This window comes from Pelodiscus sinensis, chromosome 9 (assembly GCF_049634645.1).
Source record: "Pelodiscus sinensis isolate JC-2024 chromosome 9, ASM4963464v1, whole genome shotgun sequence".
Classification (NCBI taxonomy): domain Eukaryota; kingdom Metazoa; phylum Chordata; order Testudines; family Trionychidae; genus Pelodiscus; species Pelodiscus sinensis.
The window spans coordinates 46961653-47062878 of record NC_134719.1 but is presented as its reverse complement, the minus strand read 5'-3'; the positions used below and the strand labels follow the sequence as shown (position 1 = coordinate 47062878).

The following is a 101226-nucleotide window of genomic DNA, read 5'->3' as shown; positions in this document are numbered from 1 at the left end:
ACTCATTACATATTCATATTCATAGGCTAAAATGAAGGAAAGACATATATGATCCCCTAGAATCCCCCCTAGTAATGTAAAGTTATTCCCTATATTACACTTTCTAGTATTCTCTCCAGTCTAATTGCAGAAGAAAGAAAGAAAGAAAGAAAGAAAGAAAGAAAGAAAGAAAGAAAGAAAGAAAGAAAGAAAGAAAGAAAGAAAGAAAGAAAGAAAGAAAGAAAGAAAGAAAGAAAGAAAGAAAGAAAGAAAGAAAGAAAGAAAGAAAGAAAGAAAGCTAACTCTGTGTGGGAATCCATGACATATCTAATAATACTTCAAAACATCACAATTCCTACATGCTCAGAAGAGACTTGTTAAGAACATAAAAACAGCTATACTGGGTCAGACCAAAGGTTCATTTAGCCCAGTATCCTGTCTGCCGACAGTGGCCAATACCAGATGCCCCAGAGGCACCCATTTCTAGACAGAGGCTAGGGACTCCCTATCACTTTTTAAATGATTCCTAACATTCTATTTCCTTTTTTGACTGCTGCTGCACACACTGTGGATGTTTTCAGAGAACTATCCACAGTAACTCTAAGATCTCTCCCTTGAGTTGTTGTAGCCAGTGCTTTTCTTGTGACAGTACTGCCCAGAATGGTGTGCCATCACCTATTTTCCCAGCCCAACAAGCCCAACTTGTTTTTTTGCTCAACAAGCTTTCCCCACAGTACCGGCACTTTTTTTTCTTACAAAAAAAAAGCACTGGTTGTAGCCAAATTAGTCTCCATCATATTGTGTATGTATAGTTGGGATTATTTATTCCACGGTGTATTACTTTACAGTTAGCAACATGAAAATTTCATTTGCCATTCTCTTGCCCAATCACTCAGTTTGGTGAGATCTTTTTGAAGATCTTCACAATCTGCTTTGGTCTTAACTATCTTGAGCAGTTTGGTATCATCTGCTAATTGTTGACCCCTTTCTCTAGATCATTTATAAATCAGTTGAATAGGATTGGTCCCAGGACAGACCCTCGGGGGACCCCATTAGTTACTTCTCTACACTTAGAAAACTTACTATTTATTCTTACCCTTTGTTTCCTATCTTTTAACCAGTTATCAGTTCATGAAAGTACCTTCCCTCTTATCCCATGATAACTTATTTTACTGAAGAGACTTTGGTGAGGGACCTTGTCAAAGGCTTTCTGGAAATTTAAGTATACTATATCCACTGGCTCCACCTTGTCCACATGTTTGTTGACCCCCTCAAAGAACTCTAGCAGATGGGTATGGCATAATTTCCCTTGACAGAAACTATGTTGACTTTTTCCTCAACAAATTATGTTTATGTGTCTGACAATTTTATTCTTTACTATAGTTTCAATTAATTTACCCAGTACTGACGTTAGACTTACCAGTCTGTAATTTCCAGGATCACCTCTTTCCAGGATCACCCTTTTTAAATATTGGTGTCATGTTAGCGATCTTCAAGTTATTAGATATGGAAGTTGATTTAAAGGATAGGTTATCAACTATAGTTCTGCAATATCCCATTTCAGTAGTTTCAGACTCTTGGGTGAATGCCATCTGGTCCCTTTGACTTATGGTTAAGTTTATCAATTTATTCCAAAACTTCCTTTAATGACACCTCAATCTGGGACAATTCCTCAGATTTGTCACCTAAAAAGAATGGCTCAGGTTTAGGAATCTCTCCAATATCCTCAGCCTTGAAGACTGAAGCAAATAATTCATTTAAGTTTCTCCGCAATGACTTTATCATCTTTGAGTGCTCCTTTAGTATTTCGATCGTTCAAGGGCCCCACTGGGTGCTAAGCCAAGTTCCGGCTTCTGATGTACTTAAAAAACATTTTGATACTGCTTTTGGAGTTTTTAGCTAGCTGTTCTTCAAACTCCTTTTTGCCTTTTCTTATTATTTTTTTATACTTAATTTGACAAAAATTATGCTCTTTTCTATTTTCCTCACTAGGATTTGACTTCCATTCTTTAAAAGATGTCTTTTTCTCTGTCACTGCTTCTTTGATTTGGTTTTTAAACCACAGTAGCACTTTCTTTGGTTCTCTTACTGTGTTTTTTAATTTGGGGTATACATTTATATTGGGCCTCTATAATAGTGTCTTTGAAAGGTTTCCATGTAGCTTGCAGAGATTTTACTTTTGTTACTGTACCTTTTAATTTCTGTTTAACTTCCTCATTTTTGTGTAGTTCCCCCTTTCTGAAATTAAATGCTACCGTGTTGGGCTGCTGAGGTGTTTTTCTCGCCATAGGGATGTTAAATTTTATTACATTATTGTCACTCTTTCCAAGCTGTCCAGTTATATTTTCCTCTTGAACCAGATCCTGTGTTACACTTAGGCTATTCTTGATTTCGTCCTATCTCCTTTTGGATTCCAGAACCAGCTGCTCCAAAAAGCAGTCATTTAAGGTATCAAGAAATTGGTACATGTACCTATGTCAATATGGGGATAGTTAAAATCCCCCACTATTACTGAGTTTTTTATTTTAATAGCCTCTAATTTCCCTTAGCATTCCATAGTCACTATCACTGTCCTTATCAGGTTGTCGATAATATATCCCTAATACTATATTCTTATTATTGGAGCATAGAATTACTATTCACAGAGATTCTATGGAACATTTTGGATCATTTCAGATTTTTACTTCATTTGATTCTACATTTTCTTTCACGTACAATGCCAGTCCCTCACCAGGACAACTTGTTCTGTCCTTCTGTTATATTTTGTACCCTGGTATGACTGTGTCCCATTGATTGTCCTCATTCCACCAAGTTTCCATGATGCCTATTATAGCAATATCCTCCTTTAAAATTAGGCACTCTAGTTCACCCATTTTACTATTTAGACTTCTAGCATTTGTGTATAAGCATTAAATAATTTGTCACTGCCATCTGTCTGCCATCTCCTGATGTGCTATTTGATTGTGTCTCGTCTGATCTGATCCGACCCATACTTCCTACCTCTCCTCCTGACTAGAACATAGAGCATTTCTATTAATAGATCCTCCCCTAAGAAATCTCTATCCTATCTATGTGCTCCTCCGCACCTTTCAGCTTTTCCCCTGCCCTTTAGTTGTTCAAGTTAGACAACTAAATTCACCAAAGATTCTGTCTGCACTGGGCTATCTCCACTATGAAGTCATGCACCATTGGTTACAAAAAACTGAGACAGTACCTGTCTCGTGTACTGTCAGGTAAACTTAAGGATAAGTGAGAATGAGCCTGATTTGAATAAAATGGAATGAGAAATGGTGTTTCAAGAGCAAGAGCAGATGAAGAATAGAAGCAAGGAAGTTTTGGCAACCAGAAAGTGTAAGAGGAGGAATTTTATTGGGGGAATTTCAGGTTTAAAAATATACAGGAGCATCTTTATGATGGGTGCTATAGAAACAGGTTGAATTCTTTATTCAGGCAGCTGATGTCCATGCAGTGTACCTTCATTTCCTTTCCTTCTGAAGCTGATTTTGTAGCTCCTTCAGTCCTTCTTGTAACTGTTAAGAAGATCCATACTGGGGATCCTTATTGGGGAAAGTTTTCATGATCTCCCTGAATTCCTGGGAAACCTATCCATGAGGAGCAGACTTCTAGTCACTTACTTTATCCGTCCATTCCACACTGGGAGTGTGGATTTTTCAATCTTCTCAATCACCTAGAGACATTGTAGTTGCTGCCCCCAACAAATATTTTATCTCAGATGACAAACCATGTCTCATACCGTTATAGGAAACCCCCCCAATGTTAATTTCCTTTGTGAAATCTCAAATCCTGTTTCAGGTCTTGTTTATATTTCTTTTGACCATCTTTGATGTACCTTATTTTGGGCAGAGTGGTTAGCCATTATACATGGGCTTCCACTGTGCTGGCTGTGTTAAGAACAGAAATTAGGGATAGAGTCAGGTTTTCTATAAGCAAAGGATGTAAATAGTCCTGATTCTCTGAAAGTAAAACAAACAAACATCAGGAGGCAATTTCTCTGCTCAGTTCCAAGTCTGCCTTCACATTCAGCAATTTGTCCAAAAATTGAAAAATGAATTTCACTGACTGTACTCAAGCTTGAGAGACATTACTCTGCCACCCTCAGAAATACTTCGTTACACTACTCAAGTACATTTTTCGGTATTTGTACTTTACTCAAGTAATTTATTTTTGTGATACTTCGACTTTTACTCAAGTAGGTATTTTTAGAAAATATTGTACATTTTACTCCACTACCATTTCCGTAAGCACTTAGTTACTCTCCTCTTTTGTCACCCCATGGATGGTTGTGCAAGCCAGCATTCTGATTTGCTAAAGCACAGCTGCATGCGCAAGCATCCAATCATGGCAAATTAAAACAAAAACAATCAACAAGCACAATGATCCTCAATTTTTTGGGGGAGGAGGGAAGCTGCTGCTGGCTGCTTCCTCAATGTGAGTGAGATGGGTGGGTGCAGAGAAGATAAGTGTTACTGAAATCAGCTCTCCCCTGTGGGAAATGAATCACAGTGGGTGATGTCCAGCTGGAGGCTGAAACACATTTATCTTCCATTCCATTCTTGATGATCAGTCCACACCCTTAGGCCTTGTTTATGTTTCCACTACAAGTTGTACTTATCACTACGCTGAAATTTCTCAGGTCAGGGGGCTTTGTTAAATCTGTTTTTGAGCAGTGTTGTTCTTGCACCAAGATTAAGAATAAGGAAAGTTTATTTGTTCCCATCTTAACCTGCAAACCTTCTTCATACTCTGGAAGTCAGTGGGTTCCTAGTGTGAGAATCCGAAGCAATTTGTGATTCTTGTAACTTGCAGTTAGGAATATAGGCTCTGCCCCATCCACTCATCCCCTCTTCAATACTTTACTCTTGTTGCTCTGGCTTATAAAAAGGCTTATGTTTTATAACTACGTGTAATATGTTTTAAGCTTTTGTCTTTTTATAATTTTCACAGTTATTGGGAAATTATGGCTGGAGGTCTGATAATTTTTTAATGACCGACAAAGTTGAGATTCAAAGAGTTCAAGCTTTAAAGCTGTTAAAACGTGAACCGAGCGACAAGGTGGGAAAGGTAACATCTTGAATTTTTAAAATTTTGGAATAGCTTTTGTGGTGAGACATTAGCCCTTTTCAATTTCATAAATCTGGAGAATAGTTCTGACGAGTTTCAAAAGTTGTCTCAGTCCAACCTTATTTGATCCAATTAAATATATCACTTCACTCACCTTGTAGCTCTCCACCAGGCACCAATAAGACTACAACAAAACAACAAAACCCACTGTAACCCCATTGTTCCTCCCCGGGTTACTCGGGAGCAGGTCACACTTACAGGTGTGCCTGGGTGCCTGATGGTCTTGCCATAAAAGGAGATCCTGAGTATCCCAGTGGTGATGTTGTTTGGTTGGGGAAAACCTATCCACCCCTTGCTGCAGTCCCTTGCTCTTAAAGAATATACAATGGTGGTGCATCCACCTGTCTGGCCCTGTACACACTTACTGGTGTGCTTTGGGAACCTCCAGGAATAAACTTATTCCAGCAATAAACTGGATCTAACTCCAGAACAACTATTACAAATCATAAATAAAATACATCTAATAGATTGCATTAGAATGAACAACCTTTACTTAACTTAAAGAAACAGAATTTAACAATTTAACAGTGAATAACATCAATTAACAAAGTACACAGAAATAAAAGGAACTTATCTAGCTGACATTTGCATTGCCAATATTTATCCATTCCCAGAGTGTGCACACCCCTGGACTCAGAGTCCCAGACTCTTGCTTGCCTGGGCGTGCTTGAAGAACTGCAGCTGTAATGGAGATTCTCTGTGGGTAGTATGTATGTGGTCCAAGCTAGGCAGTATCTCTGGTTCACTGGGTTGGCTTCTCTGCCTCTCTTTGAACCCAGAGTTTGTCTGTATCTCTGAGGTGTGTCCCAGGCAGCATTTTCCCAAAGATGCCCAGTTACTCACAGTCCCCTTCTGTGTGCTTGATGTAGAGTAGCTTCTAGCTGCAAGTACAGCCAAAGGGTCTCCCCTCTAGGGCAATCAGAAGCAGCCTGCTAAATACCAGTTCCAAAGGCTTATTGTCCCAGTCTGTACCTGCAACATAACAGCTCCTGAACTGGATCAAACTCCTCCACAGCAGCCTGGCTCCCTTTCTGCTCCAAAAACAGAAGAAAGAGTCCACGGACAGCTGAGTCTTCCTCCACATACATGGAGAGACTCCGATCTCCCAAACAAAAGTCACTTCCTTCCTAGTTTCCTCCAGGGCTCATGGGAGTTGTAGTCTCTGGGGCTAGACTGCAGCACACAGGATCTTCCCAGAGACTAAGCAGAGGCACCTTTAGTAAGGGGACTACACCACTATATCACATGTTAAGATAAATATCCTAATACCTGACAAGATTTGTTGATTCATTCACTCGTCCATTTGCAACAAGCCCAATTCAGAAGTTTATATAATTGAATTTTAACTCTAACAAGTTCTCAAGCAGCATTTTTCTTGCTTTCCCCATCTGAAAATAATTTAATTATTACTGATGGAAATATTTCTGGCTTTCTGTGTACTGTGAAATCAGCTAATTTCGAAGTTATCTGGAAAAAAAACCTGAAGATTTCACGTGCCCGCGTATCCTCTGGAATCACTGTTAAAGTTGCCTTCCCCAGCCCCGCCTCAATCTGAACTGCACCCCTGGTGAGTCAGGAGTGGCCAGAGGGTTGCAGGAGGTCCATGGGCAAGATATAGTTCCCATCTGACAGCAGGGAGTTCGTCATGAGCAGCAGGCCAAAAACCAGACGTCAAGAGCAGCTCAAACAGTACAAGAGGAATCCCCTGAAGGGCGAGTAGATTTTTTTACCCCCTGTTTCATTTCACAGTCTGATGCCTTTCAAAAACAGCAGCTGCCTTTTCTGTGTCATATCTTGGGGAAAATATTTAATCCAGAAGTGGGAATCTTTTTGGGGTCAGGGACCACTGACCCACAGATAACTCAGTTGAGGGCCACACACAAGTGAGAAGCAAAAAAACAAACTGAACTTTCACTGACGTGGTCCCCAACAGAGAAGAAGAAAGACATTCCCCCTCGCTCACTGGAGCCTTGGGGGGCCCAGGCTAGTAGATTCTGTGAGCTCCAGCCCCATGGGTGCATGGAGGGAGGTTGGAGCACTAGTAGGGGCTCCCCAATGCTGGAGGAAGGCCCTGAACCATGGGGGCGAGATCCAGGCATCCCCGTAGGTTCCCTACCCCTAATTTAAGCTGAAATAATCCATTCTGCATTTAGCTCTTAAGGGCTTGGCCATGAACGACTGTGACAACTCCCTTTGCAAGGAGGAGAGAGAATAGACCTGTTCTCAGAGGAGTAAGGGACTGAGCAGCTTCCAAGGGAAATGGGGGAGGCACCATGCCCAGTGTCTGTAGGAAAAGAAGCACGGTGCCATGTGCGTTGCTGGAAACTGTTTGTGGGAGTTTTCCTGCTGCTCCCATTGGTCAGATTTCAGGGCCACATCAGTGAGGAGTTTTTGTTTGTTCGTTTGTTTTGGCAGGGTTGCCTCTCATGCAGCCCCCGACTGATTTTTCTGTAGGTCGGTGGCTCCCGAACCAGAAAAGGCTCCCTCCCCACTCCTGAGCTACAGTTTTCCAGAAGAAGCGTCACACTTCATGAAGTGGTTTTTACCCACAAAAGCTTATGCCCAAATAAATCTGTTAGGCTTTGTCTACACTGCAGGGGTTTTGCACAAGAAGCTTATTACAGAAGAGATCTTCTGCAAAAGCTTCTTGCACAAAAGCATGTCCACAACTCAAAAGCACATCATATAAGTGATGTGCTTTTGTGCAAGAGCGCATTCACACTGCATGGATGCTCTTGCACAAGAAACTTCTGATTGCCATTCACAGAGCACCAGTGCACCAGAGCACCAGTGCTTTTGGCCATCAGAGCACCAGTGCTTTTGGCCATCAGAGCACCAGTGCTTTTGGTGAAGGCTCTTTTTGCATAAGAAACCCCTGTTGAGCATCCACATACACCTTTTTGTGCAAGAACTCTCGCGTAAAAAGGAGTAATTCCTTCTGGGGAGATGAATGACTCTATCAGCAAAAGCCTTCTGTCCTGTCAATTTACTGTAATTTTTTGTGTGTACAAAAATGTGTTTGAAGTGTGGACTCTCTATGGGTTTTTGTGCAAAAACAGCTGTTTTTTGCTCAAAAACCCTCTAGTGTAGACACAACCTTAGTTTTTAGAATGCCACAGGACTACTCATTTTTTTAGAGTTTAAGATTAATCTTTAAAAGTTTATCAAGGGGAAAAGTAGAACTAGGGATGAAGTATGTCCATAAGGAGAGAGGATGACAATAATGATGGCTCAAAACTAGGTGGGACATCAAAAATTTAAAAAGCTCCTTAAAGTCACTATGTGACGTGTGATTAAATGATGGATGTGAGCAGCATGGAGCGATAATAAATTTTGGGGTACACACAATTTGGTTTTGATTTATGGGCACTGAAGACTTCATCACTGAAAGTCTCTGGTAGTACTGAAATTTGTGAGAATCTGCCACCCACAGAAATGTTAAAGAGTAAGTAAATAGGAGCTAAGATTACATGTCAGTTAGAAGAAATGATAGACAATTTATCTAATATATAAAGGAGAATGTTCGTATGTTTGTACTCTAATAACTTGGACACTATAAGAGCTACCGCAACCAAACTTTGCATAGGATAACCTTTCCTCCAGGAGAAGGTTTAAGGTAATGTGGAAGGGTGTGACGGGGGCCCCACTCCCCCTCCCACTAGCTCCACCAGGGGCAATGCACTCCCAGGCCGCCGCTATTCTGGGCCTGTAGTGCTTGCGCAGAGGCTGTACGCAGAGGACCACCCTCATGGCGCAGGCGTGCCTCTGCTGGTGTGCAAACCGGTGGGCAGGTGGACCCGGGCAGAGCAGGAGTGCCGGCAGGGACTCCGGCGTGGAAAAGGGCGCTGACAGTTAAAACTGGCACCGGGCCAGACACAAGTGGGGAGAGAGAGAAGGAAGAAGGGGGACAGGGTTGGCTGTTTTGCACGCTGCCACCCCCCTGCTCCCCGCCACCTCCTGTGCCCCATACAGACAGTGCCCCGCTCCTTCCCACCTCTCCTCCGCACCTCCCAAACTGCCACCCTGTGCCCCACACAGACAGTGCTCCACTCCTTCCTACCACTCCCCCACCACCTCCTTAAATGTCACCCTGTGCCCCACATAGACAGCGCCCCTCTCTTTCCCACCCTTCCCTCACCACCTCCCTAACTGCCAGCCTGTGCCCCACACAGACAGAGAATCTGATTTTCTTCCACCACATCTGTCCAAGTACCACCCTATCTAATATATAAAGGAGAATGTTTGTGAGCTAATAACTTGTGGTATGTCTACATATCAAAATTAATTCGAAATAAATTTGAAATAGCAGGGCACTTAATTCAAAATATGCCCAAATAAATCTGTTAGGCTTTGTCTACAAATAGTTAAACCTCATTCTATGAGGAATAAAGCCAAAATTGAAATAGCTAATTTGAAATAAGCGCTGTGTAGATGCTTATTTCAAAATAGGGGGCCTCCAGCCCTTCCCAGGGAGCCCTGGTGGCCACTCTGGGCCAAACCAGGAAAACTGCTCTCCGCTTTCCCAGCCCCGGAGCCCTTAAAGGGGTAGACTCTGGTGATAGTGCCTGTGCCAGCTACAGGCCTGCAAGCACAGAGCCAGCAGTCACTGACCCTGACCCAGTGGCACCAATATGAGCCAAGCAGCCAGATCCAGCCAGCCCTCCACCGCCCAGTCCCCCAATTCCCAAGAGCCAGCCAGGGGCCGGAGAAGGCGAGCACCATCCTGGACTACTGCGGAGATCATGGACCTCATTGAGGTTTGGGGGTAGGCCTCCACTGTCCATGATGTCCGCACTAGATGGAGAAATGCGGACATCTACAGCCGCATAGCTATGACCACAAAAGGCCACATGTGCACCCAAGAACATATGCACATGAAAATTAAAGGATTGTGGCAGGGATATGCCAGGGCCACATGGGGCAGCTCACCTGCCCCTATTTTGAGGCCCTAGATCACATTCTGGGGGGGCAGGACAGTCCGTGCCAGCGGGACAGTGAACCGGGAGCAGAGGGCCCTGACCAGGGCATGAAGGAGGAGCCTTCACAGAGCATGCCATGTTGGCAGACCCCCGAGCAGTCTCAGCAACTGACTCACCAGGGTCATCTGGGGAGGCAACAACATGTAAGTGCCATCACTGTCCCCTTACGGGGGGCGGGGAGAGAGACCAGGGACCACGCGCGTGGGCCTTGTTTACCACAGATCACGTAGTAACCTGTGCATATGCGAGCACATGCTGTGCCACCCCTGGACAGGTAGCTCCAATTGGCTGCCACACAGGGGCCCTGGACTGTTAGCCACACGCATGTGTGAAGAGACATGACATGCTCCTGACCCCGGAGTGGGACACAGCAGGACGTCATCCCTTCAAAAGCCACCTCTACACAAAGGCAGGGGACATCTCCCCCCCACCTCAGCCACACTGTACACAACACAGGGGCATTGGTGCGGTCTTGGGGCAGCTCCGACTCCCGCAGATAGCCAGACAATCTGATTATGGCTCTGATGGTCAGGGCTCAACAAATGCCCATGGCGAGTAGATTTTATCAACTGGTAAGTGCAGGGGCAGACTGGCCAGGTGGGCGGTTGTGACGGGCTGGCCAAAGCCCGCACTACGGGTGGCGCGGCCCCATCTGATCCACTGGCCGGGAGGAGGAGTGGAGCACCACCGGGAAGGGGGAAGTGCAGTGATTCTCAGCACCAGGCTGCCTGTGTGCAGCTCTGGTGCGAGGAGGCGGGGCCAGAGGCGGGATGGTGACAGATGCCAGGACGCTGGTGTGACATGGCCCCACTGATTTTAAAGGGCCGTGGCAGCTTGGCTCTGGCTGTGTGGCCCCGGGAGCTGGCTGCGGCGCAACCAGGCCCCACCCTGCCAGCTCCAGTCCTGCCATGTCCCCAACTCCCTTGCTGGTGAGAGACCGCTCCCAGCCGACCACCCAGCTCACTGCACCCACCCCACACTGCTTTGTCTCCATGCCACCCGTTCCCTGCACTGCCCCTAGACCCCAATCCCTGTGCCCCTCTCATTCCCCATGTCCCATTACCCATGCCTCCACCGCACACCGCACCCTGCGTCCCTCTGGCTCTGTGCCTCCCATTCCCCACACCACCCCAGTACCCCCCCCCACACACACACACTGTTCCTGCACCTCTCTGGCTCTGTGCTGTCCCTACACCCTGCTTCCCCTGTGGGTCAGGAGTGAGGGGTGCTTGTCCATAGGGAGGGGCTGGACAGGCCAGGGAACAGGCTGCTATGACCCAGCAGTGAGTGAAAGGGGGAGTTCACTTGAAGCGCCTTTGCCTTTATGGAAAAAACAAATGAAAATGCTACTTGCTATTTATAGGGCTAAAATGCCAGGACAAAAATGAAAACAAACACAAAAAAAAGCTATTTCAAAATGCAAACATGTGTAAAAGACAACAAAAGAGGGGTGGGGGCAGCCAAAAACATTTTGCTTGGGGCAGCAAAAAACCTAGAGCTGGCCCTGGGGGAGGGAAAGGGGCCGGGCTGGGCTGTGGGGAGGGGAGGGGAAAAATATGGGGAAAGGGCTTGTGCTGAGGGGAGGGAAGAAGAAGAAGAAGAAGAAGAAGAAGAAAGGGGAAGGCACCAAGGAGGGACAGGGGTGCAGGAATGACAAATGGCAGGGGGCCAAGTGCAGACAATGAGGTAAAGGGCAGGAGGGGAGGTGTCAGTGGGAGGGGGGACAGGGTGATACTGGGAGAGGACAGAGTAAGGGCACTGGGGACTAGCGGGGGAAGGAGGAGGTGCTGGGAGAAGGCTAGAAAGAAGGGGTGGGCATGAGGACGGCGGGGATGGAGCAAGTCATGTGTGAGGGCACAAGGGGATGGGGGCAGAGGGTGGTGAGGGGGTGGGCATCAGGAAAAAGAGAGCAAAGGGGACAGGGGCAGTGAGGGAAGGGGGAGGCACCAGGAGGGTGCAGGTGCCAGGGGATTTTGGGGGTGAAGCAGAAAGGCAGACACCTGCAGGGGAGGGACCAGCACCAGAGGAGAAAGTCAGGCAGGTGTGTAGAGGGAGGTGTTAGGAGAGGGGATGAGGATCAGATCAGAGTGGGGCTACTGGAGGAGTAGGCACAGGGGGGAGAGAAGGGCTGGTGGAGTGGGGCAGATCTTAGGAAGGCTGAGGGCAGTGAGAAGGGCAGGAGTCAGGACAGCAGGGGAGGGTGAAGGATTGGGGGGCAGCAGGCACCAGGGGAGCTGATGGAGCAAGGGGAGGAGACATGGCAGCAGAGGGAAAAGGTAGAGGTTTATAAGATATTTATTAATAACTTAGGTGATATTTATTAATAACTTATTAGTAATTACTGTTCTTATTCTTCTTAAGAATTTATGCTATTAAAAAAACACTTTTTTGGGGGGAGGGTGGTGAGTCCCTTTTTTGTCTGATGAGTAGGGTTTTCCAGAATTTGTCGAGCCCTGCTGATGGTGCAGGGAACGGTCATCCACGCATTGTAGAGAGGGGCTGGGCTTTACCCACTGTGTCCCCAGGGAGAACTGACCACTTTTCTTCTTTCTCCACAGCTGCTTCAACCTGGGACATGCTCCTGCACACAAGGGCTCCACAGGCGGACCAGCCGAACACTGCAGGCTTACTGATAGCAGCACCTCGGGGCACTGCGAGCCTTGCACCATACCCTCGACTGCTGGATGGAACTAGATTTGGAGCTCCGGTGGGAGCAGCTTGGCCAGGGTCATGCCATCTGTGCCCATTGCAGACCCTGGTACAGACCGCGCTGCCTCCTGTTGCTCCAGCGCCTGCTACCTTCCAAGCTCCTGCTCCTCCTCTCACTTCTTCTCCCCCTCCCGCCTCTCCCTCCTCAACTTCTACTCCCTCCTCCTCAATCGCCACACCCCCCACCTCAGCTTCCACACCCTCTTCCCTATCCCCCCGGGGACACCGAGGCCCCTGCACCTGCCATGCTGGGAGACAGTTGGCCTGGTGAGAACCCCACCCCGATCCTTGAGCTTCTCCTTCCCCTTCTTCCCCTTGCTTCCCCCTTCCAGCTCCCTCCTCCCAGTTTTTCCCCTCCTCTCTCCCACACTCTCTCCTCCTCTCTCCCAACTCCTTTCCCCAGTCTTCCCAGAGTTTCATACCCCCCCCCCCAGTTTTGTTAAATAAACAGAGTTAATATTTTTGAAAATACATGTATTTTATTTTACATCAGGAAGGGGGCTAAGGAGGGGTGGAAGGACGTGAGGGTGGAATAAAGCACAAGTCTTGTTCCATGTTGAAGCTCTCCCACAGGGCCTCCCGGATATAGAGAGCCCCCCGATGGGCCTCTCAGCTGGCAGCCATGTGGGGCTGCTCATACAGGCCAGCCAAGTGGTTGGCCTCTGCCATCCAGGCTGGCAGGAAAGCCTCCCCCTTCCACTCACACAAATTGTGCAGCACACAGCACGCCGTCACCACATGCGGAATATTCCTCTCAGAGAGGTCGAGGTAGGTGAGGAACCATCGAAATCGGGCCTTCAGCCCGCCAAAGGCCCCCACCACCACAATGCGGGCCCTGCTGAGCCTGGCTTTAAAGGCCTTCCGGGAGGGGTTCAGGTGTCCTGCGTAGGGTTTCATGAGCCAGGGTTGTAGCTGGTAGGCTGCATCCTTCACCAGGCATACGGGCATGTCTACGCCCCTGATCCTGATGTGGCGGTCAGGGAAGAAGGTCCCGGCGTGCATCCTCTGGGATATGGAAGATTTGCAGTACACCAGCATACCGTGTGCTTTCCCAGACCAGCCCATGTTGCTGTCCATAAACTGGCCCCGGTGGTCAGACACAGCCTGCAGGATCACCAAGAAGTACCCCTTCCTGTTAATGTGGAGGGAGGCCTTGTGTTCCGGGGCACGGATGGGGATGTGCATCCCGTTGATTGCCCCCCTGCAGTTGGGGAAGCCCAGGGTGCCAAACCCCTTGATGACCACGTCCAAATCCATGAGGCAGACAACTCTGCAGAGCAGCACTCTATTGATGGCCTTGACCACCTGCAGAGAGACACAAAACTGAGAGTCACTGGGGTGCCAGGGTGGCCAAGAGTGTTCCTTCCCCACCACTGCCCTGCACTCCCACTTCCCAGGAGCAACCCTCCTCCTCCCCTCGCAATCCTGGCCACTGTGGGCAGTCCCAAGTGTGGCTGGGACAGAACAAACCCTCCCATGGAGGGGACTTGAACCCCCTCCCCTCCTTTTCTCTGGTGCAGCCCATCCACTCCTTGCCCCCCTCCGGTACAATGGCCGGAGATTGCCATACCAGCATGAGCACTGCTCTGATGGTGGATTTCTCCACGCCGAACTGGTTGTCGACAGATTGGTAGCTATCTGGTGTGGAGAGCTTCCATAGAGAGATGGCCACACGCTTGTGGAGAGGAATGGCGGGCCTCATGTGCATATCCCATCACCGCAGAGCAGGGGCGAGCCATTCACAGAGCTCGAGGAAGGTGTCCTTCTTCATCCTGAAGTTCTGGGTCCACTGTTGGTTTCCCCAGCATTCCAGGACAATGTGGTCCCATCGGTCACTGCTGGTGTCCAGATGCCAGATGAGGCAGGGCATGCTGACATCCAGCCGCTGCTCCTCCATGGCCCCCAGGGGGGTCCAGAAGAGGACCTGGGGCTTGGGCTGCCACAGATGGTGCCAGGCAGTCTCCAGCACTTGCTGCCAGGTTTGCAGCAAAAGATCCAAAAGAAGCACCAGAGTTATCCATGGTGCCGAGTGCTGTGGTATCCCGAGTGAGGGCAACCAAGCAGGCAGAGAGAAAAATGCTTTGCTGTCCCTCAGCGAGGTAGGTAAGAAAGCAGGGAAAGCTGAGAACCTGCTGTCCGGGGCGGGAGGGGGTAGGGGCGGTGTCCATTGAAGCACAAGCCTCAGGCAGCAGCCACATAAAGCAACTACTGACCTGATGCCCTGCCGGAACCAGTTTCAACTGTTCTTAAATGTGATTCAGAGTCCAATCAGTGTAGACTTGCTATTTTGAAATTGCAAAACACTATTTTGAAATGCATTTTATGTGTAGAGGCGTTATTTCAAAATAACTTATTTCGAATTAACTATTTCAAAATAAGATATTTTGAAATAATGCAGTAGTGTAGACAAACCCTTGGACTCTATGGATATGCCTACACTTGCCCCCTACTTCGAAGTAGGGAGGCAAATGAAGCATACCGAAGTTGCAAATCAAGCCTGGGATTTAAATATCCTGCGCTTGATTTGCATGTTCCCAGTCAGTCGCCATTTTAGAAATTCACTAACACAGAGTAACTGCCCACGTCTACACGTGGCAGTGAAACGGGGTTCCAATTTAAAGCCCTAACTCGCATTAGCTGGTATTCCTCCTGCAATGAGGTTTACCAGCTCATTCAAAATAGGGGCTTTAAATCCTGCACCCTGTTCTGCATGTTCCTTGCCTTTCTCCCTTGCACCTTCTTGAAATGTGGTGCCCAGAACTGGACACAATATGCTAACTGAAGCCTAATCAGTGCAGAGTACAGCGGAAGAATGACTTCTTGTGTCTTGCTCGCAACACTCCTGTTAATGCATCCCAGAATTATGTTTGCTCTTGCTGGCCTGGGCTGGCCAGCCTCCTACCAGAACTTCTGCCTTCAGAGCAGCAGGGTGGAAGTTTGCTTGCTTTGGGTGAGACTGATGTTCAGAAGGGGAAATCATACACTCATATTGCTCTCTGGGCCTTCACCCCAGGGCCAAACTCAGACTCTGGTGTCTCTGCAGCAGCCCCCCGGTGCCTCCAGTGTCCTCCACTGGTGCATACAATGTTGTATCTTCCCAGGAATGCCTGCAAAAGGAAATCGGAGCAGCCTTGCCTGTTCTTTCTACCCAATTATAGTGCTGTTGACCAGATTTCCAGCCTCCAGCTCTGAAGTAATGCTCCTCTCTTCCCATGAGCATCAGCTGGTCTTTACACCCCTCCCACATCTCCGCTTCTCCCACACTCAAGACTCATGCTTCAGAGTCACATTTCACCCTGCCAGTGATAGAAGACTCAGCAGCAGTAAGCCAGATTTCCTTCCACATCCCTACATCACTGGGGAGCTAACTGGCTTCTTCCTGATCAATCAGAACTTGTCAAAGATTAACCTTTCCTCAGTCTCTTGAGTGACTGCTGCACACTGCACTAACTACCACAAAAGACCACAGAACCATTTTTGGATGACAGTAGATTTGGCTCATAACACAAAAAGGTAGCTGATGGTTTCACAAGGTTGCACTTAGGGAAGCTAGTCTAAGCCGGTGCTTATGTGGTGCTTGCACACAGCTAGAGCACACACCTAGAAAAGCTGAGAATCATGTCTCACAGCTTAAACAGAGTTGTAACCTAAATTGCCTGACGTTCCCCGGTCACTGAGTAGGGAGCTGGGATGATGAAATGAGGACCATGGATTCCACTAGGAAAATCAGTGACATAACTGCTACAGGAAATCTTAATGAGTCAAATGTCAGCCGTAACACAGCTCTGGGGAAATGAGCGTACAGTGTTTTTGTTTGCCACAACACCAGACTTTAGTCCAGGCACTAGTCTCATGGAATGCTATAGATTTATTTCATTAATTTGTGTGTGTGTATTCTGATAAGCTCTTCCCTGTCACAGCATTTGTCTAATTTGCAGTATATTGAATACACTGGCAGATAATAATAGATAATTTATTCACAAACTGGCAAACACACACACCATGGTGCCGTTTGAGCCAGCTGCAGGCTATCATCTTGGTCTCCATTTCTCTCCACATCCTAAGAGTCCTTGCATTTTAACGTCGGAATGATGGTGTTGAACAAAAGAATACAGACTAAGAAGAGTGACAAAGGAAATATACAAATATTTAATTTTTAAAGGGAAAAATTATTAAAGATAGTATGAATTTAAACTTTAACTAGAGCAATCAATATTTTCTGCATATTTCAGTTGGAGGACAATAATTTGTCCTTGTAGTTTCATATGAGTTTGAACCTATTTTCCCATCTGTTATTACTATGTTAAAATTGTCTTAAAATATACATTGTGAGCAAAGGAAAAAAGTGATTACATATGTCAGTTCAGTCAATCAAATACTGGTAAAGGACATAAGGTGTGAACATTACAAGTAACGGTCAATAGATTTTGATGCTTAGATCTGGGTTAAAGTGAAGCTTCTTTTTGGTCTTCTTTAACTACCTGTCAAAGAGAGGACAATTATTAGAATATAATTTTAGTACACATTGATATTTTGAAACAACATTACATTGAAGTCCTATATGGATCTCTCAAAAGAACAGAATATTGATTTCAACAAGATGGTGTAAAATTCATACTGGATGATTTTAGCCTTCTTTGGAAAATAAATGGGAACAAACTCCACAAAAGATGATTGCAGTTAAACTTGAACTGCCCTGGTTTAAATACTTTTCATATGAAAACCAAATACTTCTTATGAAGCGGAGCTTAGAAGATGCATAGACAATTATACACCGATTTCATACGTATTAGTATGTTTTGAAGTATTAAATTATTTATAATGTTGCTACTAGCATTTGAAGGGGATAGAATGTTTGCAGCAATGATCTTTATTCTGTTTCATCCCATAACATCTTAACAACTGATTCTAGCCGGCACTCTTCATAAGGATGAATGAATGGTTTGCTTCTCTTTCCATAATGCTGTAAAGGAGGTGTCATTTCTAACAGCACTTTAGAGCCTATTCCACACAACAGAGGAAGGTTGAACTAAGATACCAACTCCTGCTACGTAAATTATGTAGCTGGAGTTGACATTTCTTAAATCCCCATCCAGACAGTGGGAGGTCATCAGGAGCAAATGCTCCCATTGGCTTCCCTTATTTCTCCCAGAGAGTACGAGAACTAACAAGTATGGGGGGGGGGGGAGTCCTTTGAGTTCAATCTTGAGCGAAGATGATGGACATGAGAGTTGTCTTTCATTCAGCTAACTGAGGAAGCATTTGTCTAGTGACAGCTAAAGCACTGCCCATGGACCAGGTCACAAAAACCTGGGCAAAGGCTGGAACAATTCTGGCCATGTAAGGAGCGTGTGTGTGTGTGTGTGTGTGTGTGTGTGTGTGTGTGCGCGCGCACATGTAAGAAGCAGGCAAAAGGGCAATTAAGAGGAACAGAGGCATTGGTAGCATGGCCCTAACAGAGATTCTTTCTGATCAGAGTTGTGAATGGAAAGGCAGGCTTGGACATGTGAGCAAGGAAATAGCCTGCTCTTGTCTGATTCAAAGAAACAAGGGTTTGGATACCTTCTTTGTAAATAACAAGGACTGTGTCATGAATTGTTTCTCCCTCCATTTTCTCTCCGCCCAAAATGTGGCAGAAGGCCCTGAATACTGGCTAAATATTCAGCTCAAAAGGGCAAAGTGAACGATGGGACAGGAATTAAAACAAGACCTAAAAGAGGATCATGAGACTTTACAAGAGGCACTGGAGGAGCAGTGGTCGGTATCCCAGAAAGGACTGAGAGGTGCCTGAAATGTAACAAAGTCTTTCTTGAGGTAGCAGCTCCCAAGTGTCCAGCCAGACTGAGAAGCCCAGCTGCAACATTCCCAGGTTGCAATGACATGGCAGATAACTGAGGGGACCAGCAAAATGACTCACCAGGATCAGAGGATTTCCCAGGAACTAGAGGAGACTGGGAGAGCTTTGCCTGTCACTGAACTTGTTAACAGTACTAGCTGCAGCAGGGATTTAGAGCTAAACATCAGCATCAGAGGAAAATCAAAGGTGTGCAGCCCACAGTGGAAATTATCTGTAAGCCACAAAGGCCAGTGTCAGAGGGTGATTGGCCCAGCTCATGTAATATGCTGTTCACTTTGCTTATCAGCTGCACCTCTTTATCCACCATCTGTCTTATATATTCCAATTACAAACAGTCTGGGCCAGGAACCATGATTTTCCTTGTATTTATATAGTACCCATCATAAGAGTGCCACTCTGCCATTCTCTAAAGCTTAGAATGCCTCAGTAAAAACTTTTAGTCAGGTAATTAAGCAACATAGTATGCTAATTGCAGATTACTTACCTTGTGTGATACACCTAGGATATGTCAATTTCCCCCTCACACAGTGGGCTCTAAAATCAGAAGATTCTGGGTCCCTCTCATATCCCCGTATACAGGCAAATTCAATGAAGTCTCCACTTGGTGTATACAATTTCTTATCATATGTCCATCTCAGCTGAATGTTGTTTTGTTCCATCTCTTCTGGGAATGCTGTACATGGTTCTGTAAACAGAAAAATGTCATATACTTCTGTACATGGGGTCTCTTATGGAAAATCTAAATACCTGTAACTGTATTAACAATGAAGTGTTTTGTGCCACCTTAAAAACTAACACATTGATTAGGTTGGCAGGTGTATATACAACTGCAATGATGGAATTGTTATGTTACAGTGCAGAGAAACAGTGCTGACAAGGTCAGTCTATCAGGGTGGATGTGGCCTGATAACAGACATTATTCTGAAATAACTATGTGAGCATTTACACAGCAATCGCGTTATTTCAAACTTATTTTGAAATAATGAGCTGCTTATTTCGGCGTTGGTAAACCTCATTCTATGAGGAACAATGCCTTTTCAAAATACCTATTTCGAAATAGGGGCTGTGTAGACAGTGCAGCTGCTGTTATTTTGAAACAAGGGGTCTCCATCCAAAATTGGTGCCCCCTCACTGCCAAATCATGGAGCCCCCAAACTGATGCACAGCTGAGCCCAACCTTTATCCCTCTGGCCCCAGGGACAACCTGACCCAGGAATAGAACCCGTGACTCCCTCCTTCCTAGGAAAGCAGCCTCTCCCTTAGGCCACACAGGAACTCTGAGGAGAAGGAGATGGGGGAGCTTGTACCACATCTTACCCGATCCCCTCCAGTTTGGGGCTGGATCCTGCATGCACTAACCCTCTGGCAGAGGTGGAGGGGATTGGACTGGGGACAGAAAGTTGGGGAGGAGGCAGCTCCAGCCCATAGCAGCGGGCAGAGGAAGAGTATGTGTGATCAGAGAGGGTGTGCAGCCCTTAATAGATAAAGGAGGTAACCTAGTGACAGATGATGTAGGGAAAGCTGAAGTACTCAATGATTTCTTTGCCTCTGTATTCACGGACAAGGTCGGCTCCTGGACTTCTGAGCTAAGTGACACAAGATGAGGTGAAGATGGACAGCCCGTGGTGGGTAAAGAACAGGTTAGGAACTATTTAGAAAAGCTAAACGTACTCAAATCCATGTGTCCGGACTTAATGCATCCGAGGGTGCTGAGGGAGTTGGCAACTGTCATTGAGGAGCCTTTGGCTATTATTTTTGAAAAGTGGAGATCAGGAGAAATCCTGGATGATTGGAAAAAGGCAAATGTAGTGCCCATCTTCAAAAAAGGGAAGAAGGACGATCCAGGGAACTATAGGCTGGTCAGTCTTACCTCGGTTCCTGGAAAAATCATGGAAGGGATCCTTAAGGAATCCATTTTGAGACACTTGGATGAGAGGAAAGTGATTAGGAATAGTCAGCATGGATTCACAAAGGGCAAGTCGTGCCTGACTAATCTGATGAGCTTCTATGATGAGGTAACTGGCTTGGTGGACATGGGAAAGTCAGTGGATGTTATATACCTTGGCTACGTCTATACTGGTCCCTTTTCCGGAAGGGGCATGTTAATTTCAGAAGCCGTAATAGGGAAATCCGCGGGGGATTTAAATATCCCCCGCAGCATTTAAATAAAAATGTCCGCTGCTTTTTTCCGGCTTTTAAAAAAGCCGGAAAAGAGCGTCTACACTGGCCCCGATCCTCCGGAAAAAGTGCCCTTTTTTAAAATCCGGAAAAAAGCAGCGGACATTTTTATTTAAATGCCGCGGGGGATATTTATCTCCCCCGCGGATTTCCCTACTACCGCTTCTGAAATTAACATGCCCCTTCCGGAAAAGGGGCCAGTGTAGACGTAGCCCTTGACTTTAGCAAGGCTTTTGATACGGTCTCCCACAATATCCTCACCAGCAAGTTAAGGGAATGTGGATTGGATAAATGGACGGTAAGATGGATAGAAAGCTGGCTAGAAGGCCGGGCCCAGCGGGTAGTGATCAACGGCTCTAAGTCAGGATGGCGGTCAGTTTCTAGCGGAGTACCCCAAGGTTCGGTTCTAGGACCGGTTTTGTTCAATATCTTTATTAATGACCTGGATGAGGGGATGGAGTGCACCCTCAGCAAGTTTGCAGATGACACTAAGCTAGGGGGAGAGTTAGATATGCTGGAGGGCAGAGATAGGGTCCAGAGTGACTTAGACAAACTGGAGGATTGGGCCTCAAGAAATCTGATGAGGTTCAACAAGGACAAGTGCAGAGTCCTGCACTTGGGACTGAAGAATCCCAAGCATAGTTACAAGCTGGGGACCAACCAGTTAAGTAGTAGTTCTGCAGAAAAGGACCTGGGGGTTACAGTGGATGAGAAGCTGGATATGAGTCAACAGTGTGCCCTTGTAGCCAAGAAGGCTAATGGCATATTAGGTTGCATTAAGAGGAGCATTGCCAACAGATCAAGAGATGTCATTATTCCTCTTTATTCGGCATTGGTAAGGCCACATCTGGAGTATTGTGTCCAGTTCTGGGCCCCCCACTACAAAAAAGATGCGGACGCATTGGAGAGGGTCCAGCGGAGGGCAACCAGAATGATTAGGGGGCTGGAGCTTATGACTTATGAGGAGAGGCTGAGGGAGTTGGGTCTGTTTAGTCTGCAGAAGCGAAGAGTGAGGGGGGATTTGATAGCAGCCTTCAACTTCCTGAAGGGAGGTTCCAAAGAGGATGGAGAAAGGCTGTTCTCAGTAGAGACAGATGGCAGAACAAGGAGCAATGGTCTCAAGTTGTAGTGGGAGAGGTCCAGGTTGGATATTAGGAAAAACTATTTCACTAGGAGGGTGGTGAAGCACTGGAATGGGTTACCTAGGGAAGTAGTGGAGTCTCCATCCCTAGAGGTGTTTAAGTCTCGGCTTGACAAAGCCCTGGCCGGGTTGATTTAGATGGGATTGGTCCTGCCTAGAGCAGGGGGCTGGACTTGATGACCTTCTGAGATCTCTTCCAGTTCTATGAAGGGGATGGGTTGATTAGAGAATATGATCTTGGTAACTAATTACCATTCATTTTCAGTGGGAAATATGTCAATGGAGAGATGATAGGAGTTACTATAGAGAACTTTCTGGGTGTCTGGCTGGTGAGTCTTGCCCACATGCTCAGGGTTTAGCTGATCGCCATATTTGGGGTCGGGAAGGAATTTTCCTCCAGGGTAGATTGGCAGAGACCCTGGAGGTTTTTCGCCTTCCTCTGTAGCATGGGGCGCAGATCACAGTTGGAGGACTCTGCATCTTGGGACCTTCAAAGTATTTGAAGGCTTCAATATCAGGGATATAGGTGAGAGGATTATTCTAAGAGGGGTGGGTGAGATTCTGTGGCCTGCACTGTGCAGGGGGTCAGACTAGATGATCATAATGGTCCCTTCTGACCTTAAAGTCTATGAATACTATGAATAGGAGTAGGCAAGCAGGGGGGTGATGGGGGAGTGTAGGGGGACTATACTGGCACCTCACTAGTGTGGTACCCAGGGGCCACTTCTCCATCCTCCTGCCCCCACACTCTCCTCACTACTGTAAGTAATCCACCTCTTAGGATATTTATTGAAAAACTACATGAGAGTTATGAATGTAAGAGATTAATTTACTTGTAAAAATAACACTCCGAAATTTTTTTAAATAAAACTAACACCCAACACAAGAATCACCATCACTTTCTTGAAGGCACTTGAAGCAATAAGTAGCCTAAGGCTGAGAATACCCTGCAATCGTGGCTTCCTGTCTGACATGAGGTCTTTTTCCTTCAGGCTACCATGAGATTCTATCCTTAAGTAAAGGAGAGCGGTCTCTCTGAGCTTCTCTTCCAAATTTCACACAAGCCATTCTACTAAAGCCATAGATATCAAGATTCAAGGCCAGCTTTGCCTTGAGCAGACTGCCTCTCCAGGTGTTCATAATCTCAACATCCGAACATGTATACGACTTTTAGTTGAGAAAGCCACGTTAATCTCAAGTCTCTGCTATGACTGGGAGACGGAAAATCTGCAACAAAATGTGGGGTGATCTATAACTTCAGTAATGTCAACTCCTTTAGAATTGAAGCTCTGATTATCCAGCACCAGCTGAGGTAGAGCAGGCACTGCTGGCCCAACTCGCCAAAGGAGAAAGGAAACAGGGAGGCAAAAAGGAATGGCATTTTTATAAGCTTCAGAGGGGTAGTCGAGTTAGTTAACAAGAAAAACTTAAACAACAAAACAGTCTAGTAGTACTTTAAAGACTAATACAACATGTAGATCAGGGGTAGGCAAAAGGGCCTCTGTGGGTCAGATCTGGTCTGTGGAGGCCCTGCTGCTCCCCTGCCCCCAGGCTAATTAAGGCTTGGGAGTAGGGGGGAGCATGCAAAGCTTTCTCTGCTCTGCTTCCATCCTGCAAGCCGGGTAAGAGGAGGCTTCCCGTGCTCCCCTGCCCTCAAGCCCTGATTCGTCTGGAGTTGGGGGAGCATGCCTAGTCTCTTCCAGGGTATGGGTGCCTAGTGTAAAGGGGGGGGAAAGGGCTCCCCCACCCCAGACTAAGCATGGTCTAGGTAGCCCCACCCCTTCCTGTTTAGGCCCCGACCCTTCCAGAGTGACCCAGGGCTACTTCACAAATTTTTGAAGTGGCCCCCAGGCAAAAATTATTGTCCACCCCTTATGTAGATGGTATCATGAGCTTTTGTGGGTGGAAGTGGGTTGTGCCCACAAAAGCTCATGATACCATCTACATCAGGCATGTAAACAGACTTCTGGCTGGCTGCATGTGGCCCAGTCGAAATATTTTGTGGCCTTCCACTACATTTTTACAAAAGCATAAAGTGCGGCCTGTTGGTCGCTCAGCGCACGTGGCCGAGTGCAGACCAAGGCTGGCTGGGCTGCTCTGCGCAGGCATCAAGTGCCTGCTCACAGCTGGCTGCTGTGTTCACACCTCCCCAGCTTCCCAGGGCTTCCCCAAGTGAGGAAGAAATGTGTGGTGGCAGCAACACTGGCTCGGGGACCCAGGCATTAGGGATGTGAGGGGGTCTGGAAGTTCCTGCATCTGGGGGAGGGGTGCTCTGGGGGAGCAGAGGGGAATTGAGCTAGAATGAGGATATGGGAGTGCCTGGCTCTGGGGGAGTGGAGAGGGATATTTTGTTAATGTTTTGGTTTTTATTTATTTATTTCCAAATCAAATCACAAAATGTATATTAATTTTATATCAATAAATCTGTACATTTTTGCAGTTGCACGAATAATCATGTTTGTGCAAAATCTCAAACTTACAAAGTCTCTGAAATTTTCACAGAAGCCTGTTCTATTTGATTGGCAATAGCCTATACTTGTTTTTATTTCAACAAAACATTATGTATCATATAAAAAAATTAAAAGTACTTTATATTTATATTTAAATTAAAAATTATTTGATGAGTAAATAACAATTTTACACATCAAATTATTGTATTATATTAAAACGAGACCTGAAAAAATATTATCAAATATACCTAAAACATAATCTATAATAATAAATAATTACAACTTTCCAATAGAAGTATTTTTCATTTGTGTGGCCCTCAGTGAGCTTCAAGTTTGACATGCCTGATCTACATGTTTGCTGTCTTGAAAATGTTACCAGTCTATTATTTAAGTTTTTTCCTTTTCTAAAATTATAAGTAACCCCAATGCACCCCCCTCTCCCTCAGAGCCAGCTCCTACCCAGAGTCCCCCATCTCAATGCACTCATCCCTCCTCCAGAGCAAGCCCTCCCCCCCCCCCCCAGAGCCTCCCATTCCAATGCACTTACTCCTCCCCATGAACGAGGCCCTCCCAGTGCCGGGAGTGACCACCCATCAACCCCTCAACACACACACAGAGCCAGGCACTGGAGCAACGGCGATGGCTGGCTCTGGGGGAGCGGTTAGATTAACTAACCATTAAAGTGGCAGCTCCTGCCACCTGGCAACCTGGCCTTCTGCCTCCGCTTGCAGTATGTAGAGAGCCGGGAGCACATAGCAAGCTCCCATGTCTGTATTCAAAGCGTCACGTGGACCAGAGCAGCGTGCTCTTCACTCCCACCCCAGCCCAGTGCCCCCTAGCGTGGTGCCCGGGGACAACTGCCCTCCCCTTTTCTATGCCTCTGCCTCCAGCCCTTCCCAAGGTACCCTGCTGGCCACTCCGTCTACACTCAGCCACACTCTATAGTCCACCCCCTTCTCCGGGATTCCTTAAAGCTGCAGCATCAGGGGGAAGGGCTTGTGGCAAACAAGAGGCCCTGACAGCCCTGAGCCAACCAGCAACTGCCACTGCAACAGATTTAGCAAAATGAGCCAGTCTGCAGCTCCCACCCAGACCTCCACTGCTCCAGGGAGCTGTCAAGCAGCTCCCAGGAGCCTGTCTGGGCCAGAAAAAGGTGCTCCCCTCCCTGGTCTGGTGCAGAGATACAGGACTTCATTGCGGTCTGGGGTGAGGAGGCAAACCCCTAGGATCTTCTCACCAGGATAAGACACAGAAACTTGGAGAATCTGACCAATAAGAGGCACATCTGCACACAAGAGCAGCTGCAGATGAAAGTGGAGGAGCTCCGTTAGGCATATACCAGGGCCCAAGAGCTCAACTCTCACTCCAGGCCAAAACCCCAAACATGCCCTTAGTATGATGACCTGGACCACATCCTGGGAAGTAGGGCAGTCCCTTCCTCCCCCACACGCACCCACTGATAGTGGACTTGCAGCTCAGGATGCCTGTTGTCATCCCCCCCTGGGGTACAGAGACAAGCAGGAGGAAAAGGAGGAGCCAGATGAGATTAGCTCTCTCACACTTCTGACCCTGAAACTGGTTCCCCTGTGAAGACAATGCAAAAGAGTTCTGAGCAAGACCAAAAGTTTGCTTTAAAGTGAGCACTTCATGGCAAATGCCCAGATATCTCAGGGGAGCATTGGGACACACTTGGTCTGGAGGCAGGCAGGCATGATAAGGGGCCTAACCAAGCTAGCATCCTGCAGGCAGCAGGATGGTGGTGGCAGAGGACAGCTTCCTGCTGTGTCCAACACACACCAGGGCCAGCACACACAGCCTCCCAGGGACACTACTTCTTTTCCTGCCTATAGGAGGGTGTGTGTGTGTGTGTGTCATATGCAGCTTGCCAGAGAGTGCTTCCTCTCCTGCCTGTAGGAGGGTGAGACCTCCTGTGTGTGTAGAACACGCAGCCTCCTTGAGAGAATGCTAATAGGTGCTCCTTTCCCTCCTTCTACATTGCCATGCAAGATATTTCCTTCTTCTCTGAATCACAGTGAGTGACTGGGAGTGGATGCTGACTGAAAGTGGCCATAAACTAAGGCCTTATGCTGCACTGCTTTGTGATTCGATTATGCCAGAAAAAACCTTGTTAGAAGGATCAAAGAGTTCTAATGTGAGAGCTTCATGGAGCTGAGCAGACAAGACTCATGCTCCATCTACAGACATGTTAACAAGCTGTTCCAGATCCCCTGCACTGTGTAGGCAGAGAGAGCACTCTACACCTCACACTCCAATGCCTTAACCCACTTGTAGTTACACACATTTTGTGAACTCACCAGAAGTGTCCTCTCCACTGTTGGCACTGGACTGGAAGATGTCTTGGGGAAGACCAGTTCCAGTGTAGTGGCCAGCTCCTGGCTCTCAGGCATTGGCAGCTAGCTAGTCGCCTCTTGTTCCTTTTTCCTCCTCCTGCCCCTCCACTACCCTGCTCTCTTCCTGGCTGATACCAGACGTGTTTTGGCTGAACTCCACAATCATGCTGGGGGAGCTTCCTTGCTTCCCACAGAATGCCATCCTGCTGGTTATAGAAGCAACATGTGTGAGGTGCTGCTCCAGGCCATCTGCTCTCCTTTTTGGCCTTGCAATATGACTGTCTGAGCTCCTTGATTTTTACCCTGTACTCTTGGAATAGCATTTTGCCCTGAAATCCTGAGGCACCTTGAAATCCTTCTGTAGATCTCTAGGGGTATGTCTACACTACCCCGCTAGTTCGAATTAGCGGGGTAATGTATGCATACCGAATGTGCAAATGAAGCCCGGGATGTGAATTTCCCAGGCTTTATTTGCATAAGCCGGCCGGCGCCATTTTTAAATGCCGGCTTGTTCGAACCCCGTGCCGCGGCTACGGGCTAGATAGTTCGAACTAGCTAGCCATTCCGAACTATCTGTACGTGGAACGAGGCGTACAGATAGTTTGGAATGGCTAGCTAGTTCGAACTATCTAGCCCGTAGCCGCGGCACGGGGTTCGAACAAGCCGGCATTTAAAAATGGCGCCGGCTGGCTTATGCAAATAAAGCCCGGGAAATTCAAATCCCGGGCTTCATTTGCACGTTCGGTATGCATACATTACCCCGCTAGTTCAAACTAGCGGGGTAGTGTAGACATACCCTAGTAGAGTCTGAGAAATTGCTGAAAGAACTCATGTCCACATGTCCCTTGGTTTGCTGCTCGCTCGCAATGGGCTCACAAGTCTGGCCACATGGGGCAGGCCATTCTGCAGTTCCCAGGGCTTTTTGAGCTCAGTGGAAGAGCAGTAAAGGCAGAAGTCATGGGCAGAGCTATGAAGGTAGACAGTTGTCGGAGATCTCCTGAAGGCCAATAACATCAAATTTTTGGCAATGCTGCATCTAACCTAGAGTCACTTTGACCATGCACAGTCAGGAATAAGGTTACTCCTGGTGAAAAGCAGGAGTACAGAAATCAACTGAAAAAAGCCCCAAGTGTAGTATAACAGACTTGGTAGTGTGAACACATCACTTAGAAAATTGATGGTAGGTGGCTAAAATCAGTGTAAATCCCTAGTGCAGACAAGTCCTAAGTGATAGTCAGTGGCATTCTGTTACTTTCATTGTTGGGCCTGACTCTGTAGTAGGTGACTTTTGGATATCCACCTGGCTCTGTCAATCTGTTTCTTCACTTCCCCGGGTGGACTTGAAGAATGCTTGATAGAGATTTTATAAGCCTTTTTCTGAGAGATTGAAACAAATTTAGATGTATCTAAGGGATTGGCTGTAGATAATGGATCATGTGATGTGTCCTGGATGAAAGCTGGAGGTATGTAGGTAAGAATAATAGTCAGTAGCTTTTCAGTATAAGGTGGTGTTTTTGTGACCATGACTTGTTTCCATGGAAAAGTCCAGGTAGTGGATCTCTTGTGTGGACTGGCCAAGGCTGAGGTTGATGGTAGGATGGAAATTGTTAAAATCCCAACAGAAGTCTTCAAGTGCCTCCTTTCCATAGGTGCAGATAAAGATGTCACCAATGTAGTGCAAGTATAGGAGGGGCACTTGGGACAAGAGCGGAGGATGCATTCTTCTAAGTCAGCCATAAAAATGTTGTACTGTAGGGCCACACAGGTATGCAGAGCTGCTGCTGATTTGAATGTATGAATCATCCCCAAATCTCAACTGGTGGTGGACAAGGACAAAGTCACAAAGCTCAGCCACCAGGTGGAACAGAGGAAGTGGGATCCATCCAGAAAGCTTACGCACAAATAAATTTGTTAGTTTTAAAGGTAACACAGGACTCTTCATTGTTTTTGCTGGAACAGATTTGCCCCTCTGAAACTTGTTACTCCGCACCCTTTTGTGAAGGAGACACGGCAGAAGAGAATAGGGCCATGGCCCGCTAGAAAGTCCCTATAAAGTCACATCCAGAACACACGCCCCCACATGATCAATTCACCAAAATTTCAGATCCACATAGAGTTAGCGTCATAGCTAGACATCACTGCAGTGTACTCTATCCACCCCTCCTCAGTAACCCCAATGAGCTGAGCGTGAGAGGATGGCACAGAGCAGGCTTTATACATAAGCTTTATACCAGTTAGAGCTCCTCCTGGACAAAACTGGAATCCCTCGCTGCTTATATAGGCATCAAGTCTCCTCCAAAATCCTTAAAAGCAATAAACAATATTCCTCATCCTGTCCCATAAATTATTGGATTGTCTCTGACAGCATACCTCAAAGCTTTTTGAATAAAAATGTTGATTTCATTATAATAGGGTTTCATAGGTTGTAACTGAGATATGATTTGGAGGATCAATACATTCCACGGACTCATAATGGCATGTTTGCTGATCTTTTCTTTTTAATGCGTGCTGTGATGTCCCTAAAAAGAATGTGAGTCTCCCCCTCCCATACTCCAGTGTAAACGATGAGAGACTTCATTCAGACTTATGAATTTATCTGGTATTATACCACTACATGTGACTTCAGAACTGGGTCCATAATATTAAAAAACCATAAACACCATTGTATATTTAATCAGTTTTTTCATATCACAGCTATTAAACCTACCTAAGCAAACTGGTGGATCTGTCCAGTGGCCAGACTGACAGTGAACATATGCAGAACCCTCCATTACATGAAAACTTTGGCATTGATATTTCATTGTGGAACCTGATTCATACTCTTTCTGTGCAAAGTCAATGGTGTCTCCATTAGCAATAGCAGGTGGTGACCCACACTTTCCACCAGCCTCTAAAATTAAGTATAAAAATAGAGAATAGTTGCATCAGTGATTTCCAAAATGAGGGGAGCAAGGAAAGATCACAAATATTATACAACAGCACTATCAATGTACTTGATAGAACAGGAAAGATGCCAATGGAAATGTAGAAAATCCTCTTGATACTGGAGCTGAACATAAAAAGCTAAAAGTTGTTTGATATTTATTTATTACCAACAAGTAGGATGGAACTGATGGCAAAATAAGTAACTAGCTGCTCTAGCTTTGCAAAGATCTGATTTCAGGTCACTTCTCAAGGCCTTGTCTCCACTTCCTGGGAGATGGATGCTGCGCATATCGATGCTACGCAGATCGATCTTCTGAGGTTCAATTTAGCGGGTGTATTAAGGATGTGCTAAATCTACTGCTGATTCTATCCCCGTTGACTCCGATATTCCACTGAGTAGCAAGGAGTAAGGGAAGTCGATAGGAGAGTTTCTTCCTTAGTGGGGAAGCTGTAGATTTTGAACTAAGGTATTTCGACTTCAGCTATGGTATTCATGTAGCTGGAGTTGCATATCTTAGGCCTGGTCTACACTGGCAGAGAAAATCAATGCAATATACTCAACTCCAGCTATGTGAATTGCATAGCGGCAGTGAACATACCTTACACCGATTTTCTGGGGTGGCCATACAGCAGGAGGTTGATGTTCAGCCCTATTTGGACAGATCAAAAGTCCATCTAGTCCTATAGCCTGTCTTTTGTCAGTGACCAATGCCTGGTGCTCCAAAGGAAATGAATAGAACAGGTAACCAACAAGTGATCTGTTCCCTGTTGCTCATTCACAGCTTCTTAGAAACAGAGTCCAGGGACATCATTCGTATTCATCCTGGCTCATATCCATTGATGGAGCTATTCTGTATGAATTTATCTAGTACTTTTTTTAACCCTGTTGTGGTCCTTGTCTTAACAACATCCCCTGGCAAGAAATTCCACAGGTCATGTGAAGAAATATTTCCTTTTAAACCTTCTGCCTTTTAATTTTAGTTGATAACAATGTTAGTACCTGTTAGTATATATTTAGCTATTTAGTTCTTTCTGTGCATTTCATTAATTGATATATTAATTATTCTTCACAGTCATTATCTTTAACAAAATTTATGTCTCAATTCTAAGGCCCAAAATGTTGGTCCTTGACCTCTAAATATACCTATTCAGGAATTATTAAATACAGCATAATGAATAAACTCTTGGGCAATGTCATAAGAATCCAGATATTATTGGAAAACATCTTTTTAACATTTATATGCTTATTTCACTATTTTACGTATATAGACTTGGAAATCTAACAAGGCATTATTGTTACAGCAGTTGTTTTCTGATGGATATATTATCTTAAAAATTGTTAGTCTTTCTACCTGTAAAGTATCCTGCCTTCACGCATGGGAAAATATACTTGGCAATGAGGTTTCCTTTACCTGAAATCCTATATGATGATACTGCTATGGGAACTAAGGGTATGTCTAGACTACATGGCTCTGTCGTCAGAGCCATGTAGATTAGCTTACTAGACATACCCAAATGAAGCGGCGATTTAAATAATCGCCGCTTCATTTAAATTAAAATGGTTGCTGCGCTGAGCCGATCAGCTGTTTGTCAGCTCAGCGCAATAGTCTGGACGCCCCGCGGGCAACATCGAAGGCATTTGTCGACTGCCCCATTATGCCTTGTGGGATGAGGTTTACCGGGGCGGTTGACAAATGCCTTTGATGTCGACCGCGGAGCGTCCAGACTAGTGTGATTATTTAAATCACCACTTCATTTGGGTATGTCTAGTAAACCAATCTACATGGCTCTGCCGACAGAGCCATGTAGTCTAGACATACCCTTAGTGGAGGGAATGAAAACAGTGGGTCCCTTCAAGATGCTGGAGGGACACACGTCTAGCTCATAGTTTGACAACAAAGGGTACTAATGTATCGATCACTTTCTGTATTCTCTATAGTGCTGTACTAATTTCTGATTTATATTCTTACATGAAATAATTCCAATTGAGCCTGTTATTCTGAAAATTTGAAGTCTAACTCAGACACACAACAAGAAAATAAATGTTAAATGCAATTTAAGACATGTCTAGTATATAGAAATATACAAAGTTTTAATGACATAAGAGTAAAGAAAGACTACATGAATCCTTAGAGAAAAATGATGACTGTACTTTACTAGTTTACAAAAACCTTAGTAATGGCAGAAAAAGTGTTCCTTTATAACATGAACTTTTTCATTTTTAGATATAAAATATTTTATATACAATTAGTACAGTGCTTACTAAAGCCTAAAGGTTGGAGAAATTAAGCAGACAGGTTTATATATATATATATATATATATATATATATATATATATATATATATATATATATATATATATATATATATATATATAATCACAGCAATTTAGAAGAAAGTATTCTTATGCATTTACAGTGTTTTTAAATAAAGTCTTAAATAATTATATACAGTCTTAATGCTAGAGGCATAAAGGAGACGTGATAACACTGTATATAATACTGCACTTATATATGCCCTTTAGGCATTTAGTGCATTTCTAAATAGGCATTCAATAAGTTAATCACTCTACTCGCTAATATTTTGTAACCTTTATGGAATTCTTTCATCAACTTTATTTTGACATGTACTAACTGCATAAATTGGTTTTCTAAAAGTGCAAAATTCTCTATCTATACTCCTTTATTCCCCTGCCATTAATACGTTGTACAGTTATTTAGTGACTTTACCTAGAAATGTGATAAATGAATTTTAAAATATATTTCCTCTAAAATGAGACATGCCAGCCTATCTTCACATTTATTATCAAGGTTTTTTTTTTTTTTAAATCTACTGTGATGAAGCTCCTCGTTCCACTCAGTGGATCCTGCTATTCCAGTTAGCAGAGACAATACTCAGTCTTTCTCCCATCTGAGAAAAATGGCAGCTTCCAATCTAATTGCTCATCTCTGTTGCTCACCACAGTTCTCACTTCAACCCCTTTACTGCCGGGGCAAACTCTAGTCTGATTTGGCCACTCTCATCATCAACATAACAAGGGAAGGGAAGAGAAGGGGGAGAAAGCCCAGTCAATCGTTGGTGGACGTAGAGGCCTGTGACTGGATTTCTTGACTGAGTCTATCCCCTTCTAGCAGGTGTTTACTTCCTTTGTCTTCTGGGGCCTGAATGGACTGTTCCCTAGGCAAGATTCTCCTTGCCTCTCCCCTCTGTACCTGTAGGGGGTCTCTTCTGGCAGTGTCTGTACACCTGGCTTTCCACCATTGAATCCTTCTCCAACAGTTCTGGCACGCTACTGAACTGAAAGATGGGGAGGCTTTCTAATCAGTTGCAGTCAGTCCTTGATTGGCTCCAGATGTCCCAGACAACCTGACCGTATTAATTGACTCTTGCTAGTCCTTGAGTGCCTGCTGGTGTCTTAATGAAAATAACTGTCCCCACTGTTAAATGTAGGCTCTTGGTTGCCTTCACAGATCTTAATTAACCTGGGGTAGACCTTGTTCAGTTACCATGAAAACAGTATTAATTGCATTGAAAATCATTTTCTCTAAAACTACATCATTTTATGTAACGTTACTTTATATCCCTACCATTACTACTTTGTGCAATTGTTTACTGATCTATTAGAGATGTACTAAAGGCATGAAAATATTTCTCTCTCAAAATGCACAATTCTGTATGTGTACTAACACTTCTCTGTTTTGTGCTCACTTTAAGTCTTTCTTTAAAAATGCTATAACTGCATATTTTTCTAAAATGAAATAATTAATATTAATGTACATGTTTTAATACTTCGTTCTCTCCTTACTAAGATGTTTGTAATTCAGTACACATCTAAATAATTAGTAATAACTGCATTAAAACGATGTTTCTCTAAAAATAAGTGTTTACCCTTTGTATTTTTCTGCCATTAAGATTTCGTACACCTGTTTACTGGACTTCATTTAAAATTGCACTAAATTCACACACTTATTTTCTGCTTAAAATGAGAAGTCAGGAGCGAGAAGGTTACTCACCTGTAATTGGAGGTTCTTTGAGATGCATGATCTCTATTAATATCCCAGATATGGGGGTCCATATGCCTTGTGCACCATGGCCACGACTTTTCAGCAGCAGTGTCCATTGACCCACAGCGTTGTGCTATGTTGTCACACGCTCCAGGCAAGCTCAGAAGTTGATGTGAAGGAGGCTACACCCTCACTTTCCCCTTGTCACATGTTTAGAGTTGGAATTAGCTGAAGTATTTGAGGCTTTCTTTGCCTCTGTCTTCACAGAAAAGGTCAGCCCCTAGACCAGTGTTTCCCAACCCATGGGTCGGGACCCAAATATGGGACACCATTACATTTCAAAAGGATCACCAAGCATCTCCCTAGATGGCTCTGCCCATTCTCTTCCCCCCATTTTTGAATTGCTTTGGGTCACCAAGTCTTCCTGAATTGTCAAAATGGGTCCCTATCTGGAAAAGGTTGGGAGCCGCTGGCCTAGACCAATGCACTAGGCAACACAGTGTGGGAAGGAGGTGGATAGCCCTTGGTGAGGAAAGAACAGATTAGGGTCTATTTAGAAAAGCTAAACATACACAAATCCATGGGTCTGGATTTAATGCATCCAAGCTACGGAGGAAGTTGGCAAATGTCATTGCAGAGCCTTTGGCCATTATCTTTGAAAACTCATGGGCTGTGTCTACATTGGCAAGATTTTGCACAAAAGCAATTGCTTTTGCCCAAAATCTTGCCGCCTGTCTACGTTGGCCTCAAGTATTTGCGCAAGAACACTGACGTTCTAATGTATGAAATCAGTGCTTCTTGCGCAAATACTCTGATGCTCCTGCTCAGGGATAAGCCCTCTTGCACAAGTATTCTTGCGCAAGAGGCCAGTGTAGACAGGCAACGTTAATTTCTTGCGCAAGAAAGCCCGATGGCTAAAATGCCCATCGGAGCTTTCTTGCACAAGAGAGCTTCTACACTGGCATGGATGCTTTTGTGCAAAAGCACATGCTAGTGTAGACGCTCTCTTGCGCAAATACTATTAACGGAAAAACTTTTCCGTTAAAAGTATTTGTGCAAAATAATGCCAGGGTAGATGCAGCCATGAAGATTGGGAAAGATCCCAGATAATTTGAAAAAGGCAATTGTAATCCTCATCTTTAAAAAAGGGAAGAAGGACATCCCAAGGAACTATAGACCAGATTTTACCTCAGTCCCTGGAAAAATCATGGAGGGGATTCTCAAGGAATCCATTTTGAAGCAATGTTTTGGTCTAATTGCATTGTTTCCATGATATGACTGAACTATGTATTTAGAGATCCTAATTAGAACTACCTACTCCATGCCGCATGTAGTCACAGGCATGGAGTTCGGACTAAGGGGGATTTAAAAATGGTGGTGCCCGAGAAGATGCAATTGAAGCCCAGGATATTTAAATCCCGAGCTTCATTTGCAAACCCGGTTGCCGTCATTTGCCTATCTAGCTCGAACTAATGAGCTAGTGTAGACATACACTAAGGGTGTATAATTTAGGATTGACTTTTTTGTATAAATACCAATAAACAACCACAATTACTCTGATGTATTTATTTTGCTTCAAGGTTTCTACATGGGTACTTTTTTTCTTATTACTAGCTTTTTGAGCTCATTGCTCTACCTTGTGCTAGGAAATGCTCAGTAAGGCAGAAATATGCAGGAAATCTTGGAAGCTTTAGTCTGAAAGGTAGTGAGACTCTGTAAGGAGGTGCGGGGAGGGATTCCGAGAAACAAGAACATGTATAGAGCCCACAATGATCCATAAGCAAGGCTGATCTTGTTATTTCTGCAGTGTATTACCTGTACTATTGGTAGGCAATAATATTAGCCTAATATCGACCACCCTTTTTTATATTGAATTGTGCCCTTCTGTGAGCAATGTTACTGATTTCCTCAGCACTGTCCAATGTGAACAAAAATGGTGGGCTAGTATCTAGCTACTTCTTAGAATAATGCTTTAGGCTTCCAGAAGAAATTATTGTTGTTTGTTCCTATTCATTGTCACTGAGACAGCCAATGAAATTCTGGCATTTCAAACAATGATCAAAATAAACCAATAGAGTGACATCACTTTTTTTCTGGATGCTTAAACATAATGATAAAATCTTGGTCTTACTGTAGCCAAAAGAAATGTATTCTACTGACTTCAGTGGAGTAGGCCTATCACCAATTGTCTCTTATGTACCGTCAAGCTCATTGGGAAATGGAAGTGCAATTGTGGTCCTATAAACAACAACTAATAAATAAAACTAGAGCCCCATCATACCCTTTTTTTCAGAACATGTTGTAGGGAAAATCCTGAAGTCGGTAATGTCACAATAGGGGTTCGCCTAGACTACATGCTTCTGTTGACAGAGGCTTTGTTGACAGATACTGTCGACAAAGCTTCTGTCGACAAAGAGCATCTAGACTACAGCCAGTTCTGTCGATAAAGCAAGCCGCTTTTTCGAAAGAGACTCTAGACATTCTCTTTTGAAAAAGCACAGTGTGGATGCAATAGTGCCTTTTGTCCACAGAACCCTGTCACAGGTATAGTTTTGTCGACAAAAGGACACTTTTGTTGACAAAATCCTGCAGTCTAGACACACCTTTGATGAGTGAAATCAATGTGAATTACTCAACCGGAGTAGCAGTGGCAAAATTTGGTCTTGGCTTTTACCCAGAAGTTGTTCAGGCCAAATCCTCACTGAAATCTTGGGCGGATTTGCTTGAATAAGGAGATCATTGTTGGGTCAATATGACAATGTTCTCACTAACACTCAATGTTACCCTAACCACAGAACATCACAGACTAGAAGCAGGTCTGCTTTAGTGCCTGCAGGTGAGGTTAAATTTGTGCATGAAAAGAAGCGATATAGGGCAACAAACACTTGAGTGAGAGTAAAGTTTGATTCCAACAATATCCTTACTACTAGGCTATTTTAGAAAAAAATTAAAATACCTCTGCACGTTGGTGGTTCAGACCATTGCCTTTCCTTACATGTTACCATCGGAGACCCAATAAGGGACAGGCCTCTTCGACATCGATAACGCACCTTCTCTTCAGGAAAATACCTTTGCCGTTTACTGTCTGGAGTACCATTCTCAATCACTGGTGGAGGTCCACATCTCATATCTGAAAATAGATAAAGGGACACTTGCTGGCACATTCCCATGAAGGACCATAAATTCACTTCCAGTATTCCATTACTTGTGTACTAATTCTATTCAAATCCTCTAGTTTTTAATTAGTCCTATTGAAAAGAACAACTGAAATTGCAGGGGGGGTTGTGACAGTAGGGCTAGTGAATCATTCTGAGCTAAGATGCAGGGAATGTAAATAAAGGTTAAGCAATGATGATGATTTGTCTAAATCATCAAGTTTCTGTTAAATGCTTAATGTTTGACCGAACAACCTTTATTCTATTGGAAAATCTTGAGCCGCTGGATCCACATTATAGGTTATATCTACACAGCAGCATTATTTTGGAATAATTTACATTTTCTGAAATATCATAGTCCGCATCCACACTACAAGCAGTTATTCGACAATGTCGAGCTGGAGGACTTCTTACTTCAACTCCTGTAACTCTCATTTTATGAGAAGTAAGGGAAGTCAGAGGAAGAGTGCTCTACCTTGGACTTCCTACTGTGAAGGCAGTGCCAAAAGCCAATATAATCTATTTCGACTTAAGCTACGCATTTCCCGCTGTGTAGACATGCCCATACTGTGCTCTTCCTCCATTTCCTGTAGAAATTCTTCTTCCAGTTCGTGTATGAAGTTGATGCTTTGTGGCAGAGATAGATATGCTAGGTTCTTCCCCAGAAAAAAAAGCAGCACAAAGCCATGTGAGCTTTCATTATAATTTTTCCTCTTTCCCCTTAATGTAGAAACAGCAGGATCTTCAGGACCTGACATTTTTTGCTCTCAGATGATGGGCCAGAGCAAAGGGAGGTCTTTACAGGAATGATGTCTCTGCACAGTTGCCTTGCTAGCCCCTTTCTTGAGAAAGTCATAAAACTGATGTCACTGATGCCTGTCTAAATCTATACCAACCCTGAAGTTATATTCTTAGGAGATGTGAATGCATTGTGACTGTAAACTATTGAACTGCTGGTCACTTATTCAATGAAGGAGGTAACCTAGTGAGAGATGATGTGGGAAAAATAGAGGTAGTCAATGATTCACAGACAAGGTCAACTCCCAGACTCCTGCACTGGGCAGCACAGTATGGAAAGGGGGTGGGCAGCCCTCGGTAGAAAAAGAACAGGTTAAGAACTATTCAGAAATGCTGGACATACACAATTCAATGAGGCCAGATCTAATGCATTTGAGAATAATGAGGGAGTTGGCTAACGTGATTACAGGGCTATTGGCCATTATTTTTGGAAATTTGTGGTGATCAGAGGAGATCCTCGATGATTGGAAAAGGGCAATGAAATGCCCATCTTTAAAAAGGAAAGAAGGACAATCCAGGGAACTACAGACTGGTCAGCTTCACCCCAGTCCCTGGCAAAATCCCAAGCACTGCTACAGGCTGGGCATTGACTGGCTAAGCAGCAGTTCAGCAGAAATGACCTGGGGATTACAGTGGATGAGAAGCTGGATAGGAGTCAACAATGTGCCCTCATCGCGAAGAAGGCTAACCTCATAATAGGGTACATTAGGAGGAGTATTGACAGCAACTCTAGAGAAGTGATTATTCCCCGTTTTCCAGCACTGGAGAGGCCACATCTGGAGTACTGCATCCAGTTCTGGGTCCCTGATTACAGAAAGGATGTGCACGCATTGGAGAAAGTCCAGAGGAGGGCAACATAAATTATTAGGAGGCTAGAGCAATGACTTACAAGAATAGGCTGAGGGATTTGGGCTTATGACAAATTAAGTGTAAAAATATAAGAAGAAAAACCAAAAAGGAGTTTGAAGAACAGCTAGCCAAAAACACAAAAAGTAATAGTAAAATGTTTTTTAAGTAGATCAGAAGCCAGCTAAACAACCAGTGGTGCCCTTGGATGATCAATATGCTAAAGGAACACTCAAAGATGATAAAGTAATTGCAGAGAAGCTAAATGAATTATTTGCTTCGGTCTTCAAGGCTGAGGATATTGGGGAGATTCCCAAACCAGAGCCATTCTTTTTAGGTGGCAAGTCTGAGGAATTGTCCCAGATTGAGGTGTCATTAGAGGAGGTTTTCAAACAAATTGATAAACTTAACAGTAACAAGACACTGGGACCAGATGGCATTCACCCAACAATTCTCAAAGAACTCAAATGGGAAATTGCAGAACTACTAACTATGGTTCATAGCCTATCCCTTAAATCGGCTTCCGTACCTAATGACTGGAAGATAGCTAATGTGAAACCAATATTTTAAAAGAGCTATAGAGGTGAACCAGGCAATTACAGACCGGTACGTCGAACAACAGTACCGGGCAAATACATTGAAACTATAGTAAAGAATAACATTGTCAGACACGTAGAAGAACATAATTTGTTGGGGGAAAGTCAGCATGGTTTCTGTAAAGGGAAATCATGCCTTACTAATATTCTAGAGTTGTTTGAGTGGGTCAACAAACATGTGGACAAAGGGGATCCAGTGATATAATAAACTTAGATTTCTAGAAAGCCTTTGACAAGGTCCCTCAACAAAGGTTCTTAAGTAAATAAGTTTTCATGGGATGAGAGGGAGGTCCTTTTTTGGACTGATAACTAGTTAAAAGACAGGAAACAAAGGGGTAGGAATAAATAGTAAGTTTTCAGAGTGGAGAAAGTTAACTAGTGGGGTCCCCCAAGTGTCTGTCCTGGGACCAATCCTATTCAACTTAATCCTGTTTTAATGTAGGGGGATGGACTACATGATCTCTCACGTTCATTGCCAGCCCTACATTTCTATGATTCTGTGTTCCCAGCTCACCAATGTGCACATGACATGTTCTTATTTGTAATTAAAATGCAAACTCCTACCATTGCAAACTGGTGGTTGTGACCATTTTCCATCTGCTTCACAAGTCACATAACTCAGCTCCATACTTTTAAAACCTTCCACACATCTATACTGCACCCTAGAACCAGGCAGATATTGTTTCTCTTCTCTATTTATAATAGCAGCCATGTTAACTGGAGGTGGAGCTCCACATCTTACATCTGAAAGGAAAGAGAGAGAGAAATAAATGGACAAGTAGGGAAACATAGTTAATGCGGTATTGCATTGCATTGCAAAAGTGTACTTACAGATATAAGCAGGGGCTGAACTACTGCTTGCAATCAGTAGGGTTTTTTTTTAAGACTAATCTTTTCAAATATTCAGACTAGCATTGGTATGTTTTTAATAAAAGTTGAGATTCCTCAGTCCCTAGCATGATTGGGTAGGATCTGGCATGAAACTCCCACAAAGGAAAAAATGTACAATGCAAAGAGCAACATTTTTCTGAATTAGTTTACCACCGTTCTTAATGGCTTGTCTCAGCTAATGAAATGTCTGTCCATGTTCCACCCATAAGCATTCAGACACCAGACATTCAATGGTTCAATCTGTTCTTAGTTCTGGCCATATGATGGAAGACAAAAATCAATTTTTTTTAGTTAATATTGGAAAGTTAGACAGTAGTGAGGTGATGAATCAAATTTGGTTGGGACAACCAATATCAAACAACAACTGATTGTATTCAGCTGTTTCTAAGTGGAAGTCAAATTTTAGTGAGAAAAATAGAAAGCAGCATAAATTATGTCAAATTAAATGTACAAATATAAAAAGAAAAGCCAAAAAGGAGTTTGAAGAACAGCTTGCCAAAAACATTTAAAAAATAGCAAAATGGTTTTTAAGTACATCAGAAGCAGGAAGCCTGCTAAACAACCAGTGGTGACCTTGAATGATTGAGATGGTAAAGGAGCACTCAAAGATGATAAAGTTATTGCGGAGAAATTTTAATGAATTCTTTGCTTCGATCTTCATGGCAGAGGATATTGGGGAGATTCCCAAACCTGAGCTATTCTTTTTAGGTGGCAAGTCTGAGGAATTGTTCCAGATTGAGGTGTCATTAGAGGAGGTTTTCAAACAAATTGATAAACTTAACAGTAACAAGACACTGGAATCAGATGGCATTCACCCAAGAGTTCTGAAAGAACTCAGATGTAAAATTGCAGAACTGTTAACTGTGGTCAGTAACCGATCCTTTGAATCAGCTTCCATACCTAATGACTGGAAGATAGCTAATGTGATGCCAGTATATAAAAAAGCCTCTATAGGTGATCCTGACAATTACAGACCGGTAAGTCTAATGTCAGTACTGGGCAAATTAGTTGAAACTATAGTAAAGAATAAAATTGTCAGACACATAGATGAACATAATTTGTTGGAAAAAACTCAACATGGATTCTTTAAAGGAAAATCATGCCTTACTAATCTACTAGAGTTCTCTGAGGGGGTCAAAAAACATGTGGACGGGGGGATCCTGTGGATATAGTAAACTTAGATTTCCAGAAAGCCTTTGACAACCTCCCTCACCAAAGACTCTTAAGTAAAGTAACTTGTCATGGGATAAGAGGGAAGATCCTTTCATGGACTGCTAACTGGTTAAAAGACAGGACACAAAGGGTAGAAATAAATAGTAAGTTTTCTAAGTGGAGGGAAGTAATTAGTGGGGTCCCCCAAGGGTCTGTCCTGGGACCAATCCTATTAAATTCATGTATAAATGATCTAGAGGAAGGGGTAAAAAATGAGGTGGCAAAATTTGCAGATGATACCAAACTGCTCAAGATAGTTAAGACCAAAGCTAACTGTGAAGATCTTCAAAAAGACCTCACCAAACCAAGTCATTGGGCAACAAAATGGCAAATGAAATGTAATGTTTAATTTAATTTAATTTAATTTAATTTAATTGTAAAGTAATGCACATTGGAAAAAAATAATCTCAACTATACGTACAATCTGATGGGGACTACTTTGGCTACAACTACTCAAGAGAGAGATCTTGGAGTCATTGTGGATATTTCTCTGAAAACATCCACTCAATCTGTAGTGGCAGTCAAAAAAGCAAATAGAGTGTTAGGAATCATTAAAAAAGGGATAGAGAATAAGACAAAAAATGTCTTATTGACTCTTGTCACAGGGTCATGTGCCCCGCGCACATTTTGGGAGGGGAAAAATATGGCCTGGCAGCCGAGTCTGTGCTGCCCCCTGTCTGAGGGTCTGTATTTCCTAGCAGCTGAGTCTGTACTGCCCCCTTGTCTGGGAGGGTCAATATGGCCCAGTGGACTAGTCTATGCTGCCCCCTGGCTGGGAGTCGGTATGGCCCAGAAGCCCAGTCCATATCCTTTCAACATAGCTCCCCTCTATGGGGGGTCATCGTATGGGGGTAGGGAGGCCCGGGCCATCCCTCTTCACTGGGCTCCAGCCCAGGGCAGCGTTTCCCAAATTATGGGCCGCGGCCTGAAAAAAATGTCGGCCTCAGCGTGGCTGCCGGGAGGGGAATAGAGCGGGGCAGAGCAGGGCGGGCTAGGAGGAGGTGGGGGCAGGGAAAAACTGGATGCCAGGAAGCATGTTTGGGGGCACCAGGGCTGTCCCACGGAGATCCGAGTGGGCAGCCGGCGGAACCAGGGCTGTCCGGGGCGTGGGAAGGCTGGTCGGGGGAGATCAGGATGAGGAGGACAGGAGAACCAGCTGCCAGAAGCAGGGCTGGACGGGGGCAGTGAGGCTGGTCGGGGGACCGGGGCTGACTGAGGGAGATTGGTGGAGGGTGGGGGGAACCAGCCACCGGAACTAGGGCTGGAAGGGGGCAGCAGGGCTGGACTGGGGAGATTGGGAGGAGAAGCAGGGGGGACTGGGACTGATCTGGGCGCATGCACACACTACAGACCCTGGCAGACGAGTGAGTCTAGCCGGGGATTCCATTTTGCCCACACCCCCCCATACCTTCCCTCGAGTAGTTGTGAACTGCCTGGCAGGTAGACACACTCAGGCAGCGTGAGCACATCTACCAGCCAGGCAGTTCGCAGCTAAGGACTGATACACTTAATTATAATAAAACTTACCTAATTAGAAAATATCAGACATTTTATATGTCTGGTAATTTCTCAATTTGTTTCCCGGACAAAACCCTCAAATACCAGACTGACCGGTACAAAACCGGACACCTGGAAACCCTACTCCTCCTTATACCCTCTCTCCTAGCCAGATACCCTACCCCCAGTCTGCTCCTGCTCCCACCTCCTGGAGTGCCCATGCGGGGCTGGGTACCCCAAGCCCTGGCACAGGCTGGGTGGAGGATGCAGCCGGGTGAAACACTGAAAATATATTCATTTTTCATTCTTTTTTTTATATGCATTTATATTTTGGGGCTGCAAAAAACAGTACTGAAAAAAACGGGTTCCAACTAAAGTAAAAAGTTTGGGAAACCCTGATCTAGTCAGCTTTCTATCCACCTTACAGTCCACTTATCCAATCCATATTTCCTAACTTGCTGGCAAGAATATTGTGGGTGACCTTATCAAAAGCTTTCCTAATGCTGGCACTGGGGGCTTTGGGAGGACCAGAAACTACTCATTTGAATATTCATAATTTTCTTAATGAATATGCAAATATGCAAATGAATATTACCAGTCCTCCAAAAGCTCATGAATGGATTTACTGGTCCCCATGTCAAACAGTTTGGGAACCCCGGCCCAGCGCTCTATGTGTATGTCTACACTAGCCCCCCAGTTCGAACTAGAGTGGCTAATGTAGACATTCGAACTTGCAAATGAAGCCTGGGATTTAAATATCCCGGGCTTCATTTGCATGTTTCTGGGTGGGCGCCATTTTTAAATCCGCTTAGTTCGAAGTGACTGCCCGCGGCTACACGCGACAGTCAGAAGTTAATCCGAACTAAGTCCTTAGTTCAGATTAACTGTTACTCCACCTGCAATGAACAGTGGAGGCCGGGGGGGTAGCTGAGGTGTCTCCAGCTGGCACTGGGACTCTAGAGGCAGATGCAGCTCTGTCTGCAGCTGGTTTGGCTGCTCTGGCTCATCCTGCAGGAGTGGTTGCTCCTTCGCTCTGGCAGGAGCTCCTTCCCGTTTCATTGTCTGCCCTTACTGAGCTGCTTCAGTGGCCTTTATACTGCCTCTGGAGTTGGAGCATGCTGAGCAGGGCCACGGGGGAGGGGCCCTCTCAGCCCAGCAAGCCTGGTTAACTCCTTCACTGCCAGAGCAGGATTGGCTCACCCTGTCACATCTCTGTAAAAAACCATGGTATGCCCACATCTTGATTACTGTGTACAGATGTGATTGCCTCATCTCAAAAAAGATATATTGGCATTCAGAAAAGGGCAACAAAAATGATTAGGGGTTTGGAACTGTCCCAATATGAAGAGAGATTAAAAAAACTTGGAGTTTTCAGCTTAGAAAAAAGGAGGCTAAGGAGGGATATGATAAAGGTTTATAAAATTATGACTGGTGTGAAAAAAAGTGAATAAGGAAAAGTTATTTTCTTATTCCCACAATATAAGAACTAGGGGTCACCAAATAAAATTAATAGGCAGCAGGTTTAAAACAATCAAAAGGAAGTTTTTCTTCACTTAGTGCACAGTCAACCTGTGGAATGCCTTGCCAGAGAATGCGGCGAAGGCTAGGACTTTAACAGGGTTCAAAAAAGAGCTAGATAGATTCATGGAGGTTAATTCCATCAATGTCTATGAGCCAGGATGGGTAGGAATGGTGTGTCTAGCCTCTTTCTGGAAACTGGAGTTGTACATTCCAAACTAGTAGTGTGCATCATTGCTGTCTTAGCTCTAACATTGTTAGTGCTCTTCTTACATGAAGAAAAAAAGGGAGCTTCTTCTGGATGAGGAGGCTGAAGTGCTGGACAATTTGTACTCCTTTAACTGGATCAGAGATAAAGAATAATGTCTTCTCTATAGTTCCTTTCGACCTTTGGATGATACTGAGTCTGGTGCTGTTGGAATCACAGTATGGCCGGTGGCTGGGTTCTAAATGAGGACACAAAGCTGCTTCCATCAAACATCTCAAAGCCAAAGTTCTTTGAACTTCTTTGACCTGTTTTTAAACCCCATATAAATAGACTACTTATGCCTAATGTGTTCTTCTCCTTTCCAGCAGTGGGGCCAATGACTCTTGGATTTATTACCGACAAAGCAGCACTTAAATTCCAAGGGTGGGACATGCACTGATACTGAACATAAAGCTCAAAGAAAAACAAGCCAAAAAGAAAATAATTTAAAATGAACACCACTAGCTAAATTTCAGCTATACTTAATATTTTACAAAACCATAATGCTAGAAAGATTTCCAATGGGAAAGTGTGAGAGAAGTTCATCCTGTCCATCTATGGGTGGCAAGAAGGATTTGAGGGGGTCAGAGAAGGAAGAAATTGAGGGGGGTCTGCCTATTTATGCACTTACCTGTGAGCATGAGTATACAGCACATTCATGAACCACCTCAAAAGGTACCACTATGGGAATATGTTCTCTGGTTTCAAGGAACTAATGCATGCACACCCAAAATGGAATGGTGAGGTGCAAGCACTTGTAGATATAGAGTCTCTCATGGATCACAAATTCAGTGAGTGAAAAGTGTGATATTGTGATAGAAAGGGAAAAGGTCACGCTGGGAAGTATGATCAGGAATGTCATATGTAGTACAAAACGGGAAGGTACATTTTCCATCCTAACTAATTTCTAAGGGTATGTCTAAACTACAGCGTTAATTCAAACTAACTTAGTTTGAATTAGTTAATCTAGACCCAAAAACTAATTCAAATTAGCATTTTGCTAATTTGAACTAGCACGTCCACACTGATTGGACGCTGGGTCACATTTAAGGGAAGCTCAAATCGGTTCCTGCAGGGCATCAGGTCAGTAGTTGCTATGTGTGGCTACTGTCTGAGGCTATCTGAGGCTCATGCTTAAAGGGACCCCGCCCCTGGACAGCCAGTTCTCAGCTTTTCCACTTGCTTGCTTACCTCACCAAGGGACAGCAAAGTGTTTTCCTCCCTGCCTGCCTGTGTCGGTGGTTCCCATTGGGGACACCGCCGCAGTTGGCAACATGGAGCCAGAGCTCACCCTGGGCATTCTGGTGCAGTTCTTGGACTTGCTACTGCAAGCCTGCCAACAATGGCTGGAGGCTGCCTGGCACCATCTGGTGCACGTCAGCCCCCTGCCTCCCCACCTGGCCTCCTTGGGGCCGTGGAGGAGCAGCAGAACATGCCCCACCGCATCTGGTGTCTGGACACCAGCAGCGACTGGTGGGATCGCATCATCCTGGAGCGCTGGGGAGACAGACAGTGGACCCAGAACTTCAGGATGAAGAAGGAGACCTTCCTGGAGCTCTGCGAGTGGCTCACCCCTGTTCTGCAGTGACGGGACACTCGCATGAGGCCCACCATCCCCGTCCAGAAGCGTTTGGCTATCGACCACTAGGAGCTCTCCACGCTGGATAGCTACCGAACCATCAGGAACCAGTTCGGTGTGGGGAGATCCACCGTCAGAGCAGTGCTCATGCAGGTATGCTCATCCAAGGGTTCTAAAAGAACTCAAATGGGAAATTGCTTTGCTATTATCTGTGGTTTAAATCGGCTTCTGTACCTAATGACTGGAAGGTAGCCAACGTGACACCAATATATAAAAAGGGCTCTAGAGGCGATCCTGGCAATTACAGACCGATAAGTCTAACTTCAGTACCAGGCAAATTAGTCAAAACAATAGTAAAGAATAAAATTGTGAAGCATGTAGAAGAACATAATTTGTTGGACAAAAGTCAACATGGTTGCTGTAAATTGGTTGTAAAGATAATGGCTCAAATATCACCTCAGTCAGCTGCTTCAGTATTCTACAAGGCATTTCCTCAGACCCTGGTGATTTAAAGACATGTAACTTGTATAAGTCATTTTTAATTTGTTCTTTCCCTATCTGATCCTATCCCATTTTCACTGGCATTCACTGTGTTAGGCATTCAGTCACCAGCAACTTCGGTGAAAACCAAAACAAAGTCATTAGGCCCCTATCAGGGCTGTTTCCCACTCTAGCACTCCCAGTGGAGAGGATGGGGGCCTGCAAGAGACCTTAAATAAAAGAAAAAACCCTTTATTCTTGAATTCAGAAAGAAAGCAACAGGACTTTTCCCAGAGGAATACCCCTAAGCTCCTTTAGCACAAGGGAACTTGAAAACAAAGAAAAATAACTGCAGTCTCTGGTAGCTGACCTCTTAGGCTACGTCTAGACTGCATCCCTCAAAGAATAAAATTATGAGGTATGTAGACGAACATAATTTGCTGGACAAAAGTCACCATGGTTTCTGTAAAGGGAAATCCTGTTTTACTAATCTATTAGGGTATGTCTACATTACCCCCCTAGTTCGAACTAGGGGGGGTAATGTAGTCATACAGAGTTGCAAATGAAGCCCGGGATTTAAATTTCCCGGGCTTCATTTGCAGAAAGCCGGCCGACGCCATTTTTAAATGCCAGCTAGGTCGAACCCTGTGCCGTGCGGCTACACACGGCACAGACTAGCTAGTTTGGATTAAGCTTCCTATCCGAACTAGCTGTACGCCTCGTGGAACTAGCTAGTCCGAGCCACGTGTAGCCGCGCGGCACAGGGTCTGACCTAGCCAGCATTTAAAAATGGCGCCGGCCAGCTTTATGCAAATGAAGCCCGGGAAATTCAAATCCCGGGCTTCATTTGCAACTGCGGATGACTACATTACCCCCTCTAGTTCGAACTAGGGGGGTAGTGTAGACATGCCCTTAGAGTTCTTTGAAGGGGTTAACAAACATGCGGATAAGGGGGATCCAGTAGATGTAGTATATTTAGATTTTCAGAAAGCTTTTGACAAAGTCCCTCACCAAAGGCTCTTGTGTAAATTACATGGCCATGGGATAAGAGGGAAGGTCCTTTCTTGGATTGAGAACTGGTTAAAAGATAGGAAACAAAGGGTAGGAATAAATGGTAAATTTTCAAATTGGAGAGGGGTAACTAGTGGTGTCCCCCAAGGGTCACTCCTGGGACCAATCCTTTTCAACTTATTCATAAATGATCTGGAGAAAGGGGTAAGCAGTGAGGTAGTAAAGTTTGCAGATGATAAACTGTATAGGATAGTCAAGACAGAAGCAGACTGTGAGGGACTCCAAGAAGATCTCACCAAACTGAGTGATTGGGCAACAAAATGGCAAATGAAATTTAATGTGGATAAGTGTAAAGTAATGTACATTGGGAAAAATAACCCCAACTATATGTACAGTATGATGGGGGCTAATTTGGCTATGACAAATCAGGAAACTAATTACAAGTATTAACAGTGAAATACCAGGGTCACAAGGCTTTTGAACATACAGTGTGTCCTTGGGTACATTTCTTAACAATTTCCAGGGTTTTGGTACACAATCATGCACATTGAACATTGTTACAATTCTTAGTAACAGCAGTACAGTGGTCATGGAAGTTAACATAAGTAGCAGGAACAAATGCATCCTAGGTGTACATTGACAATTCTGACCTTTTAGATTTAAAAAATTGCAGCCTTCCTTGGTGAACGCAAGTCTTGCTCCTCCCCCTTGCCCTGTGGGGTTAAGTTCAAAACTCCCTCTTCCAAAGACAAAGGCTTGGCTGGGTGTGCCTCCCCCACTCACAATGGCCATGGGATTTTCTTTCTCTCCATGGCTAGTCATGAAGCAATTTGTCCAGACAGTACCCTGGCACCCTGCTTTCAATCTAGTTTTCCAAGTGGGCCACTGCTTCACAGCGACAGGACCTAGGTGAACTGGCCTGATAGACTTATGGATCTCTGGTCCCTTCACAGAATCCAACTGGAAACATTCATGTCTCAGCCACACACACTTTCCCACAAGCTGGTCCAACACAATCACTTGGTCACCAGAGGGCTGGTTCATCTCCCTGGCTATCCTCACTCCATCTGAAACAACCTCCAGTCCCCCTGCAACTTCCTTACCCTTGTCCCCACTGGACCTTTCTAACCTTAAGTCACTTTTACCCCCCTCAGGCACAGCAACCTGCTGGCCCACCTCACCATAAGGATCCTCTTCCTGATGACTTCCTGCAAGCGAAAGCTCATCTTCCCCTGGCTCTACAGCAGCCTCACCCTGCTGAGCCACCACCAACTCCTCCCATGATCCCTCTTTCCCCTGAACAGGCAGGTCTTCACACAGCCCCCCTTCAGGAAAACACACAGACTCCTCTGGGGGAAGATCTGAGACCTCCCCCTCCTCCTTCTGGGCTTCAGCTGTCCCCAGAGCTAAATCTGGGCCCACAAAACTCTCCTCAGCCAAACGACTGGGAAGAAACCCTTCCCTCACATGCATACTTCCCTCCTCAGCAGTCAAACTGCCAGGCTCCACACACAGAGGTTGCTCCCACTGAACACCCTCCAGAATATGATCTTTTTCCCCAACTAAACTTTCACTCTGGCCAGCCACTCCAGACTGCACCCGAGGGACACTTTCCCGAAACAGGGCCGGGAGGGCACAAAAATCTGCCCAAAAATCTGACTCCAGCCTCTCCTCTGAGGCTCCAGGCAGACATGTAGAGGCCTCACTCACAGACACACAACTATCTCTTTCAGGCAAACATTGAGGAAAACTTTTACCTGGCTCCCCATAGGCCTGACTAGCCACAGACAACTTCCCAGATTCACACTCACTCCCTTCACAAACCTCATACATGTCCTGAGGCTGGATTAAGGTATCAGCCTGATCACAAGAGCATGTACTGGGTTCCTTCCCTGCCCTAGTCTAGTCTAGCTATCCAGTTGTCCCGAAAGCTAACAAAAAAACAAACTGTTTGGGTAGGTCTGTGTCTGGCTAAAGGTCTGCCCCTCCCTGAGGCAGCCCAGAAACAAAAGAAAAAACAAAAGGAAAACTGCAAAGCTTGCAACTCAAAAGAAAACTTGTGCCCTTTTAAAAATCCTGGGTTCTCAAAATAATTCCACCGCTATGCCACCATGTCATGGCTCCTTCCCCACTCTGGCATGATAAATGCAGAAGTGGGGGCCAGCAAGTGTACCCCAAAGCCTTATCTACCAGGCTTTCGTATCAAACTCCCCCCAAAATCTTAAAAACCTAGATCTTGGGACTAAAACTTCCGCTACCACCACCCAAATGTTGATAAAGAAATCAGGGGAAAGATCATTTGGGAAATCTTACCCCTAAAATAAAAAACAAGGCACACAATTAACCACTGCCAGGTTAATAAAAAGAAAAGAAAGAACTTTTATTATTACAACAATATTCCTGTTGCAAACATAATGACTAGATAGGGAGGTAACAAAATATACTCATGGAGAAACTCCATGGGCCTAGAACTTAGTTACAAAGAAAAGCCAAAACATCTTTTAAACAGTGCCAGATCTCAGATCCCATACCCAATCCATAAAACAATAAAACCTAACGAAACTACCTAAGCTTTACCCTACTTACAGAAAATGAAGAATGGTGTCTTGGAGAGAGAGAGACATGCTTGTCCCTCTCTGTAGCTGCAGAGAACTTTCCCAGAGAGACAAAAGGGAGAAAGAAAAAAAACCCAAATTCCTTTGTCCCAGTTTGAAAAATCCCACCTACATTCCTATTGGTCACTCCACCTGGCTAGGTGTAGTTAACCCCTTAATCCCCAGGCTGCTGGCTAACCCTCATAATCATGACAAGGGGGCCTTCAGATGATTGAAAGCATGGATTAGATGCCTCCTCACCCGCCTCGACCTCGCCAAGCACAATATGCCTCCCGTGGTGGCAGCATGTTGTGTGCTGCACAATTTGTGTGAGCGAAATGGGGAGGCTTTCCTGCCAGCCTGGATGGCTGAGGCTGAGCGCATGGCTGACCACTATGCTCAGCCCCGCACCGCCACCATCTGGGAGGCCCAGCGGGGGGTTGTCCAGATCCGGGAAGCCCTGCGGGAGAGTTTCCAGGTGGAGGAGGAGGACTGAACTCTCCCTGCATGCTCCATTGGGGCCTTCTTCCACCCTCCCCTCCTTCCCCTTTCCCATCCCTAACCCGCCTTCCTAATGTTAAATAAAGACACCTGTTTTGAAAACAACAATCTCTTTTTATTTTACATAACTGGGGTGGGGGGAGGGAGGAATGTCGGTGGAAGAAGGAAGGGGGAAACCTGGGAGGAGGGACCTAGAAGGGGGAGGCAGGCGAGGAAGGGAAGGGAAAGCTCAGGGTTGGGGGTTCTCTTGGCTCTCCTTTCTTGCAGCACTGCAGGTGTGGGAGTGGTGGGGGGGAGTGGGTGTAGAGGGTGGGGCAGGAGGGGTGCAGAGGAAGCAGGAGGGGGAGCAGAGGTGTGAGGAGGAGCGAGAGCTGGGGCGGCCACAGGGGCCGGAGCAGGAGAAGGCAGGAACCTGTCCACCAGAGTCTGGAGGTGGCCTCTGAGGGCATGGCCCTGCACCTCCAGTGCCTTCAAGTTCCGCTGCCACAGCCACAGGTCCTCCTGGACCCAGAGGTTCTGAGTGCGGAGCTTGTGCTCCAGAAGCTGCAGATGTTGCCGCTGGTAGTCCTTGAGGTTGCGAGTGCGCCTGCTGGCCCGGGTGCGGGTGGCTGTTCCAGATGGGGTGGTGCACCCTGCACTCCCAGGTGCTGCAGCTGTGGTGAAACAAGAGCAGTGGTCAGTTCTCCCTGGGGACACAGTTGGTGAAACCCAGCCCCACTCTTCAAGGCGAGGTCAGCGTGTGGGGAATGGGCCAGGGCCCCCGCATGACATCCAGCTGCTGCTCCATGGTGGGCAAGGCACAGACGCATGGACCCTGGGCTCCCTCTCCTCCCACCCCCACCCCCCATACACATAAGGGGAGCATGATGGCACTCACATGTGGAGTCCTCCTCAGCCTCAGACGACACAGCCAATGTGCTCTGTGGGGTGCCTTGGGGATCCTGGTTCCTGGGCAGGCTCCCTGCAGGCTCCCGGCTCTCGGCATCTTCCTCCTCCTCCTTGGTGTCAGGGATGGGGCCCTCTGGCCCGGGGTCAATCACCACCCGGGGGGGAATGGACGGCATGAGCCTCCAGGATGTGGTCCAGGGCCTCAAAGTGGGGGCAGGCCTCCGGGTCGGCCCCTGGCTGGGAGGCTCTGGAGTAGGACTGCCACAGGTCCTTGACCTTGCTGCGGACCTGCTCCCGGGTCCACATGTGGCCTCTGGTGGCCAGGCTGGTAGCCATGTGGCTATAGATGGCCGCCTTCCTGTGGCTAGTGTGGAGATCGTGGACTTTGGAGGCTTCCCCCCAAACCTCAATGAGGTCCATGATCTCCACACCAGCCTGGTCCCGGGAAGAGGCGGAGGGCTGGGTGGCAGCGGGGGGCTGGCTCATCTTGTGCCAGGTGCAGAGTCTGCTGGCTGGTGTTGGCAGGCTTGCACCTGGCACGGGCACTGTAGCCAGACCGTGGCCCTTTAAGAGCTCCGGGGCCGGGAGGGGGGCAGAAGAGTTTTACTGGCTTGGCCCAGAATGGCCACCAGGGCTAGCTGGGGAGGGCTAGCCTCCACCTAGTTTGAATTAAGTCGCTACACAGCCCTTAATTTTGACTACTTAATTCGAACTAGGCGTTAGTCCTTGTAGAATGAGGTTTACCTAGTTCGAATTAAGCGCTCCGCTAGTTCAATTTAAATTCGAACTACCAGTTTGCATGTGTAGCACCTATGAAAGTTAATTCGAACTAACGACTGTTAGTTCGAATTAACTTTGCAGTGTAGACATAGATAGTTAAGTCCCCATACTTTGGAAGGTTATGGAATCCCCATCATTGGAGGTTTTCAGAAGAACTTAACTTTCAGGGATTTTCTAAGATACTTAATTCTGCTTTAATGTAGGGAGATGGACTACATGATCTCAAGTTCATCGCCAGCCCTACATTTCTAAGATTGTGTGTTCCCAGCTCACCAATGTGAACATGTTCTTACTTGGAAATAAAATGCAAACTCCTACCATTGCAAACTGGTCATTGTGACCATTTCCATCTGCTTCACACGTCACATATCTCAACACCATACTTCTAAATCCTTCCTGACATTTATGTTAGAGTGAGAGAGTGTTATATCTTTTTATATTTGTAATTTAGGTTTAATAATGTAGTAATGTAAGGTAACATATTTAACGTTTAACATTTTATTAATTAAGCTCTTTAGTTAAATGTACATGTCTTTGTTTTAAAGTTTAGTGAGTTTAGTAAGTCAAGAGACAGAGTTTTGGTATTGTGTCTATGTTAATGAGATTAGAGGAATGCTGAAAGCTGGAGTTTTAATTGTTTGATTTACAATGTCTTTTTCTTTGCTCAAAATGAGATGCTGTTGTTTATGCTTTTCTTTGAAGGTCCTTGTAAAGATTGTTTATGGGTGAAAGTGTTATGTATGTGTCAAGATAAAGGTGTGAAGGTCATCCTCAGAGCCAGATGGCCAAGGAAGGAGGGGTGATACGGGTGAAGACAGACTGACTGGCATCAGAAGAACCATCACTGTGTATCCAAGGTCAAGGATTGACAGATTGATAGCTCTACAGTGAAGGTAGAATCCCTAAAGGACAATTGTTTATAGAATGAGCTTTTCAGAGAACAAGGAAAGAGGATTATAAAAGCAAGGTGCCTTGCTATGGGTCTTTGGGTTCATCTTGCCACCAACTCCAGGAGAGCATCGGATTGTGACCGACAAAGGCCCTGCTCCCACTCTGTGATCGACCTAGCTGGCCACTAGATTGATCCAGGCTCTGGACTGGTAACTATAACATCGTCTGGCAGGACTGTGTGTGTATGGTGCCTGTGTGTGAGTGACTGAAAAGCATATGCTACTGCTGTATTCTCAATAAATGTGGTGTACTGCCTTCTCCCCTATAAAAGATCTTGTGTGCTTTGTTTAAGCATAACATTTATATTGCACCCTAAGTGCACAGTACTCTTGACTAGAAATATGGGATACCGCTTAATAAAAAGGCACTCCTCCAAAGGAAGGTTTATTTATTTATTGTGCCAATTTTGTAGACTATTCTGTTGTGAAATACCCCAGAGTGATAGATCCTTAAAACCAGAGGATAGTAACTAAGAAACCTAAAGCAAGAATAATCACCAGAAAAATCTGGAAGATTTTGTGCTCTGATGCTTTCCTCACTAATGCACTTGGGGAGAGGAGTCCATCCTTCTTTGAGGCACTGTATAGCCCCCTTTTCATTTTGTTCTGGAATCATGTGATCACCTGTATGTAAAGTAATAATAATCCCCAGAAAGTTCTTAAGATTTTGTGCTCTGGTGCTTTACTCACTAATGCACTTGGGGAGAGGAGTCCATCCTTCTTTGCGGCATTGTATATTCCCCTCCTCATTTCCTTCAGGTGTCGTGTAACCAGCCAGACACCTGTCTGTATCTTCTTCATTTAAATCAAATCTGTCCTTATTTTGGGTGTAATAACCATAGTCTATCTAAGCTTTTTCACGTTTCTAAAATAGAGAATGACATTACCTGAAGATAAATACTGTTAATTCTTCAGGTGGTTTTTTTTGTAAGAATCAGCTGACTATAGAAGAGGTACATCTGAAATGAAATGGAGCATCACTATTTTAAAAGTTTTTGAACAACCCATTCCTTCAGACTTTTGAAAGTGGGAGAGGAACACAAGAAATCATCAGCGTGCATGCCAGTGTTTCTTGTCTCTCAGATCATTCCTGATACTGACTTGCCAAAGCTAATCTCAAGAATGGTTGGGCTGAAAATGGTTATTTTGGTTCCAACACTGCTGGCTCTTATTTTGTGAGAAAAGTTCTGCCTTTTTATTCTGTGCTGATGATGGGAAGCAGCTTCATAGTTTATGCACCTGACAAATCATAAGGGGCTCATCAGTGAGAAAGACAGTGATGAAATATCATTATCACTTAATCTGCCTTCTTCAGGGACAGCCTTTTTCCCACTGCAGTACTTCCACAGTTGTGATCAATACAACATACATACTGGATCCCCTCAGTTTGAATGACAGGATGTAACCAACAGGATATTATCCATGAGAGGCATTCACATTTTGGAATTCCCTCCAGGATATTATTTTCTTAAACCCCAGAAACATGCTCATCTTGTCACAGAAGACAACGACATGCCTCATACATATTCCAAGGTCTTCACAATCTAACTTTTAGAAATAACACAGCAAATGGGGGGTGGCAGATAGCGGGAAACAGCTGGGTGAAGAAGTTTGAGAGTTACAGAAATACAGTCATGGCATTGGCATGTCAAGTCACCTGATAGAACTAGTATTTTTGAATGTATATTAGGCATGTCTACAGTTTTTTAACCAGCCCCTCAATAGAAGATAAATATTGCTTACTTTTATAGATACATCTTGGAGGAGGCATCCAGTTATTCTTTGTACATACAGCTTTGGCTTCTGGATTTTCAGGTCTATAATCACGCCAACATTCATATGAAATTTCATCATCTTCTTTATATCTCCAATAACGAAGTAGAAAATGGCCATTTGCTAAATAATTAGTATCACATATTTCTAAAAAAAGGGAAGAAAAGATGTGAGTTCAGGGAGCAAATGAAAGTCAAACATTTAACAAAGAAAAAAAGAAAACAAAAATAAACTAATCACAGTTGAGGAATCACCTGCTAAGGTGGAGGAGGAAAAGCCTGGTCCCCCCAAGACTGGGAGGTCTGCAGCCACAACTCCCAGGAGGAAACATAGGGGAGTGGTGATTGGGGACTTTTTTTGAGGGGGATGGGATCACTCATCTGACATCCTGATATGGCATTCCAAGTGCTATATGAGACATTAAAGAGGGATTGTCAAGGAATATCTGAACCTCTGATTACTACCCCCATGCTACTAACCATTGTGGGCACTAAAACTATTGTGAGGCATGACCCTCAGAAGATCAGAAGTGACAAGAGGGCTCTGGGAGAAAGAGTGAAGGGGTTGGGAGAATCGGTGGTGTTCTCTTCTATCTTTTCAGTCAATGGTTGGAGTGGAAGAAGAGACAGATGCATCCTGGTAATACTGGCTGCAAAGTTCATATCAAAAGGAGAGTTTTGGCTTCCTTGACCACAGGATCTTGATCCAGGAAGAATAAGCAGTAAACAGAGATGGGGGTCACCTATCAAGGAAGGGGAAGAGCATATTTGGATACAGACTGGCTAACTTAGGGTATGTCTACACTACAAAGTTAGTTCGAACTAATGGACGTTAGTTCGAACTAACTTTCATAGGCACTACACTAGCACTCCATTAGTTTGAATTTAATTCGAACTAACGGAGCGCTTAGTTCGAACTAGGTAAACATCATTCCACGAGGATTAAGCCTAGTTCGAACTTACTAGTTCGAATTAAGGGCTGTGTAGACCCTTAATTCGAACTAGTGGGAGGCTAGCCCTTCCCAGCTTGCCCTGGTGGCCACTCTGGCCAACACCAGGCAAACTCTACTGCCCCCCTCCCGGCCCCGGAGCCCTTAAAGGGCCACGGGCTGGCTACACAGTTTGTGCCAGTTGCAAGGCTGCCAGCACCCATGCCAGCACACCCAGCAGCTGACACCCATGAGCCAGCCACCCGATGCCCCCCAGCCCTCCCCCTCTTCCCGGGACCAGCCTGGCGGCTCCCAGGACCCTGCCCAGGGCCGCAAGAGGCGGGCACCCGCGTGGTTTAGTGCGGAGATCGTGGACCTCATCGAAGTTTGGGGGGAAGCCTCCAATGTCCACGATCTCCGCACTAGCCACAGGAACGCGGCAGTCTACGGCCGCATGGCTGCCAGCCTGGCCGCCAGGGGCCACCAGCGCAGCTGGGAGCAGGTGCGCTGAAAAATCAAGGACCTGCAGCAGTCCTACTCCTGGGCCTGCCTGCCAGGGGCCGACCCGGAGGCGTGCCCCCACTTCCAGGCTCTGGACCGCCTCCTGGGGGCTCATGCCGTCCCTGCCCCCTGGGACGTGATAGACCCCGGGGCAGAGGGACCGCTCCAGGAGACGGAGGAGGAGGAGGAGGGCTCCAAGAGCCAGGAGCCTGCCAGCAGTCTGCCCAGGACCTGGGACCCCCGAGGCACCCCACAGAGCCGCTCACCTGTGTCGTCTGAGGCCAGGGAGGCGTCAACCTGTGAGTACCATCGTGCTCCCCTATGTGTACGGGGGGCTGGGGCGAGAGGGAGCCCTGGGACTGTGCGTCTGGGCCTTGCCCACCATGGAGCAGCAGCTGGGGATCCTGCAGGGGCCCTGGCCTTGCAGAGGGGAGCTGGGTTTCACACACCTGGGCCCCTGGGGTAATTGACCGCTGTTCTGGTTTCACCACAGCCGCAGCACCTGGGCCTGCACGGCGCACCACCCTGCCTGCAGCAGCTGCCCGTGCCCGGGCAAGCAGGAGAGCCAGGAACCAAGAGGAGTACCAGAGGCGGCACCTCCAGTTCCTGGAGCAATAGCTCTGTCTCCAGGACCACTGGGTCCAGGAGGACCTGAGGCTGCGCTGGAGGAGCTTGGAGGCACTGGAGGAGCAGGGCCGTGCCCTCAGAGGCCACCTCCAGAGCCTGCTCAACCGCTTCCCAATTCCTCCTGCTCCCCCTGCTCCCCCTCCCCCTGTTCCCCCTGCTCCTCCTCCTGCTCCTGCTCCTGCTTCCTCCACACCCCCGTCCCTCCTGCCCCCCCCCACAACCATTCCCCACCAACGCCCCCGGACCTGCAGCGTTGTGAGACAGGAGAGGCAGCCGGACCCCCACCCCTTAGCTTTCCTTTCCCTTCCTCCCTTCCCTCCCCTTCCAGCACCCTCGTCCCAGGTTTCCCCCTCCCCTCTTCCACCGTCCTTCCTCCCTCCCTCCCCCCACCCCAGTTATGTAAAATAAACAGACGTTTTTGTTTGAAAAACAGGTGTCTTTATTTGACAGTAGGTAGGGAGGGGAAAGGGGAAGGGGGTAGGGTGGAAGAAGGCCCCAGTGGGGCATGCAGGAAGAGGTCAGTCCTCCTCCTCCACCAGGAAGCTCTCCCGCAGGGCTTCCCGGATCCGGACGGCCCCCCGCTGGGCTTCCCGGACGGCGTCGGTGCGGGGCTAACCGTAGTGTCCAGCCATGCGGTCAGCCTCAACCATCCAGGCTGGCAGGAAAGCCTCCCCATTTCGCTCACATAAATTGTGGAGCACACAACATGCTGCCACCACGGGAGGGATGTTGTGCTCGGCCAGGTCCAGACGGGTGAGGAGGCATCAAGAGCGGGCTTTCAGTTGCCCGAAGGCCCCTTCCACCATGATGCAGGCCCTGGTCAGCCTGGCATTGAAGGCCTGGCGGGAGGGATTGAGGTGCCCCGTGTAGGGCTTTATCAGCCACGGCTGCAGTGGGTAGGCGGCATCCCCCACCAGGCACAGGGGCATGTCCACGTCCCCGACCCTGATGTGGCGGTCGGGGAAGAAGGTCCCGGCCTGCAGCCGCTGGCACACAGAGGAGTTGCGGTGCACCCGGGCGTCGTGTGCTTTGCCGGACCAGCCCACATTAATGTCCGTGAACTGTCCCCGGTGGTCACACATGGCCTGCAGGAGGATGGAGAAGTACCCCTTGCGGTTCACATAACGGGACGCCCGGTGTTCCGGGGCACAGATGGGGATGTGCGTCCCGTCGATGGCCCCCCTGCAGTTGGGGAAGCCGAGGGCGCTGAATCCCTGTGGGTATGTCTACACTACCCCGCTAGTTCGAACTAGCGGGGTAATGTATGCATACCACACTTGCTAATGAAGCCCGGGATTTGAATTTCCCGGGCTTCATTAGCATAAGCGGGGAGCCGCCATTTTTAAATCCCCGCTGCTTCGAACCCCGTGTAGCGCGGCTACACGGGGCTCGAACTAGGTAGTTCGGACTAGGGTCCTATTCCGAACTACCGTTACTCCTCGTGAAACGAGGTGTACCGGTAGTTCGGAATAGGCACCCTAGTCCGAACTACCTAGTTCGAGCCCCGTGTAGCCGCGCTACACTGGGTTCGAAGCAGCGGGGATTTAAAAATGGCGGCTCCCCGCTTATGCTAATGAAGCCCGGGAAATTCAAATCCCGGGCTTCAGGAGCAAGTGCGGTATGCATACATTACCCTCCTAGTTCGAACTAGGAGGGTAGTGTAGACATACCCCGGATGACAGCGTCCGGGTCGGCGAGGTGGACCACCCTGCGGAGCAGCACCCGGTTGATGGCCTTGACCATCTGCAGAGAGAGACACAGCAAAGCGCCAATCAGTGGGGCGCCTGGGTGGCTGGGAGCGTTCGTGCCCTGGCAGTGCCCCGCGCCCCACTCCCAGAAGCAAACCCCCCTGGCGGCGTCTAGTACGGCCGGGACAGACCGACCCCTCCGGTGCGGGGCGCTTTCGCCTCCTCCCGCCCCCCCCTTTGTCCCTGTGGTGGCCCATCCCCTCCTTGCAGCCCTCCTCCCCCGGCGCAGTGGCCGACGAGTGCCATACCTGCATGAGCACCGCTCTGACGGTGGATCTCCCCACACCGAACTGGTTCCCGACGGATCGGTAGCTGTCCGGCGTGGAGAGCTTCCAGAGGGCGATGGCCACCCGATTCTGGAGGGGGATGGCAGGCCTCATGCGAGTGTCCCTTCTGCGCAGGGCAGGGGCGAGCCACTCGCAGATCTCCAGGAAGGTGTCCCTCCTCATCCTGAAGTTCTGGGTCCACTGTCGGTCTTCCCAGCGCTCCAGGACGATGCGGTCCCACCAGTCGCTGCTGGTGTCCAGACTCCAGATGCGGCGGGGCACGCATGTGCTGGGGCACCGCCGCGACTCCTCCACGGCCCCCAGGGTGGCCAGGTGGAGAGGCAGGGGGCTGACGTGCACCAGGTGGTGCAAGGCAGCCTCGAGCCATTGCTGGCAGGCTTGCAGCAGCCAGTCCAGAAAGTGCACCAGAAGGTGCAGGGCGAGCTCTGGCTCCATGTTGCCACCTGCGGCGGTGTCCCCGAAGGGAAGCATTGATACAGACGGGCACAGAGACCAACCCTTTGCTGCCCCTCGGCGAGGTTGGCAAGCAAGCAGGAAAAGCTGAGAACCGGCTCTCCGGGGGGGTTCCTTTAAGCACGAGCCTCAGATAGCCTCAGACAGCAGCCACACAAAGCAACTACTAACCTGATGCCCTGCCAGAACTGGTTTCAGCCGCCCTTAAATGCGCCCCTGCGTCCAATCAGTGTGGACGCGCTAGTTCGAATTAGCAAAATGCTAATTCGAACTAGTTTTTAGTTCTAGATGCGTTAGTTCGAATTAACTAATTCGAACTAAGTTAGTTCGAATTAGCGCTGTAGTGTAGACGTACCCCCAGTGAGAAGGCTACAAATAGCGAAAAAAGGGAGGACATGTTGGCTTGTTGGTTTAAAAATGTATACTCTTGCACTGATGTTGAGATGGAAGTAGGAGACAGACTTTATGAAAATTTCTAAGTAAGAATAAGAGGGTAAAAACAAGGGTGATGTTATAATAGGGGTCTACTACAGACCATTTACCCAGGCAGAAGTAGTGTTTTTTAAAAACCTAACCATATCATCCAAAGTAGAAGTTTGGGGGTGATGGAGGACTTCGATGACCCAGACACCTGTTGAGAAAAATAACACAGCAGGGCAAAGATTATCTAACTAGATTGGAGATATCTTTTATTAGAGAAGGTGGAGAAAATTATTAAGGCAGAGACTGTTCTAGATTTGATTGTAAAAAATGGGGAGGAATGGTTGAGAATTTGAAAGAGGAAGACAGCTTAGATGAAAGTGATCATGAAATGGTGGAGTTCACGATTCTAAGAAATAGTAAAAGCGAGAACAGGAAAATAAGGACAGTGGATTTAAAAAATGCAGACTTTAGCAAACTCAGTGAATTGATAAGTAAGATCCCATGGAAAGCAACTCTAAGAGGAAAAACATATGAAGATAAATGTAATTTTTCAAAGGGACATTATTAAGGGCACAAGAGCACATCACTCTGCTGCATAAAAAAGGGTATGTCTACACTACAGCGCTAGTTCGAACTAACTTAGTTCGAATTAGTTAATTCGAACTAAGCTAGTTCGAACTAACGCATCTAGAACTAAAAACTAGTTCGAACTAGCGTTTTGCTAGTTCGAACTAGTAAGTCCACATTGAGTGGACTCTGAACAGGGCTTAAGGCTGGCCGGAAGCAGTGCCGGCAGGGCATAAAAGGAGGACTTAGAGCATGGAGATGCTGTCTCAGGCTAGCCGAGGGCTACGCTTAAAGGGTCCCGACCCCCACCCCGGACACACAGTTCTAAGGGGTGCCCCGCTTGCAAAGACGTTCTGGCTTGGAGTGCCCTGAGTGCCCACACTGGGCACATCACACCACTCAGCCATCAGCCCGGCTGCACTTGCCGCAGGCTGCCATCTGGGGAGAGGGAGTAATTGGGGGGCTGCAGGAGAGCTTCCACCCCCAGAAGCCCGCAGAGCCAGCCCAGTCCTCCCCATCGGGGGCTCGTACCCCATTCCTCCCTCACCTCCTTCCACTTACCCTTCCTTAGCCCCCCTTCTTATTGATGTACAAAATAAAGATAACGTTTCTTCCAACATTGACTCTGTCTTTATTGAAAAAAAACTGGGGGAGACTGGGAAAAGGAGGTGGGAGAGGGGAAGAAAAAGGCTGGGAGAGGGGAGGGCAACTAACATGATCAGGGGTTGGGAACAGGTCCCAGATGAAGAAAGGCTACAGAGACTGGGACTGTTCAGCTTAGAAAAGAGGAGACGGAGGGGGGACAGGATAGAGGTCTCTAAAAGCAGGGGTTGGGTGGAGAGGGTGCATTCAGAAAAGTTCTTCCTGAGTTCCCATAAAGAAGGACTAGAGGACACCAAAGGAAAGGAATGGGTAGCAGGCTTCAAACTAGTAAGAGAAAGTTGTTCTTCTTGACAAAGCAAATAGTTAACCTGTGGAACTCCTTGCTGCAGGAGGCTGTGAAGGCTACAACTAGAACAGAGTTTAAAGGGAAGTGAGATCAAGTCATGGAGGTTGGGTCCATGGAGTCCTATTAGCCAGAGGGTAGGAGTGGTGTCCCTGCCCAAAGTTTGTGGAAGGCTGGAGAGGGATGGCACGAGACAAATGGCTTCGTCATTGTCTTCGGTCCATCCCCTCCAGGGTCCCTAGGGTTGGCCGCTGTTGGCAGACAGACTACTGGGCTAGATGGACCTTTGGTCTGACCCAGTACGGCCATTGTAAGCTCAGGGCTCAGGGTCGGGGGTCTCAGTGGACCCCCTTGATTTTCATGCACACCTGGTCCTGGGTGGCCAGGCTGGCAGCTCTCCTGTCCTAGACGGCCACTTTCCTGTGCCTAGTGCGGAGATCGTGGACGAGGTCCACGATGTCCGCACTAGCCCAGGAAGGTGCCCGCCTCTTGCGGTCCCGGGCAAGCTCCCGGGAGCCGCCAGCCTGGTCCCGGCAAGAGGGGGTGGGCTGGGGGGCATCGGGTGGGTGGCTCTGTGCCGTGCCAGGTGCAGGGTCTGCTAGCTGGGTGCTGGCAGGCTTGCACCTGGCACGGGCACCGTAGCCAGCCCGTGCCCCTTTAAGGGGTCCGGGGCTGGGAGGGGGGCATAGAGTTTCCCTTGTGTTGGCCAGAGTGGCCACCAGGGAAACCTGGGGAGGGCTAGCCTCCCACTAGTTCGAACTAAAGGGCTACACAGCCCTTAGTTCGAACTAGCTAGTTCGAACTAGGCGTTAGTCCTCGTAAAATGAGGTTTACCTAGTTCGAACTAAGCGCTCCGCTAGTTCGATTCAAATTCGAACTAGCGGAGCGCTAGTGTAGCACCTATTAAAGTTAGTTCGAACTAACGTCCGTTAGTTCGAACTAACTTTGTAGTGTAGACATACCCAAAGATAGGAAGTATGGCAAGAGACCAACCTGGCTTAACCAGAGATCTTGAATGATCTAGAAATCAAAAAGGATTCCTATAAAAAGTGGAAACTAGGTCACAATATGCAGGAAAAATATAAACAAACAACACACAAAAAGACAGAATTAGAAATGCAAAGGCACAAAAGAAGCTCAATCTAGCCACAGACCTGAAGGGTAACAAAAAAACATTCTACAAATACATTAGAAGCAATAGGAATAGCAAGACAGTGTAGAGCCAGTACTCAAAGAACAAGGAAAAACAACAGAAAATGTGAAACTGGCAGAGGTGCCTAATGACTTTCTTTCAGTTTCCAACAAAGTTGCTGGTGACTGAATACCTAATACAGTGAATGCCACTGAAAATGGGATAGGATCAGATAGGGAAAGAACAAGTTAAAAATGTCTTATACAAGTTTGTGATGGATGGGAGGAGTTCTGGCCAGCACCCAGTGACTAAAGGGTTAAACTCAAGTAGCTAGCAAGGCTTTTGGCAGAAGAACCCATGGGGATAAAGTGCTGAAATCTGAATTGTATTTAGATACCGTGGCTGCTCTCTTTGAAAAAGAATTCTAAGTTAAGGGTTGGAGGGAGCAGATGCAGTGATCAGAATTACTATGCCTATAAAAAATATTGGACATGGGAGTGAATTGGGCCTTGAAGTACAGATCAGCATGGATCGTGAGTAGAGGTTAAAGGTGTATTTAATCACAGTCAGGGTATTTTTCTCTGTTTGGTTGTTTGGTTAAACTTCTCTGTGTGAATCTATGTCTTCCCTCCCCTATTCACTAAGAACGTACACTGCGTTTTAATTTGTTTTACTCATTTGCTCTGTAACACCTAGCAACTAAGCATGCTTCATCAAGGCTATCTTGGTGTTTTGTTAATAAAATCACCTTTTTAAGGCAATGATTTGAGTCTTGTGTCCTGGAAAGAAACAGGAGGTCTGTCTCTGTGAGTGTCTGCACACTTCAGACTAAGGGTTTGTCTAGATTACACCTCTCTGTGGACAAAGAGATGTAGGGTAGGCACGTTGAAATTGCTAATGAAGCTGGGATTTAAATATCCTGTGCCTTATTAGCATAAACATGGCTGCTGCTTTTTTTGAAATGGAGTTTTTTCGAAAAACAGTCAGTCTAGATGCAGATCTGTCAAAAATAAAGCCTTTTTTGACAGATCTTGTAAACCTCATTTTTTGAGGAATACAGGATCTGTCGAAAAAGACTTTATTTTCGACAAATATGTGTCTAGACTGCTGGGTTTTTTTTCCAAAAAACTCCATTTAGAAAAAAAAGCAGTGGCCATGTTTATGTTAATGAGGCACAGGTTATTTAAATCCCAGCTTCATTAGCAATTTCGACATGCTTGATTTGCATTCCTCTGTCAGTGGAGGGAACATAAGGACATAAGAACATAAGAACGGCCGTACTGGGTCAGACCAAAGGTCCATCTAGCCCAGTAGCCTGTCTGCCGACAGTGGCCAACAACAGGTGCCCCAGAGAGGGTGGACCGAAGACAATGATCAAGCAATTTGTCTCCTGCCATTCCTCTCCAGCCTCTGACAAACAGAGGCCAGGGACACCATTTCTATCCCCTGGCTAATAGCCTTTTATGGACCTAACCTCCATGAAATTATCTAGCTTCTCTTTAAACTCTGTTATAGTCCTAGCCTTCACAGCCTCCTCTGGCAAGGAGTTCCACAGGTTGACTACATGCTGTGTGAAGAAGAACTTTCTTTTATTAGTTTTAAACTTGCTACCAATTAATTTAATTTGGTGTCCTCTAGTTTTTCTATTAGGGGAACTAATGAATAACTTTTCTTTATCTGCCCTCTCCACCCCACTCGTACTTTTATAGACCTCTATCATATCCCCCCTCAGTCTCCTCTTTTCTAAACTGAAAAGTCCCTGTCGCTTTAACCTCTCTTCATATGGGACCCGTTCCAAACCCCTAATCATTTTAGTTGCCCTTTTCTGAACCCTTTCCAAGGCCAAAATATCTTTTTTGAGGTGAGGAGAACACATCTGTACACAATATTCAAGATGTGGGTGTACCATAGTTTTTTACAGGGACAGTAAGATATTCTGGGTCTTATTTTCTATCCCTTTCTTAATAATTCCTAGCATCCCATTTGCCTTTTTGACCGCCGCTGCACACTGCGAACTAGGAGGGCAATGTAGGCATACCGCACTTGCAAATGAAGCCCGGGATTTGAATTTCCCGGGCTTCATTTGTATAAGCGGGGCACTGCCATTTTTAAAACCCCGCTCGTTCGAACCCCGTGCAGCGCGGCTACACGGGGCACGAACTAGGTAGTTCGGACTAGGCTTCCTAGTCTGAACTACCGTTACTCCTCATAACCAATAGCCTAGTTCAAACTACCTAGTTCGTGCCCCGTGTAGCCGCACTGCACGGGATTCGAACGAGCGGGGTTTTAAAAATGGCGGCGCCCCGCTTATACAAATGAAGCCCGGGAAATTCAAATCCCGGGCTTCATTTGCAAGTGCGGTATGCCTACATTACCCTCCTAGTTCAAACTAGGAGGGTAGTGTAGACATACCCTAATAGATTAGTAATACATGATTTCCCTTTACAGAAACCATGGTGACTTTTGTCCAGCAACTTATGTTCTTCTACATGCCTCACAATTTTATTCTTTGAGGGATGCAGTCTAGACGTAGCCTAAGAGGTCAGCTACCAGAGACTGCAGTTATTTTCTCTTTGTTTTCAAGCTCCCTTGTGCTAAAGGAGCTTAGGGGTCCTCCTCTGGGAAAAGTCCAGTTGCTTTCTTTCTGAGTTCAAGAATAAAGGGTTTTTTCTTTTATTTCACTTGGTGGTGTAAGTTCCCATCCCCTGCAAAAGTCAGTGAATCTGTGATACTGGGGAGTTTTTGTAAGCAGAGCCTATACAGGCAGGGTATTTAAGGTCTGTTGTAGGCCCCCATCCTCTCCACTGGGAGTGCCAGAGTGGGGAACAGCCCTGACAGGGGCCTAATGATTTTGTTTTGGTTTTCACCAAAGTTGCTGGTGACTGAATTCCTAACACAGTGAATGCCAGTGAAAATGGGATAGGATCAGATAGGGAAAGAACAAATTAAAAATGACTGATACAGGTTACATGTCTTTAAATCACCAGGGTCTGAGTAAATGTCTTGTGGAATACTGATGCAGCTGACTGAGGTAATATTTGAGCCATTATCTTTGAAAAGTCATGGAAAATGCGAGAGATTCCAGAAGACTGGAAAGGGCAAATATATTACCTGTCTATAAAAATGGAAAGAAAGACAACCTGGAGAATTAGAGGTTAGTCAGTATAATTCCTGTACCCAGAAAGTTAATAACATCTAGACGATAAACTTAAAAAACAAACAAATGGTCTGGTAGCACTTTATAGACTAACAAAACATGTAGGTGGTATCATGAGCTTTTGTGAGCACAGCCCACTTCTTCGGATGACTGGTGTTTTGTTTTCAGGATGTGCAGGCCCAAACTAAAGAGGGGAGAAGGGAAAGGGAGGAAAGGAAAAAAATGAATGGGGTGGGAAACAAGGATCAGAGGGTATGAAAATATCAAAGGGAAAAACAAATGGGCAGAACTGATAACCTATAAGCACCTAAAGTTTGCAGATAAGGATCATAGGATATCAATTAGATAGGAAGGGTACTAACTCAAGAATCTACACAAAGAGCTGCTGGCACCTTCATTGAATGGTAGGCGGATAATATTCCAGCCATCCGTTATCTCGATTGAGGAGGTCATCAATGTCAGAATTGAATTTGTAGAAGATAGTAAGTTGACAAGTAATAATCAGCATGAATTTGTTGGGTCAAACAAACCTGATAGCTTTCTTTGATGGGGGTAACAAGCCTTGTGATTAGAGGAAGCAGTAGATGTGGTACATTTGGACTTTAGTAAAGTTTTTGATAGTGTCTTGCACGTTCCTCTAATTCACAAACTAGGAAAATTAAACTAGATAGAGCTACTATTGATTGGCACAAAGCTTGTTGGAAAATCATTCCTAGGCAATAGTTATCAATGGACAAACTGAAGAAAGTCCAGAGAAGAGAAACAAAAACGATTAAAGGTCTAGAGTACATTACCTAAAAGAAAAGATTGGAAATATTGGGTTTCTTTAGTATGGAAAAGAGAAGACTGAGAGACGGCATGGTAACCATTTTCAAGTACATAAAAGGTTGTTATAAGGAGCAGGGAGACAAATTCTGCTTAACTTGTGAGGATAGGACAAAAAGCAATGGGCTGAAATGGCACCAAGAGAAGTTGAGGTTGGACATTAGGAAAAATTTCCCAACAGTCAGGGTAGTTCAGCACTGGAATGAATTAACCAGGGAAGTTGTGAAATTTCTGTCATTTGAGATTTGTAAGAGCAAGTTTGACAAACACTTGTCAAGAATGATCCAGATCAGTCCTGGGAAAAATATGTCCCAGGGGCTGGATCTGGCCTGCCCAGCCACTGGATCCGGCCCGCAGATGCAGCGGGGAGCCAAAGACAGATTTCCTTTCTTCCCTGCGGCCATTCCTCCATCCTGCTCAGAAAAGCATTATTCTTTCTCAGCTGTGAGCCTGGAAGAGGGAGGAGGGGTGCTTACTGTCACTCTGCTCTGAGACTAGGCTGTTGTCATCGAATGGGAGATCCTGTAATGGAGACTGGACTTCCAGGAGAAGTCCCAAGGCTTGAAGCCATGCAGACCGGTGCAAAGCCACCCCGTCGAGAGAGATTGTGCCATTGAGTCTGCGGAATCTAGGGCTGCCTGGATGGAAGTTCATTGTGCGGCCCTCCTCTCGCATGGCACTGAGCTCCTGCCTGTCATCATTGGGCAACCTCTCCTTAAACTTTGCAAGGGTATCCCATGATTTGAAGGTGTATCTGCTGAGGATCACTTGCTGATTGTGATTCTTAGCTGTAGACCCCCTGTCGGCTAGACTTTCCTGCCAAACAGGTCAGTCTTTTTTGCTCCATTTAATTTGGGGGTAGGGCCTTTTGGCCTTGTCTTTCCCTCTCCTTGACTGCTGAGACCACAATCAATGAGGGGCAAAGAACTTATAACCTTTGTGTGAAACAAAGTAGCTCCTCTCAACACTTTCAGCTGCCAGAGGGATAGAGGATGGGGTCTGCCATAGGGTCGTGTAATTCGACTGTATTGTCTTTATGACTTGCAGAGCCATCTTAGAGGGCCCTTCATGTGAAAGTATGTCCACCATTGACTCCACAGGTTCCTGTATCTCCTCCATTGGGAGATTCATGTTCTGCACCACCCTGCACAGCAGCTCTTGATATGACCTGTGGTCTACAGGCAGGGGCCCCAAGATGGAGGTGCCTGCCACTTCTTCGACTGGGGAGGATGACGAATAGGCTTGGGTCTGGGCAGTGTCCTTAGCTCTGTCCTTGGGCCCACCCAAAGGACTTTTCCCAGTGGCTGCTCCCTAGACTCAGGAGATGGACTGTCGCCTCTAGGTGGATGGGACTCCATTACAGACAGTGTCCTAAAGAGCACCTGTCCCGAGGAGAATGGGATCTCTGACTTGTGGACACCATCGACCTAGGAGCACCCTGGAACTGACTGGTGATAAGACCAGGGGTCCAGAAGGGCCACTGCACTCATGGAGGCCAATGCTTTTGCTACTGTTCAGGCAGGTCCCTTGTGCTGCATCAAGACCAACTACGCTGAGCTCTGGTTGATACCATGTCTGATTGATTCCAACTGCGACAACCATGATGGTGCCAATGATGACCATGTCGGGGCCTCATCTGGGACCTAGAACAGTGCCAAGGAGATCTGGAAGAGGAACAACACCTGGAACTTCTGGACCATGACCTCGACATGGAAGCCGATTTCTTGCCAATCCTTTGGTGCCAGCCTGGCGCTTGGTGCCGGGATCTCCCTCCGTGATGGCAGTGGAAGGCATTGCACTTGCGATGGGGGACCCTCCGAGGAGGAAGACCTGTTCTGGTACCATTCTGTGGATTGTGGCCTATGGAGCATGGCCTGCTTTCCCCTTGAGTAGTGCGGTCCCAGTGGTGCAGGTGTTTTGTTGCACATCATGAAAACCTTGACCTCTGAGATTTCTATCAGATCCCTGGGCACTTCAAAGATGTCCAGCATCAAAGGGGAGTTCAAGACCTGCACTGGGCTCATGTCTGTCAGTGGAAGGTCACATGCTGAACTAAACAGCACTGGTAAGGGGGCTGGTGTCAACAGCAATTCCTGGAGTTCCCGCACCAGGGATTTTCTCCAGGCATGATCCTGTCTTTATCAGGGCCTATGAGAGGATCTACCTGTGTCCTCTCTCTTGCCCCATGGTGCCAGTGAGGTAGATCTATGGCTCTGCACTGCAGTCTTTGGTGCCGGGGAACTCTGGAGCCAAGAGTCCTTTGTCCTGCTCGGCTTCTGCATTGCATCTCTTACCGAGGTTGGGGTGCTTCACACCGAAGCATGGCTTCCATCAGGAGCTGTTGGAGCCTATGCTCCTGTACTTCTTAGTATGGGGATTAAGGCTTTGGCAAATCTAGCACTTTTCATCACAGAGAAAAACAAAATGAAGACCAAGGAACAAGAGCTACCCCTAAGGACTAGGCACTTGCTAAGCAAGAGCTAGCTATAGTTCCAACGTTGCCATGAACGGTAAGAAGTAAGTGAGGGAAGGTAGGGTTGGCAGTTGTAGGGTCGGCAGTTGTGTGTATATATATATGTGTGTGTGTGTGTGTGTGTGTGTGTGTGTGTGTGTGTGTGTGTTTGTGTGTGTGCTGATATAGTGGTGCTGCTCTAGAGGTCTCCACAGCTGATCCTATGGGAGCTGCTAGGGGAAACGTCTCTGACATTCATACACATAGTGCACGTACACCTGAATTGGATTTGATGTGAACAATCATTCAAAGAAGAACCTTCCTTTCAAATGGTCGAAGGTGCCGTCCACAACCATGTGGACCTTGCTGAACCTAGCACTGAACGTTCCTTCCTTTGGTCCTGGTATCCTGTGCAGGGCTTCATCAGCCAGAAGAGCAGAGGGTAGGCAGCATCTCCCATCATGCATATCGGCATGTCCACTTCCCTGACCCTGATGATGAGGTCTGGGAAAAAAGTGCCTGTGTGCAGCTTCTGGAAGATGCTGGAGTTGCAGTACTTCCTTCCCTGACCACCCCACATAGATGTCGGTGGTCCAGCCTTGGTGGCCCACAAGGGACTTCAGGACCATGGAAAAGTACCCTTTCTGGTTGATGTATTCTGAAGTTTGGTGGTCGGAGGCCTGGATGGAGATATAGGTGCTGCCAATAACCATGTATATACATACACCCGCAGTTGGGGAAGCCCATTGCGGCAAAGCTGGGGACAATGGGGTCCGCATGCATGCACATGTGAGTGAGTGCGTATATGTACCTGGAAGCAAGGGCAATAGTACATAAGGGAATATAATCCTTCTAAGTCCATCACTCTCACAGAATGTTTCCTGGCAACAGAAAATCCTCAAAAAAAAAACAAACATTTTAGCTTCTCTTTCAGAACACAAAATACCCCTCTTGATAGGTCTCCCCCAACACAGATTTGTATTGATCTTTGCTTATACTTTCTAAACCTGCTAGACCCCAGCATCTTCTGTTCTCTCTCTCTCTCCCTCTCTCTCTCTGGGGGATACCAAGTCTTAAACTATTCCCTTGCAACAGAGATAGAAATGCTAGTGGAGGGATCAGGAACAAGGAGGGAAGAAAAGGAACAAAAGAGAAAAGCACCTCTCCAAATCCTACAGCCAGTTCACTGAAAGCCTGTTCCCACTTCTGGTGCCTTCTAATGCTGTTGCTACTATCTGGTGTGAAGAAGAATCCTTTCAAAGAGACACTTGTATCCTTTGACAACAAACTTGGCTAGGGGACTGCAGGAGCCAGAACGGAGTAATGAAGTATTAACACTCACCCAGTTCCCAGTCCTGGTCCATCCAATGATGCATTGCACTGTATAAATATTAGTATTTATACTACAGCAGATTTTTTAGAGAAAATACAAATGTATATGTACTTACTAAGACACTGTGGCTTGGGATCCCAGCCCTCTTTAGTGCATATGGAGTATCTTTCGTTGGTTTTAGGTGTGTAACCTTGATCACATTGGTAGTGAATTGTCCTACCTAACGTAGCTGGAAACATTTGTTCTCTGTAATATTCATAAGTCCTACTTAATGCTCCATTTTCTATGTGTGGGTAGTCACAGGGCCTCCCTTTAAAAATAGTTTAAAATATATGTTATTACAAAGTACATGCAAGAAAAATTCAGTTTGCTAAGTTCTGAATATTCATATTCTAGTTCTCTTCTCAGCTTTTGTACTTTATTATTTGAATGTTACATTAACTGGACTGAGGAGATCAAAATATGTACACTCCGATGATCAGGGTTATCTTCTCTCTCATATTGGTAAAATTTTCCTACTAATAGGATCTGAGGGTATGTCTACACTACAAAGTTAATTCGAACTAGCAGAGCGCTTAGTTCGAACTAGGTAAACCTCATTTTACAAGGATTAAGCCTACTTCGAATTTACTAGTTTGGATTAAGGGCTGTGTAGCCCCTTAATTCGAACTAGTGGGAGGCTAGCCCTCCCCAGCTTTCCCTGGTAGCCACTCTGGGCGCCACCAGGGAAACTCGTATGCCCCTCTCCCGGCCCCGGAGCCCTTAAAGGGGCACGGTCTGGCTACGGTGCCCATGCCAGGTGCAAGCCTGCCAGCACCCAGCCAGCAGACCCTGCACCTGGCACGCCATGAGCCAGCCACCTGATGCCCCCCAGCCCTCCGCCTCTTCCCGGGACCAGGCTGGTGGCTCTCGGGAGCCTGGCCAGGACTGCAAGAGGCAGGCACCCACCTGGTCTAGTGAAGACATTGTGGACCTCGTCCACGAACTCCGCACTAGGCACAGGAAAGTGGCCGTCTAGGGCAGGAGAGCTGCCAGCCTGGCCACCCAGGAGCAGGTTTGCATGAAAATCAAGGTGGTTCACTGAGACCCCCGACCCTGAGCCCTGAGATTAGAATGGCCGTACTGGGTCAGACCAAAGGTCCATCTAATCCAGTAGCCTGTCTGCTGACAGTGGCCAGCCCTAGGGACCCTGGAGGGGATGGACCAAAGACAGTGACCAAGCCATTTGTCTCGTACCATCCATCTCCAGCCTTCCACAAACTTTGGGCAGAGACACCATTTCTACCCCCTGGCTAATACCACTCCATGGACCCAACCTCCATGACTTGATCTAACTTCTCTTTAAACTCTGTTCTAGTTCTAGCCTTCACAGCCTCCTGCAGCAAGGAGTTCCACAGGTTGACTCTTTGCTTTGTGAAAAAGAACTTTCTGTTACTAGTTTGAAGCCTGCTACCCATTCATTTCATTTGGTGTCCTCTAGTCCTTCTATTATGGGAACTAATGGGGAACTTTTCTTTATGCACCCTCTCCACACCACTCTTGCTTTTATAGACCTCTATCATATCCCCCCTCCTTCTCCTCTTTTCTAAGCTGAAAAGTCCCAGTCTCTTTAGCCTCTCTTCATATGGGACCTGTTCCAAACCCCTGATCATTGTAGTTGCCCTCCCCTCTCCCACCCTCTCTCTTCCCCTCTCCCACCTCCTTTTTGTTCAATAAAGAGAGATTCAATTTTTGAACACACGTTTTCTTTATTTTGTACATCAGGAAGGGGGACTAGGGAAGGGTAAGTGGAAGGAGGTGAGGGAGGAATGGGGTACACGCCCCCGATGGGGAGGACTGGGCTGGCTCTGCGGGCTTCTCAGGGTGGAAGATCTCCTGCAGCCCCCCGATTGCCCCCTCTCCCCGGATGGCAGCCTGTGGCAAGTGCAGCCGGGCTGATGGCCGAGTGCTGTGATGTTCCGCGTGTGGGCACTCAGGGCACTCCAAGCCAGGACTGCTTTGCAAAGCGGGGAACCCTGAGAACTGTCTGTCCGGGGCGGGGATCGGGTCCCTTTAAGCACAGCCCTCTGCTAGCCTGAGACAGCAGCTCCACGCTCTAAGTCCTCATCTGATGCCTTGCCGGCACTGCTTCCGGCCATCCTTAACCTCTGTTCAGGGTCCACTCTGTGTGGACATGCTAGTTCGAATTAGCAAAACGCTAATTCGAACTAGTTTTTAAGTCTAGCTGTGCTAATTCGAATTAGCTTAGTTCGAATTAGCGCTGTAGTGTAGACATACCCTGACAGTTTTAGAAAATTGATAACGAGGGAAGAAAAAGATTATATAAACCTAGGGTTATTCTGTATGGCTTTGTCTACACATCAGCATTATTTTGGAATAACAGGCATTATTCTGAAATAACAAAAAGCATGTCTACACGATAAATATTGTCAAGGTGGAGGACTTCTTACTCTGACTCCTATAACCCTCATTTCATGAGGAGTAAGGGTATGTTTACACTACCGTATTTTTTCAAAATAGCTTATTTTGAAATAACACATCTAGACACAAAATGCATTTCAAAATAGCATTTTGCTATTTCAAAATAACGCGTCCACACTGATAGGAGTTACCTTGTGTGGCTGCTGCCTGAGGCTGAGACCTATGCTTAAAGGGATCCCCCGGACAGCTGGGTCTAAGGTTTCCCTGCTTGCTTGCCTACCTTGCTGAGGGACAGCAAAGCATTTTTTCCCCTGTATGCTCTGGTTGCCCTCACTCAGGACACCACAGCACTTTGCAGCATGGAGCCAAAGCCGTCCCTGGGCACTCTGGTGCTTCTCCTGGACATGTTGCTGCGAACCTGGCAGCACATTCTGCAGACAGTAACAGTCTCCCTGGTGTGCCCCACTAGGGACTTGTGCCTCATTCCTCCCTCATGTCCTTCCACTTACCCCTCCCTTTCTGCTGTACAATAAAAGACATGTGTTCATTACAACAAAGCCTCTTATTGAACAAAACTGGGGTGGGGGGAATGAAACTGAGGTGAGACAGTGGAAAGAAGGTGGGAGAGGGGAAGAGGGAGGGCGGGAGAGGGAAGGGGGAAACCTGGGAGGAGGGAACTGTCAGGGGGGGGCAAGGGGAGGAAGGGGGAGGAGAAGCTCAGGGCTCAAGGTTGAGGGTCTTGCCAGTCTAACTGTCTCCCAGCACCATGGGTGCGGGGGACCTCGGCATCCCTAGAAGTGTGGGGAGGGTGAGGAGGAAGAAGCGGGAAGGGGAGAAGGAGTAGAAGGAGGAGCAGTAGCTGGGGAGGCAGCAAGGACTGGAGCAGCAAGCTCTGCCCCAGGGTCGATGACCACCTGTGGGGCATGGACTATCCCGCCCTTCAGGATGTGGTCCAGGGCATCCAAATAGGGACAGCTCTCTGCGGGTATGTCTAGACTACATGTCTGTCAGCAGAGGCATGTAAATTAGGCTACCAGACCTAGTCAATGAAGCGGAGATTTAAATATCCCCCGTTTCATTAAAATAAAAATAGACGCCGCACTGTGCCAGCTCAGCTGATTGTAGGCACAGTGCAGCAGTCAAGACGCAGATCAGTCGATAAGGGAAGCCTTTGTCGACTGATCCTGTAAACCTCAAGGCATAAAGGATTGGTCGACAAAGGCATCCCTTGTCGACCGATCCACATCTTGACTGCCACGCTGTGCCAACAATCAGCTGAGCAGGCATAGCGTGGTGGCCATTTTTATTTTAATGAAGCAGGGGATATTTAAATCTCCGCCTCATTGACTATGTTGCGTAGCCTATTTTACCTGCCTCTGCCGACACAGGCATGTAGTCTAGACATAGTCTGCATCTGCCCCTGGTTGAGAGCTGCCTCTTTTGGCCCTGGCATATGCCTGCCACAGCTCCTTGATTTTCATCAGAACCTGCTCCTGGGTTTGGATGTGGCCTTTAGTGGCCAGGCTGCCAGCCATCTGCCTGTTGATGGTCGCATTCCTCCATCTAGTGTGGAAATCATGGACATTGGTGGCATTCCCCCAAACCGCAATCAGGTCCATGATCTCTGCACTGGACTAGGAAGGCGCCTGCCTTCTCCAGGCCCTGGCAGACTCCTGGGAGCTGGCAGACTGCTCTGGGAGAGTGGTGGAGGGCTGGCTGGCACTGGCTGCCTGGCTCATGCTGGGGCCACCGGTCAGGTGCAGCAACTGCTGGCTCTGGTCTGGCAGGCTTGGAGCTGGCACAGGCACTATGGCCAAAGTCTACCCCTTTAAGGGCTCCAGGGAAAGGGGGAGGGAGAGGCATTTTCTTGGTTGTGCCCAGAGTGGCCACCAGGGCACCCTGGGAAGGGCTGGAGGCCTCCTATTTCAAAATAAGCGTCTACACAGTGCTTATTTTGAAATAGCAATTTCGAAATTGGCATTATTCCTCGTGGAATGAGGTTTACCAATTCTAAAATAAACGCTCCGCTATTTCGATTTAATTTCGAAATAGCAGTTTGGCTGTGTAGGTGCTGTTATTTTGAAAGACCTTTGCTGTGTAGTCATAGCCAAAGGGAAATTGAAGGACGAGTGTTCTTCCTTCAACTTTCTGTTATGTAGACAGTGCCAAAAGCCGAATTAAGTTATTTCACCTTCAGCTATGCAATTGACATAGCTGAAATGCACAGCTTAATTCGACTTTAGCCCTGTTGTGTAGACATACCCTCAGTGACTGACTCAGAATCCAATTATGACCCATAGGATTTTGTTTTACCATTCATTCAGAACATCAGTCTTATTCTTGAATTCTACTCTTTGGATGGATAATGCACACAGTTACAAATCTTCCCTGTTGAAAGTTGAATCTAGCACATTTTGTCAAACAAATTATAGTGTATACGTATAGTAATTTACAACTCTACTAACTTATACCATATCATCTTATTTTCACAGGTGTTTATCTAAGTTCATTAAGGTAAAACCTGCAGTTATGTCTGTTTCATTTCTGTTTACATTATCAGTTGCAGAAATTATATAAATATTTGTATAACTGGGCAGTAACAGTTTTAAACATGATCAATTAAAACCAACTTACGGGTACATCTTGGAAAGGGTATCCACCCAGTCTTTGTGCATTCAGAAATATTGTTCCTATTATTTGTATCAAAGTGAAATCCTGCATTACAGGTCACACTGATTGTATCCTCTTCTCTGAAGACTCTCCTTAGAGGGTGGTAGGTTCCATTAGTCACTGTTGGAGAATCACATCTAATTTCTAAACAGAAACAGACAAACAAGTTTAAAAACTGGAAAAAGGACATTATGCTGTAAATCTCCCCTTCAGTTAAGATTATCAGGGCATGTCACCATTCTAGTGTTATTTCTAAATAACAAGGTAAGTATCTATACAACAAACACGTTATTTCAAAATAATTTCAAAATAGTGGGGTTCTCATTCCAGAATAATATTTCTAAATAGCTATTTGGGGAGTTATTTTTCTGAAATAGCTTATTTGGAAACTATGCTGCAGTGTAGACGTACCCTAACTTATTTACTAGATTTATTACAGGTTGAATTTCTCTTAACTGGGACTTTTTGGTCCAGCAACAGAGCTGCCCAGTGAGGCTGAATCCAAAGCAGGGCTGCCACCCACCAGTGCAGCTGGACCCCAGCAAGAGGACTGCCCTGAGGGGCTTGGAACCCTACGGTGGGGCTGTGCTTGCTGTAGTGGAGCTGTCATGGTGGGGCCGACAGCCCTGAACTAAGGGGCCAGCAGCAGGAGGAAACCAGCTGGGAGACTGGCAATGGGACTATGGCAAAGAAGCACGGTGATGGCGGGGGGCCCAGAAATGACCTTCCTTGGTCCAGCAAAATCCCTCATCTGAGACAGGTCGTATCCTGAGAGTGCCGGATCAGGGAGGTCCAATCTGTAGCTATGTCATTTATGAACTTCATCTTCATAAAACTGACCCAGAGAAATTCCTATGGACTAAAAGTCTACAGCTCTTCTGCCATCTTTAGTGATGTGAATATTTGCTTGAGATAGTTTATTTTATTGCGGGTTTCAGAATGGAGCAGCTGTTGTTTTAAGCATCGTTCTGATTACTGTGGAAAAACATTATCCAGAAAATGAAGTCTCCCTGGGTATGTCTACACTACCCTCCTAATTCGAAATACGAGGGTAATGTAGTCATACCGCAATTGCAAATGAAGCCCGGGATTTGAATTTCGTGGAATGAGGAGTACAGCTAGTTCGGATTAGGAAGCCTAATCCGAACTAGCTACTCCGTGCCGTGTGTAGCCGCGCGGCACGGGGTTCGAACTGCCGGCATTTAAATATGGTGCCGGCCGGCTTTATGCAAATGAAGCCCGTGAAATTCAAATCCCAGGCTTCATTTGCAATTGCAGTATGACTACATTACCCTCCTATTTCGAATTAGGAGGGTAGTGTAGACATACCCCCAGAGACCTAAAGCTGACTGTACTGGATCTGTTTAATCTCTTCTGCACTACATCCCCGGTGTGTTTGGCTGGATGGAATAAGAGAGCCCATGACAAACAAATCGTTTAAATCATGTTAATATTTAAAGACATAGAAAAAGAAGAAAATGCAGGTAAAGCATTTGAAATAAGGCTTTTTATTCTAAACAACATCCCTTATGTCCTACTTCTTTAGAAGTAGAGAGGTTTTATAAGAATACTCCATTTCCATTTTTAGACAGTATTAAAGATATTGGCAATTCTTCTTTATGGGGAAAAGAGAAGTTAGTTCAGATGGGTTGGAGCTGCTACTGTTAAATTTTGATCCTGCTTCAAGCCAAAATAAAACAAAAAGGGAGAGAAAGGAATAGCAAAACAAAACAATGCAGCTTTTGTCTTTGGTGCCAATTCATACTTGCAACTTCACTGCTGGAGAAACATAAATAAAGCATAGTGATAGAAATGTAGCCGTGTTAGTCTGGGGTAGTTGAAGCAAAATGCAGGACAATGTAGCACTTTAAAGACTAACAAGATGGTTTATTAGATGATGAACTTTCGTGGGCCAGACCCACTTCCTCAGATCAAATAGTGGAAGAAAGTAGTCACAACCATATATACCAAAGGATACAATTAAAAAAAATGAACAGATATGAAAAGGACAAATCACATTGCAGAACAGGAGGGGGGTGCGGGGTGGGGGGAGGAAGGAAGGTAAGTGTCTGTGAATTGATTATATTAGAGGTAGGGAGAGTGGGATGTTTGTGAGTTAATGGTATTAGAGGTGATAATTGGGGAAACTGTCTTGGTAATGGGTGAGATAGTTCAAATGTTTGTTAAGTCCTTGTTGGAAAGTGTCGAATTTTAACATGAATGACAGTTCAGAGGATTCCCTTTCAAGTGCAGATGTAAAAGGTCTTTGTAGCAGAATGCAGGTGATTAAGTCATTGAGAGAGTGTCCTTTCTGGTTAAAATGGCAAGAAACTGTTTTCTCTTTGTGATCTTGTAAATAAATAAATAAAGCAAATCCCCGTATCAGGCATTTATAAGCCTGTAATGATGCAGCGTGGCCTCCTGATGACCCAGAAGAGGAAGTTTCCCTAAATAGCCCTTGGTGAGCTCTGCCAGAGCACCCCAGCCCAGCCCACAGGAAGCAGAAAGGCGGGACTGGAAGTATAAGAAGGGGAGCTCCAAGCTCAGCTGAAGCCCAGCAGCCAAACAGCGAGGAGGCTTGGCCAAAGCTCCAGAGGTAAAGGAGAACCTTACCTTGCCACCCTCAGCAGGATGACTGGGTTGGGACTTTGTACACTTTTTATAAATAAACAGGATGGCATCAGAGCTATGAAACTCTATTAATCAAATCCTCCTCACAGCCATTTGGGTTAAAAGGATGAAGGAAACTTCAGCTTCTTACAGGTACTCTCCTATCATAACCCAAGTCCCTGCCAGCTATTTAAATAGGTCCCTGCTAGACAGAGAACAGGAAAACTTAAGTCCCCTGGGAACTTCTTAACCATGATCAGCTGCAACCAAGACAAAGGAACTAAAACTTTCAGATTCAGAGGAATATCACAGGGACAGTCAACAACCTGGATAAGAAATTGCACTAGTGAGAGGATTTGAGTAAGACCTGCTATCATGACACATTTTTGCCACATTTATATCCCACATGAATGAGAAACTGATTGTCCTAAGCTAAGTAACACTCTGCTCACTTTGTTTATGAACTGTGTCATTTTCTTCTTGTCTATTGAGATCTCAGGTTGGCTGGTACAGGAACCATGATTTCCCACATGTTTCTATGGAAGCCCTACCCACAGAGCCACTCTGCCAGGCATACTCTGGGTATTTTTTTAAATCCTAGACTTCCTCAGTAAAATCTAACAACTGTTTTAGTCAGATACCCCTACATTGTAGTATTCCTTCTAAACATTGTACTCTAAATACAGATGACTTTGAGATCCATTAATGAGTATTCTTTAACATGTTTATCTGTTCTCCAACATGTTTTTGTGTGGTTTTTGGATGCACATCCACTAATGTGATCTATGCCATCAAAGGCCAGCAATTCCCCTCTGCTATGTATATTGGCCAAACTGGACAGTCTCTAAGAGTGAAGGAATTAATGGACACAAATAAGATATCCAAAAAGGCAACACACAAAAACCTGTTGGAGACCACTTTAACCTACACTCATTAATGGAGATCAAGTCACTGTGTTGTTTCAGTCCAACTCCACAAGCCAAACACAAAGGGAAGCATTGGAACTTAACTTCATTTCCAGGTTTGGGACCCATCACAAAGGTATTAATAAAGACATTACCTGACTAGCACTGTACCTTCCACATCCTAATGACTTAACCAATTAAACAATGGGTACGTAAGAACAATTTGCACCTTCTCTATCATCTTCTTGTAAATTGAACACTCTAATTCACTATTTTGTCACCATCCTTCCTCCTCCACTCCCTATTTATTTTTGGAACTAGACTTTTAATACTCCAAAAACTGGACTATGTAGCACTTTAAAGACTAAAAATATGGTTTATTAGGTGATGAGTTTTTGTGGGCCAGACCTACTTCCTCAGATCAAATTGTGGAAGAAAATTGGCATGACCACATATACCAAAGGGATACAATCAAAAAAGTGAACACATATAAAAAGGACAAATTAAATTTCAGAATAGAGGGGTGATGGCTGGGGGAGGGAGGTTAATGTCTGTGAGCTAATGATATTTGAGGTGATAATTGGGGAAACTATTTTTGTAATGGGTAAGATAATTAGCATCTTTGTTGAGACCCAGGCGTAGTGTCAAATTTAAGCATGAATGACAGTTCAGAGGATTCTCTTTCAAGTCTGGTGTTCGATGTCTTTGAAGCAGGATGCAGGTAATCAAGTCATTGAGACATTGCCCTTTCTAGTTGAAATGGCAAGAAACTGTTTTTTCTTTGTGATACTGTCTGATATCTGTTTTGTGGGCATTGATCCTTTGGCGAAGTGTCTGAGACGCCTGTCTAATGTACATAGCAGGTGGACACTGTCGGCACATGATGGCATAAATTATATTTCTGGATGAGCAGGAATGTGTTCTTGATCTTATAACTGATTTGGTTAGGTCCAATACTGCTGTCAGCAGAGTAAATATGTGGACAATGCTGGCACCGGAATTTGTTGCAAGGGAAAGTTCCAGGGTTGGTGTTAGTGTGGTGTGTCCTGTGGTTGTTGGTAAGAATCATCTTGAGGTTAGGTGGTTGTCTATAGGAGAATATGGGTCTGTCTCCAAGAGCCTCTCGGAGTGTAGTATCCTGTTCCAGTATAGGGTTGTAGTTTATTGATAATGTGTTGGACGGGTTTAATTTGGGGGCTGTAGGTGATGACAAGTGGTGTTCTATTGTTGGTTTTCTTGGGTCTGTCTTGAAGTAGATGGTTTCTGGGTATTCGTCTGGCTCTTTCAATTTGTTTTTTTTTTTATTTTTCCTGGTGGGTAATTGAGGTTTATAAATGCTCAGTAGAGATCCTGAAGTTTCTGGTCTCTGTCAGTGGGATTAGAGCAGATGCGGTTGTATTGAAGGGCTTGGCTATAGACAATGGATCTTATGGTGTGTTCTGGATGGGAGCGGGAGGCATGTAGGTAATTGTATGAGTCAGTGGGTTTTCTGTAGAGAGTGGTGTCTAATTTACCATTGGTGATTTGTACTGTGGTATCCAGGAAATGGATCTCTCGTGTAGGATGGTCCAAGCTGAGACTGATGGTGGGGTGTGGGTTGTTAAAATCTCTGTGGAATGTCTCCAGTGTTCCTTGGCCATGGGTCCAGATCATAAAGATGTCATCGATGTAGCATAAGTAGAGAAGGAGTAAAAGGGGACGGGATCTGAGGAAACATTGTTCTAAGTCAGCCATAAAGATGTTAGCGTACTGTGGGTTCATGCAGGTACCCATGGCTGTGCTGCTGATCTGGAGGTATAAGTTGTCCTCAAATTGGAAATAATTGTGGGTGAGAAGAAAGTTACATAGGTCTGCTGCCAGATTGGCAGTGGTGTCCTCTGGGATAGTGTTTCTAATTGCTTGTAATCCGTCTTCATGTGGAATGTTGGTGTATAGAGCTTCTACATCCATGATAGCAAGGATGGTGTTATTGGGGAGGTTATCAATGTTTTGTGGTTTTCTCAGGAAGTCAGTAGTATCTCGGAGATAGCTGGGAGTGTTGGTTTTGTAGGGTTTGAGAAGAGAGTCTACATAGCTGGATAATCCAGTAGTGAGCGTGCCGATACCTGAGATGATGGGACGTCTGGGGTTTCCAGGTTTATGGATTTTGGGAAGCAGATAGAACAATCATGGTCGGGGTTCAGAAGGTGTTTCTGTGTGGATTTGGTCCCAAGTAGATGTAGGGAGTTCTTTAAGCTGACAAAGGAGGTGCTGTGGTCATTATGAATAAGCCCAACTATAAGCAGTAGGCAACCAGACAACTCTCCAACACCACATTTTACAAACCTCTCTTCTCTGATCCCACTTCAGAATACCAAAAGAAACTACACTGTCTCCTTAAAGAAGCAGATAGAACAATCCTGGTCTGGGTTCAGAAGGTGTTTCGGTGTGGATTTGGTCCCAAGTAGATGTAGGGAATTCTTTAAGGAGACAGCGTAGTTTCTTTTAGTTAACCAATTCAATTATAAGATCAAGAACACATATTCCTGCTCATCCAGAAATATAATTTATGCTATCATGTGCCGACAGTGTCCATCTGCTATGTACATTAGACAGGCGTCTCAGACACTTCGCCAAAGGATCAATGCCCACAAAACAGATATCAGACAGTATCACAAAGAAAAAACAGTTTCTTGCCATTTCAACTAGAAAGGGCATTGTCTCAACGACTTGATTACCTGCATCCTGCTTCAAAGACATCGAACACCAGACTTGAAAGAGAAACCTCTGAACTGTCATTCATGCTTAAATTTGACACTACGCCTGGGTCTCAATAAAGATGCTAATTACCTTATCCATTACAAAGATAGTTTCCCAAATTTTCACCTCTAATATCATTAGCTCACAGACATTAACCTCCCCCCCTCCTCTGTCATCACCCCTCTGTTCTGAAATTTAATTTGTCCTTTTTATATGTGTTCACTTTTTTTGATTGTATCCCTTTGGTATATATGGTCATGCCAATTTTCTTCCACAATTTGATCTGAGGAAGTGGGTCTGGCCCAGAAAAGCTCATCACCTAATAAACCATCTTGTTAGTCTTTAAAGTGCTACATAGTCCTGTTTTTTGTTTCAGCTAGAGTAGACTAACATGGCTACATCTCTATTATTTTAATACTCCTGTCATCTGAAGAAGTGGGTTGTACCCACGAAAGCTCATGACACATCTACATGTTTTATTAGTCTTTATGGTGTTGCTAGATTATTTATTGTTTTTTAAGTTTTTCCAGTGACAGACTAATTCAGCTACCCCTCTGAAGTTTCAGGCTATTATGGTTATTGAACTCACATATATCCTTTAATGATTAACTTCAAGAGGATTGAACTGATGGTTTTCTGAAACACCACACAGTAAAAATTGACTGTAACAATAGCGTAATAGAGAAGAATAGTGTAGTAGAGAAATACTCTGCACTGTTGCCTTCAGACACCAATCTATTCTGCACTTCACCATGTTCCAATTATTCTGTGATAGGGTTAGAAACAGTATTTGGCAATACCAAATTAAATAGCTATATGGCAAACCAGTTAGTTTATGCACAAATGCAGGTTTTTAAATGCCACTTTGGAAATCTTCTAACTTGCACATTCACTTAATTTACTGTGCTCCTTTTTCATGACATAAAAATAATTCCATATGTACCTGAACATATTGGTGGGGCTGTCCATTTGCCCAAGCGGCATGTGATTGTTTTGGATCCTGTCATTCCATGAAAACGTTGGCATTTGTACTCCACTGAAGAACCTGCTGCATATACTGGCAATTGTTCAGAAATGATGTCTCCATTTTGAATAGAAGGTGCAGGACCACATCTTCCTAATTCATCTGAAATAAACACAGAGCATTGAAATAGAGAGTAATTGTACTGTATTATATATATTAGATACTTAAAGTGAAAATGCTGATAGCACTCTTCCCTTGCCTAATTTTACCTGTAAAGTCTGAACCTTCAAGAAAGTAGATGCTCAATCCTGCTGTATTAATTCTGCCTTCTGATCCCACTTATCCATTTTCTTACCAACTCTACACCAACGATAAATGAATTGAGAAGCATCTCTGCTAAGTTTATACACCCTGACCTGGGAACTCTGTATTTGCAAGGAAGCTAATTTACCTGTAACTACATCTAGTTTGACTTTTTCACTAAAGGCTAATTTTTCCCAATGTGTGCTGATCTTTTCCGAGTTTATCAAATAATACATTAAAGCAATAAATGCTTCTATCTACCCTAATCTATTAAACTGTTATGTTCAACAACTAAGCCAGTGAAGTCCTCCTAAATAAATACAAGGTAATTCATTTCACAAGTGTTATCTGTACATTGTACACTTTTTATAGTGATAGTTTTCTGTACTTATCCAATAAAAGCTGATGAAGCACTGGTCTTCTGTTCCCAGATTACTCATTTTCCTCCCATCTCTGAATATCCCCAAAATAGTCATGTTATTAAGAATGAATACCTTTATTGCAGTGTGGATATGCAATGTTGCCTGAATTACACTGCACAGTAAAGTTGGAAATAGATAACAATGCCTGGGGTATGTGTCCTGATTTGCAATTAAACACAACAAAATCATGGTATTGTACGTATTGTGTTCCATTGTATGCCTCAGTCAGCTCTATGCCATGATTTTGCATTTCTTCCTGAGAGATAATACATGGGTCTAGAATGAAAAAAAAAACGGGAATATAATTACGTACATATTTTTATTGTGGTAAGATAGCATGTTAAATTACTATGTTTTCCTTCTGTCAAGGAATCAAAATGTCAGAAGTTAGGACTGGCTCAAAGAAAAATTTTAAATATGGGGAAGACAATGCATGGTCAAACAGTCCAATCAAATACAATGGTCATAATCTAAAACAGTCGTCTCCAACCTTTTTGCACCCAAGAGTACTTTTTGAATTTAAGGGCAACCCAGGATCTACCCTGCCCCTTCCCACAGTTGCCACCTTTTCCTCAAAGGACTGTCCAGCTCACTCCATCCACCCTCTTCCATTGCTTGCTCTCCCCCTCCCACGCTCACTTTCACTGGGCTGGGGTTGGGGATCATGAGTGGTTTGGAGTTCAAGCTCTGGGTGCAAGAGGGAAAGAGGGGATTCTGGGCTGGGCAGAGTGTTGGGGAGTAGAAGGGGGTGGACGTTGCTGGTTCTGAGAGGGGAATAAGGGCTGGGATAGGGGTGTGGGCAGGGATGTAGGGTGTTGGCACTGAGATGAGAGTTTGGTCTGGGGTAGAAGATATGGGGTGCAGGGGGCTGGATGTTGGGGTACTTCCTGCCTGGCCTAGCCCCATGCTGCTCCTGGAATGTGCCCACTTGACTCCTGGGAGTCAGGGTAGGAAGCGTTCCCCATCTCTGCTAGCACCACCCCCTCAACTCCCAGTTCCCCATTCCCAGTCAATGGGCATCACCAACAGAAACAAAAAAAATCGAAAAATGCAGCAGGTCTCACACACTCAGGGAGTGCTCTCAGTCCAGACTAGTGAGGCTGGTCTCACTCTGCCCCACTTAGTGGAAGTGGGATACAGGGTAAAATATTTTATCTGAATTAATCATGATATTAATATAGGCCATATAAACACTGAATCCCTATTGATAATGTCTTGGCCTCAATCATATCCAAAGTCAATCAGTTGTCCCATCTAACTTATGTGTATTTACTTTTATTAGTTTGAATTTTATACTTTGAAATTACACTGGATGTTCATTGAATGTTCATGAAATGCTGAATTTCAAGGAAATGCATGCTCCAAAAACAAATTCAACAGATTTTGGACTCTCGTGGGAAATATTTAGATTTCTAACAGTAAAATCTCTACATTATGGAGTTCAAAATACTATTACAAAACAATTTGACAACAAAATTTATATTTGAATTGTGAAGCATCTTTACCTACTATCAGGTATATTTACTGTTAGAAACATTAAAAAAAGAGGCTTTGTTTTTGAAAACATCATCTTACCCTCACAAACTGGTATTTCAATCCAGTTTCCATTGTCACAGAAAGATTTGTTTTGCCCTTTCAATGAATAAAACTTTTGACATGTGTACTCCACAAGAGAGCCTGAGGCATACTCTTTTTGGGCAAAAGTAGTCATATCTCCATTAGCAACAACAGGGGGACGTCCACATTTCTTTCCTGTCTCTAGGCAAAAACAAAACAAAACAAAGCAAAAATAACACAATGTACAAACATTGCTTGCTCACCTTTAAGGCAACTTTGAATGAGATTTTCTTCATTATCTTCTCTTCATCTCATGTGATCTATAGACAATGTCTGCAAATTACCATACTTACCAGAGATACACAGTGGAAAATCCATGTGCCCATCAAAACACTTCCTGTTTGAGGGCACCATGAGGACATATCCTTCACTGCAAGAAAATTCCACAACTTGATCAGTTTGAATCATTAATGTACGTCTACGGCCACTAGGCAGAAGCAGTTTTTTCTCCTCAAGCTGCTGTTTTGTGATAGTGCATGGTGCTAAGTGAAAACAGGAAAAATTAAAGCAACATATTACTCATCACTAATATTTAAATTAATTAGTCCCAAAAGTCAAAATCAGATTACATAGAATTAAAGCTTTTTTATTTTTAACCTTTCACCATAATAAGAATCTCATTTATGCTGTGGCCCCAGAAAGCAATTATGTCACATATCAAAATAATTTATGAACTAAATCTCATCATTAATTTCAAGAGTCTGCATTAGATATGGGACCTAATTCTGCTTCCATTGGGTTCCGAGTTGAATTACATTTCAATTGCACTTTACATTTGTCAAGCAATGGTAAAAGGGAGATGGTGACATGCTGTCTGCAAAGTAGCTGCTGCCCGTCAGACAGTTGGAACTGGGGTTACTGGAGAAATGACCAATTAAGAGATCATCCCTAAGAACCTCAATATATACTGAGTTCAGGTCTGTTTCATTTTGATCAGAAAATCATTTCTGTTGACTCATTTTTATCAGTTCCTTGATAAACTTTTCTTTTATAACTAAGAATATTACTTGTAGAGACTCAGTCAAATATACACAACACAAGGGTAAAGATTTACGTGTCTTGGAAGGTGTATGTGGAGAGGCAAGCAGTGGTTTAAAGGTAACACAGTTTGCCCTGCTACATTAAGTTATTAGGCTTCTTAACTATTTAAATTGCCAAAGGTTTCAAATGACTATTTATAAATTGTCCTAAGAACTCGAGGCGGGAACGTCTGGACATAGATTACTGGGAGCGAGGGAAGTCAAGCCCCAAGAGGAGAGTTGTGTGAAGGAATTTGAAGGAAGGAAGCTGCTCCAGGAATAAAGAATGAAGGTGACTCCACAGTCATTAGAATGTCACTGTATACATGGAGGGATAACACAGTGAACCCACTGGTAAGACAATGCTATAAAATCGAGTGACAGAAATTTAATACACTATTTGTTTTCTTCCTTGACAGATACCTGTGTCAGAATGCACCCTGACACCATGGGGATGGCACACCAACCACATTCCTGCAATACTGAAGTAACAAAGAATTCCTCTGGCCTCTGGTGTCTGAGTGACAGCTACATAAATTCACCTCAGATTTGGGAAATACAATAAATCCAAATTTCCTTTTACCCAAACATTTTGGAGGTGGCGTCCAGTTTCTCCCGTCACACTTTATCCGTTGTGATCCTGCCAGTGTGTATCCAGGGTTGCAGCCATACTGCACTGTGTCACTCTCCACATATTGCAGCTTCTCATCACTAATAATGTTGCCAAAATCAACATCAGGTGGCTGTTCACACACTGGCACTAAACAAACCAAACACACAGTGTTATTAATTAGAGGTGCAGATTGGGAATCTAAGCAGCTGAGTGTCTCAGTCTGTTTTGTCAGCTTGCACAGCAGTGCTCAGGTAGATTTTAGATTGCATATATGTCATAGAATCATAGAATACTAGGACTAGAAGGGACCTCGAGAGGTCATCGAGTCCAGTCCCCTGCCCTCATGGCAGGACCCAGTACTGTCTAGATCATCCCTGATATACATATATCTAACCTACTCTTAAATATCTCCAGAGATGGTCAATGTCTCCAGAAGATTAATTTCAGCTAAAATATAATACCGTTATCTCTTCCCCTTTATCTATTTATATATATAAACCATCACAGAAAGAAAAAAAATTAATTTAGCACATCTTTTCCTGCTTAAAAATCTATTCCATATTGGTGAGACCTGTGTAATCTTGTCACATCCACACTGGTCGATGCATGCAAATCTAAAATATGTCATGGGGCCCTGGGAGAAGGGAGGAAGTCCTATAAAGAAAAGTAGCAAAAGCTACTGTTGAAAATCAGATATTCTGGTTAGGCATGAAGGGGTCTGAAAATTAATGTCTCCTACCATACAAACAATTAGTTGAGACAGTGAAAATGTGAATAACTGATCACAGCACAGAGTGTGGGCACCTCATGCCATGTCCAGTTACCCAGATTTTCATGCGTGAAGAACTGTGAATCTTTCAGAAGGTAAGTTGTTAAACTTCTGAGTTGCTTAGTTACTGTTGCATAAAAAAGCCTCCCCCTGAGCTTACTTGATTTATGTACATGGATTTTCTAAAGCTACACCAAACTGTAAGGTCTAAGGTTTTAAACTGCAACTCACTGTAATGTTTGTCAAATTTTTGTAATCTGTGTAACTCTCAGAAACTTACTGTAAGCTGCAACTACATAATCTTTTTAATTCTCAGCCACCTTGCTTGTAACTTCCTCTAAGATGCATTCTCCCCTGAGTGAATGGAGAAAGAGTGTGAGCATGTGTTTAAAGAAGGCTTGGAACAATGGAGCACATTTCAATGAGTCATCACAGTCTGGGCATGCTCCCTGGTGGATAAAGGGAAGTCTGGGCATGCTCCCTGATGACAAGGTGAATGAGTGACAGGGGCCATTCAGACACAATATAAGGAGAGGAAAAACATGTGAAACTCTTTTTTTCTTCCCCTTGCTCCTGAGAAGCTCCTCTCCAGTGTCTCTCCTCCTGACAAGCTTCCCCAGCCATGATGAACAGACAGACCCTCCAGGATCTACATGCCTTGGCTCCTTCTGCAACCCATATGCCTGTGTAAGAGTGTGAGTGCCTGAGGGCAGGAATGAATGGGTGTCAATGAGTGAATGAATTGTGGGGTGTGTGCTTGCTTGTGTGTGTGTGTGTGTGTAAGAGAGAGATAGCTCTAGCTTCTTTAGTTTAAACCTTTGGTGGCTGTTCTCCCCTCTTTAGTTTTACCTGGTGGAAATAAACCCATAGCAGTGTAACCCTGGATGGTATCCAGTGAGAATATTTTTAGGATAACGGTTGCCATGGATTATTTGAGCAAAAACAGTCTGTCTGATATTAAAAGTTACAGTTCAAATGGCCCCCTCTGTGTACCAAAAATATTAACTGTTTGCAACCCTCCCAGTCTCCCAGAAAGTCATCCCCTCTGGGCTAGTGCACTGTATGGGTATGTCTACACTACCCCGCTAGTTCGAACTAGGAGAGTAATGTAGTCATCCACAGTTGCAAATGAAGCCCGGGATTTGAATTTCCCGGGCTTCATTTGCATGAAGCCGGCCGGCGCCATTTTTAAATGCCGGCTAGTTCGAACCCCATGCCGCGCGACTACACGTGGCACGGAGTAGCTAGTTCGGATTAGGCTTCTAATCCGAACTAGCTGTACTCCTCGTGGAACGAGGAAGCCTAATCCAAACTAGCTACTCCATGCCGCGTGTAGCCGCACGGCACGGGGTTCGAACTAGCCGGCATTTAAAAATGGAGCCGGCTGGCTTCATGCAAATGAAGCCCAGGAAATTCAAATCCCGGGCTTCATTTGCAACTGCGGATGACTACATTACCCCCGCTAGTTCGAACTAGCGAGGTAGTGTAGACATACCCTATGATGTAATGGGAAAGGACTCGGAAAGTCTAGTGTCAAAGATTAAAATATACCCTTCCCTGTAGAGCTCAATGCACCATTTATTGGTATTTTCAAAGTATCTATCCCCATAGCATCTTTATATCAAGCCTATATACCATAATTTCTACAATCAGCATGACTTTACACTTGGAGTGGGATGAAAAGAAAACAATTGCTAAACAAACATGAATTCTGTTGAATTCATAGTTAATTTAGTGTGACAAAAATAACTCTGGAGAAACACAGAAAACAGATATTTGGTTGCCTTAGTAAACTTCATCAGCGGCCAAGATTACTGTGAGGACATAAAAAGGGGAATTAGGAACATACTGTTACACTGGGAATCCCTCTTAACTATTTTGTGGTATTCACATAGCCTTGTTTTATTAGGCAGTAGATACAGTGAATAGTCTCTAGAACAACACAGAAGTAAGGCTTCATAACTAACCCTCCATCTCTCAATATCCTCATTCATTCTCCTCTCTTTGCCACTAACACCTCTATTAACTATATTCCATTAATCACTGTTTTACCATGGTACATTAGGACCGAGGGTCCTTTCATTTTTTTTGCATCTTACCTTCTCCTATAGCATAGAATGCCCACAGTATCTGAGCGATGACACATCTCAGCAAAGTCATGTTTGTGCTGGATAAAATACACCCAGCACTGGTAATGCCTGTCAGAGTTCTGCTGTTTTTTTAATCCTGTCCTCCAAAAATGAAGACCTGCCCTTCCTTTCTACTCCCTCTGGTTGCACTCTCCACCTCTTCTCTTGCAACATCAAATTCCAGAGATAACAGATGTAAAGTCCATCGTGAATAGAACACTGAAGTTGTATCTGTGCTAGAAATGGAATGCAGGTTGATCTACTGAGCAAACCAGGAGCCTGGAGCAACATTTGGGCCATGTTTCCAGTACATTTTTTTTTTGAGTCACTTACTTCATATTAACTGGCAGAAATCTCTACTGAAGCCCAGGGCTGAGATCACATTTGCTTGTGGTATTGTGCAAGGCTTGCTATTTATCAGTCATTGATCTCACAGAACACACAGGACTTTGATTATAGAGTGAGGAAGAGCTTATTCCGGTAAATCACATTTTGGAGGAACTTTCCAGCAATGGTTAAAGTCTATAAATACTCATCACATTTACTTACTTTAAGTTATCAAACTCTAGTTGATTCTTTTGTCCCTGTGGAGAGTATATTTGATTTGGGGATAGGAAGGAGGGCAGTATATTTGCAAACATTTAAAGTTCATTTTCCTAGGCTAGAATGAAGTAAAGACATATATGATCCCCTAGAATCCCCCCTAGTAATGTAAAGTTATTCCCTATATTACACTTTCTAGTATTCTCTCTAGTCTAGTTGCAGAAAGAAAGAAAGAAAGAAAGAAAGAAAGAAAGAAAGAAAGAAAGAAAGAAAGAAAGAAAGAAAGAAAGAAAGAAAGAAAGAAAGAAAGAAAGAAAGAAAGAAAGAAAGAAAGAAAGAAAGAAAGAAAGAGAAAACAATACATAGCTCTGTAGTTCTGTGTAGGAATTCATGACATACCAATAATACTTCAAAAAATCACAGTTCCTCCATGCTCAGTAGAGACTTGTTAAGAACATAACAACAGCCATACTGGATCAGACCAAAGGTCCATATAGCCCAGCATCCTGTTTGCCGACAGTGGCCAATACCGGATGCCTCAGAGAGAGGGAACACAGCAGGTGATCCCTCTCCTGTTACCCATTTCCAGATGAACAGAGGCTAGGGACAGCATTCCTACCCATCCTTGCTAATGGCCATTCATGGACCTAACCTCCATGAATCTTTCCAGGTCTTTTTTGAACCCTGTTAAATTCCTAGCCTTCACCACAACCTCTGGCAAGGAATTCCACAGGTTGACTGTGCACTCAGTGAAGAAAAACTTCCTTTTGTTTGTTTTAAACTTGTTGCCTATTAATATCATTTGGTGACCCCTAATTCTTATATCATGGGAATAAGTAAATTACATTTCCTTATTCATGTCTTCCACCCCTTCTTCCACTCCAGTAATGATTTTACAGACCTTTATCATATCCCCCTTAGTCTCCTCTTTTCTAAGCTGAAAAGTCCAAGTGTTTTTAATATCTCTTCATATGGGACCCATTCCAAACCCCTTATCATTTTTGTTGCCATTTTCTGAACCTCTTCCAATGCCAATATATCTTTTTTAGATGAGGCGACCATATCTATATGTACTGTTCAAGGGTTTTATATAGAGGCATTTATATATTTTCTGTCTTATTCTCGATACTTTTTTAATGAAACATTTTATTTGTTTTTTCACTGCCGCTGCACATTGAGTGGATGTTTTCAGAGAACTATCCACAATGACTCCAAAAACTCTCTCAATTAATTGTAGGCAAATTAATCCCCATTATATTATACAAATATAGTTGGGATTATTTTTTCCAATGTGCATTACTTTACATTTATCAACATTAAATTTCATTTGCCATTTAAGATCAACATACTATACTGACTACAGTGAAAGACTCTGCCTCACACTAGCCAAGAAATTAAGGAACCACCTGATAAGTATTTTATACAAGAAACAGAAAAACATCAAGAATGACATTTCTAACTTAGAGAGTCTCATCTCAAGACAAACATCCACACCAGCTAACACCTTGCAAGACTTTTGTTCCACCAGACAAGAAATCTACTATACACACTTCGATTCCCTACAACAAAGAAAGGACAATAAACTTTCTAAACTGCTCCACACCACAGGCTATAACAGCAACTACCTCAACCCACCGAATAATATTGTTAACCTCTCCACCTACAGACTCAATCCAGCAGAAAAGTCTGTCTTCTCCCGGGGTCTCTCTTTCTGCCCTTTGTCCTCCACAAACTGTATACAATTTTGTGGTGACCTTGAGGCTTTTTTTCGCCGCCTCCGCCTCCAAGAATATTTCCAAACCTCCAATGAACATCAATCTGACCTACCATATCCCCCCTATCAACACCAAAGGAAAAATAATTCTATATGGACTCCCCCTGATGGTCGGAATTCCAATCTGGATTTCTATATACAAAGCTTCCAAAACAACGCACAGACTGACATTATTCGCAAACGACAACAAGCGACACACAATCTCAGCCGCGCTGAACACCATGCCATCAAGAGTCTCAAAAACAACCTGGACATTATAATCAAACCAGCTGACAAAGGGGGTGCTAGGGTCATTATGAATAAGGCCGACTATAACCAGGAGGCAACCAGACAACTCTCCAACACCACATTTTACAAACCTCTCTCCTTTGATCCCATCTCGGAATACCAAAAGAAACTACACTGTCTCCTTAAAAGCCTCCTTACAGCTACTTGGGAACAAATCCACACAGAAACACCTTCTGACCCCCGACCAGGATTGTTCTATCTGCTTCCCAAAATCCATAAACCTGGACACCCCCGACGTCCCATCATCTCTGGTATCGGCACACTCATTACTGGTTTATCCAGCTATGTAGACTCTCTTCTCAAACCCTACACAACCAACTATCTCCAAGATACTACTGACTTCCTAAAGAAACTAAAAAACATTGATAACCTTCCCAATAACACCATCCTTGCCACCATGGATGTAGAAGCTCTATACACCAACATTCCACATGAAGACAGATTACAAGCAATTAGAAACACTATCCCAGAGGACACCACTGCCAGTCTGATAGCAGACCTATGTAAGTTTGTTCTCACCCACAATTATTTCCAGTTTGAGAACAACTTATACCTCCAGATCAGCGGCACAGCCATTGGTACACGCATGGCCCCACAGTATGCTAACATCTTTATGGCTGACCTAGAACAACGTTTCCTCAACTCCCATCCCCTTTTACTCCTTCTCTACTTACGCTACATCGATGACATCTTTAAGATCTGGGCACATGGACCATTCTACACGAGAGATCCATTTCCTAGACACCACAGTACAAATCAGCAATGGAAAATTAGACACCACTCTCTACAGAAAACCCACTGACTCATATAGTTACTTACATGCTTCCAGCTCCCATCCAGAACACAACATATGATCCATCATCTATAGCCAAGCCCTTCGATACAACTGCATCTGCTCCAATCCCACTGACAGAGACCAGAAACTTCAGGATCTCTACTAAGCATTTATAAACATCAACTACGCATCCAGAGAAATAAAAAAGCAAATTGAAAGAGCCAGACGAATACCTAGAAACCAACTACTTCAAGACAGACCCAAGAAAACCAACAATAGAACACCACTTGTCATCACCTACAGCCCCCAATTTAAACCTGTCCAACACATTATCAATAAACTACAGCCTATACTGGAACAGGATACTAAACTCCAAGAAGCTCTGGGAGACAGACCCATAGTCTGCTATAGACAACCACCTAACCTCAAGAGGATTCTTACCAGCAACCACAGGTCATACCACACTAATACCAACCCTGGTACCTTCTCTTGCAACAAACCTCGTTGCCAGCTTTGTCCACATATTCACTCTGCTGATACCATTTTTGGACCCAACCAAATGAGATCAAGAACACATATTCCTGCTCATCCAGAAATATAATTTATGCAATCATGTGCCGAAAGTGTCCGTCCGCTATGTGCATTGGACAAACGTCTCAGACACTTTGCCAAAGGATCAATGCCCACAAAACAGATATCAGATAGGATCACAAAGAAAAAGCAGTTTCTTGCCATTTCAACCAGAAAGAGCATTGTCTCAATGACTTGATTACCTGCATCCTGCTTCAAAGACCTTTTAAGACTTCACTTCAAAGAGAATCCTCTGAACTGTCATTCATGCTTAAATTCAACACTTTACACTCAAATTTGAATAAAGGCACTAATTATCTTACCCATTACAAAGATAGCTTCCCCAATTATCACCTCTAGTATCATTAGCTCACAGACATTTACCACCCCTCTTCCCACCCCACTTCGATCCCTCTTCTGTTCTGAAACTTGGTTTGTCCTTTTCATATGTGTTCATTTTTTTAAATTGTATCCTTTGGTATATATGGTTGTGACAATTTTCTTCCACTATTTGATCTGAGGAAGTGGGTCTGGCCCACGAAAGCTCATCACCTATTAAACCATCTTGTTAGTCTTTAAAGTGCTACACAGTCCTGTTTTTTGCTTTAGCTTTTTGAGATTTTGCCACTGCACTGTTTACCCCTTTCTCTATATAAATATTTATAAATGTATAAATAAGTTGAATAGGATTGGTCCTAGGACAGACCCTTGGGGGAACCCATTAGTTACCTCTCTCCACTCTGAAAACTTACTATTTAATCCTACCCTTTGTTTCCTGTCTTTTAACAAGTTAGCAACCCATGAAAGGACCTTCCCTCTTATCCCATGACTAATTTACTTTGCTTAAGAGCCTTTGGTGAGGGACCCTGTTAAAGACTTTCTGGAAATCTAAGTACACTATATACACTGAATCCTCCTTGTCCACTTGTTTGTTGACCCCTTCAGAGAACTCTAGGGCTATGTCTAGACTGCATCCCTTTTCCGTAAGGGGGATGCAAATTAGACACATCGCAATTGCAAATGAAGCGGGGATTTAAATCCCCCCTGCTTCATTTGCATAAACATGGCTGCCGCTTTTTTCTGGCTCGGAGCTTTGCCGGAAAAAAGTGCCAGTCTAGACATGGATCTTTCGGAAAATAAAGCCTTTTCCAAAAGATCCCTTATTCCTTTTTTTAAGTGGAGTAACTGATCTTTCAGAAAAGGCTTTATTTTCCGAAAGATCCCCATCTAGACTAGGGCTTTTTTCCGGCAAAGCTCCGAGATGGAAAAAAGTGGCAGCCATGTTTATGCAAATGAAGCTGGGGGGATTTAAATCCCCGCTTCATTAGCAATTGTGATACGTCTGATTTGCATCCCTTTTATGTAAAAAGGATGCAATCTAGACGTAGCCAGGGTGAGTTAAACATGTAGGGTATGTCTACACTACATGGCTCCGTTGACGGAGCCATGTAGATGAGGGTTGTAGACGTAGAAAAATGAAGCGGCGATTTAAATAATTGCCACTTCATTTACATCAAAATGGCTGCCACGCTGTGCCAATCAGCTGTTTGTCGGCATAGTCTGGACGCTCAGCAGTCGACATCAGAAGCCTTTGTCGACCATCCTGGTAAACCTCATCCCACAAGGGGTGGTGTCCTGGATGGAAAGGTTGGGGCTGTCTATATTTTGCTTTTCTCCCTTCTACCATTTGTTAGAATCATGAACTCATGATCACTTTCACCCAAGCTCGCTTCCACTTTCAAATTTTCAACCAGTTCCTCCCTATTTGTTAAGATCAAATCTATAAAGGCTTCCCCCAGTAACTTCTGCAGCCTTCTGAAATAAAAACTTATCTCCAAAAGAGTCCAAGAATTATTATTAGATTTTCTGCGCCCTGCTATGCTGAGGAAAGATACCATCTCTCCCTTTAGGATACTGAGCTGTGAAGCCTCTTCTAGTATTAGGCCACTGGAGCAGATCAGCCACTTGGATACCACATGCCTTCATGGATGAAACGTTCTAGAAAGCTTTCTCCTGCTCGCACTGTTCATCACACTGATGCTTGCACTGTGTGTCTATATTAGAGTTAATTAAAAAGGAGCGACAGGAACAATGCTCATTCCCAGGTATACAAATACATTTAAACACCCATGTCAACCCTCTAAACACCGCTGACCTTTTGATAACCACTGTCCCACTGCTGCCTAAACCACTAACACACCTAAGCACCTATCTGCCAAAGTTTCCACTGGCTGCCATTGCCAAAGCTGCCCCACCCCAACAGCTAGCAAGTAACTTGGAGCCCTCTCTCAGGCTGTGGAGGCACTGAAATGGGATTGTCAAAGTAGCCAGGAAAATGGCTGCTGGGCCTGTAACATGCTCAGAGCACAGCTAAGGACTGATACCGGTCAGACCTCCCAGGAGTCCCCTGATGTCCCAGAGGGACAACACAGCACCCACACAAAAGGCATAGGCACACAGAAACATACTGCAAGAATATCTTTGGGGACCTAGGTGTTACACTTGTGGCTGTTTTCAGAACTATACACAAAGTTTCAAGAGTAGAAAAGTCCACAACTGAGGGAGGAAAAAAAATCCAATCTCCAACAGCAAATAACACCAAATGATTAGGGTGACATCCCCACTTTGAAGTGAAAAACCGGTGACAGACCCAGTAAAAATGAAGGCCACTGATTTGCATCCAGGGTACCTTGAGATGAGTTTGCATATTCCTGCTCATGGGAAAGGAGCTCCCTCTTGGCGCTTTATGACAGAACCTGTTCAAAGCATGTCTGCCCCTCCCCTCTCCTATGAGTCTCTGAACCTTTTGGGAGCACATCGGAATGGGGAAGGAGCTGCATTTTCTGTCACTTCAGTTCCTTCAAACTACCACTACCAGTGGAAGTGAACCATACAGCTTCCTTGGGGCTGAGGGATTTTCTCCATGTCAAGTGTTATTTTTTAGACTTGCTGGTATTGTTTATAGTTATTAGTGTATGTGTTCAGTCCAATTCCACTAGGTTATGGCAGAACCTCAGCAGAAGAAAAAGAAGCCACACTTTAAGGGGTATGCTTTGTACCCAGCTATTTTCCCTGCATCAGAATAGATATGAAGTGTAGGGGAGAAGGAAATTCTCCCTCGCTTTGCGGTATTTGCCAAACTTTCATTCCCCAATAATGTACGTATAAGTGCGAATACACAGAGTGCTTCCAGAAGAAATGTGTATTAAAAGAGGAGGAAAATAAACAAGGGAAAAATAATCCCTTCCCCCTCTCTGTTTCCTACTACATCTAGTCCACTTCATAAAGTCCCAGGAAAGGACACACCTGTTTTGCTTCACAGTTAATCCAGCACAGCTAGGCAAATGATGTGTTCATCACACTGACAAAAACTAATGAGCAAAGGGAAAAACTTCTGTGTTGAGTGATGCCTTCACTAGAGCTACATACACACAAAGGAGGGCAGGGAGAAGGAATCGAGAACAAGTAACACTATAAGACCTCACAAGTCCTTTTTGCAAACAGGTGAGTGCTAACAGGGAGTTTTGAGAGGGAGTTCTCCAGGTGAAGGAGAAGCAGATACAGGACTCTTGAGGGAAGTGTGTTTTGTTATTGGGGCTTTCTTACTGTGTGCTGAGCTTGTGTTTCTTTGGTGTGTAGTGGTGTTGGGTTTTTTTTTCCTTTCCCTGTTTGAGTGAGGCTTTAGAGAGAGAGTTCTCCAGGTAGAGGAGAAGCAGATACAGGAGTCTTGGGGGAAGTGGGTGTTGTGTTTGGGGCTTTCTTGCTGTGTGCTGAGCTTGTGTTTGTGAGTGAGGGTTGGTGTGTGTTCTTTTTTGTTTTTTGTTTATTTATTTATTTATTTATTTATTTTCCCCTGTGTTTGAGAGTGAGGCTTTTTTTTTCCCCCACCTCCTCATCCCCTTGATGGCGTTTGCTCAAGGATTGTTAGGAAGAGATGGGATCCACCTAATGAAGAGAGGAAGGAGCATCTTCGCGGGCAGGCTTGCAAACCTAGGCTGTGTCCAGACTCAGGGGTTTTTTCGAAAAAAGTAGCCTTTTTTCGAAAAAACTTCCCCTGCGTCCAGACTCAAGCTGCGTTCTTTCGAAATTAATTCGAAAAAACACGGCTTTTCTTTTGATTGCGGTAAACCTCAATTTACGAGGAAGAACGCCTTCTTTCGAAAGTTCCTCTTTCGAAAGAAGGCGTTCTTCAATGTAAATAGGGCTTCTTCAAAAGAGAGCATCCAGACTCACTGGATGCTTTCTTTCGAAAAAGCAAGCCGCTTTTTTGAAATTTCTCCGTGCAGTCTAGACGCTCTCTTTCGAAAGAGGCTTGCAGTCTAGACATAGCCCTAGTGAGGAGGGCTTTAAACTAGGTTCGTCGGGGGACGGTGACCAAAACCCTGAGGGGAGTGGGAAAGTCAGATACCGGGAAGAAATGCATAGAGGAAGGGGCAAGAAAGGAGGACCCATGTTTCGAATGAAGAAGCTAGGACGATCAACTAGTTACCTGAAGTGTTTGTACACCAATGCGAGAAGCCTGGGCAACAAACAGGAAGAACTGGAGGCCCTGGCCCAGACCAAGAAATATGATTTAATTGGGATAACAGAGACTTGGTGGGATGACTCGCATGATTGGAGCGCTGTCATGGAAGTGTATAGACTGTTCAGGAACAACAGGCAGGGGAGAAAAGGAGGAGGAGTTGCACTATACGTAAGAGAGCACTACAATTGCTCTGAACTCCGGTATAAAGAGGGAGAAAAACCTATTGAGAGTGTATTGGTTAAGTTTAAAGGAGCAAACAACAGCATTGATGTTGTGGTTGGTGTTTGCTACAGGCCACCGAATCAGGTGGATGAGGTAGATGAGGCTTTCTTCAGACAACTGAGCGAAGCTTCCAGATCGCAGGCCCTGGTTCTTGTGGGGGACTTTAAACACCCTGACATCTGCTGGGAAACCTATACGGCAGTACACAGGCAATCCAGGACGTTTTTGGAGAATGTTTGGGATAACTTCTTGACACAGGTGCTGAAGGATCCGACCAGAGGCCGTGCGCAGCTTGACCTTCTGCTCACAAACAGGGAGGAACTAATAGGGGAAGTGGAGGTGGGTGACAACCTGGGAAGCTGTGATCATGAGATGGTAGATTTCAGGATCCTGACCAAAGGAAGAAAAGAGAGTAGTAAAATACACACCTTGGACTTCAAAAAAGCAGATTTTGACTCCCTCCGAGATCTGATGGGCAGAATCCCCTGGGATGTTAACATGAAGGGGAAAGGAGTCCAGGACAGCTGGCAGTATTTTAAAGAAGACTTATTGAAGGCACAGAAAGAAACCATCCTGACGCGTAGCAAGAGAGGCAAACATGGTTGGAGACCGGACTGGCTTACAGGGGAAATCCTTGGTGAACTTAAGCACAAAAAAGAAGCTTACAAAGAGTGGAAACTTGGACAAATGACCAGGGAGGAGTTTAAAGGTATAGCTCAAGAATGCGGGGGGGTTATCCATGGGTCCGGACTTAGTGCATCCGAGGGTACTGAAGGAGTTGGCAAATGTCATTGTGGAGCCTTTGGCTATTATCTTTGAAAAGTCGTGGAGATCGGGAGAAATCCCGGATGACTGGAAAAAGGCAAATGTAGTGCCCATCTTCAAAATAGGGAAGAAAGATGATCCAGGGAACTATAGGCCGGTCAGTCTTACCTCGGTTCCTGGAAAAATCATGGAAGGGATCCTTAAGGAATCCATATTGAGGCACTTGGATGAGAGGAAAGTGATTAGGAATAGTCAGCATGGATTCACAAAGGGCAAGTCGTGCCTGACCAATCTGATTAGCTTCTATGATGAGGTAACTGGCTCAGTGGACATGGGGAAGTCAGTGGATGTTATATACCTTGACTTTAGCAAGGCTTTTGATACGGTCTCCCACAATATTCTTGTCAGCAAATTAAGGGATTGTGGATTGGATAAATGGATGGTAAGATGGATAGAAAGATGGCTAGAAGGCCGGTCCCAGTGGGTAGTGATCAATGGCTCGATGTCAGGATGGTGGTTGGTTTCTAGCGGAGTGCCCCAAGGTTTGGTTCTAGGACTGGTTTTGTTCAATATCTTTATTAATGATCTGGATGAGGGGATGGATTGCAGCCTCAGCAAGTTTGCAGATGACACTAAGCTGGGGGGAGAGGTAGATACGCTTAAGGGCAGAGATAGGGTACAGAATGACTTAGACAAATTGGAGGATTGGGCCACAAGATGAGGTTCAACAAGGACAAGTGTAGAGTCCTGCACTTGGGACGGAAGAATCCCAAGCATAGTTACAAGCTGGGGACCAACCGGTTAAGTAGTAGTTCTGCAGAAAAGGACCTGGGGGTTACAGTGGATGAGAAGCTAGATATGAGTCAACAGTGTGCCCTTGTAGCCAAGAAGGCTAATGGCATATTAGGTTTGCATTAAGAGGAGCATAGCCAGCAGATCTAGAGATGTCATCATTCCCCTTTATTCGGCTTTGGTGAGGCCGCATCTAGAGTATTGTGTCCAGTTCCGGGCCCTCCACTACAAAAAGGATGCAGACACATTGGAGAGGGTCCAGCGGAGGGCAACCAAAATGATTAGGGGGCTGGAGCATATGACTTATGAGGAGAGGCTGAGGGACTTGGGTCCGTTTAGTCTGCAGAAGAGAAGAGTGAGGGGGGATTTGATAGCAGCCTTCAACTTCCTGAAGGGAGGTTCCAAAGAGGATAGAGAAAGGCTGTTCTCAGTAGTGACAGATGGCAGAACAAGGAGCAATGGTCTCAAGTTGTGGTGGGAGAGGTCCAGGTTGGATATTAGGAAAAACTATTTCACTAGGAGGGTGGTGAAGCACTGGAATGGGTTACCTAGGGAAGTAGTGGAGTCTCCATCCCTAGAGGTGTTTAAGTCTCGGCTTGACAAAGCCCTGGCCGGGTTGATTTAGTTGGAATTGGTCCTGCCTAAAGCAGGGGGCTGGACTTGATGACCTTCTGCAGTCTCTTCCAGTTCTATGATTCTATGAAGTGAGGCATTGACACAGCTCTGATCAAACTACACATAAAAAAGGTCTCTGTCATTGGGCTTCTCACTTCCTGGGCAAAATCAGCCAATAGCTGGCATAAACTCAGCAAGATATTCTGTAGCCACTCCCCACCCAGATATACTCTGCTATAGGTGGACACAAGAGACAACCAACCATATACATTGGTCTAGAGCCAGTTTCCCTTCCTTGACAGCCTGTTTCTCAGCACCTCTCGCCACATCAGTGAGAGGAGTAGAGTCTGCTTGATGGTTATCAGCACCTGCTTTGTGCTGCATTATTGAGGTAGCTCCTACGGGAATTGCTCAAGCCAGTTGGAAGGAGAGGAGATCCTCCGCCCCACAGGGCGCCTCCGTGGTGTCCTGTCTGTTTAGCCTGAGTAGCCGGGCCAAGTCTGCAATTGTTGGGCTCTTCCTCTGGGCTTTACAGTTCTTGGAGGTGAGTCAGTGCTGCAAGGTAGCCTGGGCTGCTACCCTCCCTTCCCCAGCCTCCTACCAGAACTTCTGCCTTCATCGCAGCAGGGTGGAGTTTGCTTGCTTTGGGTGAGACTCACATTCAGAGGGGAAATCATACACTTGCATTGCTCTCTGGGCCTGCACCCCAGGGTCAAACTCAGACTCTGGTGTCTCTGCAGCAACCCCCAGTACCTCCGGCATCCT

General features: G+C 45.3%; 2 protein-coding genes across 6 annotated transcripts; both read right to left on the bottom strand.

Annotated features, from left to right (window-relative positions):
* Positions 1-16935: 16935 nt before the first annotated feature.
* Positions 16936-89749, bottom strand: LOC102457151 (complement factor H-like). Of its 5 annotated transcripts, none has more exons than XM_075936706.1 (14): positions 89563-89739; positions 86665-86841; positions 85356-85544; positions 85021-85203; positions 83518-83721; positions 82700-82882; positions 75467-75646; positions 70527-70721; positions 55003-55179; positions 39676-39855; positions 36673-36846; positions 29494-29676; positions 19151-19351; positions 16936-17290 (listed from the first exon to the last, which is right to left on the bottom strand). In XM_075936706.1, exons 1-14 carry the CDS (start codon positions 89621-89623, stop codon positions 17283-17285), a joined length of 2295 nt encoding a protein of 764 aa, XP_075792821.1. In that variant the 5' UTR covers positions 89624-89739; the 3' UTR covers positions 16936-17282. The 5 variants fall into 5 exon arrangements, with proteins under 5 accessions (XP_075792821.1, XP_075792822.1, XP_075792824.1 ...); XM_075936705.1 differs by lacking the exon at positions 16936-17290 and adding an exon at positions 18364-18877 and having other exon boundaries at positions 89563-89741; XM_075936707.1 differs by lacking the exons at positions 16936-17290; positions 29494-29676 and adding an exon at positions 18360-18877 and having other exon boundaries at positions 89563-89743.
* Positions 58542-60744, bottom strand: LOC142830603 (uncharacterized). The gene is made up of 2 exons (XM_075936722.1): positions 59085-60744; positions 58542-58831 (listed from the first exon to the last, which is right to left on the bottom strand). Exons 1-2 carry the CDS (start codon positions 59592-59594, stop codon positions 58736-58738), a joined length of 606 nt encoding a protein of 201 aa, XP_075792837.1. The 5' UTR covers positions 59595-60744; the 3' UTR covers positions 58542-58735.
* Positions 89750-101226: the final 11477 nt, after the last annotated feature.

What these genes read in the sequence shown, in the direction of transcription:
- LOC142830603 (XM_075936722.1), bottom strand. Translation starts at nt 59,594, where the DNA reads ATGCTTCCCTTCGGGGACACCGCCGCAGGTGGCAACATGGAGCCAGAG. An exon ending in TCAGAGCGGTGCTCATGCAG is followed by an intron (nt 58,832 to 59,084) that starts GTATGGCACTCG and finishes CTCTCTCTGCAG; the next exon opens with ATGGTCAAGGCCATCAACCG.
- LOC102457151 (XM_075936705.1), bottom strand. Translation starts at nt 89,623, where the DNA reads ATGACTTTGCTGAGATGTGTCATCGCTCAGATACTGTGGGCATTCTAT. An exon ending in GCCACCTCCAAAATGTTTGG is followed by an intron (nt 85,545 to 86,664) that starts GTAAAAGGAAAT and finishes GTTTTCACTTAG; the next exon opens with CACCATGCACTATCACAAAA. An exon ending in TCCTAGGTGTATCACACAAG is followed by an intron (nt 18,878 to 19,150) that starts GTAAGTAATCTG and finishes TGTGGCTTACAG; the next exon opens with ATAATTTCCACTGTGGGCTG.